Raw genomic sequence first — 144,179 nt, 5'->3', positions numbered from 1 at the left:
CTTCAGTTTCAATCTATGGTTCATAACCAATAGATTGTGGTCAGAGTCCACATCTGCCCCTGGAAATGTCTTACAATTTAAAACCTTGTGCCTAAATCTCTGTCTTACCATTACATAATCTATCTGATACCTTCTAGTATCTCCAGGATTCTTCCATGTATACAACCTTCTTTCATGATTCTTAAACCAAGTGTTAGTTATGATCGAGTTATGCTCTGTGCAATATTCCACCAGGTGGCTTTCTCTTTCCTTCCTTATCCCCATTCCATATTCACCTACTACGTTTCCGTCTCTTCCTGTTCCTAGTATCGAATTCCAGTCCCCCATGACTATTAAAACTTCGTCTCCCTTCACTATCTCAATAATTTCTTTTATCTCATCATATATTTCTTCAATCTCTTCATCATCTGCGGAGCTAGTTGGCATATAAACTTGTACTACTATGGTAGGTGTGGTCTTCATGTCTATCTTGGCTACAATAATGCGTTCACTATGCTGTTTGTAATAGCTGACCCATGCTCTAATTTGTTTTATTAATTATTAAACCTACTCCTTCATTACCCCTATTTGATTTTGTATTTATAACCCTGTATTCACCTGACCAGAAGTCTTTTTCCTCCTGCAAACGAACTTCACCAATTCCCACTATCTCTAATTTTAACCTATCGATTTCCCTTTTTAAATTTTCTAAGCTACCTGCCCAATTAAGGGATCTGACATTCCATACTCTGATCTGTAGAACGCCAGATTTCTTTCTCCTGATAACAACATCCTCCTGAGTAGTCCCTACCTGGAGATCCAAATGGTAGACTATTTTACCTTCTGATTATTTTACCCAAGAGGACGCCATCATCATTTAAACATACAGTAAAGCTACAGGCTCTCGGGAAAAATTGCGGCTGTAGTTTCCCCCTTGCTTTCAGCCATTTGCAGTACCAGCACAGGAAAGTCATTTTGGTTAATTTTACAAGGGCAAGTCAGTCAATCATCCAGACTGTAGCCCCTGTATCTACTGAAATGGCTGCTGCCCCTCTTCAGGAACCACACGTTTGTCTGGCCTCTCAACAGATACCCCTCCATTGTGGTTGCACCTATGGTAAGGCTATCTGTATCGCTGAGGCACGCAATCCTCCCCACCAACGGCAAGGTCCATGGTTCATGAGGCGCGCTGTAGTAGTAATGCGAAATGCAGAGGCAGGGAAAACCGTCAGTAATTGAGAAACATGATGCAAACTAGTCCACTGGCATCAGTGGTTAAACTAGAGCAAATGGCCGCCTAACCTGCTACAATGACGTGGTGTCTGGACTTAAGTACCCCTGTTACAGACACCTCGTCCTCAGTGTCTGGTCATTCTGTCCACATCACCAGTCCTGACGGACTGACAGTCTCGCTAGTTTCCGGCTAACTCTGCTGGCGAACCACGCCGCGCTGCTTGCTGCCTGTTTGAAGACTTCATCTACGAGAAAGCAGCCTGCCGGCTGTGGTTGGACTTGATCGCTCCGTGCTGCCGCTGCCGGCGGGTCGCAGAAGTGACTGACACAAGATGCAGACCTGCTGGGCCTCCCACCCGACTAACTGCAAGCTGCCATCTTCTAACTGCTGGCTGTGCATCTGAGTTATTTATTTGCTGCCATTTACATATGACCTGCCATTTGATACTAAGACAGATCACATTTTCAGGATATGGCTGACTCTGAGCACTATGCGACTTAACTTCTGAGGTCATCAGCCGCCTAGAACTTAGAACTAATTAAACCTAACGAACCTAAGGACATCACACACATCCATGCCCGAGGCAGGATTCGAACGTGCGACCGGAGCGGTAGCTCGGTTCCAGAGTGTAGCACCTAGAACCGCACGGCCACTCCGGCCGGCTTCACGATATGAAATTATACATGTACAGAATGTGAAACCTGTTTAATATTTCTCATCTTTAATAACGTATAACAATATGGCAGCTTTAAATACTTACAGACTTAAAAGTAATTAAGAAACGTAAAATCTTAAAATTAATGATTTATGTATAGAAGACAATAAAAAAGGTTATAACGTATTATAACTTTATGACATACTGTAAATTCGGAAAAAATTCTAAAATGACAGGATTCTTGCATTAAAGAAGGAGAAACAAAAGATAATAGAAAAATACATAAATCTGTGTAAGAGATTCCACCACCAAGCTATCTAGCTATCTCGGCAAGTCGTCGTTCCCGTCACATTCGAGGTAGCGTTCAAAATATATCTTTAATATTCATTTGTTAGATTTTTGTGTACGGAAGTGTATTTGTTTTGTCGTATATTACATTTGTTATAGGTCATATGTGCTTTACATATGGCATGATCGGTACATTATTTGTGTATCTTTCCCTTCCTTTTCTGCGTACACCTTGATCTAAATAACCAACTACACCGTTTGCATTACAAGTATTACTTTACCTAAGCTTTATAAACAATTACAGCATTTAAATTTCACGTATTACAGAAGACGTTTCTACGCATATTAAAATATTTTATGGCATTTGATCCATTTCAGTGTTCCTTAAATTAGTCTTATCTTACATCTGCGTTTGTATACTAACTTTACTCTCTGTATCTGTTTCGGGGGTTTATAGTTCCCCGCAAGTGCAGATGGCTGTTCGGCTGAGACCAAACCGATGGTGCTGGTCTGGGTGTGGACCATGGTCCGTGAAGAAATGGACCATGCCGCATATGGGATCTATATGTTTTAGGCTCATTCGTCGCTTGATGCTTGGCAAAAAGGGGTAGAAGCGACCCCCCTTTTTGCCAAAGCCCACTCTTTCTGCCAGGCAGTGGTTTAATTCGCGCCTTTCTATGATGTCCTGTCCTATAATTTCAATTACCTTATCGCGCCTGCTGCTCGTTGGCGGGTGGCAATGCAAAGGAATACACCCCCATCACCGTGAACAGTGCCTCTGCCGACGTTGTACCGAAGGTATCCGATATCCTGAGCAGAACATTATTTTGGCCACGTCTCCCAAAGATTTTGTGTGTTGCAAGCTACAACTGATGCACCTAAGCGCTCGCTGCAAAGCGTACTAAGGATTCGAATAGTGAGACATGAAACGTACTTATTGTCTTTGTGGCTAGTATATATTTTGTAGCTTCTAGTCTTGCTAATTTAAGCATTATTTTCATTGCTTTGTCGGTCGTAAGTCAGGTATGTTCAGTGAATTTCAGTTTGTCGTCAGAGTGTAAACCTGGTTATTTTGTCAGTTTTTTCCGTTGTAAGATTGTGTTATTTAGTTTGATGCAGAGATTTCTTTTAATTTCGCCTTCCAATAGTAAATACACCGTTTTATTAGCTGCATTTGTTATTTTACTGTTGTTACACTATTCATTAATGTCTAAGAGAAGTTGTGTAGTCTCTTGTTCTAAATTTATTCTTTAATTTGCCGGTATCACTACTATTGTCTTATCTTCGTGAATAGCAGAAGCCGTTGAAGGTTATCAAAAATGGTTCAAATAGCTCTGAGCACTATGGGACTTAACATCTATGGTCATCAGTCCCCTAGAACTTAGAACCACTTAAACCTAACTAACCTAAGGACATCACACAACACCCAGTCATCACGAGGCAGAGAAAATCCCTGACCCCGCCGGGAATCGAACCTGGGAACCCGGGCGCGGGAAACGAGAACGCTACCGCACGACCACGAGACGCGGACCCGAAGGTTATCAAAAAGGCCAGATATATTAAGTATGTTATCTTTGCGAATAGCAGAAGCCGCCGAAGGTTATCAAATGGGCCAGATACATCAAGTAATATTGCCACCACATATTTCTCTTGTCGACTGAGTTACCTGTAAAGCCCTATTTACCACATCGTCGATAGACTTGTGTAGCCTGAACCCGTACTGATGTGGACTAAGGACTGTGTGACAGTAGTCTGTCACACAGTAGCCTCTCCTGCATCTGGCTGCCATATCCCATGATGTGTGCGTACCGTCTTGCTGGCTGTACGCTGTGTGTTGAGAGAGCCCCTGGCTTCCGCTTTCACTACAGCCGTCGATAGCCACCTGTGGATGCAAGTCTAACCACGCGTCCACCTTTGAGAGTGCTGAGGCCGAGTCTGCGGACTGCCTCACTGGCCCCAACTCCCGCCTCGCTATCAGACAGTGTGCATGACCTGCCACAAGCTACGTGAGCTGCTAGAGTTCTGTGTCCAGCATTGCTCGCTGATGCCTGAGTGAACAGCCGGCCCGTTTCCTGCGAGCCAGAGAAGATAATATTCCTTGCAGCATTCATATAACTAAAATGTCATGAAGAACACCGCTGTTTCACTGATGCATTCGGACGTAAGACTGAAACACTCAACAGACCGCAGAGCTCGGTCTCCGGCACTTAACGACACAACCTAACCTGTCTAATATCGACGCCCACTGGCTTCCTGACCCTAGGGTGATCGTCATAGTATTGTGATTCGTACGCTTCGGAAACAGTTGGACGAATTAAAATTACTCTCCTTCATCGGATTCCTCTACTGATATCACCGAATAGCAGAAAATATGAAACAAAGGGTTAAAAGTGGACGTAAAATAGTATCACGAAGAAAAACAACGATGCAAATGACGTCAGTTCACCAAATATTTAATCGTTGTTGATTTTAAGTGTTGGAAACTACCGAAAATGCGTCTGGCTACGATCATTTTAACGCTCATGTGAGATCTGCACATATACGTGAGGTGTTTGCATTTTCTTATCCAACCATGTTCTTCTTTTTGAATCGTATGCCATCATAATCTTTAAAATCGAACAGTAATTATAAACGAAGAAAAGTATATCTCGTTATCGTTCAGAGTAAGCACAAGGTTAGCAAGTGTTGAGGCGTTACTCGGAAAGCCTCGGTGTCGGCCATTTGGCGGAATGTTATGCTACACCTGAGGTATCTTGTCAATACTAAGGGCAAGAAGGACTATCAGAAAACATTAAAAATTAGTTCAAGAAGTTGCAGTGTGTACGATGTATAATTAAGAAGACAAAATATTGAACGATTACCGTTAATTTCTGATCTGCTTCATTGCATTTAGCTACGTATGACTAATAGATTTCCTTGCGTCGAACTCTTAGGGAGATCATTGCAGGCTGTATGCACTTGCTTTCCAATGGGGACATTTACCTTGGCTACCTTCCTTGATTTAATGCTTGGGATTTTATAAAAAGGGGTTGGCCCAAAATAATTATTTACTGTTAAGTGAAATACAATCTGATAATCTCTACACAACGGATAACGCATGAGAGGGCTCAAGCATCCATGGAAGTTAGCAGTCAGGCAAGATCTATCTTTCATTGACTTTTTCAAATTATTTAATGATTGATTATAGTCCATCAATTGGCATAACTAATCAGGTATCCTATAAGGATGGCTTTTGTGGCTGAAATTACTACACTATGAAACCAAAGATTCTCAGCTGAAGATGTAAGTTATAATGACATGTTAGCTATGACAAGGAACACTATGTTAGTACTGTTCTTTACACTGCTCTCGCATGATCATCATACTCGTCATTCATTCTCATTCTACTGGAAACGCTTTTAGTTAGTAGCAACTGAGCTTAGTTACTGTCATTATTTGATTTTGACCGGAACACGCGAAGGCATGGGGCAAAGCAGACAAATAAATTCTTAAATTAGGCTTATATAAAATTTATTAGATTCTACTAAATTCTCCAACTGCACATATTTGTCCTAATATGAATTTCAATAAGAATGATCATCAAAGCGGTAGACTGGAACACATCTTAGTCGATCGTTCGTGGAACATAATCAAAACTTCACACTAGACACATGCAAATCCTAGATGAATTACCTCAAGGACGTTCTTTGTTCATTGATTTGTGTATCCAACTCCACGTGGATAGTAGGAAATCAATGTTTCTTACATTTACTCTCCCACGTGGATAGTTCTCGGTTCTATTGCAAAATTAAACTTTACACCCATTTGCCATCTGTCCCTAATTTAGGATGCAGGTGGTCAAGTATCCTTCCTGAACGGCTCGCGTGGCAGTGAGGAGACAACGACCAGCAGACCAGAAATAAAAAAATAGCAAGGAATTTCACACGCCAGTTTACTTAAGTATCTCACACAATTCACACACAAAATGCCTAACCAGAAATCGTACTATAACCTCTACTGCCTTTTGTTGTACAGTGGCGACCACATGGTTGTACTCAACACACTGGGCGAGGCCCATGCAACAAAGAATATTAGTTTAATATTTGTCAAACTAATTTACGTTAATCATCAAAGGCAAGGATAACTGATGGCAGAATTCAAAGAATACCAAAAGCTCTGAAGGCACCTGAAGATCTTATTACTGGATTCTGTTATGCTCCATGCTCTCGACAAAATACAAAACTTCTAACCATTGAATTTATCTTCAAAATTACTAAAAAGAGCAGTCACCACATAACCCTGCCTATAATACTGCTGAAAAAGGAATGGTTTAGTAATCTTAACAATAATATATCTCATCCCTTTTAACTGCTGCGAACTGCATGACGTAGCCCATCACAGCTTCCGTCCACCTTCTAGCCAGACCAGGAACCTCGTGCCGAAAAATGGCGGAGCGCCCCTAACGGTCACTCTGCTCTTCCCAGAGGGGGAGTGCGAGGGGGATTTTATTAACCCTCGAAGACCCTACTGCTACAGGTGCATATTCGTCAGATCCCGATAGGAGTTGTTGACACCAAAATCCAAGTAAATAATGCACTCTGTCCTACAGTTGTTCTGCAGACGAACCCACAATCAAAATAAACACTCCCTCTTTAATTCATAACAGCATAATATTTATTTATTTATTTAACCTGATCAGATTAGGGCCATCAGGCCCTCTCTTACATCGGACCAGTGTTTCGCACATGCAGCATTTCACACATCAGAGTTACATCATGAACATAGTTTAAATGAGAAAATTAGCTTACTCTAGTGACAATATGAATAAAGAGTAGTGACTAAGACCTAATAAAGTAAATGCGGAAGTATTTTTACAACAGTTGCTATACATACAGATTATGATAAAAGCAATAATAATAACAGTAAAACAAAAAATCAAATAATAATGATAAACATGACTATGACCTAATAAAGCAAATGCAGGCAGTATTTTTACATCAGGTGCTATACATACAGATTATGGTGAAAGCAATAATAATAACAGTAAAAAAAATCAAATAATAATAACAAACATGAGAAAGATTGGCAATAGTAATGAAGGTTTGTGCAGATGTACATTAATATTTTGGTGTGTAAAGTAGATGTTTACTAGTATAGCGAGTTTTGGGTAAGGGAGGTTTAAGGAGGGGGAGAGAGGGAAGTAATGAGGTGAAGTGCACTCATGTACAGAGGAAGGCATTACTGTTGCTTAAGTAGATACGTCATTAACTGTTTTTTGAAGTCGGTCATGTTTTTTTTTAAGTTCTCTAACATAACGAGGGAGGTCATTCCAGAGTCGGGTTCCCGCTACTGTAAAGGACTTGGAGAAGGTGACTGAGCGATGCAGTGGAACGGAGAGGATTTTATTATGATGGGAACGTGTGTTTCTGTCATGTTGTTCCGACATGAGTGTTAGGGACGAAGAGAGATATGAGGGACGAAGACACACGCAACAGCGACACAAAGCAGCGGCTAATATATCACACTTTATTCCATTCCTTGATGTTTTCATTCTTATGTTATGTGAAGTCGGTGCAGATGGGGGCTGATGTGAGCTGTACTCAAGTGGGGGTGGCCGGTGTCCTGAAAACTGATCAAAAAAATAATATGAAAATTGAATAAAAGACTGTTATTGACATTGATTTGAATTTCGTATTGTGAGATCCGTCCACTCTGCCACTGACTGAATCTTTTTCCCACCAATTTCCAGATGGGCGAGGGGAGGGGAGTAGTGGGTGAGGGGAGGATTGGATGATTTCCTAGGAGGGGAAGGGGGTAATTAATTGATCAATTTAATTACTTAGTCAATTAATTTGATACCGAAAGTGTACTCGTATCAGCGATGCAGAGGGGGGGGGGGGAAGATTGGAGATTTCCACAGGGATGTGGGGAGGAGGAGGGGGAGGAGTGGAGATTTCTCAGAAGGATTGATTATCCCCAGGGGTCATACATCAATGCCCAAGGGCTCATAAATAAAATAGCATAACAGTAGGTTAAGAGTTGAGGGATAATTTGCCCGTGATATATCCTTACCCCTGAATGTATGCAACCCACACAAACAAAATGGCTCGGGATCCATTTTACCCCAATACTGATGGTCAAAGACCTGGAGGATACACACCATTGCAGTGGATAGAGTAGATTATAAACCAGACTGGGGTGGGCTTGCAGCAAGCAAGTAGTCATGCCAAAGACACAGTGTTGTGGAGACATGTTGTCAAGGAGCTTACCACGTGAAACGAATACACCCTTTCGTAAAGAGACTGTTTTGAATAAGAGTGTCATTTCTGTTCGTTGCATTGCGTATTTCTTTCAGTTACTTTCTATACAATACTCTAGCATTTCTTTTTAGGTATGGTCAAAGTTCTATCGCTGCATGTTTCTTGTCAGTGATGCGTTATACTAAATTACTTTCGTCCTCGAGTTTTTCACACCAGTGTAAATTAATGGTCTGGTGTCACTGTTTTCAAAGAAAGACGAAACTGCCTGCTTGCTACATTCACAACTTTCTGTCAGCCTCGTCAATACTGTATGCAACTACAATACTTAATAAAAATACACCTAGATAAATCGTTACTACAGTTCTTCTTCTAGTTACAGATTTTATTTTATAAACTCTTGACAGGTCTCCTTCCATTGACAGTTTACATTTCTGCTTAGGCTATTTGTTAAGATTTCGTTTGGGTCCTCATTTCTTTCTAGTGTTATGAGACACTAACCCATAACTGTCGTTAAAATCTGCCTTGTAAGGAAGGTTTTAACCTGTACCACATTTATTTTGCTTCCTTGTGTACTGAGATGGAGCTAGTTGTCCCGCTTCAATGCAGTGTCACATTGTACCCTATGGCAATGATTGTATATGACGCATTAGCCATTCTTGTAAGTGTAGTATGGTATAGTGAGCCTCTGGAAAAGCGATGGACGCTAATGTATTCATTTCTGTAATTACCTTACTATGTATATTATTTCCATCATGGCGGCGAGTGAGTGACGTGCGTTAGCTTGGCTCGCAAGTTTACGTGAAATCTGGAGGTGTTTTAAGCAGTTAGGCTAGTCTACATATACTAAAGCCGTATATCTACTGCCGAGTGTCGTATTTAACATCACATACTGAGCACCAATTACACGGAATCGCACTAAAAATGGAAAATCACTGAACAACGCGCAGTGCAGCCAACGGCCAGGCCGGCGACAGCGCAGGCGTGGAGTCTACACCGGGAGCTGCGGCCGCTCCGCCCGGCATCGCTGACATCGCCGCACTCGTGAAGGCTGAGGTGAGTGCCGCGCTGCAGGCTAAGGAGACGCTCGAGCTCGTTGTTCAAACCATCACTGATGCTGTCACTGCAGCAGTGACGGACAAAATACAGAAAACTCTGGAGGCGAATGCGAGCGAGATCCGTGCACTGGACACATCGTTAAAAGCAAGTGAGGAGAAAGCACGACTGCTCGAACAGAAATTGATCGAGAAGACGGACGAGCTCGAACAATATCAGAGACGCAATAATCTCAGACTGTTCGGCATTCCAGAGAGCAGCAGGGAGAACACAGATGAACTTGTGATAAACCTTGTCCAAGAAAAGCTAGGCGTGCAGGTATTTGCAAATTTCGAAATCGCGCTCTTCAAAATGTTTAGTCTTTCAGAGGTCAGATCCTCGCGTACTGTCAGACCCGACTTCGCGAGATTCTTCTTTGCTCTGAGGATTTCAGATCTCTTCCTATACGACATAAATTTCACTATTATAGGCCTTGGTTTTGTAGAACCTGCCGACTTACGACCCACTCTATGACTTCTGTCAATGTCACTCAGAGTCACCTGCACGCCTAGTTTTTCTTGGACAAGGTTTATCACAAGTTCATCTGTGTTCTCCCTGCTGCTCTCTGGAATGCCGAACAGTCTGAGAGTATTGCGTCTCTGATATTGTTCGAGCTCGTCCGTCTTCTCGATCAATTTCTGTTCGAGCAGTCGTGCTTTCTCCTCACTTGCTTTTAACGATGTGTCCAGTGCAGGGATCTCGCTCGCATTCGCCTCCAGAGTTTTCTGTATTTTGTCCGTCACTGCTGCAGTGACAGCATCAGTGATGGTTTGAACAACGAGCTCGAGCGTATCCTTAGCCTGCAGCGCGGCACTCACCTCACCTCAGCCTTCACGAGTGCGGCGATGTCAGCGATCCCGGGCGGAGCGGCCGCAGCTCCCGGTGTAGACTCCACGCCTGCGCTGTCGCCGGCCTGGCCGTTGGCTGCACTGCGCGTTGTTCAGTGATTTTCCATTTTTAGTGCGATTCCGTGTAATTGGTGCTCAGTATGTGATGTTAAATACGACACTCGGCAGTAGATATACGGCTTTAGTATATGTAGACTAGCCTAACTGCTTAAAACACCTCCAGATTTCACGTAAACTTGCGAGCCAAGCTAACGCACGTCACTCACTCGCCGCCATGATGGAAAGAATATAAATAGTAAGGTAATTACAGAAATGAATACATTAGCGTCCATCGCTTTTCCAGAGGCTCACTATACCATACTACACTTACAAGAATGGCTAATGCGTCATATACAATCATTGCCATAGGGTACAATGTGACACTGCGTTGAAGCGGGACAACTAGCTCCATCTCAGTACACAAGGAAGCAAAATAAATGTGGTACAGATTAAAACCTTCCTTACAAGGCAGATTTTAACGACAGTTATGGGTTAGTGTCTCATAACACTAGAAAGAAATGAGGACCCAAACGAAATCTTAACAAATAGCCTAAGCAGAAATGTAAACTGTCAATGGAAGGAGACCTGTCAAGAGTTTATAAAATAAAATCTGTAACTACAAGAAGAACTGTAGTAACGATTTATCTAGGTGTATTTTTATTAAGTATTGTAGTTGCATACAGTATTGACGAGGCTGACAGAAAGTTGTGAATGTAGCAAGTAGGCAGTTTCGTCTTTCTTTGAAAACAGTGACACCAGACCATTAATTTACACTGGTGTGAAAAACTCGAGGACGAAAGTAATTTAGTATAACGCATCACTGACAAGAAACATGCAGCGATAGAACTTTGACCATACCTAAAAAGAAATGCTAGAGTATTGTATAGAAAGTAACTGAAAGAAATATGCAATGCAACGAACAGAAATGACACTCTTATTCAAAACAGTCTCTTTACGAAAGGGTGTATTCGTTTCACGTGGTAAGCTCCTTGACAACATGTCTCCACAACACTGTGTCTTTGGCATGACTACTTGTTTGCTGCAAGCCCATCCCAGTCTGGTTTATAATCTACTCTATCCACTGCAATGGTGTGTATCCTCCAGGTCTTTGACCATCAGTATTGGGGTAAAATGGATCCCGAGCCATTTTGTTTGTGTGGGTTGCATACATTCAGGGGTAAGGATATATCACGGGCAAATTATCCCTCAACTCTTAACCTACTGTTATGCTATTTTATTTATGAGCCCTTGGGCATTGATGTATGACCCCTGGGGATAATCAATCCTTCTGAGAAATCTCCACTCCTCCCCCTCCTCCTCCCCACATCCCTGTGGAAATCTCCAATCCTCCCCCCCCCCTCTGCATCGCTGATACGAGTACACTTTCGGTATCAAATTAATTGACTAAGTAATTAAATTGATCAATTAATTACCCCCTTCCCCTCCTAGGAAATCATCCAATCCTCCCCTCACCCACTACTCCCCTCCCCTCGCCCATCTGGAAATTGGTGGGAAAAAGATTCAGTCAGTGGCAGAGTGGACGGATCTCACAATACGAAATTCAAATCAATGTCAATAACAGTCTTTTATTCAATTTTCATATTCTTTATTTGATCAGTTTTCAGGACACCGGCCACCCCCACTTGAGTACAGCTCACATCAGCACCCATCTGCACCGACTTCACATAACATAAGAATGAAAACATCAAGGAATGGAATAAAGTGTGATATATTAGCCGCTGCTTTGCGTCGCTGTTGCGTGTGTCTTCGTCCAGGCGCCGCCGCAGAGGTCAAAAACCGCCCAGTGCCCTAATTACAGATCTCGATACTAAATACCACCGACCTTTGATGTTAGATACCCAGCAAACCACCTCCCTCTCTCTAAAGTGGCTACTTCCTGTTGTAACATCTGCGTCTCAAATCCATAGAAGAAGGGGACGTGCCTATCTGCCTGAAGGACCTCAATTTGTTATCGCGGCCCCCAAACAAAGCATCAATAACATACAGTTTGTGTAAACACATGCATGCAGAAGCAACATCTTCAAACTCGCATACGGATGTTTTCATACCTCCTCAGAGTACTGGTAGAGAGAGAGGAGATTAATGTTTAACATCCAATCGACAACGAGAACATTAGGGACAGAGCACAAGCTCGGATTGGGGAAGGAAAGGGAAGGAAATCGGCTATGTCCTTTCAAAGGAAACATCCCGGAATTTGCTGGCTAGTTGGTTGATTTGGAGGAGAGGACCAAACAGTGAGGTCATTGCTCCCATCAGATTAGGGAAGGCAGGAGAAGGAAGTCAGCTGTGCCCTTTCGAAGGAACTATCCCGGCATCTGTCTCAAGTGATTTAGAGAAATCACAGAAAACCTAAATCAGGATGGTCGAACTCAGGTTTGAACTGTCATCCTCCCAAATGCGGGTCCAATGCGCTAACCACTGTTCCACCTCACTCGGCCCGATATTTGCATTAGGCGAGTTAGGAAAATCATGAAAAATCTAAATCACGATGGCTGAACGCAGGTTTGAGTCGTCGTCCTTCCGAATGAGAGTCCAATGTGCTAATCACTGCCTCACATCGCTTGGTCAGAATACTGTGTTCCTACTGGCTAATGCTGGGGACAAAGGGAATGCTCGTGCAACTGCACATCAAAAATGGCGGAAAATAGTCCATTTGCCCTATTCTATCAAATTAATTGTTTAACAGTTTGCAGAAGTAGATAGCTGAAAACACTCACCACCACCTTTCGATGATTCTTCTTTATAATAAAACATATTTTCAACATTTGAGAATCAAATGTAAAAATTTTGCAAATCGTATAATTAAATTTCCACCACAAATATATTGTAGCAATAAATATATCCGAGGTCTTGTATGCTCCTACGTTTGAGATCACAAGAACCTTCCTCCATCACAATGTGTCATCCTTATACTAAATATTTCTGGCGAAACAAATCTTCCAGCCACACTAGTAGTTGAGAGACCATCTCCAGGCATCCATACGCTGACTCTACCACATGCTTAAGGGCCAGGGAGACTGTCACCATGGCCATCCAGCCATCAACCGATCAATTTACGTGAGGGGGAACAACCGTACAGCGCAAACACTCACCATATTGATTCTTCTCGTGCAACACACATGTCTGCTTCTGTTGCCACTCTTCCAGCATACTTGGTAGTTCACTATTCAGCTATCCAAGGGGCGCCACTAGGACCGCCGCCGAGACTTGTCCCCGGGGCTGCGACCAACAGCCAACAGGTCGGAGCATTCTTTGAACGCGCCGCTCGTGTGAGGCTAAGCCACGGCTTCCGGTCGGCCACAGGCTGCGAACAGTACAAGACCAGCACGTGTGGCTTGGACGTGTAGTTCTAACTGAAATTCCACCCCGAAATTGACTGCGCAGTTTAAAAGATCAACTTTACCCAATCTGAAACAGGCATGTTGCTGCCCATGCACCTTGAATTTCTCAGGCGAAATGAAGATTCCTTCCTTTTATGCGAGTTATTTTCGAAGACAGAAGAAATCGGACCATACACGCGTTTTCACGTCGCTAAAGTACCGTTACTTGTGAAAATACAGTACAACAGTATGACATAAGCTGTATTTCCTCTAAGTATTTTCTCATCTGGTAAAAAAAAGTTCTTATCAGCTTAATATTTCTAGTGTCCTGCATCACAGGACTAGAACATTAAACTCATTTTTGGATCACGTTCGTAGTACTCTTGACCTCACTTCCATTCACCCAGCGGCACGTTATTGATATTAACATTGATTGACTAAGTAATTAAATTGATCATGAGGGGCCCCTGGCATGGTGAGCTATTTTTTTCCTGTAGTCGGATTAATCTCGCCAGGTAACTCAAATGGGAAGCCCTGGAGGAAAGAGGATGTTCTTTCCGAGGAACACTATTGGGAGCCGACGTTTGAAACTGACCGTAGAAAGATTCTGCTGCCATCATCATACATTTCGTGTAAGGACCATGAAAATAAGACACGAGAAATTAACGCTCATACAGAGGTGTATAGACACTCTTCATTTCTCTCTCTCTGTTTGCGAGTGAAATGGGAAAGGAAATGACTAGTAGTGGTATGGGATACCCTTCACAGCGCACTGTACGATGTCACTCCAGCCATTTATAAGCACACAAAACTCACAGGAGGGCGTTGTCTCTTAATTATTGACAAAACAAAAAACAGATATTCTGCTACTAATTGTCTTTCGGTAAAAACCTTTGTATTAGCCCCTAATTTTCTCACATCAGTCACATCGAGAGACATATGTGAGAGACTGTAATATGTTTGTCCACAATACATAGAAGAAAAGGTGTAGAGCCCACCTCCCTACTCCCCTTTCGTCAGAGTATCGCTTTCCTGACGTATTCTCACGACTCCTCCAACCTTCGTTATATAGCATTTGAATCCGCCTGATTTCAAAAAGTAAAAGATGTCCCCTCCCCAAGTCACAGACCCCTGATAATTCTGTCGAAAGCTCATCACATCCCTACAGCCCCTGTTCCATTAGTTAGAAGACTGTCTAGTCCATCACCCATCACTGACTGGGCAGAGAACTATCAAAAGAAGAAAAATAGCATACTAACGAACAGGAGGAAATTCACAACCACACAGAGTATGTATGGATTGCACAAAGAAATTCAGAAGCATAACACCTACAATTCATGGCTATCTATAAATGTCCCCCTGTACATGACCTCTTTGTCATATGCCTATGATTACTATGTTACAAATACGACAGCCTAATGGTGTCTGAGTCTTCGTTGACAGCCCAATGTCTCTCTCTCTCTCACCCTCTCTCCCTCCTTGATATTTTTATAACATCCAACAGAATAAAACTACGAACTACAAAAGCTTCGCTAACATCACTTGGTAGAGAATGCAATAAGATTTTACTGCATCTCTCTCTTCTGATAAATTATATCGAAAACAAATACTGTCTGCGTGTTGACATCGACCTTATGTGTGATCCCATTAAATATACATGTATTGGTCTATTCAGGCACGCAGTTCGTGATAGTAGTCGCTTCCACAGGCCTGTGTGAAGTTTTTTCGTCTGTACTGGCGGAAGATGTTACCCCACAGGCTGTCAATCACAATAGAGGGTTCTTGTATTGTTGATTCATAAGCAGTTTGGTAAGTTTGATACACTTTTTTTGCCATAATACAGCGAAGCAGTGTATGACTACAGCTTTGTAAACAGTCATACTTTAGCTTTTCTGCCATGCCTTTGAGGTCTGTGTCAGGTGCTAAACTGACATTAACATGTTTCGATCCGTTGATTACCACAGAAAGATATACATTGCATGGTATAAAGTAAGCTGCTCCCACAACACACAGGATGGTTGAACTAAAAGACAGAGGCGGTGTCTCTTATTGACAAAAATTTGGAAGAGATGGCAACATAAGGAAATTGCAAGAGTTTGTAGCATTATGGAGCGTTTCCAAACAGCTGTCAAAAAGGTGACGATCACTACATTTAATCTCCTCTTCCACAGCGACAGGATAGCAGATGTCTTTGTTCCATATTTGAAGCGATGAAGAGCATTGATTCCTCATGTTGGTGGTGCATATTTCAACTAGGTATATGGTCGCTATTTCTGTGTCCTAGGTGGTAGTCATCCTGACCTCCAAATTTTTGGACACTGCATCTTTTACTTTTATGGTTTACAATGTATAACTGCCTGTGGATCAGCGGGGTATTCGACAGGACTTAAACCAATAGAGCACAGATAGCATCCACAACTAGTTGTGAGTCACACTTGTGGATCAATGGAATGGTTTTCATACAACCAGGCGAGCATGTAACTACCCTTATTCCTCCATATTTTTGTTGTATTTTCATCAGTTTTGTGTATTTTTATCAATAGTCGTAATTTTGCCAGGTTTTCCGTAGTTTCAATACATTTTACCTAGTCACTTGAAGTTCAAATCAACACTCTCGATGACTTGTAACGCCAATAAAGCGTCTCACTGCGTCGATCTCGCGATGCCATCAGCCAATGGCAATTTCTGTATCATTGCTAAACCACCCCCGCCATTACTTCGCGAGTGCTATATACATATGGACATATCACGAACCCTTTTACTCTGCCTACGTCACAGGAAACAAGTATTGTTTCTTAGTGTAGGAAACAGCCTTCAACAGAGAAAAGGTGCAAAAACTATGATCCTTAGGCGAAACACTTTACAAATTCGGTAAAATATTACTGCGATTTGCCATCTCCCCCTATGTGGATGGGAGTCACAATGTATTCTCGCATTCGTAGGATAAAGTCAGAGATTGAAAGATCTCACGAATACCTTTGATTATTACCACCTCAAAAAAAGAATTTTATCCATAGCAGCACTCTGTCCTCTATTTCGAAGCCAGCTGCCCCTTCGTCGAACCTATCAGCTAAGAATTCTGATCAAGACTGTAGATCGTCTCCTTACGCATCTTGTAACTGTTCCTACGTCTTTAACCAACCCGCCCTGCAACCTTTTCTCCGATTTAATTTGGAGCTAAACGTAATCAGTATACTTCGATGTTTTTATTTCGGAAAGGCCATAACACATGTTCTAAACTTGTACAACCGATCGAAGCTAGTGATATAGACCGGTATTCTCATCCGAATACCTAACTACCGTTCTGCAAATACTATACGAATCTTACATAAATCGCCCATCGAATTATACACGGTCTGTCTAGATGCTTAGGAGGCTAGCATTTCTTATTGGTATATGCTAGATATGAGCCTAATACATTTGAGTGTTGTGTTGATATAACAGACAGATAAGAAGAAGAAACGTATCGTTTATGCATGATGAAGCTCCAGACGGAAAGAGTATGAAATATTTTACGTAAATCACTTGTGCTATCAATTACGTAGCATTGTAGTGTTTGGATTCCATACCTAGAAGATACTGGAAAGAGAGAAATGATCGTAGAACATGAACACACACTCCTAAGGCTACATGGTTCTGTACATAAACATGCTATAATGTTAAAGCACTGTGGTTTCCGATATGTTAGTTACATGGAATGCAACGCTGTTAGTACTCCATTGCAGGAAATATATTTTTCTACCACGTGACGTACATTCGCCCTGCACGTTTCCTACCCCACTCGCTATGCTGAGAAACTTTAAGACGACAAAACTACTACATTCTACACCAAAGGAAAGAAAAGATATAGATTCTTTGTGGTGCAGGCACTATACAGCTTTCCAGACGTGTATAGTCCCCACTATTCACGTCCGATTACGGTTCGGGAACTATGTTATGCCCACATCAGTCGTATAAAATGATAATTATCAACGAAAAATGTATGGAACAACGACATCTTATGAGGAAATAAACAAATGCATAGTCGCGGTAGAGTGTGACACGCCATGCTGCACTAAATCTGTGAGAGAACACAGCGTCTCCCACACAACATCTGTCAAGCAATTGTGTACACAGGGATTACAGTACCTCACAAACCCCTAACACTAACTTAGACTGAAGACTATTTATGTCAAAGATATGGCAGAGGGATAGAGTACTTCGCACATCTCTTCGTTCATCTAGAAGAGGGAGCTGAAATAGCTTTTCCATCGGTTTGGTTTACATGATTCATCATAGACGCGATGGAAGTCCTCTGCTGACTGTGGTATGGGTAGGTTTGCCGTTAACGATTGCACTTAGATACCGCTCTAAGCCATACACAGAACACGCAGTTGTATACGAGTCGAGCGCAGATTACACCACACAACTGAAACACCCCGAGAGAACAACGGGAAAAATGGTTAAACGTGTGATAAATGACCTGTCGCAACGTCTACCGCTCTCTATCATTAAATCGTACCTCGTTACAACCTCTCTCAACCGATTTCTCCATCCACTTTCTATGATCCTTTAATGCAGATCCATGTCAATTTAGAGGCAGATGTTCTCTTTTCTAGGAAAGCATCCAAGACGACACACATGTATTCCTATCATCTCAGTAGACATACTGCAGAATGTTGTTAAAAACCATGCAGCAGCTGTTCCGTAAAGTGTTTGTTAGCTGACACTGCATGGTTGTGATTGCTAGAGAGTACAGAGAAGCGCGTTGTAAGTACTGTTTGTTAGAGTTTAAAAACACTTTAACAGTCTTGCACAGAGTGAAACACGCGATGCATTCGGTAGTTGTACATTGCAGTCCCGAAGCTAATAATACAATGCTGTTGAGCTACAGAGGGCGTAAAGTTTATGGTAGTCACATGTCAAGATACTTTATAAAAATCTGTTAGTTTGTCGCCGATAACTTTGGGATCACACCTGGGCTTGTGATCCGACATATATAAATTTATTACCTTATATTTGGCGGTAATCCACGTTAAACAATCTATTCCAACCGTGTTATCGCTGTCCACGACCAGATACTATTTTCCTCGTTACCCGTGCTTCCACGTCGACTTTTTGCCGCATTCCTCATGCTGTCACTCACTCGTTCCCATGCACAAGAATTTTCCTGCACCAAGCAAATATGTAAGTACTCTAAAAAAAATGTTTCAAATGGCTCTAAGCACTATGGGACTTAACTGCTGTGGTCATCAGTCCCCTAGAACTTAGAACTACTTAAACCTAACTAACCCAAGGACATCACACACATCCATGCCCGAGGCAGGATTCGAACCTGCGACCGCAGCGGTCACGCGGTTCCAGACTGTAGTGCCTAGAACCGCAAGGCCACTCCGGCCGGCGTAAGTACTCTCACATTCACTCTCAATTGTCCCGTATTTCGTCGTATTTTCCCTAAGTTTATATGTATTTTTCGTCGATTTTCGTAATTTTGACCACACCTGCTTTTTCAGTGTGGACAACCGGACAAACCAAGTGTTTAACAGACGTTTGTAACACATCGCGGTGCAAACCTTCTCAAGAACGCCACGTGCTGTGACGAGCGCGTGGGCAACAGCTCAAGGCCGGAAACAAAGGAAGAGTTGAGAGTAAGTAATGAATATAAAATCAGGCGACAGATTAGGGAACTTTTGTCGAGGAACAAACCGTTGCTCTATCCATAATCTGCATATCAATTTTATTTTGAAACATGTAAAGACACAACAGAGAATTAAAGTATATAAATAATTTCAGGTACGAAAGAAATTTCGTAATAATAATTCCGTATGTCAGAGGGACCGAAATCTGTAAAAAAAAATCTTCGCTGCAGTTATTTTCAGAGGAATTAATAAACTGTTGAAAATGGCGGTGGCCGTTAAGAAGATTCAAGTTTAAACGGAGTGTCTTCTTCGTCTTGAGGTGCGCACGAACACAGAACATCCCCCCCCCCCCCCCCCCACCGTGCCTACGGCAGACGCTGAGCAAGGTTAGGAGCCATCTGGGGTAAAAACCAAGCGGACAGGTCTATGGCCCAACAGGCGACAGCTCACCGCTTGACCACCCAGCCAGTTGGTAACGGAACTACTTTTTTCAGCCGCAGACACACTAGTGTGAGGTGTCGAACAGCTGACAAAATGCCTGAGCATCGCCGCTCAGGCACTTTCTGGAACGTCTCCTTAAAATGTCCATTAGCGGCCATGTCACCCGCGACCGCCTGTTGTCCACACGTACGCTTCACCGTGTGACGATAATGCTTAAATGTTCGTAACTTCAGGCACAGTCTAATAACGAGGCACGTATTCGATCGCCGTTTCGGTCGCCCGGCGATTTCGCTATACTACAGGAGAGCAGCAGCCAGCCATACAGTAAGGTTCACCGAAATCTGTCATCCTCCCCTTTTTTGGCGAAACCTAGTTCTCATGGTTCAGTATTTTTTCTCTGAAGTGTTTTCAGTTAATGTGTAGCTACAGGTGATTGCTACTTCTAGATGTCATTTTTGAATGTATCTACGTCAGTGGAGGCTGCCTTCGATTAAACGTACGTTGTTCTGTGCGAATTTCAGAATATGTCTCCTTGTGCTAGTTTCTAAATATTTTATTTGTGTTGCGATTTCCACCAACTTCCACCAGTATCCATTCAAATTAGCGGCTGCGTGCAAGTGAAGTCATAGTCCGTGACTTCCCACGGTCTGATACTGAGTAGGATAATAACATGAGACTCCGAGGACCCACACTACAGACTACGCTGCTACAAGAGTTCTCCAGAGATAAAGTGGCTATACTTAGAAGTTGCATTATCTCTGCATCAATGTATACTATCTTGAAATATCAACTGGAAATTTGTTCAAGTGGCTTAAAAAAGCGCGGATTACAATCGTTTCATCGGTCATTAGCACGTGACAACTCGCAGGTTACTGAAACGGCACTATCGCAACTTTTCCTTCCGGCGACATTGACTGCGTGGATGACAATGAGGCGTTAACTGTTTCATCGGTCTTAGCACGTGACAACTCGTAGTTTCCTGAAATAGCATTATCGCAGCTTTTACTTCCGCCGACCTTGAATGCTTTTGGCAAGTGCATACCAGTGATAACAGTGGGAACAAACATCATACGTGTCAATGTGTCGAAATACATGGATCACCCGAACTCCGCAACTTTTACCTGCTCAGCACACGAATTCTGCAACTTGTCCAAAACTGCCCCTGCCACTAGAATCCGATCTCCGGAAATATTTATTGACCATTCGCCGCAACACATCATTAAACCATATTGTAGGATCGTAGCAGTGTAAAACTAATGCATTTGTTACAAAAGTTTTCAAAAATGTAGAATATTATCTTGAATACCCTAGCTGGGGAAGAATGACGAAAAACTGTTTAACAGAAAGAAATTATCTAAAAATAATGAGCTTCAATCGCAAGTACTTTTATTAGCTAGCGCTAACATTTAAGTTTTGCACGACACAATCCTCAAAAGGAACAGAGTTATTGTGAATGAATGCCAGTATTTTTTTAGCTTTCTTATCAGTTTTTGTTTCCGAATCATAGCCGACGTTATTTATCCGACTAGAAGAGTGTGTTCCTACTCTTCTAAAGAACTCACAAAAATTAAGTTTTTTGGTGAGTCGATTCAGGCAAACTGTTAACATGAGGATTAAATTCTAGCACGCATTTTGTTGTTCTCCAAAGCGCACAAGACTCGTCTGCTCAAATACGAGGACAGTAGGATACGTTTTTCTCAACAACATTATTTCCTGCGAGGTAGACAGTGAACTGTGCGAGTAATGAATGTTCTGGCAAGATGCTCATTAACTCATAAAATATATCTAGTATATATTAATGTTTCAAACAAATTACAGAAGAGCACTAATGAAGCTATGTCCTCTCTTTTTCATTGCATTTGTTCCGATTTCTTGCCTATCTTCTATTCTGAAGATAAGTCATGAGTGTGATTTCTCAAGCGTCTAGACAAAATACGATCACTCGCTAGTGTAAAAGGTTTGGCGGTTTTTTTCCTTCGAGCATCTTTAACCCTGTTCATCGGCAGATTTCACTTTCCTAAAATGTGGGAATGTATTTTTTATATATTATTATATATTATATTATTTCCCATCTTGAGTATCACTATCCCACATGCATAACAGCATTTTCGAGAAATTTACTTTTTCTGCACAAGATTCAGCACTACTACGCTTGCCACCAGCTACAAGCTACCATGCCATAACGTGACGTTGCTGGACGCGCCTGTTTGGAGAAAAACGTATTTTTCTAACCTAGAGGGCAAGTTGTGGAATTCTAGCAGAAGTTCGTGAACCAATAAGCGGGCTTCCTTATGTCTGTCCGAAACTTTCATTGGGCATGTATTCTGAGAATGGCGACTTATTTGACATTAATCTGGATTGTATTTGTTCATTTAATTCTCGTAAACAGACGAATCGCTATATATTTTAACGTAGCCAATGCCTCAGAATTCATTTTTTACCTTGTTTCATACACTTAAGTGAGAGAAATCGAAGGATAGCTATTTGCTAGTTCACAGATGGCGGTAGCATCGAGTACGCAGGGTATAAAAGGGCAGTGCATTGGCGGAGCTATCATTTGTACTCAGGTGATTCACGTGAAAGGTTCCTGACGTGATTATGGCCGCACAACGGGAAGAACAGAACTTGCACGTGGAATGGTAGAAGGAGCAAGACGCATGAGACATTCCTTTTGGGAAATCGTTAGGGAGTTCAATACTCCGAGATCCACAGCTTTGCAGATTTCAGGCTCTCGCCATGCACTGCACAGTGGCCGGCGGCCTTGACTTAATCACCGACAGCAGCGGCTTTTGCGTAGAGTTGTCATTAGTAACAGACAGGCAGCACTGCGTGAAGTAACCGCAGAAATCAATGTGGGGCGTACGATGAACTTATCCGGTAGGAGAGTGGGACGAAATTTGATGTTCATGCGCTATGGCAGCAGACGATCTGCGCTAGCGCCTTTGTAACAGCACGACATCGATGCAGCGCCTCTCTCAGGCTCGTGACAATGTCACCTGGACCGTAGACAACTGGGAAACCGTGGTCTGGAGAGACTTGCACGTCGATGGGGATGAAATGATAATGATTAGGACAACACAATGTAAGTAGGCTGTTTAGGTTCTTATATTGGTAACGCCGCTGCCACGTAGCGCTCTCTGTATGAAAATGAAATCACTGGCTGTGCTGTGTGCAGTCTGTGGCTAGTTTGCATTGTTGTCCGCCATTGTAGTGTTAGGCAGCTGGCTGTGAACAGCGCGTAGCGTTGCGCAGTTGGAGGTGAGCCGCCAGCAGTGGTGGATGTGGGGAGAGAGATAGCGGAGGTTTGTAATTTGTCATGAACTGATATATATATTATGACTTGTGATGATATCAAGGTAAATACATTGTTTGTTCTCTATTAATATCTTTCATTTGCTAACTATCCCTATCAGTAGTTAGTGCCTTCCATAGTTTGAATCTTTTATTTAGCTGGCAGTAGTGGCGCTCGCTGTATTGCAGTAGCTTGAACAGCGAAGATTTTTGTGAGGTAAGTGATTTCTGGAAGGTATAGTTTAATGTTAGTCAGGGCCATTCTTTTGTAGGGAATTTTGAAAGTCAGATTGCGTTGCGCTAACAAAATATTGTGTGTCAGTTTAAGCACAGTCATGTATAAATGTTCAAAAAGGGGATGTTTCATATGGCGACCCTGCCAGGATACCTCACTGGAATCTTCTGATTTTTTCTTGTAGTTTGTGTAATTAGTGTAGATTTTGTTTATTGCTAGCGCATAATTATAGAGAGAATTTCCTTTGTAGTTGTAGTTTTTCATTGTTGTACAGTAAAACAGTTGTGGCATGCATGTAGATTTGCACCAAGTATTTCACAGCTGCAATTAACTAGATATTATTTTCAGTGCTATGTTAATGTGTTCTCTTATTTTTTATCTTCAAATTGTGTTTTTCTGTGTTGTCGTGTGAAATATTGTGACAATAATGGCGTGTGAAAAACGTAATACTAGGCTCCAAAGTAAACTGAGAAATGACAGTGAGGACGAAAGCAGTGTGATAGCGCCGCAGAGTAATGAATTAACAGACATTCAAAGTAGTAATTTGGTAACTGTGCATAGGGAAATGGAGCAGGTGGCAAACAATGGCGTGGACAGTGAAACAATTAGTGAAGAGAGACGCATTATCGATCGATCGGTCGGCAACAGCTTGCCTCAGGAATCGGGAATGACAGGACACAATTTTGCAAATACTGTAGACTCAGGTTTTGGGTTCTCACCGTTTTCTCAAATGAGTCAAGACACATTTTCTGCTTGTCAAAATGTGAATGTTGCCGGTGCAACTTCACTGCCGAAAAGCACTGAGGAACATGTTTCAGACACCAGTGCATTGTTATTACAATTAATGCAACAAATGGGACAAAAGCTTGAAAAGTTAGACACAATGGAACAACACCAGAGACAAACACAGCAACAGTTAGACACAGTGGAACAAAATCTCAAAAAGTTAGACACAGTGGAACAAAATCTCAAAAAGTTAGACACTACACTTGAACAAACACGTGAAGATTTAACCACTGAGTTACATAACATCGAATCGAAATGTCAAAAGGTCTGTAATGACGTAAAAACACAAATTTGTGAGCATTTCCAACCTATTTTTTCGCGTCATGAAAATGTATTACAGAATCACGAAGCAGCCATAAAAGAACTGCAAACTATTGTTCATGAAAATCATGAGACCTTGCAAGTTAAAATTGACTCAGTTGCATCTACCGATTCGGTTACGCAACTTGCAAGAACTCAGGAAAACTTAAAGGACACAGTAGATACCCTGAAAATTGGTTCAGGAAGACACATGGAGGAAATAAGTACACTATCGGAGAAAGTAGCTGAACTTTCGGATCAGGTCACTAATTTATCTACAAAGGTAGATGATGATCTGAATGACACAAGACCCGTAGCCTTCACTGACACAGAAGAGTATGAACAAATAAGAAAATTCAAACAAAATCAAAATCAAATCAATACACAGTACAAAAGAGAAATCCGGGAAGTACAAGATCAGTTGACGCAGGTAATACAAGAATTACGTATTTCAGAGGACACTCGCGCTCCAATACGGGAAGAGGGACATAGAAATACGGAACAAACACAAAATAATAACACAGGACACTTCGGAAATTATGAAAGAAATTGGCAAGACGCGTTGGATTTTGAGATGGAACCGCCGAAACGAAGTAACAATGACCGACATGCGACTCGCCGACATGGCGATTTTGACTATAAGCTGTTCATTACTACACGTAAATTCAAAACATTTAAGAATTCTGGCAACGACATTCATCCACAAGCATGGCTCCATCAATTCTCTCATTGTTTTCCTCCCAACTGGTCGTTAGAACACAGATTAGAATTTATGTGTGGCTACTTAGAGAATGAACCAGCTGTAAGAATGCGATCGGTCATTCACGATTGCCACAGTGAAGGAGAATTTTACCATGCCTTCCTCTCAGCATATTGGTCTCAAGCCACACAAGACCGAGTAAAACATGGCATCATAATGATGAAACATTTCGAACAATCTGAATTTTCCAGTCTTGTGAAATATTTTGAAGACATGTTGCATAAGAATCAGTATCTTTCAAACCCATACAGCCCCTCAGAACTCATCCGCATTTGCTTACTCAGATTGCCTGAACATTTACGACATATTATTTTAGCAGGACGTTGCAAAGAAGACATTGAGGCTTTTCAGGGATGCGAAAACAGGAAAACAATCACTACAGGTCACATCCGTCACAATTCCGTGACGACAGAAACAATAACTGGACACGACAGGTCTATTATTACAACGCAAATCGTGACCAAAATAGACACCACCCGTACGACAACCGTTGGCAGAGTACTAATAATTACAGGGAAGGATCACCTCTCCGCGGTAGTGACTATCACAGAGACAATCAGAGAAACAGACAATATGGGAACCAAAATAATTATTATTACGGGAGACAGAATAACTTTAGACGCAACGGTCCAGCGCGCAGTTACGATTCAGGGAGAAATTCTCCACCACTTAACCGACAAGAAAGAAACTACAGGAACTACCGACATGACGACAGACGATGTGATCGTAACGACAGACCTGAATTGCATCAGAACTGGCGGGATTCAAACAGAGCAGGGCCTTCTCGTCACGGTGAATTTGTAGAAGTTAGGTCTCCAAACCCCAATAACGATGCGCGCCAACAAAGAGACCATAGGCAATGACTCACACCGTTGGCTGCCACAAAACGAAACTGACGACGCAGCTGCCGTAGCTAGTAATTACGTAAAAATGGAAGACATTAGGGACATCTTACTCCAAGAACACGACGTAAAACATAACAACATTGCATATCCTGTGATTCACATTACAGTAAATGACGTAAAATTTACGGCAGTACTTGACTCTGGCAGTCCCATTTCAGTAATCAGTGAAACAGCCTTTAGCAAATGCAACAAATCGAACGATTGCCCCACACTTCCGTTACGTAAGATTAAGTTACAAGGTGCAATCTTTGGAAAAAGTGTAGATGTACGCCAACAAACCAACTTAGAATTCTTTTGTCAAAGCCACAGCTTCTCTATGAACTTTCTTATTGTTCCATTATTGTCGACGGAAATTATACTGGGAGTAGACTTTTTGAATGAATACAAAGCAATCTTAAACTTTCACGATGCTGAAATAACTTTAGAAAAAGAAGGTAAGTCAGTAGCTTTGAAATTTGAAGATTGGCTCTCAAACCATGACGAAGAAATTAATCGGCTTTACCTCCTGTTAGACAACAGTTCGGAATTTTCGACGGAACTTGACGCTAACAATCATTCTGCAAGTACTGACAGGGATGATATTGACGGCGCATTTGACACTAATAAGTTAATTCAGAATAAAATTCAAACAATTGAGAATTGTAATGACACTGATAGGCAGGACCTTTTTGAGATTTTACAAGCACATTCCACAGTTTTTACTCACAAAACAGGAACAATCAAGGGATTTCAATACCAATTTCGTGTTCGTGAGCATACTAAATTTTGTGTTAGACCATAAGTAATTCCAGCACATTATAGGGACCGTGTTAGAACAGAAATACAATCTATGCTTGACGAGGGCATTATTGAGCCTGCAGTAAGCTCATACAACAATCCGTTACATGTTGTTGAGAAGAAAAATGGATCGATCAGGCTTGTCTTAGATTCGAGACAAATCAATACTATCATTATTCCTGAAACAGACAGGCCGCAGACGATGGAAGAACTTCTTCAAAATTTTAATGGTGTAAAAGTGTTGTCTTCCATTGATCTCAGATCCAGCTTTTATCAGATCGAACTTCATCCAGAATGTAGAAAATACACAGCTTTCCTTTGTTTCGGCGTTTGTTATCAGTTTCGGAAACTTCCTTTCGGTTTGAACATTTCTTCAGCAGCATTCATTCGCGGGCTAAATTCCATATTACCTGAATTCTTAAAACGTCACATCACCTTATATGTAGACGATATTCTGATAGCAGAAGTCTCATGGGAACAACACAATCGCATCCTCAACAGCGTGTTACATATTTTTGCAGAATCTGGAATTACAGTTAACTTGGAAAAGTCTGAATTCGGTAGGACAAAAGTGAAGTTTTTGGGACATATTATTTCTTCTGAAGGCATTCATCCGGATCCTGAAAAGTTAGAAGCAATCAGAGCCATTCCAGTTCCATCTACAAAAAGACAAGTCCGCAGTTTTCTAGGTCTCGTAAATTTTTACCATCGTTTTCTGAATATGCAAATTCTTGTTACACCAAAACTTTGTTCTCTCACTGGAAAAAATACTATTTGGAACTGGGACGAACAAGCACAGTTGGAATTCAATTCTTTGAAAGAATCGCTACTTAACGCGCCAATACTAGCTCATCCAGATCTGTCACAAGATTTCTGCCTTAGCACGGATTCTTCTAAAGTCGGTCTTGGTGCCCATTTATTTTAAGAAGCCATAGAAAATGACACTACCGTTCAGAAAACCATTGCTTTTGCTAGCCGAGTGCTAACAAAATCTAAAAAAAAATATTCCGTTACTGAATTAGAAGCTTTGGCCATCGTTTGGGCATTTAACAAATTCCGTTTCTTTCTTTCTGGTAAGCACGTAAAAGTATACAGTGATCATCGTGCATTACAATTTCTTATGTCTTCAAAATTAAATCATGACAGGTTAAAACGTTGGGCATTGTTTTTGCAAGAATTCCGCTTCACTATAGTCTACATTCCCGGCAAGGAGAACATTGTTGCGGACGCACTGTCACGCGCACCGGCTGGGCTTGAGAAAAGTAACACAGAAGGCAACCTCGAGAAAAATTTCAGTATTCTTTACATTCAGAAAGTCGCCTTTGAAAACTTCATCACCACATCTTTAAAGGACATTGCTCATGAACAAGATAAAGATCCGATTTGGAAAGACATCAAGAGCAAATGGCATGAAAAGACACACATACAGATTCGGCATTATTACCTGGTTAGAAACAACATACTCTTCAAACGCTGCACTGTTGATGACAAGCTATGGGTACTTTGCGTTCCAGACGATTTTGTTAATAAGCTCATTTGGTACATTCATTTCAGCTACGCACATTTTGGTCCACGAAAATGTTATCATATTCTTCGAACGACTTGTTATTTTAACAATATGGAAAAGAGAATTCGAAGAGTCTTGTCTATTTGTAAACTTTGTCAAAAGGCGAAACCATCTACTGTCTCACATCGTGCTCCGTTATTTCCTATTATTCCTTCCAAATTAAAAGAATTTGCTGCTGTTGATCTCTTGGGACCGCTTGTCAGAACATCTAATGGATTTTCGTACGTTTTAGTCGCTGTTGAACTTACTTCAAAATTTGTTTCTTTCACTCCGTTACGTAAAGCCACTGGACGATCTGTATCCAACGCCTTTGTTAAAAATTTCTTACGTGAAGTTGGACACGTTAGCAAAGTCATTTCAGATAACGGACCTCAATTCAGATCTGCTGTTTGGTCACGCATGCTTCGGAATCATAAAATCAAACCAGTTTTTATTTCATTGTACTCACCACATTGTAACCCGTCTGAACGGATTATGAAAGAAATCAATAAGCTTTGCAGACTTTATTGTCACAAGAGCATCAGCATTGGGACAGATATTTACACTTACTTCAAAATGTGCTGAATGAAATGCCTCATGATTCCACTGCTTTACCACCTACTCTTGTACTAAAGAATGAAGAACCACCGAACAGAATCAGAGAGCTTGTACCTTTCCCAAATACACGTAAACTTCGACACAAAGACATAATTGATTTGGCTCTTAAAAATATAAAATCTGCAGCAGACAAAAGGAGAAAACTACACGGTAAAGCAAATGCAAAGAAATTGTATATTGGTCAGAAAGTTCTCATTAAAGCTCATTCATTGTCACATAAGAAGAAACACTTGAGTCACAAATTCTTTCTAGTTTACAATGGACCTTACAGAATCCGACGTATACAACATGATAATTGCTTTGAAGTTGAAACTCTGTGCACTAGGAAGAGTAAAGGTTTACAGCACATTTCACATTTAAAACCGTTTATTGAAAGATAATCTGCTTTTTAACTTTGTCTTTGCCATAAAACGTTTCACTTCACGTTACTAGTATGCTTTAGAATCTGTTACCACGCAACAATGTTTGAAGTTAAATATCTAGTCAAGAACCAAGATAACTTATTTAAACAGAAATTACGAATCCATTGTTATAGTGAACAGACGACGCAATGTTGTTATTTGTGCATTCTTGCTTGTTAGTTGCACGATTACGTAACGACTATAAGGCTCACATACTTAGAACATTTACCAGTACTGCTAATGAGATTTTAATGCAACATTTTGGTTTACTTGAAATTTGGTGTATCATGAGGTAAGTACATTGGCTTCTGCAGAACTTAGCTTTCGGAGGACGATAACTACGACACTTCCACAGAGATTATCTTACAGCAAGACGCACATTTAGCGCTACAGGACACGTATTTGAGTGATTAATTTCCCACTTAAAACATGCATTTTTTTAGATATTTGAAGTACAATGATACAAGGGTTTTCCGTGATATATTTCATTCCATTGCTGTAATCTGTAACACCTGAGGGTATAATTACATTAATCCTCAGGGGGGTACATGATTACTTTGTGTACCATGTGTTTGGCAAGCACAAGGAACCCTAGCTAATATGGTATTTGCTTATACAACTTTACACATCGGTACCATATTTCTCTAACACACAAATGTGTAACTGAGAGATAAACTTATTTTATTACATCAGTGACATATGTTTACGCAATTACAGAGTTGGATTACTTCACACTTACGAAATTGTATTTTGTCTGTACTGTGTGATCTGTTCATATTTTTTCGGAACCATTGTGATACTATGAGAGCTTTGAATGATATATTTGGTAAGGGAGCATGATTTTAAAGTACGTTTGAGGTAGATGACACTATTGAAATGAGCAGAGAATTTTTTTTAGGTTTTGAAATTATTGCAGAAAGCTACGACGTTTTTGAGATTTGACTGAGGTGTTATGATGTTATTATTACGACGACGATGTGTACTATGCTGTTGAGATATGTTTATGATCAATAAGATGATGCTACCGTATATGAGGAATGAGAAGTATGTTGGAAACCAAGAATCGTACTTTAAGAGTTATGAAAGTGCGTAAATGCGTGACTGTATCACAATGCTGACGAATATTTTATTTGGACACTTATATTTATAGAATTTTATTTCTACAGATTTGCAACGCTAATTCTTGACCTGTGAAATATTTTTATGTGAGACTGTCACTGTAGCGGAAACTGCTGTCGTAAATATTTCCGTAAGAAAGTTAAGTGACCACCTGCACGTAATGCGTCGCGGGCACCCACCTGGGCGACAGCCGCCCGAAAAAAAGCCATTAGCCTTTCAGAGCACAGGAAGAAAAAAAAAAAGGAGGCCATTATCCTGGCCATTGTCATTCCTTTGTAGAAAGCATCACAAATATTACATGCTCATTACCTGAAAACATATGGTTACTCGTACTGTGTGCTAATTACTGAAATGCTTATGAATTGATGGGAAATATTCGTACATCTGCACACCTGATTATGACAAGTGTCTTTCTACGAGAGTTGAGAGCTACTGACTTACGAAATGCCACATGACTATTGAATGATATTTTTATGCTTTGGTTTGCGTAATTGCTTATTTCATTTGACATCTGTTTTCCAGCTGTGTTCCAGCATTGGTTTCATAAAATAAAATTAAATGCATTTGCTAATGTGAACACTTTCTGTCAACAGATCTGTTAAATAATAATTTTGTGATCCACATTCTTCAAAAAAGGAGCACTTGGAAAGGAAAGAACAATAAGAAGGGACTAGTAACAGTAACTGCATACATAATATTCTTTTCAAGTACATGGTAATATTTCTTTTACAATAAGTTGTTGTGGTGCACCACTTTAATTACTTAGACATTAAGATGTGATTATGCATTTCCCTTATCTGCATTGTTATCTTTAGTGTACTATTTTTTCTGCTTGAGCTATGTCATGTTTAGATATAAGCTGCTGTTTGCCAGGCATAGTGCTACTGAACTTTAATTTGTGTTACTCTGCTAAGCCAGATTTATTTTTTTGTTTGCTGCGCATTGCCTCATATTAGTTGTAATGTTGAATTGCTTGGTAATTTAGATTTAGTGTAGCTTGCTTTGCGATTTTCCATTTTTTTCATTGCTGTTTATATTAATTGTTTGATGTGATGCTGCATTGCCTCGTCCCTTAGTTTAGCATCTGAGCTCAGTAGATTTAAGTTAGCTTAAGAGGGGGTAGCCTATAAGAGAATGAGTTGCGATGAATTTGAAGAAATGCACTGAGAGGCTATACGAGAAAAGTACAGAAAGCAGGTATAGATAGGACTTTTGGAAATAATGAAGAACGAAGGGAGATCTCCGAGAAGTCAAGAAAGTTTTGTTTGCAAAATACTGCAGTAAAACAAACCCTGTCCTTTCCTTGTACTATTCCGCTATATGTTTGTGTACCCTTGGGTATTTATGTTTTTCCTGTATTTATATGTTTATCTGATAAGACTTATATTGTAGAATTTTTCTAATACTAAGCTACATTCACTATGATGAGGAATACTGTTATCCTCGAATATAATTGGCATTAATAATATGTTATTTACTTTGTAAAGATGTTAGACATTATTTATTCTGTTTTGTGTTAATGCTCATGTGTGAAGTTGATGTTTCGAAAGTTATTCCGATCTTTTATGTATGTACTCATGTCATAATTCCGGTAACATTGATGTATATGTTTATTTCTATTCTTTTGTAAAGCCCCTGTTATCTACAAATGTTATCTGTATTATTATGTTTCAATGATGTTTTCTGTATCTTTGTAATTGTATTCTCATGTTATAAAATTGTACTTGACACCAGTTCATCAAATTAAATAACTTGTGAGTTACATTTCACTGCACACCTTTCTGTTGGTCATAGTATATGGACAATATGTGAGAAGTTGGGACTGTTAGTGTTTGCACGTGTGTTACTAATTCAGCAAGGGACTGGATAACAGCATTGCTGGTTCTAAGGACAATTCCAAAAACTTTGTGAGTGCACAAGTGGTGGTTTATGGACTTGCTATGTTCTCTGCAAGATTCTTCGATGGTGAATGTGCACCTGCACAATCGCAACAGATGGCTGCTGGATATCTCTACAAGGACTACAGTGGGTCTGCATCTTTGATGACTCACCAATACCATTATTTCTACAAGGACTACAGTGGGTCTACACCTTTGCTGACTCACCAGTACCATTATTTCTGCAAGGACTGCAGTGGGTCTGCGCCTCTGATGGCCTCTGTGATGACCTACCTACCAATGTTCTTCAAAACGTCGAATGACTCTGCTGTGGGTTTGCTATGTTGTGGCCCATTACCTGTCAGCATGTCAAGAGTCAGCACTGTCTTTCTGATGGAAGGACACTACTTCTTCAAGACTGCATGGAAATCCACTACTTCTGTGTGCATTCTCTTTTACTGTTCAGACTTTGAAAAAAAAGGAAAAACACTGTAATTTTACTGTGATGAATCAGGACTGTCTTTATAGACTGTGAGAAAATTTTAGCTTTTGACCAACATTGTATCAATAAGTGTGTGCATTTGATATCTTTGTTACTGTAATTGTGAAAAATTTTTGTCAAATCTGTATTGGCCAGTGCCCAACACCATTTGTAAAAATTTTTTGTGGGGAGCATGGGGGTAATGTAAGTAGGCTGTTTAGGTTCTTATATTGGTAACGCCGCTGCCACGTAGCGCTCTCTGTATGAAAATGAAATCACTGGCTGTGCTGTGTGCAGTCTGTGGCTAGTTTGCATTGTTGTCCGCCATTGTAGTGTTAGGCAGCTGGCTGTGAACAGCGCGTAGCGTTGCGCAGTTGGAGGTGAGCCGCCAGCAGTGGTGGATGTGGGGAGAGAGATAGCGGAGGTTTGTAATTTGTCATGAACTGATATATATATTATGACTTATGATGATATCAAGGTAAATACATTGTTTGTTCTCTATTAATATCTTTCATTTGCTAACTATCCCTATCAGAAGTTAGTGCCTTCCATAGTTTGAATCTTTTATTTAGCTGGCAGTAGTGGCGCTCGCTGTATTGCAGTAGCTTGAGCAGCGAAGATTTTTGTGAGGTAAGTGATTTCTGGAAGGTATAGTTTAATGTTAGTCAGGGCCATTCTTTTGTAGGGAATTTTGAAAGTCAGATTGCGTTGCGCTAACAAAATATTGTGTGTCAGTTTAAACACAGTCATGTATAATTGTTCAAAAAGGGGATGTTTCAACAACACCCAGTCCCTGAGCGGAGAAAATCTCCGAACCAGCCAGGAATCGAACCCGGGCCCTTAGGATTGACAGTCTGTCGCGCTGACCACTCTGCTATTTGGAGTCCATTTGCAGTCACTCATGGACTTCACATTCCCAAACAGCGATGGAATTTTTGTGGATGAGACATTGCGCCATTTCTCTGGCCCACAGTTGTTCACAATTGGTTTGAAGAAAATTCTGGCAAATTCCGGAGAATGAAGTGGCCACCCACATGGCTCGACGCGAATCGCATCGAACGTTTATGGGACTTAACTGAGAGGTCAGTTCGTGCACAATATCATGCACCGGCAACACTTTCTCAATTATGGACGGCTGTAGATGCAGCATGGCTCGACATTTCTGCAGGAGACTTGCAACGACTCGTTGAGTCCATGCCAGGTCGATTTTCTGTACTACGCAGGGCTAAAAGAAGTCCGACACAACAATAGGAGGTATCCCATGACTTTTGTCAGCTCAGTGTACAATATCAGTGCAGACACACGTTCATCTTTTGTTGTAGGGAAACATAATGTTGTGACAGAATTCAAATGATCTTTAGACGTTGAGGTAAGTGTGACCCCGATTCAAGTTTTCCCCTGGTGTGCGAGTTTTCATATCGAAAATGGGAAAGTATCAAACACAGGACATTCTATATCTGTTTGTGAGTATTTGAGAATTTTGTAAATCACACTGGATATTAATGCAAAGCTAAATGTCTACGCAGATTCGTACGCCGTCTAGATTTTCAAAGTACCCTCGGTGGAACTGCAGTTTTATGTTGGACCATATGGAGCTTAATGATAAATTAGTTATAATATTCCTAGTCTTTCTCTCCCTTTCTCTTTCCCCCTCTCTCAGCTTTTATTTTTTTTCTTTTATTTTTGCCTGCTTTATTTAATAGCCTTGAATGTTGGGCAATGGGCAAAAGAAACATGACATCTTCTGTTGACTCAAAATTGAAATATAAGTCTGTGATACTACGAACATTGGACAGAAGTGCTTGTGTTTAAGCTTTACAAAGTAAATGACGCTCTTCTAAGTGATACTAGGAAGTTTTGATATGGACATGTAGTGTAGTACATAACGAATAAACTGTGATTTCTCACTTAACCTTATCAAGGTTTGTAGCATAATGTGTCACATCTTTGATCCAGTTTCGCACATCAGCAGCAGACGATGAAACAATCTCCTCATGTGAGTCTACTGCAAGTGCACACCAGGCTGTTGTGAAGGAACAAATAGACATAAACTGTATGCTTGCTTGCTGTAGCCGCCATACTGTCTGCGCTGTATGGGTTGCGTGACCGGTATTGACGTAAACTCTACAGAACCAAATTCTAGATTCAACCCTACGGAGACATTCCTCCGGTGCATGTAGTGGACATTGAGGTTTGTAATACTTGCCTGTGAAGTATTCTACAGGTCGTAAATAATGGACAGTAAATGAATAAATATACGAAATGTACAGATCAATGGGCAGTGAACAGACCTTCAAATCTAAAAGAGTTTTATTTCAGAACAACGTAACACAGGACTTATATTACATGTTATTGATACAACCCTTGCTGGTTGTATCGTTCACCTCCTAAACGTACAACTGTTTCATGTTATCCGTATCTCACTGTAGTCAACATAATCGTCGTGAGAGAATTCAGCAACTCTATACGATTATATAGTTAAGATAATTCTCATTTATTGTTCCGACTCAGAGTGTAACTGAGATGGAACAATAAATGAGTATTATCTTAAATATCTACTCCTAAATACTCTGTATCTGACGAGCAGCCGGATACCTCCCTGGAATGAAACCAACCCACGCTGAGGCTTTTAATACTTACCACTTCATAGGCCTGGCTGTCCGTATTCCCACCTTCCTACAGTGTTTCCTGCCTTCGAAAACCGACACTTCTTTCCTGCCTTAGGTCCGATTTGACTTATTTCAACACGGAAGACCATAAGCCGACAATAACTAATCAAAATGCTAAATTTTATAGAGGGAAACAAACGGTCTTAACACACTTGCTGACATGCAATTCTCTTCCTACACGTTAACAACAGCGGGTGACTTCGTCGAACTGCTATTATATGACGGACTCCAAAGAATTTAGTTATGTGTTTTCAGCCAAAACATGTTGACCATAACTGTATACTTCATGCTGACTGACAAATTTTAAACGTCATTGAACACTATATTCACTAGAATATCCGTACTTTTTTACTAGTACTGTATGAAGCACATGAATTTTGCCAAAAAATCATACACTTTAACACTGATTTCTAAAAACTTCAAACTCATTATACATTATATAAATTACAAAATTTACGAGGCATACACTCCTGATCCAAGTTATTTGCAATCAACAAAGGTGGTAAAATCTGAAGGTCCTGTCCCAGTTTTACCTCCGGTTTCCAGTGGAATTCGCCTGAATTGCGGGAGAGGGCAAACATGTTAAATCTGATCCTGAGCATCAATAAAGTAATCCTGACTTCAATGACACGCTGTGATCTCTAATTATCTAGAGTAAATTTGATCAGATTTCCAAATAATTTAAAGAGGTGATTAACATGCCACCAACAGAATCTAACAATAATGTCTGTTTAGCAAATTCAAGTTTAAATATGAACCCGCACTGTTTAGTCAAATAATTCCTTAACCACGAACATAATGTAATCAGTTACAATATGCAAGTAACTAATATCTACTGTTTTCTTGCAAAAACTTTCATAACAATTGATGTGAATCACTTCTAGTGTATCACTGAACTCCAGATTGCATTAATGAACACTGCATTCATCATTAGAGGGGACAGTATAACGCATATTTTTGTGAAAAGTAAGAAGATAGGCTCTTGTGCCTTTTAATGAAGTGTTTGTGAATTGAAGCTGTGGTAAATGAACAGCGAATATCTATACTTGTAAAAAAGTTAGAATATCTTTGAAAATTCATCTTATGAAGCGCTGACGTTGTGTTAACTTTGTTCTACGAGCGCAGTTACCTTATCTGTGTAAAAAAAATCCTGGTTTTGGTCTTATCCTTTTTATTGCCTTGGCAGCGGCACGAAACAGATGCGAGTGTCTCATTTGTAGTTTTTTTACCAATAATAACTGGACAATTTATTTCAAACTGTGTTTTAATTTGTAAAATGATCAATCACTCAGTTCTACTTTTTCCATTTGTATGAAGTAAATGATTTTCGGGCATTTAATTTCAGTTAGGAACAGCTTGCTTGTTAACGCAACGATTGCGTGCCATAAGCGTTCTATCGTTATTTGCCATTTGAAAGTCGATCTTGTATCTTTTCACGAAGGCCGATTAACTTTATACAGAATAATTTCCTTTGTGTTTATTCTAACTACATATACGGTTATTCACCACGAAGAAGGCCATCAACCAGCAATAGCCATTTTGGCCTGCATTTAATTTCTATATTTCGGCAGTAAAGGGCAGTAAGTGTGACTAAATCAAAAGAAATTAGAATTACTATAGTGTCAGCAGAAAATGACAAGAGTTATGCTTTCCCTTTACTGTCTTTGAGTGGATTTCCTTTTTTCTTTTAACTTAGATACATTCTAACATAAAGTCTCATCTGCTTATATACTCTTAGGAACGTTGAAAACAGCGCACACAGAGGGAAGAAAGGTACAAACGAGAAACTTCGCAAATAAGTAAATTGAGATCCGAAACACAAATGATTCAAGTTTGTTGCCAATGGGCATGCCCACAGACCTTGCAGTGGCTCTGCAATCGGACAGTGGGTTCTATTTAAACGTCTCACGGTGGATGGGTCACACACCGACGATCACATCGCGACTCGAGGCAGACGTTAGTAGGCGCAGAACGCCAGGTAGACCTGGTAGATGGCATTTCTCATAGCTAAGCCAGTTTGAGAGGGGCATCATCTTCGTCATGAAACCCGCAGGCTGGTCGACATGCCGTGTGGCTCGACAGATCGATCGCTGAAAATATTTCGTCAGACTATATTGGGAGTAATGGACACGAGATGGCACCTAACTACGACGTACCGCGTCTGGAACAACCAGGAAGACGATGAGGCGAAAGTTTTGAAGAGTTGTGTGGCAAGCTATCAGGGGTCCTGCAGTGACTCACTCCACAGTATAGGGATATGTACAGGTGCAGTAAGTTTCACAAACGATTTCCAGACGCCTTGTGAATGCGAATTTGCAGTCCAGCCGGCCTTGTCATGTACTGCCGTGAACAGTGCGGCATCAGCGATTCGTCTAAGGTGGTGCCAAGCCAGAACGACGTGAACTGCCACAGATTGGCAAAACACAGCGTTTAGTGATGAATCCTGATTCGTTTTGGGGACAGCCTGGTGAACGGTGCAATCCTCCCATCCATGTTGCCGCGCACCACACCGCCAGCACAGCCGGCGAAATAGCCTGTAGGCCATTGCCTACGCCCCGCCCCTCCCACCCCCCAATTCTTGTAAAAGGAATCTTAACAGGACAGCACATGTTGATGACATTCTTCAACCCCATGTGGGACCTCTCCTACAAGGTCTAGCAGATACACTTTTCCAGCGATATAATACTCGTCCGCATTCAGCTTGAGCTGGTCAAGACTGCTCGCGTCGACTGTTCTGTGGCCGGTTGCTCTCTTGCTTTCTATACAGCTTGTGGGAGACCAGCTGAAACGCCAGATGCCGCGGTGTCACTCTGTACATTATTAGGAGATGACTTTTCAGGAACTGTGAGACAGTCTGCCTCAGGACATCAGACATCTAATCAGCTCGATACCGGACCGTGTTGTGGCATGTATTCCAGCAAAGCGTGGCCCATCGCGTTATTGATGTTGCACTGTATTTGTCTATTTGTACTCACTGTATTTGTTTACATCTCTTGATTTTTGGGATCAAGTGAATCTCTCATCTGTATCAGTAGTCTAATAAATTTCGTTTCGATCCGATGCTCCTTTCTTGGTGCACTGTTTTCAGTGTTCCTGAATGTTTAAGTAACATAGAGAACCGTTTCATTGCGCGACTAACTTCTGGATGACAGGCTGACGTAATCATAATAACACAAACGCTACACAGATACGCGCTGAACCTAAGTTCAGATCATAAAAGACACGAAATGGATAAAAACCAAAAAGCACAATCGTTTCACCATTAATCTTAAATACATGTTGTTAGTAAATTATTAAAACACTACTGTATCCAAAAATAACAGGTAACGATTGGATGGCAGGTATGGATAATCACGGGAATTCACGGAAATTCACTTAGCGTAAGTTTTAGATCGCAGAAGACACGATAAGAATGAAAGTTAAAATCGTACGATATTTTTATCAACAATATAGAATATAAACTGTCCGGAAATAATGAAAAGCATTGTATGTTTCCTAAACAAACGTAGCATTCCGCACTTCCGGTGCTAACGTAGAAGCTCTTACAGAGTACGATTGACCCAATCATGTTGGTACGACTGTTCTTTCAGTATTCTGTAAAGGAAGTACGTAGACAGTTGATTCATTTGTTTGTTTAATACATCATACCTCTCCTTTCGCTAGCTCAGGACCTGACACATATCGTAATATCTACATAATGTGCTGTAATAACTTATCGGAACGCACCAGATACTGCACTCAGAGTGTGATGATGGATTTCGCTTCCAGTCATTTGAGATAGACGAATCACCTTTCTAACAATCACTTACATGTGTGTACAAAGTGATTTAAAACTTGCTGCTTATACGATTTACTTTAAAATTGATTCAGACTTTATAAGTATATGTAACCACTGAAAAGTCATCAGTAATCATCAGTTTTATGAAGCACCATTTTGATTTATGCAGTCCGATGATCCAGCTTGTAAGCGGTTACTACAAAGACGTGAAGCTATTCCCTCTGTTGCGCAATACTATGAGGGAGGTCGCGGTTTCCGCTCGAGAACCATTCAGTCCCAGGAGGACTTGTTGACATAGCGGCGCTACGCAGCGACAGGAAGCGATAAGCCGGCGCCGCCTCCACCGCTGAGGTCATCGGTACGCGCCTCCTCGACCACTTGCTCGCTTATCTGAGTGGACGCCGCGGCTTCCGGTGATCACACGTTTAACAGGAGGCCCCACCAACGTGACTCCAAGTCTTTCACAGGCGCCCGGCTGGAACACAGGAAAGGCAACCGATTTCGTTTACTTTCTCTAATGATGATCGATGCACTGCGCTGTAAACGTCACTATCATCTGGAGTTCGATGAGGAAGAGGGTCACTGTGAAGGTAATGGCAGTCCAAAGTCCGGTAATATGTAAAAATTATAACCGCTTGCTATATCAGGTAGTTATTTTATTCAATGACCGGTTTCAATACTAATGATCGTCTTCAAGTTCATCTAAAAATGTGCTTATTCATGAAAAGATTATTATGATAAGTTATCACCATCACAAGTAGTATCTTATGAGGAAGTGACAAATTTACCTGTGCTCTTGAAGTTAACAAAAGACGCAAATAAAATATATAGCCATGTTTGGCAACGTCACTGGGTATAAAAACATCATAAAATTATGGTAAACACTCATAGCCCATAATATGGAGCCGCCTATAGGACACTGCCCTTACAGATGCAGCAAAAACAGCTGACGGATCTTGGTCGCTAGGTGTCGCTGAACATAACCACTATTTATAATTGCGTGGTACAAAGTCATGAAATCACTGAAGTGACTCAAGTCATGGGATACCTCCTAATATGGTGTCGGACCTCTTTTTTTCCCGGCATCAATGCAGCGTCGCATGGAATTCCCCTGCACAAATATTGACCGATGCTGGCTCTACAGGGTGGTCCATTGATCGTGACCGGGCCAAATATCTCACGAAATAAGCGTCAAACTAAAAAAACTAAAAAGAACGAAACTTGTCCAGCTTGAAGGGGGGAACCAGATGACGCTATGGTTGACCCGCTAGATGGCGCTGTCATACGTCAAACGGATATCAACTGCGTTTTTTAAAAAATAGGAATCCCCATTTTTATTACTTATTCGTGTAGTACGTAAAGAAATATGATTGTTTTAGTTGGACCACTTTTTTCGCTTTGTGATGGATGGCGCTGTAATAGTCGCAAAAGCATAAGTACGTGGTATAACGCAACATTCCGCCAGTGCGGACGGTATTTGCTTCGTGATACATTACCAGTGCTAAAATGGACCGTTTACCAATTGCGGAAAAGGTCGATATCTTGTTGATGTATGGCTATTGTGATCAAAACGCCAAACGGGCGTGTGCTATGTATGCTGCTCGGTATCCTGGACGACATCATCCAAGTGTCCGGACCGTTCGCTGGATAGTTACGTTATTTAAGGAAACAGGAAGTGTTCAGCCACATGTGAAACATCAACCACGACGTGCAACAAATGATGATGCCCAAGTAGGTGTATTAGCTGCTGTCGCGGCAAATCCGCACAACAGTTACAGACAAATTGCGCGAGAATCGGGAATCTCAAAAACTTCGGTGCTACATCAACATCGATTGCACCCTTACCATATTTCTGTACACCAGGAACTGCATGGCGACGACTTTGAACGTCGCGTACAGTTCTGCCACTGGGCACAAGAGAAATTACGGGACGATGACAGATTTTTTGCACCCGTTCTATTTAGCGACGAAGCGTCATTCACCAACAGCGGTAACGTAAACAGGCGTAATATGCACTATTGGGCAACGGAAAATCCACGATGGCTGCGACAAGTGGAACATCAACGACCTTGGCGGGTTAATGTATGGTGTGGCATTACGTGAGGAAGGATAATTGGCCCTCATTTTATCGATGGCAATCTAAATGGTGCAATGTATGCTGATTTCCTACGTAATGTTCTACCGATGTTACTACAAGATGTTTCACAGCATGACAGAATGGCGATGTACTTCCAACATGATGGATGTCCGGCACATAGCTCGCGTGCGGTTGAAGGGGTACTGAATAGCATATTTCATGACAGGTGGATTGCTCGTCCAAGCACCATACCATGGCGCGCACGTTCACCGGATCTGACGTCCCCGGATTTCATTCTGTGGGGAAAGTTGAAGGATATTTGCTATCGTGATCCTCGACAACGGCTGATAACATGCGTCAGCGCATTGTCAATGCATGTGCGAACATTACGGAAGGCGAACTACTCGCTGTTGAGAGGAATGTCGTTACACGTATTGCCAAACGCATTGAGGTTGACGGACATCATTTTGAGCATTTATTGCATTAATGTGGTATTTACAGGTAATCACGCTGTAACAGCATGCGTTCTCAGAAATGATAAGTTCACAAAGGTACATGCATCACATTGGAACAACCCGAAATAAAATGTTCAAACGTACATACGTTCTGTATTTTAATTTTAAAAACCTATCTGTTACGAACTGTTCGTCTAAAATTGTGAGCCATATGTTTGTGACTATTACAGCGCCATCTATCACAAAGCGAAAAAAGTGGTCCAACTAAAACACTCATATTTCTTTACGTACTACACGAATATGCTATAAAAATGGTGGTTCCTATTAAAAAAAAAAACGCAGTTGATATCCGTTTGACCTATGGCAGCGCCATCTAGCGGGCCAACCATTGCGCCATCTGGTTTCCCCCTTCAAGCTAGACGAGTTTCGTTCTTTGTAGTTTTTTCGTTTGATGCTTATTTTGTGAGATATTTGGCCCAGTCACGATCAATGGACCACCCTGTATATCCGTCCACAACTGCGAAAGTGCTGCGTGTGCAGGATCTTATGCACGAACGATTACGTACCATAAACACTCCACGGGATTCGTTTTGGGCAATCTCAGTGGCCAAATCAATCGTTCGAACTGTCCAGAATGTTCTTGAAACCGATCGCTAATAATTGTGGCCCAATGACATTGAGCATCGCTGTTTGTGAACATGAAGTCACTGAATCGCTGCAAATAGTCTCCCAGTAGCGGAACATAACCGTTTCCAGTCAGAGACCAGTTCAGCTGGACCAGGAGACCCAGTCCATTCCACGTAAAAATAGCGCACATCATTATGGAGCCACCATCAGCCTGCACAGTGCCTTGTTGACAACTTGGGTTCATGGCTTCGTGGGATCTGCGCCACACTCGAACGCTAGTTCAGCTCTTACCAGATGAAATTGGAATTCATCTGACCAGGCCACTGTTTTCCAGTCGTCTAGAGTCCAAACGATACGGTCACGAACCCAGGAGAGGGGCTGCAAACGATGCCGTGCTGTTAGCAGAGGCACTCGCGTCGGTCGTCTGCTGCCATAGCCCATTATCACTAAATTTCGCTGCACTTCTTAATGGGCACGTTAGTCCTACGTCCCACATTGACTTCTGCGGTTATTTCACGCCGAGTTGCTTGTCTGTTACCACTGACAAATCTACGCAAGCACGGCTCCTCTCGTTCGTTAAGTGAAATCCGTCGACCCCTGCGTTGTCCGTGGTGAAAGGTAACACCTGAAATTTTGTATTTTCGGCACACTCTTGACAGTGTGGATCTCGGAATGTCCCATGTGTTTAGCTCTAACTACCATTCTGCGTTCAAAGTCTGTTAATTCACAAAAATCAGCTGAGTAGAAATGACAGTTCTATCCATGCATTGCCCTTTCAAACCTTGTGTACCGCCATCTATATATGTGCATATACTATCCCGTGACTTTTGTCACCTCAGTGTATGATAACATTTTGCCTGAATCAAATTAGGTTTAAGATAAAATACACTATAGCTTAAACATTGGGCCACAATAAACCTTTAGTTTAAAAGTTATAAATATTAGCTCTCAAATAGGTGTCTGCGACGTATACAGCAGACAATAAAGTTAACTGAAATCAGCTTCTCAAAACACGAAAAATGCCACAGAAACAAGGGTAGCGAAAAACAGAGCCTAGAAAACATGAGATGTTGCCCCATCTTGCATGAAAACAGTGGTTTCTACAAAATTGCGCTCTTCGAAAACCGGAATCACATGCTGGACAGGGAAGTTTGGATAACGTGCAGACCTCACGGTAGACCTGACAGGCCCTCTGGGTGTATTCTTTCCAAAGAAGAACGGGCCCTTAATAAAGAAGCTTGTGAATCCACACTACAGAGTCACATACGACGAGTGGAATAGCTCTTCGTTGCACAATATACGATTGAACAGTACCCCAAATTCGGCAATTCTGTCTATGCACTGCACCCTGTAGTGGAAAATGTGCCTCGTTACTACATAGAATATTGGTCAGTCCCAAGTCTTCAACTTCTGTCCGTGTCAGGAAATCGAAGAGAAAATCCAGAACATAGATTATAAGGGTTTGGTTGCGGCACCGCTTGTTTATTGTAGACTACAGGTACCAGTAAGAAAGACTGAAAACGTCCCGTATTATTGACCGTGGGATGGTCAATTCTCGCGACGCTGCTCAAGCACTAGCGCTAGCCGGGGCAAATGGCGGACGGTCAGTTAGAGCAACAGCAAGCTCGTCAATAATTTCCACCGGGATAGGAAACCTTCGTCTTCCAGGTGCCACACCACGTTCACCCGTGTTTCAGAATTTCGTTCTCATCTTCTATAAACCATTTAATAACATCGCGTCTCACGGCAGACCTCTCGGTCGGTGATGCTCTCTCAGTGCAGCACTGTAACTGCTGCCGCTCATACAAAAAAAAGTTTCACTAACAGCGCACGGTCTCTCTTCTCGATAGCTGTTCTCCCCGCTCACGTTATGGCTTATCAAATGACAGCGTGAATGTCATCCTGTTATACAGACAGTGTACAGCACCACATTTGCACCTGGTGGCTACAATTAAAACTAATTATTTACTCACCGTAAATCGGTTTCGCATAAAAGCATTAGCTTATCTATCAAATTTCACTGCCGCATAATAATTACAGCCCACACTGGACATCCTAGAGTAGTTGTACTTTAATTATAACCACCTGGTTGCTGCAGTATGTACAGGGTGATTATAATAAAAGTTAAACTTTCAAACCGCTGTAGAAATAACACCACTGGTAAGAATTACGTCAAATTGCAACGGAATATTATTGGAGAAGAGGGAAAACGTATGGCAGAAGAAAAATAAATAGTTACAAAATGTAGCAATAAAAGGCGCTGTACGCATTATAATTTAATATTGGTCCACTACAAATAACAAATGAATCCTACAACAATGCCTAAGATGTACGTTTGACGTTAAGCAAACTGTATTACTCAGTGTGCATGGGTGTACAGGAGTGATACTGTTACTTACGTAAGCCCATCCACCACGGCAAGGTCATATCCACGGATGGGAGAAATCGGTTTTCAATTGTCCTGAGGACAAAAACAGCATAAAAAGCATTCATTCACCTCAGCTTTTAATTGTCCTGAGGCCAAAACAGCATAAAAAGCCTCAATCACATTGGTTTTTAATTGTCCTGAGGCCAAAAACCGCATAAAAAGCATCAATCCAATCAAATCGGATTACTGATTTCCGTGTGACAGGTGCAAAACATGTTCAGTATGCTGTCCACCGCTATTTGCAACAAGTTGAAATCGAGAAACACAGTGTTGCACAACTGATCGAAGTGTTTCCGAGGTCACGTACAGAATGTGTTGCGCAATGCGTGCCTTCAATGCAGCGAAGTTTGCAATCGGAACACTGAACATAACATCTTTCAGACAGCCTCACAGCCACAAGAGACACTTATTAAGACCAGGTGATCGGTACGGTCAGGCTGTAAGGAAATGGCGGCTCATAATTCTAGCATTTCCGAAATGGCGCTTCAGCAGCGTTTAACTGGATTTGCAGTGTGCGGAGGTGCGCCATTTTCCATAAAAATGATCCCATCCATACATCCACGCTGTTGGAGAGTTGGAATGACGTGGTTGCGCAAAAGACACTCATAGAGCACCTGTCTCTTCGAAAAAATATGGCCCTATGATAAATGATTCTGTAAATCCTCCCCACACAATGACCGTTTCAAGATGAAGTGGTACTGGTTGATTTGCGTGTGGATTTTCCGTTACCCAGATTCGACAATTCTGTGTGTTGACATATCCTGTCAGATGGAAGTTGACTTCGTCTGTCCACAAAATCTTCCACGGCCAATCACTGTCCACTTCCATGCGAGTGAGAAGTTCTAAAGCAAAGGTCTCTCTTGCTGGCAGGTCAACATGAAGCAACTCGTGCACATGGACAATTTTGAGTGAATAGCAAAGAAGGATGTTTCGTAAGATTTTACGCACTGTGCTCACTGGTATGTCCAATGTTCGAGCAATTCTCCGTGCACTACACGTTCGCACACCATCACTCGTCTCCTCCTGCACTGCTGTGGCCACTGCTTCCACTGACGTCGAATCAATTCGCTTCCTCCCTCTACCAGATTGAATACAAAAAGAACCCGTCTTTTAGAATTTCCGAATCATTTTCTCCAGACCCAGGGCAGTCATCGGACCAACGCCTTTTTCAAACCTTTCAGTGTTCGGAACTTCTGCAGAGCGACGTGCGCACAGTCATTATTCTTGTATTACAGCTTTACAAGCAGAGCGCGATCCTTCATTGAGACAGTCATGGCGAACGTCGCAGACGCGAAAGGAGCAAAAGCCGTATACAAATGGCTCTGAGTACTATGGGACTTAATTGCTGTGGTCATCAGTCCCCTAGAACTTAGAACTACTTAAACCTAACTAACCTAAGGACATCACATACATCCATGCCCGAGGCAGGATTCGAAGATGCGACCGTAGCGGTCACGCGGTTCTAGACTGTAGCGCCTAGAACCGCATGGACAAAACCGTGTACCCTGGCTGTTTATACCAACTTCAATGCGTCGTGCGCATTCTGACCCATACAGTGCTATCTATTGATCAATTTTCATACTATTTTTTTTTCTTCTGCCATACGTTTCCCCCCTTCTCCGATAATATTCCGTTGCATTTTGACGTCATTCTGGTCAGCATGTAGATACGTAGTGGGACACGTATATTCACAATTAAACATTTTGCACGGGCCGGCCGCTGTGACCGAGCAGTTCCAGGCGCTTCAGTCCGGAACCGCGCTGCTGCTATGGTCGCAGGTTCGAATCCTGCCTCGGGCATGGATGTGTGTGATGTCCTTAGGTTAGTTAGGTTTAAGCAGTTCTAAGTCTAGGGGACTGATGTTAAGTCCCATAGTACTGAGAGCCCTTTTTTTTTTTTTTTTTTTTTTTTTAACTGACCTCACAGGATGTCATTATGTTTAAAAGGCTGCAGCTGTCCTGCTGTGCTATACTTGCTCAGAGTGGCCAGAGGGTGAGACGGTGACACGGCAGCCTAGCACAGCAAAAGCCCAGCCAGTGACTCCGCCAGTGCTGCACAGATAATGTTTTGGATGTACGCGAGCCACTGCCTGCTCAGCTTCTGCATTCTTCGCAGTCACCAAGATTACTCTGAAAGCGGAAACTATTGAAATGAATTCATACTGAGGTGACAAACGCATGCGACAGAGATGTGCACATACACACATGGTCGTAGTATCGCGTACACAAGATATTAAATGGGCAGGGTATCGGCAGAGCTGTCATTTGTACTCAGTTTTCCATGTGAAACGGTTTCCACGTGATTATGGCAGCACGCCGGGAATTAACAGATTTTGAACGCAGAATGGTAGATAGAGCTAGATGCATGGGACATTCCATTTCGGAAATCGTTAGGGAATTTAATATTTCGAGATCAACAGCGTCAGGAGTCTGCCGAGAATATCAGATTTCAGTCATTACCTCTCACCACGGACAACGTAGTGACCGACTGCCTTCACTTAACAACCGAGAGCAATGGCGTTTGCGTAGAGTTGTCAGTGCTAACAGACAAGCAACACCATGTGACGTAATCACAGAAATCAATGTGGAACGTTCGACGAACGTATCCGTTAGGTCAGTGGGGCGAAATCTGGCGTTAATGAGCTGTGGTAGCAGGTGACCGACGTGAGTGCCTTTCCTAGCAGTACGACAGCACGACATCGCCTGCAGCGCCTCACCTGGCCTCGTGACCATATCGGCTGGACCCTAGACAACTGGACAACTGTGGCCTAGTCAGCCGAGACCCCGTTTCAGTGGGTAGGAGCTGATGGTATGGTTACAGTGTGGCCTAGACCTCACGATACCATGGACCCAAGTTGTCAACAAGGCACTGTGCAAACTGGTAGTGGTTCAAGATCAATTTCGGGTGTGTTTACATGGAATGAACTGTGTCCTCTAGTCTAACTGACCTGATCATTAACTGGAAATGGTTCTGTTCGGCTACCTGGAGACCATTTAATGCTCTTCTTGGACTTCATGTTTCCAAACAACGACGGAATTTTTATGAATTACAATGCGCCATGTCACGAGTCACAGCAGTTCGCGATTTGTTTGAAGAACGTTCTCGACTATTTGAGCGAAGGATTTGGCCACCCAGATCGGCTGACATTAATCCCATGGAACATTTATGGGACATAATCGAGAGGTAAGCTCGTGCACAAAATCCTGCACCGGCAACACTTCTATAACTATGGACGTCCATAGAGACATCACGGCTGAGGGCAAAAGGGATCCCATACGATGTTAGGAGGTATCTCATGACTTTTTTCATCTCAGTGTAGGTTTCCAATTAAATATTTGTCATGCTAGACCAGCTGAAGAAAGAACAGAGACAAATCAGGATCATTCATAAGATGAGTGAATTTATGGGAACATTTCAGTAGAGTAAAGTGGCATTGAATATTTCAAATTCTGGATAGTTTGGAGAGGAAGCATAGAGAGATGACTAATTTACTTTATAAAGGGTGTTAAAAATTGTCGTATATTCTGAGAAGTGGTAGCGCGGGCTGAAATAAGAAGAAAACGTCCAGTAAACTCGGGCTCTGAAACGCGTATCTTAAGAATTATGAGCACTTCATCTTCGATACTGTGAAAAAAAATCTCTTTTTCTGCAAACTCTTTGTTTCCATATTTCAAATGGTGGTAATCTGGACCACAACAAGGAAGAAATGTCCAGTAAACGAGCCCTTAAGAACATACCTTAATAGCTGTGAAACGCAACTCTTTTGCTGAACAAGTACTCATTATTTGTTAAGAGCCTATGTTTACTAGACCTTTTTCCTTATTTTTGTCCAAACTACCACCTCTCAAAAAATGAAAAGCAAAGAGTTCGCAACAGATGTGAGAGTGAAGATATTACTTATAATCCGTCATGATTGCAAAATATTTATTCACATGACCGGTTTAGGTTCCTCTAGAACCACCTTCAGATCTGAAATGACAATGATACTAATTTACTATTTCACAAATGCAAGCCTATTCCGTCTTATCTGATCAACATCAAATGTACCAGAACGTACCTGCATTTTCGGTTACAGGAGTAACGCGTCCACACTCAGGAACCTTCACATGCTGCGTCACATTAAATTGGTTGGCAGAATGCACGTCATTTATATTAACTATAAAACTCTTGCCGACAGGTGGCGTCTGGTACATTTTTTACATTACATATGCACATACTGTATTAAGCAGGTTTTTCTAATTTGTTTTTATCTCTAAAAATACTTAGTTAAGATCTATAGTTGCCAAGTTTAAATTCTGTCAAAATTAAAATACATAATAAAATTATCGTTTTTGTACGATCGTAAACAAAGGGCGATTTCTATATCCATGGCGCTGGTGCAGACTTGTTTTCCTTCATGGTCTGCATCCGTGGTTCCCGGTGTTTCGGTGTTATGCCGCGAGCCGTTCAGTCGTCTGATGTCCATCGCCGTGGGTAAGAGGGCCGCGCAGGAGGGCCCCGTCAAAGACGCCAGGCGTTGTATGCATTTTCCAGCTGTTTCCCCGCGCAACATCTCTCATCCTTCGGCTTGAACTTCTATACGCAACAGTGATCATTTCAGTTAAGTCGTAGTAAATACTAAAATAGGCATTATGATTAAACTCGCTTTGCTCGTTGAGGATTAAATCTGGGCATTTCTTTTTGTGGGTGCATATTTCAAGTTCTTCTAAAATGTTAAGAAACCGTCCCTTATGAGCTCTATGTTGGATTTCTAAGTTTTGTTCAATGTTCGTGACTGAGTGCTTTAAAGCAGCCATATGCGCCCCAAACGCTGTTTTGTTTTGAGAGTAGGTGTGCTCCCTGAATCTAGTTTCAAAGTTCCTACCAGTTCAAATGGCTCTGAGCACTATGGGACTCAACTGCTGAGGTCATTAGTCCCCTAGAACTTAGAACTAGTTAAACCTAAGTAACCTAAGGACATCACAAACATCCATGCCCGAAGCAGGATTCGAACCTGCGACCGTAGCGGTCTTGCGGTTCCAGACTGCAGCGCCTTTAACCGCACGGCCACTTCGGCCGGCTGTTCCTACCAGTCTGCCATATGTATTGTCTACAGCAGTCATCACAGTTGATCTTATATAGACCTCAATCCTGAGTTTTATTCCTACTATCACATATTTTGTGCCGGTGCTTCAGTTTTCAGGATTCAGGTGTATATAAGGTGTATATAAGATCAATTGTGATTACTGCTGTAAGCAACACATAGGGCAGAGTGGTAGGAACTTTGAAACTAGATTGTGGGAGCACACCTACTCTCAAAGAAAAACAGCGTTTGGGGCGCATATGGCTGCTTTAAAGCACTCAGTCACGAACATTGAACAAAACTTAGAAATCCAACATAGAGCTCATAAGGGACGGTTTCTTAACATTTTAGAACAACTTGAAATATACACCCACAAAAAGAAATACCCGGATTTAATCCTCAACGAGCAAAGCGAGTTTAATCATAATGCCTGTTTTAGTATGTACGACGTCTTTCTGAAATGATCACTGTTGCGTATAGTAGTCCAAGCCGAAAGATGAGAGATGGTGCACGGGGAAACAGCTGGAAGGTGCGTGCAGCGCCTGGCGTCTTTGACGGGGCCCTCCTGCGCGGCCCTCTTACCCACGGCGGTGGACATCAGACGGCCGGACGGCTCGCGGCGTAACACCCAAACACCGGGAACCACGGAAGCAGACCATGGAGGAAAACAAGTCTACACCAGCGCCATCGATACAGAAATCGCCCTTTGTTTACGATCGTACAAAAACGATAATTTTATTATGTATTTTAATTTTGACAAGTACAGATTTAAATCTTGGCAACTATAGATCTTAACTACGTATTCTTAGAAATAAAAGCAAATTAGAAAAACCTGCTTAATACAGTATGTGCATATCTAATGTAACAAATGTACCAGACGCCACCTGTCGGCAAGAGTTTTATAGTTAATATAAATGACGTGCATTCTGCCAACCGATTTAATGTGACGCAGCATGTGATGGTTGCTGAGTGTGGACGGGTTACTCCTGTAACCGAAAATGCAGGTACGTTCTGGTACATTTGATGCTGACCAGATAAGTCTTGCATTTGTGAAATAGTAAATTAGTATTATTGTCATTTCAGACCTGAAGGTGGTTCTAGAGGAATAAATATTTTGTAATCAAGACGGATTATAAGTAACATTGCATAAAAAGTGATTGCGTTATCCCTGCAGACATTATGTCTGTTTTTGAAAAGAGTGAAGATAGTTTTTAACATACGCGTTTTAGAGCCAATTTTTGTCGGACATTTTTTCTTGTTTTTGACCATACTGTCAGCTCTCAAAATATTTGATACATGTTTTACCGCCCTCTACACACCACGGAAAGGAAAGTAATACCATTCTAAAGCCCTTAGCTTCAAGCTGCGATTAAAGTACTCTACTGGTTTATCATAGAAGTAATAAAGGTAGCGAAAGGAAATGTTGAAGTAACTGTACTTAGTATTTGCTTTACGTGAACAAGGCAAATCGTGGAAATAAAAAATCAGAATTGGTGGGTTTTGGGACAAGTAACTATAAGATTCGACATGCATGCTGCCCATTGAAAGATCTGCTTTATGCAGCCGTCCACGGTCGTGTTATACCCAGAGGTTTTCCAGATGCGTGGCCTGCAAGACCACCTCGACTGAATCCATGTGACTTTTGGCTCTGCGGATATCTAAAAGAACCAGGGACACGTTCGGTCTCTACCTGATCTTAAGGCCAGTACACAGGAACACGTTCCTCAGATTCTACGGCAACTGCAGTGGGGAAACTGTTGATCACGTCATTTTGCGGATGCGGGGTCTAGTCGACGTCTCCGGTGCTCTTATTGAACAAACTGTGAAATAAAAGCAACATTATGTCTTTCTCACTTGTTTGACCTGTTTCTTACCACGTCCCATTCCCAATGCAGTACTATGAAAATATTTTTATACGTCTTGTTTTCATTCAGAGCACCATATTTACACCTGTTGGCCAAAATTGGAACTAATTTTGTTCCAATGTAAATCGGTTCCGCATCAACGCATTGGAATATCTACCACGTTTCGCTGCCTTACGATAATTGCAGCCCGAAGTGGACCTCTGTTTGTAACAGCACTTTAACTATAACAACCCGGTACAATAATATGCCCACAAATGTTTTGTATCATGTTTACTTTTGAACATTTTTGGGTTTAGGTTTCTGTAAATTATTTCCAAAGTATGAGAGGGGACGGTTCAATATCGCTCAGACCCATAATATGTCCGCCGATGCTGGGTGACCTTTTCATGCGCCGCAGTCACCCATTCCACAGTAACTGATAGATGTTGTGGCCCAGCTCATGGCACCTGCTGGTGTGAAAACGCTCGTTAGGTGGCGCTACGCTCTGCTTCATGGTCGACGTTCCAGTGAGTAGAGTGACAGCGGCCTGGGCCAGCCACCCGCAGATCTTCCTCGGGTGCCACGTGTTCACCGTGTTTCCTGTTTTGTGGCTGTGTGCACGGAACCGGAATGTTAACTGTAGGTATTAACAATACGTTGAAGGCCTATATTCCTGAACTGCACAGGCTACAAATTACCCTCGATATCTATGAGCTGTGTCCGACATCCACCCACGTTACCGGCCCAAAACTCGGTTACCCACCTCCCTAATGAATCTCTGAGGCAGAGTGTCTAAAACTTTCATTTGTACCTGGAACCCTCCTCACTCTCATGCGATGATCATTAGGCATCATACAAACCCGACGTCAGTGATCAAGTTTCCGCACCACAGAGTTGGGAATCTTATTCTGTTATTCGTAATAGTCGCTTACAAGCTAAATTATCCCTGCATACCAAGCTCAGTTTCGCCTTCATCATATAGGTGATAAGTAACGTTTTATTTGGCCAAACGTATATTGGGAAAAAAATTACGATCAAAAAACAGAAACTACGTAAGCCACGAAGGTGATGCAAAAATTCTTTCAGTATAATTTGCTGGAGTAAGGATCTGAACGTACAGTCGGGCGCGTTTTTCCGGCGGTAGAGCTGGTGGTGGTAATTTTTTTATGTTTACGCACATGTTGATAGCCTCATTGGTAGGAAGATTCACCCTGGAGCTCGTGTGTTACTTCAGCGGCATCAGCACGTAAATCAGTGAGGGCCATGCCTACCCCAGCAGGCTTCTCATGTGGAGGAGCATCAACTAGGCGTGGTCTGGCGATGAAGCACGTGACTAGAAGCGGAGTTGTATCGGGATCGAATCCTGGTTGGACAAGAGAAATTTTTAGCCTGTCTTTAATCTACCCTTCACTTCTCACCGATGTGGCAAGTCGCCAGGTAAGACACGATGTTCGAAATACACGTTACGCTGTACGTCTGTTTTGACCTGTTGGATAAACGGGATGGTTATGGGACACGCAAGTCGTCCCAGAGGTGTCCAGCTGAAAGACTGGACATGAAAGTCGCCGAACTGGCATCCAGCTGGAAGACGTGCACCAGCCTACATGCTGTTATTATTGTAAAGACGTTGGGGCTCACCATCTTCACCTCCCCTTCATCGGCAGCGGAAGCGACCAATACGGACTGCGACTCTATATTCGGCTGGCCTTTCATCGCTACGCCAAGCGGAGCCCGAAGTCATCAAATAGTGTCTCGTTTCCCCTAGAACACTTGCAGACCAAGGCCTAGGAAACACGTCTCAGGCCAGTCCCCTTGATATAAATTCACTAGGAAATTTGTTTTTTGATCGGCAGAAGCAACTGATCCGCCATCCCTGTCGCCTGTGTTCTTCATTCTTCTTCCTTCCCTGTAGATGAGAGCGTGTCTAATAAGCTTCTACTTGTTGTGCGGTGGTTCTCACATCATATTTAATATTTATCCTCTTGAATTTATTCTGTTCCCATGACATGGTTTCTTAATGTGACTCTATGTTTTCTGGTGATTAATTACGAACCCGTGCATACGGGTGGATATCTTTAACGCCATGACATTTTCATTTACCTAGTAGAATTTTACGAGCTCCACACTCGAAGGCTTGGAAAGGCTGCAGAAATGCCAATAGGATGATTCTCCTTGTTTAATTCATCTAGAAGCAATTTTCTGAGATCAGTGATTCCTCAGTAAAAAAAAAAAGACTCCGTCCGAGCAGGCCTTGGAAGGCCCAACGGTACCGACCGGCCGCCGTGTCATCCTCAGACCACAGGCCTAACTGGATTCGCACTCCCGGCCGTATGTCAGTTTACGAGACCGGAGCCGCTACTTCTCAATCAAGTAGCTCCTCAGTTTGCCTCACAAGGGCTGAGTGGACCCCGCTTGCTAACAACGCTCGGCAGACTGAATGGTCACCCATCCAAGTGCTAGCCCAGCCCGACAGCGCTTAACTTCGGTGATCTACATCTACATCTACATACATACTCCGCAATCCACCATACGGTGCGTGGCGGAAGGTACCTCGTACCACAACTAGCATCTTCTCTCCCTGTTCCACTCCCATTCAGAACGAGGGAAAAATGACTGCCTATATGCCTCTGTACGAGCCCTAATCTCTCTTATCTTATCTTTGTGGTATTTCCGCGAAATGTAAGTTGGGGGGCAGTAAAATTGTACTGCAGTCAGCCTCAAATACTGGTTCTCTAAATTTCCTCAGTAGCGATTCACGAAAAGAACGCCTCCTTTCCTCTAGAGACTCCCACCCGAGTTCCTGAAGCATTTCCGTAACATTCGCGTGATGATCAAACCTACCAGTAACAAATCTAGCAACCCGCTTCTGAATTGCTTCTATGTCCTCCCTCAATCCGACCTGATAGGGATCCCAAACGCTCGAGCAGTACTCAAGAATAGGTCGTATTAGTGTTTTTTATGCGGTCTCCTTTACAGATGAACCACATCTTCCCAAAATTCTACCAATGAACCGAAGACGAGTGACTATCCGCCTTCCCCACAACTGCCATTACATGCTTGTCCCACTTCATATCGCTCTGCAATGTTACGCCCAAATATTTAATCGACGTGACTGTGTCAAGCGCTACACTGCTAATGGAGTATTCAAACATCACAGGATTCTTTTTCCTATTCATCTGCATTAATTTACATTTATCTATATTTAGAGTTAGCTGCCATTCTTTACACCAATCACAAATCCTGTCCAAGTCATCCTGTATCCTCCTACAGTCACTCAACGATGACACCTTCCCGTACACCACAGCATCATCAACAAACAGCCGCACATTGCTATCCACCCTATCCAAAAGATCATTTATATAGATAGAAAACAACAGCGGACCTACCACACTTTCCTGAGGCACTCCAGATGATACCCTCACCTCCGATGAACACTCACCATCGAGGACAACATACTGGGTTCTATTACTTAAGAAGTCTTCGAGGCACTCACATATTTGGGAACCAATCCCATATGCTCGTATCTTAGTTAGGAGTCTGCAGTGGGGCACTGTGTTACCACTGCGGCAAGGCCGTTGGTCGATTCCTCAGTAAAGACTCCTTTAATAAAATAAAATCAAGCAGCTGCTATTGTGAGAAAAGTGATTAAGGAAACTGTTATAAGATGCTTTCTCATAAATACTGAGGGACGGAAGAAGAGACCTGGGACTACAATTACAGGTCACTTGCTTATATCCACTTTTATGAGGAAGTGATATCACTACATACTTCATTTTTTCAGGAAACGCGTTCAATCGTAGACTGATTCGAAAGATAGCTTTAGTGGGGAAACAGAGAAGCTGCCAAGTCTGTACAGTATTTTTATACTTAGTAGCATTAGAATCAGAACTAGAAGACTTACTGCTTTTTGATGACCTAATAATATTTGCGATCTCTTTAACAATTAATCTGTCATAACTGATGTCTTGTGGTGGAGTGTTCAATGCTTGTCCAAGTAAATCAAATAGATCTAATTTGGTCCTGCGGTTTCTGCTACTGTTATGTCGGGTTTATTGAGCTTTGTGCCCAATGATTTGCTTCTAACATCATCAACATCTGTCATCAGGCAGTTGAATGTCATAGCCTTACTAATTTTATTCGATTCATTCTTAATAATGCTCAAAACTGACTTTGCTTTGTCCTGGGAATTTTATATTTCTTGTAAATAACACATAGATTTTTGCTTTTTTTATGACACCGTGAAGAGTTATACAATATCACTTACAGTAAATATTCATGTCTGACAGGGGCCAGTCTCTGCACCAAATAAAATCCTCTCATCCTAGTAAAATATGAAGGGTGTACAGTAAGTAATGCAACACTTTTTTTTTCTCGGCCAGTTTCGGTTGAAATAATGCGGAATTTGTTGTGGGACATTGTGGAATATTCCTGCTTCATCCCCTAAAGTTCTATGAAAAACCGGTAGGTGGCGGCGCTATAAGTAGCTTTCAAAACGGCGTCTGTACAGGAGGTGCGTTCCAAGCAGACAGCTGTCACTGAGTTCCTTTTGGCGGAAAACCAGAGCACTGCAGATATTCGTAGGCTGTTACAGAATGTCTACGGAGATCTAGTAGCGAACAAAAGCACGGTGAGTCATCATCATCACAACAAGGTGGCACAAACCTGTCCGATCTACAGCGTGCAGGCCAGCAGCACACAGCTGCGACTCCTGCAATGTTGAAACGTGCAGACACTCTCACTCGAGGTGATCGACGAATCACAGTCAAACACCTCGCTGCACAACTGGTCGCCTACGCTGATAGTGCTGACACACATCTTCTACCAGTTGGGGTTCCCAAAGATTTTAAGCGGCTTCCTATTCTCAGTAATTTCCTGCCTTACTTCATCACTGGATTTCACTCCATCCAGAATAGTTTTGTTGTTCTGCTCCAGATACTCATCTACATTGTTTTCAATACATTTCCTTCATTATTTTCGATGAGTCTGTGAATCACACCATTTAGAGTGGTGACATTCTTGACAATTTTTATTAGTATCAAATTGGTTATTTGTCAGTAACTCACATAATTCTGAATGGTTCCTTAACTAATGTAATTTCTGTTTTAATATACATTATATTCTGTCTTTCCTTGGCCACTATTCTATCTACGTAAGAAAATTTATTTACTCATTATTAAAATGTGTTTCTCTCGATGTTTGTTCTGACGATCGTGCCTGGCGTATATATCCACTATTAGGTCTTTTATTTACATTTTGTTTAAATTTGATGAGCGTCTCTGTCTAAATTCATGACATGCAGTTCTTTTCGTTTAGAGATGTAGTTATCATCTCGATATTGTAAACAAATATAATTCAGTATTATTTTTCGAAATTCCTAACATATTTGTTTTTCAATAATTTTAAGAAGTTGGGAAAAGTTGAACAACTGTAGGGAAGCAGCCTACTCACGCTGTAGTAAATTCACATCAGTTTCCATTGTGTGCCAGCCAGTCTGCTGTAACTAGCTCTGACGTCATAAATGTTGCGCAATACCTTAAAAATCAAGCAAATGAACTAAAACTTTTCTAGCATGTCAGAAATAATACTAAATTAATGTGTGTTAAATATCAGTTCGATAACTTCAGCCATTTCCGAGATTTGGACGTTTTTCTGGAAAAATCATTGGCGCAACAGAACAGAGCTAGAGACTTCAAAATTTATATTTAGATTCATCTTTCATAATGATTTAATAAAAACAGTACTTTGGATTTCACAAATTAAGACTTTAGTGGAAATTCATGATTTTCTGGTTTTCGTCTCAAAACTGAAGGAAGCAAGATAGATTAAGTAGGCTAGTAAATAAGGCTAGGATGTTTAGATTTAAATAGGTTGGAGGTCCGCTATGATTATGAAGATGTGTAAAGTTTCTTTTTAATACCTATAAAATTGTAGCGATAGCGGATCTCAAAAGGGACAGTTCAGAGCTCATCTGCTGCGTGCAGGGTAATTAGATTAATTCTCTCGCTCAAAGTATTTAACTTAGCCACGTCAAAATTTTATTATTAATACTTACCTGCGTGCTGAATGCACGTTTAAATTAAGAGCTTCTTCGGCCATCAGCCAAAGAAGCTATAAATTATTATGTATCTTGAAGTGGTGCGTTACTAGCCCAGCGGCTAGTCGGGAGAGCGGATTTGATCAGGCGTTCCCTCAGCCGTCCGCACCGTGGCTTTATATATAAGAACACTGCGCGAGGAAGCAAGGCCCCAGTTCTCTCCAGACGCTGAATAACACGCCATCTGTGTCGGTAGTCGCGTCGCATCAGTGTATCTGCTACAAACAGCCTCGGGTGCCGTATTAAGTTACTAGAGATATGCGGAACCATGAAAACATTTCATGTGAAGTGTTAATTCTGGAATGATTTTCATTATCTAGCTTCAATTGCGTGTTGTCGTATTTTCACGTGCCGTCGCGGGACAGACATTCTACCAAATATTTAGCGTGGCGTTTGATGAAGTATTTTCATCAAATTATGGCGAGCATTCTTTTTTAACATTTAATTCGGACATTTATAGTTGCATCAGCGCATTAGACTCTGAACTGCTCTGTTAGTTAGGTTGTAGGGATACTTGTGGTTTTTATCAGTGAATTTCAGAATATACTCAACTATTTTGGAAAACCGTTTTTGATTAGAAATCCCGGACAATCTCCTAATTCCTCAGAGCTATAAGCTGCAGCTATAAGAACATTCTCAGGTAAAGTGGGCACTAGGATATCTATTTACTGGCTCCAAGTTTTATTAAATCACTTTCTGGGGGCCACGAAGTAAATAGAGAGCCAGTGTTGAGAACGGCAAAAGACAGCATTAACAACATTCTAAAAGCTAGAAACTGATTCAACACGCAAGCATATATCCAACAATTAATTAGATTTTTTACAAACTCATCCGCCGCCCCACATATGGTGCATCGGATGGGAAACGTTTCTACAGTCTACAGTAGATTTACTATTATTACAAACTTATACAACCGCCGCCCCACACAACCTTATTTAACTTATTTTCTTACAGTTCCCTCTCTTAATCGTCGCTGGTCGAAACATAAGTAAACATCAACAAGTTACCATGTCCGTTTCTCTACCATTGTGGTGATGGTTCAAATGGCTCTGAGCACTATGGGACTCAACTGCTGAGGTCATTAGTCCCCTAGAACTTAGAACTAGTTAAACCTAACTAACCTAAGGACATCACAAACATCCATGCCCGAGGCAGGATTCGAACCTGCGACCGTAGCGGTCTTGCGGTTCCAGTCTGCAGCGCCTTTAACCGCACGGCCACTTCGGCCGGCCATTGTGGTGAGTAATCAGTATCAACGAAAAACCGTTTTTAAAATTTCTTTCAAATTGTTTACTCTCAGTACATCTCAGAACGCAGTAGGCAATATGTTTAGAAACAGGCTGCAGTATCAAAAATGGCTCTGAGCACTATGGGACTTAACATCTATGGTCATCAGTCCCCTAGAACTTAGAACTACTTAAACCTAACTAACCTAAGGACAGCACACAACACCCAGTCATCACGAGGCAGAGAAAATCCCTTACCCCGCCGTGAATCGAACGCGGGAACCCGGGCGTGGGAAGCGAGCTGCAGTATCAATCCCGCAATAATGAAATATCCGTTCGAGTGGATGTTGAGTTACTATTTTTCATGGACTTTGGTTATGTGGCACAGTATGTGCAAGCACACAGATAAGTTCTGAGACAACGTTGGCTCCAATTTTTTTTAACGGTGCAATTCGCATAATGCTACATTAAAAACGCCTCGCACTTGTACAGCTGGACATTAAGCACTTAAATCATCAATTCGTAGCCTGAAAGTAGATGAACTTCACGGCTGCATCAGCTGTTTTCATTTTCGAATTATATCTCGTGACAGCGTGTAATTTCTTACGAGCTCTAGCGTGTTAAAAGCTCTCATTGCGATAGCGTTACTGGCTGTTCCCCGGTCGTGGAGCGGTGTTCTGAACCATACCTGTATTACCTGTATGTAACGGTTAGTCGCAACGAGGGGATAGATAGTCATTTCCGAGCTATCATTTGCCAGTATCCCGTGTGATAGTTCGGATATGTACACATAATTCCTATGTTAGCTGGGAACGAAGGCTGGGGAAATTTCCATACACACCACTTACCATTTCATACCATATTAAAAATGATTTGCTCCATACTCGCAAATAAATTGAACACAGCTAACATACATCATAGAAGAAAACTGATGCGACGATCGCAATGAAGGTCTGTGCGCGTCGAATCTTGTTCAGTGAACGCACAGGATGTCAGCCTCGATAACCTGTCGCAATCTGTTTATCGTCTTATTTCGAGAAGTAAAATGAGTTTATATTTTCCCTTGCCGTTGAAGCGTGAGATGATCAATTTTTATTTGTGGTCAAACACTCGTAATAAAAGTGTTTACAAGGGCTCACACGTATCACCGAGTACTTTCTATCAGAAAAGCCACCGTCAGCTAGGTGCTAGCTGTCTTTGTGGATAAAATAACTGATATAACCACAGGAAAGGAGACCGGCACAATCCTGCCATTCATTTATGTGGATTCATAGAGGGGATACGCGTCTCAAGTACTGATTTCTTAACTGAGTATCCCTCCTGCAAACGCCTTGGCTCCTAAGCATGACCTCGGTCTAGTAATTCAGTTGCAACACGAGGCAACCATGAGGTCCCGTTTGTAAGACGATATGATTAGCGCACCTGAATTACATCTATAGTAAGTCTACCCTGTCGTCAACCTGGTGAGCCAGCCATGAATATTAGCGTGTGGGGCTGCAGCAGGCATGTGCCTCTCGCAGCTATTCGGAGCATATGAAGAGAGCATGTCTTTTCCTGGCAAGAAGGCTCTACAACACGTGAAATTGCTTTATGTGAATATTCGTATTTGAAGAAGAAATCACTCGTGGTGTTGACACGATTTCCAATATCGTACAGGTTTTTAGACTTCTTTCGACTGTCTATGTAAGCCGCAATTGTTCTGTTGTTCTACACTAGGTCCACACGTTTCCGTGAGATTGTTTGCCTTACATACTACCGCAGAAGAAAAGCCGGGCCCGTAGGCGAACACAGAGTATTTAATTGCTCTCAGCGCTAACGCCAGTCAACCAGTCACCGCAGAGTTATCACATACATTGCGCAGCAGTGCTGAAATAATATTTTTTTTTCATTTAGAAATTAATGCCATTGCATTGAGATGTTAAAGAATCATAAGACAATAACACGTTTTTAAACTAATTTTGGTAGTGAGATGCAAAAAATAAAAGCTGTAATAACGTGTTCTTAATTTTTCAAGAGGAGCAATTTCCAGCTTCCAATTAATAAAAGCATAGTTCTATGAAGTATGGAGGCCATGGGTAAACTACTAAACAGCGACATTTCTGAATACTACGCTATAATGCAAGATATTCTAGATCACATCGTGCAGTACGAAATAACAGAAACTGACAACGGCGTGCGCGTACTTGTGGCGATGGGAGAGTTCCCCAGCTGCAGCTACTGTGAAGCGCGTGGTTGTCTTCGTACACTCTCTCAAAGTTGTGCGAAGCATTAATAGCGCTCGTCAGCTTGTCAGATTCTCGTGTAGGATCACCGGCTGCGTCCACGCCGCATCCCCGTGTACGTCGTACATGTATCAGCTACTGCAGGCCGCGTCTAACAATGATTATTATTATTATTATATCAATACTGTTTCCTCTTTCTTCCATAAACGGTTATTGTACAGCACACGATTCAACACTACATAGTTCTACATAACTATTATTAAATTTATGGAAAATGAAACTAATATAGAAAAGGAATAAATAGAGAAGGATGGAAGACACCTTGTGCGTTCACTGAACAAGATTCGACACACACAGATTTTCATTGAGATCGTTTTCGACACTTTTTCCTTCAGCAAAAAAGTAAACAATGCTCTTAGCAGTAACCCTCAATTTGTTGGGTTCACACCACAGCTCAATCTTGGATAGAAATTTGTTACACTTTTGCTTCAGTTAACTACTATGAGGATATTGTCCGAAAATATAAGAACGTCATTCTTTGCTACCAAATCATTACACCCCAGAAGACGGGACTGCATGAAGTTCCCAGAGAGGGCATCCTTAGATTATCTATAATTTGAGTGTCATATCAGGAGATGTTCGTGTCACTAATCTGCAGTAAAATCTCTTCTGAAGGACTTAAAAAAGATATGAGTAACATCAAGATGTAGACCTCACGAATAATGAAGGCCACCTAAGATTACCAAACACTCTGCCGACATCTGTCTTGAGACTACAGCGCACCTTTCGTGTAACTCCTATCGATTCTCGCAACCGGATCATTTACGGCGGCGTCGATTGATCTGCTCTTGCTAAAGCCACATTGCCTTTGATTAAGCTTAATTACGTGAATGATGCTCCACTGTAGCTTATTCTACAGCGTCGCCTGCATATGGCTTATAGAAATTGGTGTCTTACTCTTATAGCCAAAATACTCGGCTGATTTCTGGTACAAGAAGTTTTAGTTATGGTTTGGTAGCAGTGTTGTGTATCTTAAGTTATATGATGGTTAGTTATTTTATCTTTCTTATTTGTAAAGATCTGAAGATGGTTCCATGGCTCTGAAACCGTCATAACATTATAGATATATGTTATCTAGATGGATAATGAAGTTTATTGTGTAACCATATATAGCAAATTTTATCCAAAAAAACCCAATATATCAGTTGTTGCTGACATGAACTACTACGTAATCGTAGCTTCTTCTGTCAGTCTTTGCATCGTGAACTTCTGCACCTTCAGAAATGAAGTTTCAAAAAAACGGCTATGAATCATTGAGTCACTCACTACCTCGTCCCAATGTGTCATAGAAAACAGACGGCGATTGTCCGCTGTGGTTATGCTTTGGACATTTAAAAAACTTATCACTCTGAGAATCCGACTTCTGGTCTTCTACCCAGGCGCCTAGAGACTCTCGCACGCAGGTTCTGACAAAATGCAAATTGCGTATAAACTCAGATAAGCTCTGTCGGCAATGTAAAATTGGCAGCCGCAGAGTAGTGCAGTCAGAGTACATAAACACAGCTCGTCGTATTTACTAACTAGATTAGTTGGTGATGCAAACTGCGGTCAAAAATGGAATTCACGTTTTTATGCAAATTGTTAGAACATGTATTGGTATAAGTGCCAGACGAATTCCAATTAGTTTCTTTTATCTACTAAACATTTTTACACAAGCGTTGAATTTGCCTAGCAGACTAATACATGACTCTTAAGAAAATAAATTAAGTTAAAAAATATATGACTGTAAATATGGTATTTATCTTTAATCTAAACTAAGTCCTTTTATATAATAGGAAATTTTCCTTTTTACCGCATCTGAATACCATTTACATTTAAAATGCAACAAAATTTTACTCTGTTTACAAATTTCTTTTGGGGAACATCTAACGCTATAATTTTTCCATTAAAAAACCGAATGAGGTGCGTTATGTTTGTGAATCTTAAGAGATCAGAAAAAATCGAGACGAGGACTGAGCTGCAAGTGTCACATGGCGGCAGATAACAGGATGGAGCAATGTGGAAGCGTGTCTCTAACAGCTGTAATGGATGGAGGATTTCAGAGGAGGGCTTTATCCAGTTATCAGTGACATGTATGTATATATTAAATGCTACGGTCCTTATTATATACGTGTGGAAGTGGCAACGAGAACTTCTAATCATGGAAATTTACTCCACATGGAGATGCAAAAGGATTTGTTGATGTTTGCTTAATGCTCTCTTCATTAATTCTCAAATTACCGTCATGTAACCCTATTGGTTATCATTTATTGGAATCTGTTTCACATTTGTGTCCAGGAGGAGTGGTTTGGATGCTTTTCAGAGCCAAGCTGACGAGACTGGTCAAGAAGAAGGATATACGTAACATTAATTGATAATGAATCTTTCTTCCGTTTATAGCCTGGGGACCACTTCAAGAAAGTGGCTACCAAAACTCGTATCAAATATATCTCTGGTAAAAACAAGTCTTATGGTGTTACTTAAATCTGACTAAATAAGGGATCAGTTGGTACATCATGCGACGTCTAGGAATTTTCGGTCTGGTAATGGAAGGGGTGTAAAAATAGTAGCAGGGGACTATAACATTAACCTAAGTGTTCTAATGCACTGTGACTTATGTTACTATAACACCATGTAACACTCACTGCTATTGAAACTTAAGAATTAAGGTAATCGAACTGTATATATTGTTTTCTGACACAGCAGTGTATTAAAAAGAGATACTAAATCATTAACGAGATACGAACGAAGGTTCTTTCGCGAAGAAATTACAAACGGTCGCCAGCCCAAATCGGACAAATAATTTCATAGCAAATATTAATAACTTCAAAAATTCAAAAATGAACCGAAGTAGGTACTTTCCTTACGTTCAGACTGTATAACGAAAATGGAATCACGCGAGAACACACAAGCATCATCAGTCCTTTGTTACCACCATTAGTTTGCTTACTGGTATTCATGAGTAACGTAATAAACTGTACCTCATCAGCGTGTAGTTGCTGACAAGTTAAGCAACCACTATGTTCATTAATGAGAGTTAATTGCCGGATGACGAAGACAATGCCCAACATATGGGAATTCTGAATCTGTTATGCTATAAAACTTAGGCAATTTTAGCCAAGCCTTTACTATACACAAACATATAAGACGCAAGCAAGACATTCTTTCACGAAACACAAAACAAATGTCTAAATCACGGAAACCCTAACACTACTATAGTTGTCAATGACGCTATTCCACTCTACACATACCACACACACACACACACACACACACTCCTGAAATAAGGTGATTAATTACATCTCCACACATTGTCTAGGACAGGGGCACCCTTAAACTGTTATGTCTTAGAACAGACTCTTAAAATACTTTTCAGAACCAGATTTGTGTAGCACCTAAACTACACTTTATTGTACCTCTTTACACAAAAATAAGAAATGTAACCTAATATTTGATGTAATTGTTTCACTTTCTGAACATGTGGGCTGCATTATCTCTAGGACTTGAAAATTAATTCCACTCGAGATTCTACACATTGTAGCAATTAATGTAGCAATTTAGGTCGATGATGAATGCTTGACGCACAGAGTTTAACTGAGTGCTCCTAGTAAACAAAAGCCACAAAAACAGTGATTCAAACTCTTACATGACTGACCTGTAGATGTCGAAGAGATGAGTTGTTGTTGTGGCGGCGACGCTGGACTGTATTTCGCCACCATGCTTCTTCATACACTCAGTTGTATAAATCTTCTCTTGGGCTACCGAAAAATAATTTAGAACATACCACAATATGCCACGTTGCAGGGTACAAATGTCGTTTCCACCCAGGTTTGTTTAACACAATTTCGAGAAAATGTACCCTCATTAGTCAATCCAAATGTGTCTACTTCAGTTGTTGGCCACAGACCATTAACTGGCCTGTTGGAGCGCTCCCTTCCACCTCTTCTTCTATTGCCGCGTTCATCCCACTGGCGGCGAGGGACTTCCCTAGACCTTCTTCTCCCGACGATAACAGTTTTAAGATTGCCCAGCGTGAACCAGTGAGGTTATGTAGCATGTTTCTCACTTTCATACAGAAAAAAGTGAATCTCGTAATAACATTAAGTGACATAAATAAACCAAATGGAAACATACAAAATTAAGGACACAATAATATTAGAATATTTACAATCATGATATGAAGTGTCAGAAATGTTACATCATAGACGTACAGTACTCGTAAAGGTGTTACAGATGCTCCAAGTTTCAGTGATGTATACTGCTAAGGACAGCGTCAATGAAACGTCCAACAACATGCAACCCTGTGTCATGAGAAAGTGTACGTGTCTTGCAATATACAGATAACAATTACATAAGTTCACAACATCAATGAATTTCATGTTCATTCTGATCACAGAATATCATTATGTTTCATTAATATCCAATATATTTTCACCACACATTCGTGTGGCAAATATTCAAGTTTACAGTTGATATGTTCCTTGTTTTTAGATGATTAGTCTGTTTATCAACATCGTACATAAAATGTAGAAAGGTACAAACAGGCACACAATTTTATTAAACAGAATTTTGCTTACACCACACAAAATTTCCAGCTTCTCATAGCATTCGGAAGTTCATTAAAGAAACGTCACCAAATAAGTTATCTTCCATTCTGCAGAAAAGTGGATACTACTCGTAAACTTTGGCTGTTTGTTGAAGAAATTTCAGTAAATTTATTTATTTTTAACTTTGTAAAAAAAAGGCTGCTAATCGCAAAATTCAGCGATTAGCGGAAGGAACAACACTTTGGTACATTATTAATTATTTGGCTGCCAATAATTACTTTGTGCAGCCTATTAAATAAATTGCTCCCTCCTTTCGTCGTAATTGCGCCTTTAAGGATTACTTTCATTTTGGTAGAAATAATATATTTATTATCTGAACCGTGAAAACAAATTATAATGTACACAAAATGCTGTCCATGTGTAGAATGCGGAAGGGGCCTGATCTATTTGAGTCTGACCGAGGGTAGATTGTGATGGCCCGAAGTCTCGGCACGAGCATTTTGGAAACTGCATGACTTGCCAGGTGTTGGAGGTGTGCTGTGGTGACTGCCTTCAACACGTGGCGAGACCAAGGTGAAACAACGACCAAACGTCGTGGGGTTGGGCGGCCATCCCTCATCACAGACGTCGGACGACGTATGTTGGGCAGACTGGTAAAACAGGACAGGTGGCGAACTGTGACGGATCTCACATCAGACTTCAATGCTGGGCAGAGCACCTGTACTGCAGGTCGGAGACAAGCTGGCGGCGGCTCCATTATGCTCTGGGAAACATTCACGTAGGCGTCCATGGGTCCCGTGGAGCTCGTGAAAGGAACCATGACGACCAAGATGACGACCAAGGATTATCGTATACTGGTTGCAGACCACGTACACCCATTCATGACGATCTAGTTTCCCGGCGGCAGTGGTATTTTTCAGCAAGATAATGCCCCATGTCACAGGGCCAGGAGTCTGATTGAGTGGTTCGAGGGACCCACTGGCGAGTTCTAGTTGATGTGCTGTCCCCTCCTTCCCCTCCCCCCACCCCCGACCCAGCTCGTCAGATCTGGACACGATCGAACACATATGGGATGTGACTGAAAGTGGCAGCAGAGTTCATCGACATTTTCCCTGGAATTTACGGGAACTATGTGTCTTGTGTGTGCATGTGTGGTGCCACCTGCCTCGAACAACCTACCAAGGCCCCATTACTTCCATGCCACGACGTGTCGCCGGCATTATCAGTGCCAAAGACGGACATGCTGGCTGTTAGGTAGGTGGTCATAATGTTCTGGCTGATCAGTGTGCATGTCAATGATTTTCCTCGTGTGCAGTACTTCAACCTAATTTTCTAAAAGATGTTTAGAAGTTACCCACCTCGGTTGTTTTTGACAATTCACTTTATTAATGGCTCTGAGCAGTATGGGACTTAATATCTAAGCTCATCAGTCCCCTAGAACTTAGAACGACTTAAACCTAACTAACCTAAGGACATCACGCACATCCATGCCCGAGGCAGGATTCGAACCTGCGACCGTAGCGGTCGGGCGGCTCCAGACTGTAGCGCCTAGAACCGCTCGGCCACGGCCGGCTCACTTTATTACATCTTGCACGGTTGGTCAATTTCAGCCTTGCAGGCCACTTTCAAGTGCTGTCTAGAAAGAAGCAGAACAAAGATACAGCAAATATAAGTTTGGTTTGATGACATACAAAAAAATTCTATTTTACAACAGACAGCCTAAAATCATACTCACAGATGTCAATGTATTGTACAATCATTCGGTTATAAAGCGGGAGATACAATCAGAAAGCGAGTACATAACCTGCAAGCTTCAGAATTAAAACCAGAAAACTTACTGAGTGCAGTAACAGTCATCTTCATGGCACTTTATAGGACAATATACATGCCCGCTTTCGGTTTTAACACCAACTGTCACTTATGTTCAGTGAGAAACAGTTATATCAAAGATACAGCAATTTGATTCAGTGTATCCATAGATTGACAAATGTGTCAGTGTGAATGATGTATTAAATACGTCAAAATTGTGAAAAAACAAATCTAGAACCAACAGTGTTGGCAACGCATCAAATGCGTCTGCAGAATGCGGTGAAATCTAGCAAAAGGAAAAGGAAGTCTTTATTGCGTTTTGGATATAAAACAATTACAAACGTAACTCTGTCAGACGGTACATCAGCTAAAGTCAACATTATTTGTCACATATATTTAGTTATGTATTCACATGTTGTATCTCTAAGGGGGTGCTCCCTGATAAATTTATATTTCTAATTAATTTATGTCCAGAATATAATAAAGATGTCCTTCCTCCTTTTCCAGTGTTTATCGCAGTCTGGATTTCGTTTCTTCCACTTTTGGACCATTTAATACATAATTATAGGAGCATACAGTGCATTACGTCTCTGACTCATAAATCGTCTATAGACACACTGATTCAAATTACTGTATCTCCGCTGTAAGTGTTTCCCGCTTGGAAAATAGTATTCAACAACGAAAGCGAGCACATATAGTGCCCTATAATGTGGCATTACTAATGAAGATAATTAATGCACGCAGTAGTCTTTCTGATTTTAATTCTGAGGCTTGCATATTATATGCTTGCTTTCTGTTTTGCTCTATTCCACATTTTTAATCGAATAATTTTACAATACACTAACAGGTGTAAGCACAATTTTCGACTGTCTGATGTAAACTATTACTTTTTGTAAAGGTTTTTTAAATTAGCGCTACCGGTAATTTAAAAAAACCTTTACATATTTCTTGAGACAGTCACGGTCGTAAAATAGTCAAAATGGCTTAAAATTCTATTAGTTTTTGTATGTCAGCAAACCAAACTTATATTTGCTGTGTCTTTGTTTTGTTTCTTTCTAGACTGCTCTGGAAAGTGGACTGAAAGCCAGACATTGGCCTGTCGTGCAAGATGCAATAAAGTGAATATTTGCTAAAAACAGCCAAGGTAGAAAACTTCAAAACGTCTATTGACATTATTCATGTACTTAAACTTGGAAATTTCGTGATTTAGTTCGCTCAAATTCTCGTGTGTCTTCATTATGATAAGATCTCCTGTATTGAATATTTCCATCGTCAGATTGTCGTCATACATTCTGATTCTGGCTTGTGCCCATGTACCCATTATTTTTCCTAACAGTTCTTTTTTTCAAGTTCTTTATTGGGAGAAAAATAAAAAATTTCTTCTACCAAACTTTTAATTTAATCCCCAACAAAATTGTTTCTGGAGTAAAAAAAATGGTTCAAATGGCTCTGAGCACTATGGGACTCAACTGCTGAGGTCATTAGTCCCCTAGAACTTAGAACTAGTTAAACCCAACTAACCTAAGGACATCACACACATCCATGCCCGAGGCAGGATTCGAACCTGCGACCGTAGCGGTCTCGCGGTTCCAGACAGCAGCGCCAGAACCGCGCGGCCACTTCGGCCGGCCAGTTTCCGGAGTAAACCTTGTAGTTTTGTGCACAAACGAATTCATGATTGTCTCGAAATCAGGTACTGTCCCACGCCTCCTGATGATTCTGGTGACAACAGATTCTGCATAGTCTGCATAATACAGGTGTATAGGATTCAGCAGGGATTCACTGGATGGTAAACCGAAATGTGAATCATTAACACACCATTCCGTTCGACACTTTCCTTCCATAATTTTGAAATGAATTGTCGCCCACGGTCGGATAAAACAAACTTTGCTTTCTCTATTTCAGAAAAGTAATCAACCAATCTATTAAAAATAGTTGTATGTGTGGTTTTCTTATTGGTATACTTTAATGAATTTAGAAAAAATTGTTGAATTTTCTGGAAAGCTAGGTAAAACATCGGGCACATAGATATTGTACCTTTAATGTAACAGATTTCGTAATTGAATAGTTGTAGGAGCAATGCTCAGGGGATTAACCTCGCATGTAAAAGATTATAATCTTTCAAGAATATCAGGGATTTGTGTTCGAAATATGTGATCAATTTATGTTCCAAAGAATAATTTTTGAACAATCTAAAACCGCAAGTAATAGCTTAGTTCTTCCTTCTCGGATACTGTATCATTTTTGTCATGTTTGATCAGGCTCCAACTCATAAATGTAATACTTTTGTACATCTTTCCTTCTGCGTCATTTATACCCAGGAAAATTATTACGCATATGCCATAAAAACAGCTGTCGAGCCCTCAAATGGAAATGTTGTGATAAATGTGTGTTATGTAACAGTTTATTCCTTATTCACTTAGTTTCCAAATTTGCAAAAGCAGATTGACACATTTCAGTCCATACAGAAGCACAATTTTTTCTTAATATGTTGTTTAAATGCAATTATTGTAAGCGTGCTCCTTGCAAATTTGTAATGAAATCTGTAAAGACTAAGATATTCTTTGAATTTTTTATTATTTTTAGGAGGTAGACAATTGTTAATGGTTGTTCATTATTCTGCTGCCTAGCCAAGCCCAGATGTAGTAATTATGTCTCCTAGAAACTTGATTTCCTTCTTAATCAATTAGCATTTCAGTAGTTCCAAAACCATTCCTCACTGAAGAGCTTTAAAGACTTTAATCAGTAATTTCAATATTCTTGCCAGTCTTGTACTTCAGTTATTGAGTCTTCTACATAGTAAGTCAGTCTGGTATTCAATTCTGTTCCCAAATCCAAATCAAAAGGTACAACCTTATAATGGTAAAATTTATCAGTAAACAGAAAAACTGTGTATTGACACTGTTCGTTATCTAAAAGAATTAGCCAGTACCCTGCCATAAAGTCAAGGCTGGTCATATAGCATACATTGTTGAACCTCTGTACATTTCAATAGCATATTCACTCTGATCCGTTTCTCTCTTTACTATTTTGTTTGAGAACCGTGCACCGATTAGGACTCTTAACTTCTCTGTCTTTCTTATTTTCCGTAATCAGTGGGTTATTACATTCACCGTTTCTTCTTTCAGTGACACTCTTTTCAACATTTTATCAGTTTCCTGTTGGACTGATTCTCACCGTAGCGCGGTTCAGATTTTCGTACACGCATACGACCTGGTATTTCCTTAAAGTCACCCTTGATTTTCTCAGTACTACTCAAGTCTTGCATATGGTGATTATGAAAATGGTTAGCTATGCATCATTTTCAGAGTCGACTTATATTTGCGAGGATGTAAACTGTTGATTATTCTCACATTCCTGTGCTTCAAATTCCACTTCTAAACCTCCTGGTACGTTACCTGTATCAACAGTTTTGTCTTTACCATCAATAAGCACATTCTGATTAATCAACCAATTAGTTTCAAAAACGATTTGTAGTGTACGTTCATGAATCACGAAGAACTCATGCTCAAATTCATCCCCTTTTCTAGTAAAATCTGTAATAACTTCCTTTTTTGTTGGTTTGCTAGCTTTCCCAGTTCCACCCAGACCTTTGACACCTGTTACAGTCATAGTAACCAGCCCTGATTTATTTTTTATAGGTATTAGAAACTGACTGGGAAAATGCGCTAATTTGAAACCCAGTAACCAGTAACACAACAGTTTTATGTTTAATATTTCTGTCGGAATAATAGCAGTGTACTATTATTTGTATTTTCCTAATTCTCCCGGTCATTCCACGATATTTTGTGCATAACAACTCGCTTTTATCTGGCGGCTTTTTCTGTTCCGGTCGCCACATCTTGTTTTGCTTACTTTGTGTTTATAATGTATTGTCTTGTCTGGAGATTTCTGTTTTTTATGGGTTGGTTTCAATTTATGCGTTTTGTATGGACATTAAGGAGAATAATTGAACATTATGATCTGTATTGCATTAGACCCTTAAACAGCGATTTCTTTTGGCATCGGCTCGTGAAACATCAGCTTTCACTGCATATATTGCATTATTGTCATTGGTTTCAATCACACCACATACGCAGTTGTCCAGAAGAGCCTCATCTCGTCTTTGTGCAAGAGTTTGTTACATTTACTTCATTAACCAGGAATATTTCATCTGCAGTCTGATAATGTCACTATCGATTCGCCTGTCACTTGTGACGTTTCTTTGCTCGTTAATAAAAATTCCGTCTTTATCAGTAGTTCTTGAACTTAGCGCAACACTTCCTGTTTTCACACACATCCCATTTTTACCATTAGCAGCATCTGAACTTAGTGTTCCGCTGCCTGTCATTGCACAGCTTTCCTCCTTGTATTAAATGGTGTCTAATTATGAACGCCCTTCCCTTTCTCTTCATATATGAGATTTTTGTTGCTTCTTTCTTCACTCACATTGTTTCAAACCTTTGTACAGACTTTTAATCTGTTATAACCAACGAAGGATTCCTAACAACTCATTTTCACAAAGCTCCCCTGAACTTACTCGTACTTTAAATAAACTGCTGTTATCACTTCTTTTTTTTATTTACTAATGTTTGCTCGTTCTCATCTGGTACAGTCACAATAGGCCTATTCTAGAGAGTGGGTTCAACATTTGTTGCAGTGACGTCATCTCTGCCTTACTGCCTGAGCTAGTCTGTTCACAAAATAGCTTGATGAGGCCACTGCCCGGTTGTGCGTGAGAGCCCGACCAGCCTGCAGCGACTCGTCTCTGTGCACGCTTGTTGCAACAGCTACTGAGTCTCACGGCGCTTCTGTTTCTATTCCATGCGCGGTACTTCATACTTCTATTACATTGGTGTCTTTTCCTTCTGAGTCAAGAAATCCTCTACGCCTTTGTTTAACTCGCTATGTACGTGGCCATTAGTTTCACACATTTCTGTCATTGAAGTGACGTGGTCTGAATCCTCTGCCACATCATGCTGGGTTAAATGTTCCACGTCCATATCCTCCACTCATCATATTGTCCCGGTAATTTTCGCTGTCATTTCCTTCGTTACTTTGATTATTCTGGTTCTTAAACTGGCGGAATTCACGATTCCCTTTCCAGTAGTCCTTAACCTTATTGTGTTCCAGAAATGTAGCAGAATTTTTATGATGCTGCCTACATGTCTTTTAGAATCTTCCTGGTATTTGTTCCAAAGTACTCAGTAAAATTTCAGATTCTGAACACCAACTTCTAAGACGTGTTAATCTCCTATACCAAGTTTCACAAAAATCCCTCACGATGTTTATACCCCTGCTGTCATACATACTGATCGTAACAAATGCTTACCTCAAACAGTTTTGTTTTTGTTCAGACCAGTATTCAATAAGAAACTGCCGGCTATATTCATTAAAAGTTATTTTGTCTGTGCGTAAGTTCAGACGCAAATGCTTCGCCGTCATGACCTTATCGGTCATGTATTTAGGAAAAATACTTTCCAGTTCTTTAGAAAATTTGCAGGTGGTACCCATTTTGGTCCTTATGTGGATCAGACTTCCCCATTTCATCCTAAATTTTAATGTTTAATGTCACTTGGTTCAACTTTGTATTTTCAAGGTCACAAATTTTGCCTTGAACGTCGGAAGTGTTTTTGGCACACATCTGTTCACTAACTAAAACTTATTGTTTAATTCAGTTTCAGTGTCAGAAACAACTTTTCTCAAATTTGACATTTCTGTCTGCTTTCATCGACAGTTTCGGGTTTTAAAATGGCTAATTTTTGGTTCAACACTGTCTCTATCACAGATTCAACATTTTCCTGGATTCTCTGTATTGCGGATTCGAATTTCTTGTCAATGAAATTTATCTCACCCTCAATACACACGACATTGGAGTTCAGCTCTGTCTACTTCTACTTTAATATTTCTAATTTCCGTATTTAAGACTCCTTCTATTTTGTCTACATCATCAATTTCCTTACTTACTTCACTATTCCAAGCTTTGACTGAATATCAGTTTTAGTATTCTGTTGTTCCATTTCACTATCAATTTTGGAAATTGGTTTTCTTGTCAGTACATTTTGATTAGCTATTTCGGTTGTCAAAATTCTTAACACATCATTCAAATTCAACTGTGGTTTAGCTTTTGTTCTGAAACAAACCCATTATTCCATACTCTCTCGATAGTTCCGCCCTCAGCTTGTCGTTTTATTTGCACTGGGTTCGCAATGTCAGTAGCTTTGATTACGTATCCGTTTGCCGCTAGATAAGTCTCTAGCCGTGCAGTGGTGCTATCTACACACACTGCTTGGTAACCGCGTGCAGTATGTATCAGATTCCATTCACCTCTCTGTGCTTCCCCAGTCTGCTCGAAACGCACTTCTAATGTCCTCATATCCATCTCGGTATAGCAGTAACGTCTCAAATTATTATTTACAAGTGCAGATATATACGATAATTTTTAATTCTCTTTTTAATACTGCATCTGAAAATTCGCGCCGATTGACAGTCTCCTGGCGCGCGGCAACACGTAAGAAGAATAACGTAAGTGTGCTAAGGCACTGCGACTCACATTCCTTGTACGTAAGACTCACAGCTGTTGAAACCTAAGAAATGTTATCCTTTTAAAGGGTTAATTGTCTGTGATCGTGAATTTAAGGATTAAAGCAATCAAACTGTGGATATTGTGTCCTGTCATAGCAAAGTATTAAAAGGGAAACTAAATCAATAACGATATACAAACTAAGGCTCCTTAAATAATAATAGTGACACATTGCAAAGAAAACACTAACAGTTTCCAGCCTAGATTTGACTTATAATTTCAGAGCAAATATTAATAATCTTAAAATTTCAAAAATGAAATGTAAGTCAGTAACTTTCCTTACATTCACAAAAAAAACCGAAATGGAATCACCCCAGAACACACTGCCTACTGTTAATCGTGAGTAAGGCAATAAACTTTGTCACGCCAACGTGTACTAGCTGACGAGTTGAGCAACCACTGTGTTCTCTAATGAGAATTTATTGACTCAAGACCAACACAGTGAACAGAATACCGGAAATCTGAGTCTGTTGTGGAACACAACTTAAGTAGTTTTAGCCAAACCTTTACTATACACAAACTATAAGGCGCAAGCAAGGTATTCAATTCACCACCAGCAATGGAGAGTGAAGATTTGACAATGATAGGCATTTGTGCTGGCGACGCCAGAAAAATTGTCAAAAAAATCTTGGCCGAAGAAACCGAGACAAGACAAGCCATTTAGCGAGATATTCTTCATATAAAACACAAAACTCACACAATGTCTTAATCATGGAGATCCTAAAACTGTTGTAGTAGTCAATGATACTTTGAGAAGTAATATTTCTATTCGCCATGATACACAACAAACATACACTCTTGACAGTAATTTGATTAATTATATATATACATAATGTCTAGGACATGACGGCCCTTAAACTGTTAATCCCCCACAAGAAATTCTCTAAAACACTTTTCAGTTCAAAATTTATATAGATGCTAAAATACAATTTATTCTACTTCTTTAGGCAAAAGGAAGTAAATAAAACCTAATGTGTTATGAAATTTTTTTAACTCTCTGAAAACGCGGACAGCATTCTCTCTGAAGTTGGAAAACTAATTTTACTCAGGACTTTGCACACAGCATCAGTTAATCTAGTTAATTGTTCAAATAGAGGCTCTCGCTTACACGATCACTCTGAAATAATCATGGATGAGGAGTAGAGACCTAACAAAAGTGAAGTGATAAAGGTTAATGACGTAAGCCTGACGTACAGAGCTTAATTAATATTTCTATCAAACAAATGCCATGGAAACACCTGAGACTAGTTGTTGTAGCGGCGACGCCGGGCTGCCTCTTCATGCAATGTCCTCAGTAAAACCCCTCGTTGGCGACGGAAAAATAACGTAAAGCGCACCACAATATGCTACGCTCCTGTGTACAAATGTCATTTCCACCCAAGGCTCGTCTAATACAGGGTGTCACAAAAAGGTACGGTCAAACTTTCAGGAAACATTCCTCACACACAAAGAAAGAAAATATGTTACGTGGACATGTGTCCGGAAACGCTTACTTTCCATGTTAGAGCTCATTTTATTACTTCTCTTCAATCACATTAATCATGGAATGGAAACACACAGCAACAGAATGTACCAGCGCGACTTCAAACACTTTGTGACAGGAAATGTTCAAAATGTCCTCCGTTAGCGAGGATACATGCATCCACCCTCCGTCGCATGGAATCCCTGATGCGCTGATGCAGCCCTGGAGAATGGCGTATTGTATCACAGCCGTCCACAATACGAGCAAGAAGAGTCTCTACATATGGTACCGGGGTTGCGTAGACAAGAGCTTTCAAATGCCCCCATAAATGAAAGTCAAGAGGGTTGAGGTCAGGAGAGCGTGGAGGCCATGGAATTGGTCCGCCTCTACCAATCCATCGGTCACCGAATCTGTTGTTGAGAAGCGTACGAACACTTCGACTGAAATGTGCAGGAGCTCCATCGTGCATGAACCACATGTTGTGTCGTACTTGTAAAGGCACATTTTCTAGCAGCACAGGTAGAGTATACCGTATGAAATCACGATAACGTGCTCCATTGAGCGTAGGTGGAAGAACATGGGGCCCAATCAAGACATCATCAACAATGACTGCCCAAACGTCTACAGAAAATCTGTGTTGATGACGTGATTGCACAATTGCGTGCGGATTCTCGTCAGCCCACACATGTTGATTGTGAAAATTTACAATTTGATCACGTTGGAATGAAGCCTCATCCGTAAAGAGAACATTTGCACTGAAATGAGGATTGACACATTGTTAGTTGAACCATTCGCCGAAGTGTACCCTTGGAGGCCAGTCAGCTGCTGATAGTGCCTGTACACGCTGTACATGGTACGGTAACAATTGGTTCTCTCGTAGCACTCTCCATACAGTGACGTCGTCAACGTTACCTTGTACAGCAGCAACTTCTCTGACGCTGACATTAGGGTTATCGCCAACTGCACGAAGAAATGCCTCGTCCATTTCAGGTGTCCTCGTCGTTCTAGGTCTTCCTCAGTCGCGAGTCATAGGCTAGAATGTTCCGTGCTCTCTAAGACGCCGATCAATTGCTTCGAACGTCTTCTTGTCGGGACACCTTCGTTCTGGAAATCTGTGTCGATACAAACGTACCGTGCCACGGCTATTGCCACGTGCTAATCCATACATCAAATGGGCATCTGCCAACTCCGCATTTGTAAACATTGCACTGACTGTAAAACCACGTTCCTGATGAACACTAACCTGTTGGTGCTACGTACTGATGTGCTTGATGCTAGTACTGTAGAGCAATGAGTCGCATGTCAACACAAGCACCGAAGTCAACATTACCTTCCTTCAATTGGGCCAACTGGCGGCGAATCGAGGATGTACAGTACATACCGACGAAAGTAAAATGAGCTCTAACATGGAAATTAAGCGTTTCCGGACACATGTCCACATAACATCTTTTCTTTATTTGTGTGTGAGGAATGTTTCCTGAAAGTTTGGCCGTACCTTTTTGTAACACCCTGTATAATCTGGAGGTATTTCAGTCTCGTTACTCACTCCTGTTGTGTCTACTTCAGTGGCTGGCAACAGACCGGAAACCGTCCTGTTACTAGCGGCGCGCTCATTACGCTCCTTTCCATCTCTTCTATTGCCGTTTTCATCTCTCAGATGGTGAGAGACTTTCCTCGACCTTCTTCTCCCATAGATAACAGTTCTATAATTCCCCTTGCGTGAACCAGCGAGGTTACACAGCATGTTTCTCACGTTTATACAGAAAAAGAAGTAAATCTCGTAAAAACATTTAGTGAAATAAATACACAAATATGAAAGCAGAAGAATATTATTTACATGTATGATATCAGCTGTCAGGAAAGGTACATAGTAGATACACCGTATAGGTGTGAAAAGACCAAGGCTTGAAGACAGGAAGTAGGTTCAGATAGATGTCGGTTGTGATAGTTAATCAGAGATGAAGACTAGCAGGGACAGCTGCATCCGTTCAGGCTTCAGACTGAAGGCAGCAACAACAACAAAGTTATATATATATAATGTCAACGATAAAGAACTAAGTAAAAGATGGAATCAGTCAAATAATAATTTAATCTTCAAGTTAGTTTGATCAGTATGATGTGGTACCATCTATGGAAGAACATAATTTGTAAATTCACATAATGTGATTGAGCCTCAGACGTTGTGAAACACGATATTAAAATAAAGGAAAACAAAGACTATGTTCCCTTTGGATTTAAGCCGGATCTCTGCTGCGAAATACTGACTAGGATTAACTAAAGATTAGTAGATGTTCTAGGTTTCGAGATCACTGTAATGAAGAAATGAAGATAATTAAAAAGAAAAGCAGGAATCAGATGGTTCCAATAAATCCGTTGTGTCAGGGTGTATATATTGCAGTGCGTGACTAAAAATCCTGAATACTCCAGAGGAGACACTGCATGATTTAATGCCGCACAGGACATCGAGGAAATTTTGCCGCTAAATCATATACGAATTTTTATGTCTAAGGGCAACTTGAGGGAAGTCAGACGAGGTATGGCTGTAAGGCACTTCATAATACGGTCATTCACTTCAGTAGCTGTCACTGGGTTACATATTCCGAACCGTGTGCCTGCCTGTTGTTGTAGAATTCGAAAGTTGGAGAAGTGGTAAACCCAATCATCGTACTGGCTCACCTAAGAAATTAGCTGTACAAAGCAATTGTCAAATCCCTGCCACCTGTAATGGCTCATATACGAAGTTCAACCGTCAATATGTAAAATTCCTCTGACGTTTCGGCCACTATTGCAAATAGTCTTTCTCAGGGTGTTTCGCTTAATATTGCAAATGACCTTTTTCAGGGCGTTTTGCTTACGAAACACACAGAGGAAGGCCATTTGCAGCGCTGACCGAAAAGTCGGGGGAATTTTATATATTGACAATGTGGTCACAAACCCTGAAGGGTTAATGACAGTGAAATGACTATGTTTACAAGAGGATGATGAGCAATGTTGTTCAGAGTGGTGCAAACAAAAGATTTTATTGGACTACTGACACACTAAATAAATTTCAAAAGCTGAAAACCGCTATTACTGCGTCAAAATTACTAATTCATCACGACTAGTTTCACGACATTATAGTCACATCTTCAGGTGACAAACTGTTGACCTAAGAAAGGTACAAGAATTATTGTTAGAGCTGTCTTAAGCCAGGACGGAACGAATTGTGCAATATTGATTAGCACACGAGGAACACGGACCATTCAGTTCATAACGTCCTTAAAATATCCACGAGAGTAACTAATATATGTTCTGTAGCCTCCTCCACAGAACTGGCGTCATGAGTTACGCTGCCATCATCAATAAAATGGCCAGAGGAAAAAGGCCAGACGTAAGACGTAGCCCTAGAAACGACAGTTGTTGAATAAGAACCAGCATTATAAACGTGTAAAAGAACGCCCAACCTAAAACAGTTTACGGGACATATGCGGTACGTCTTCTCCGGAACATTATCAGAGCTGTGGCTGTCCCTCATACTAAGCACTCTGTAACACTAAATAAAGTCATTTCAGTAACAAGGGCAAGTATCTATTTGCTTCCACTAGCAGATCAGTTTTTCCTCTGATCTGCCATCGTAGTGCTGACATTCCGTGTGGTGTTTTAAATCCTGAGTCCGTTGTTCGTGTTCATGACGATACACGATTTTCATCGTCAGGCATTCAATGGAGGTCAACACGTCCCTCATACACTTGCACGTACTGTATTTAGCTGAGAACCAGAGATCGAACACAGTTCGTTGCTCGTCGTACGAAAATGTGCTGCGCTGTTTCGCTTGTGGTATGGAAGACGAGCTACTCTTTGAGAAAACTGATTACCTTAAATATCCTGATATGAACGAAAGAGAGGACCGACATTACAGAAGTGCGAGAAACTCACCTGCTATCTGAATGAATACAGATCATTGTGGCAGTGAACATCGGCTGTAAATCCAAATATCCTGTGATCTAGTGACAATGTGACAGTGGCTTTATGAAACACGTAAAAGAAAATAAACTGCTATGTTCATTTAGAGATGTGAAGATCACTACCTCCTAGAGAACTCTGGCGTTCAGTGCTGAATATAGCTGCACTGTTTCTTATACTACTTAATGTTCTCATTGTTTGGCACCCACTGGTGTAGTCGATTATTGGTTGATTACGATATTTGACCATGTGCTTCTCATTACACTCACATCGCCGTGCAAGCACCCCTTCAAATCAGTAATATGCGTCCATAACCGATGTTGTCAATGATTCATCAGAATTTAGTACTGTTTTACCTCTGCCCATTTCTCGCAAGTTCTTAAACAACAAAAATATGACACACTCTAAACACAGTCATCTACACAAATAGGAAAGACACAAACATAGGTACAACAACAGACTACAGAGGCTGCAAATCGATGATCACGTATGTTGTATGTTGGCTAAACCGGTTTCTACACTAAATTCATTCTCAATATTCCATATTACTTCTTATTCGCTGCTGCGGCAATATGTAGTGCGAGCGTGGATCTTACTAGCTCTCCTACAATGATTGTAAGAAGTAATATGGGCTGCTGAGAGTGATTTAAGTGTCGCAACCGGTTATAGCAGTGCCTCCAGTAGAAAAAATACTACAAAAAATTCCATTGACTTAAGAATGGAGAAGCGTTATCTGCGCTATCAGAATTACGAACATTATTATCTGTGTTCTTTTGTAGAGGAATAATGAGTGTTTTTTTGTTTCATTTGTCTTATCGGTTATGCTGTTCTCGCTAATTGACGTTAATTGTTCACGGTCTGTAACTGATACAATTATTTGTAGTAGAAATATAACTGTGCTGAGTATATATTACGAGATTAATAATTACAGTGCGTGTTTCTGACAGTTGCGAGTACCTATCCTGTATATGATTCAGTGCGTAATAATTAAATGTTGCCCTGGCCATTTTTGTGTAGGCTCATTATTGTAGCGACGCCATTAATGACAAAAAATGTAAGTTCTTCCAACAGTCATATAATACTAAAAGTGTAAAAAGAATAATCTTAATAATATGAAAACGGCGTCTTGTAGTATTTTTCAATTCATATTAGGCCAGAGATACAGTCTTTTATTAATAACGATAGAAATGAATGCTTACGCTGCTATTGCACATAGACAGCCCCACAGAAAAAATAAGCATTGTTTAAATGTATTATCGCGTAAAATTAAAAAAAGGATCTATAATCCATCGAGAGTAAGATTGATGTCTTCACGTTGGGATATGTATGCTATTGTTGGTGATAGCGCCCTGAGAAAAATTAGCCGTAGCTTTTAACAAACATAAAAGATAAGAGATTCATTAAGTCTATTTTTCAAAACCATTTCGTACAGTAAGAATAATGCCAATCGGCACAGTTATCGTTGTGTGAAGTATTCAATTAAAATTTAATTATTCATTACGTGATAGCTGGCGCCCAACTTGGGGCTCGATGTTCCGGAAAATTTATGTATGTGGAAAGAATATATTATTAATAAAAGAAAATTAATGCTTGTATATGTAATCTGTTTCATGTGTACGAGGATTATTATTTTCGATGTAAAGAGAAATGGAGGACCTGGAACATACAACAGATGTGAATGAGAATAAAGCTGACAACAAAAACGAAGGTAATGGCTTCTGAAAATATCCCTTGCTTTCGTGTGCCGTGTTGTTTGCCAATATTCATGGTTCGTACCGCGTGGTAGTGTCTTGCAAACAGTAACTCAAGTAGTCAAGAAAATTTATATTTGCTGTAAATTTGTGTATAATTAGAAATTTTATATTGTATTATTATTATTTCTGTGGCGATTGCCGTGTGAAAATAACTGTGATAGACTCGTTCAAAGAGATTACGCACTAAAACTAGGAGAGAAGTCGATATGGAAGCAGAATCACGAGAGGGTAGTGACAACGAATTGGAGAAAATCCCCATGGAATCTACCTCCAATAGAAATATACAGGGAAATATTACTGATCATGAAGTAGAAACTGTGCACATCAGCGAGCAGAAATAGAGCATCACGTTGATTGCATTGTGTTGCTAACTGTTGCGAGTGAAACAGCCGCGCCGGCAACTAAGCAAATATTTGCGTGCGCCGCGCCGGGTTACGACGCCGTGACTGCAATTCTAATGAAGTTAGATCAATTCCAGAAGCAACAGGAGGAGAGAGATAGAGAGAGGGAAAGAATACACTTAGAAAGGGAGAGACAGCAGGAAGAAAGGGAAAAAGAGAGGGAAAACAGAATACATGAATAGCTTAAAAGTTTAGAAGTCATGAAAGCAGACATAGCCAGTTTGAAACAAGCGTGCCAGTAATTGCCAAATTTGGTAGGTAGTTTAACAACAGACGTACAAAATCTGCAAACAGAGCGGAATAGTATGAAGGAAGATATTCAGAACATAACCGAGAGGGTAGAAAACATAGAGATAGGAAACGAGGAAAGAATACAGAATTGCCTCGTGAAACATACTAATAAAGCCGAAGAAAAAGTGGAAAAATGGATAAATAACAAACATAAAAGAGAAAAGATTCATTAATTCTATTTCTCAGAACCATTTCATACAATATGGTTCGGCCAATAAACAGTATATTTGAGTGTCGACTGACTACCTCTGACACCAAACTTAAGTGTGCTCACTGATGTCATAGGTCAACAACTATGACCGAAGAAAAGATAACAATGTCTGTGAAGGAAAGTATTCTTTCTAGTTAGCTAGTTGAACCATTGGTCATCTCGCCACTAACAACGGCCTATACTCTCTTTCATATCAAACTAACACGACCTCGTCTGGCGTTTCTTGTTGGTAGCGGGAAGCGACTTTTCTCGCCTTTCCCAACAGCACTGGCATATCAGTTACGTATGAGCGAAAATAGTCGCTGTTCTGTGTTACCTCTAGCCAATCTCTTGATGCTTCACCGCTCGCGAAAGTTCAGCACTACTTCAACAATCAGTTTTGACTCTGTAGTGGAGTGTGAGACGATTTAAAACTTCCTGGCATGTTAACACTGTGTGCCTGTCCAGGACATGAAATTGGGACCTTTTCGTTTCGCAGACAAGTGCTCTACCAACTGAGCTATCTAGGCACTGCTCATGAACCGCCTTCACAGCTTCACTTCCACCAATATCTCATCTCTTACCTTTCAGACTTCATAGAAATTTTCTTGGAAGAAAGGATATTGCGCAGACATGTTTGGATAGCTCATTCGGTAGGTCACTTGCGTCTGAAAGGCAAAGGCTCCACGTTCGAGTCCCAATCCGGCACACAGATTTAATGTATTAGGGAGGTTCTATCAGCATACACTCCGTCTCATACTATCATACTACAAATTTATTCTGGAACCAATACTATAGGCTGTGACTAAACCATATCTCCTTCATTCCGGGAGTGCTAGTCCCACATGGTGTGCAGCATAACTCTGTGAAGCTTGGATGGCAGGAGGTGACAACTGACTGAAATGAAGCTGCGAGGCTGGGTCGTGAGTGCCTGGATATATTCGTAGTAAAGTACTTGTCAGCGAAAGGCGAAGTTCCCGGATTCGACTCACAGCCCTGCACACGGTTTTAATCTGCCTGGAAGTTCCAACAATAGTGACACAGACACTAGGTATCTGCTGACGCTGTTTTGATGCTGTACACGCGAGATGACATTTACACAGCAACGGAATGACTCATTCAACTGCAGGCACACAGTCGTCATACGACCTTCTGTTCCCTACAGAGTCACGCGGCTACAGACAGTTAACAGAGTGTCGTGACTGTCGAACCACAATCAATATGGCATTCGCAAACTGAAATTCCCTGCTGCAGCACCTGTTCAGAAGAGTGTAGGTGTACTCTTTGCCATTCAATGCGTTATTGCATGCCAGAGTTACTTTAAATTAAGTTACTTTACCTTCTCTTCAATCAATTAGCAAGAATGATTTAGCCCCTAAATATTGTTGAACAATGCTGATTATTAATTTAAGAGCTTTAAACAAAATTAATGGAAGCCTGGTTTAACAGAAAACACATGAAACTGGTCCAAATGACCAGAGGTAGATATAAAGCCGGATTGGACAGTTCCTTAGTATTATTGCATTGCATGTCATCTCGAGCAATAGTTATATCTGGTATGCAGGAACGGTGTTCGCACTGGCGGTGACTGTGGAGATATTCTGCTTGCTGATTAGGCCTTCCATCTACTCGGTCTTCAAGGCCTGTGACAACTCATCCACCTGACATCCACTGCCAGCTTGGTGTCGATTTCATCTTGTTGCAGTGAGTATTTTTAAAATGATAGTAGTAGACTCCACATAGGAGACTAGAAAATAAGAAGACCTTTTTACCCTGAAAGAAACAGGGTAACGAGAGTTTCGAATTACGAGACCTCTGGGTACACTTAACCTTCATACTGACAGAAAACGAGTGATCTTTGTAATGTAATAGTACAAGTGATTACCAACCATTATATGACTTCATGAGGCTGTACATTCATCAACAATAAACATTAACCACTGTCACAAAGGAAATGGAAATGCGTTCACGACATCCATTGGAAGATGGCTGATGCTCGAGTTTAGGTTATATAGTAAAATGTTCCAAAAATCTTACTGATTTGCTAAGTTATGGTGTGGAGTAGGTCACTGAACTACTGGCAACTGATTACTTATTCCTGTTTAACAATTTCTTTGTGGTATATTTATTTATTTTATTTATATATTTATTTAACCTGATCTGATTAGGGCCATCAAGTCCTCTGTTACTTTGGACCAGTGTTTTTTACATCACAGAAATAACAGTTTTCATAACACAAACAGTATCAAAATGATTTTAGTGCCTCTAGACACATTGTGAGTTTATTATACTGACTATGAATTAACAGAGTTAACGTTGGCAGTACTTCTGCTACTGGTGTTGTAAAACTAATTATGTTGATGATGATGATATAATAATAATAATAATAATAATAATTAATAATAATAATAATAATTCTATGCACAATTGGAAAGCCCCTGGGAAAGATAAAATAGCAAATTTCTGGCTAAAGAAGTTCACCTCAACACATTCACATCTAACTAAATGATTTAACAGTTACATTGCAGACCCATACATAGTCCCTGCTATACTTACACAAGGAATAACTTATCTGAAACCTAAAGATCAAGCAGACACAGCAAACCCAGCTAAATATCGCCCCATAACATGCCTACCAACAATATACAAAATATTAACTTCGGTCATTACACAGAAATTAATGACACATACAACACAGAACAAAATTATAAATGAAGAACTAAAAGGCTGCTGAAAAGGAGCACAAGGATGTAAAGAGCAACTGATAATAGATGCAGAGGTAACATATCAAGCTAAAACCAAACAAAGGTCGCTGCACTATGCATACATTGATTACCAAAAAGCTTTTGATAGTGTACCCCACTCATGGTTACTACAGATATTGGAAATATACAAAGTAGATCCTAAATTGATACAGTTCCTAAACATAGTAATGAAAAATTGGAAAACCACACATAATATCCAAACAAATTCAAATAATATAACATCACAGCCAATACAGAGAAAGTGTGGGATATACCAAGGAGACTCATTAAGTCCTTTCTGGTTCTGCCTTGCTCTGAACCCACTATCCAACATGCTAAATAATACAAATAATGGATATAATATTACTGGAACATACCAACACAAAATCACACATTTGCTATGCACGGATGATCTAAAACTACTGGCAGCAACAAATCAACAACTCAACCAGTTACTAAAGATAACAGAAGTATGCAGCAATGATATAAATATGGCACACACTGTAAGAAAGGGGATCGCAAAATTTGTTCAAACTATCGGGGAATTTGTGTTACAAACACATTAATGAGAATTTTTGCGAAAGTAATTAAAAACAAACTGGAAAAAAAATTTTATCACCCAAGAAGAACAATGTGGATTCACGGCTGGGAGATCATGTGTAGACCATATTTTCACATTATGACAGATTTTGGAGAAACATAGGGAAAAATCAAAAAATATAGCATTAATTTTCATAGATCTAGAAAAAGTGTATGATACTGTTCCAAGAAAATTACTTTGGAGAGTACTACATATGGCAAACATAAACCCTTCCTTGATTAAAATAATACAACAGATGTATAAAGATAACATTTGGCAAGTGAAAGTTGGTAATAAACTTTCACAGTAATTTAGAACAAGCAAAGGCCTTCTACTAGGCTGTCCCATGTCACCATCATTATTTAAAATCTATATAGATATTAGCCTTAGAACATGGTCTCATAAATGTAATAGTATGGGATTAGAAATAAGAGATGGAGTTTACCTACATCATTTATTATTTGCTGATGATCAAGTAGTCGTAGCACAAGATGGGGAGGATGCTAAGTACATGTGCAATCAACTAGCAGTAGCATACAAAACTTGGGGTTTGAAGATTAATTACCAAAAAACAGAATACTTGACTAATGATTCAGATGAGCTATACATTTAAGGAAAGAAAATCAAAAAGATAAACACTTTCTGTTATTTGGGATCCATTTTAGAAATCGAGGGAAAATCAGAGTCAAAAATCAATAAAAGAATTAGTAGTGGACAGAGGGTCATTGGATTGTTTAACTCAGTCTTATGGAGCAGGAATGTAATGAGCAGAACTAAAAAATTAATATACAAATCCATATTAGAGAGTGTGGTTCTGTATGGAATGGAGACCTGGACAATTAACATGAAGCACATTAAAAAATTACAAGCTCTAGAGATGGACTTTTGGAGAAGATTGGCAAGAATCTCCAGGAAAGAAAAGATAAGGAACACCGAAGTAATAAGGAGAATGGATATAAAAGAAAGAATATATGATGTAATGGATAGGAAGAAATTACAGTGGTACGGGCATGTACGATGAATGGAGAAAACCAGAATACCAGAATTGATACTGGAGTGGGAACCGGAGGGGAGAAGAAGAAGAGGACGACCTGTGACAACCTGGCTCCAAAATTTACAGCACATAATGAGGAGAATGGGCGCAGAGGAAGAGGACACATAAGATCGAAACACCTGGAGAAATATTTTGAGATTATAGTTTAAGAACGTTTATTGTTTGTATTGTAATTTCCAAGTAAATTATTATGTTGGAGATAAGTCTCTGTAATGAGGAAAAGCTCAAAATAATAAAAAAATATAAATATGGCTTTCGGAACAGACAAATGTAAGAAAAATAGCATAGTCAAGGGAAAACACACTAAACAAGAAGATTACATATTGGATAACCACAGCAACTGCACAGAAGTGATGGAAAAAACAGATGCCTATAAATATCTAGGATACAGGCAAAAAATAGGAATAGATAATATAAATATTAAAGATGAACTAAAAGAAAAATATAGACGAAGACTAACAAAAATACTGGAAACAGAATTGACAGCAAGAAACAAGACAAAAGCTATAAATACTTATGCTATACCAATATTGACCTATTCATTTGGAGTAGTGAAATGGAGTAACACAGAACTAGAAGCACTCAATACACTTACACGATCACAATGCCACAAATATAGAATACATCACATACATTCAGCAACAAAAAGATTCACATTAAGCAGAAAGGAAGGAGGAAGGGGATTTATCGACATAAAAAACCTACATTATGGACAGGTAGACAATTTAAGAAAAATCTTTATAGAATGAGCAGAAACTAACAAAATACACTAAGCAATCACTCATATAAATACATTGGCTACACCATTGCAGTTCCATAAACACTTCTACAACCCTTTAGGTCACATAACATCAACAGACACAAAGAAAGTAAATTGGAAAAAGAAAACACTACATGGCAAGCACCCGTATCATCTAACACAGCCACACATCGGTCAAGATGCATCCAACACATAGCTAAGAAAAGGCAATATATACAGTGAGACGGAAGGATTCATGATTGGAATACAGGATCATACAATAAACACCAGATATTACAGCAAGCATATTATTAAAGATCCCAATACTACAGCAGATAAATGCAGACTCTGCAAACAACAAATAGAAACAGTAGATCATATCACAAGCGGATGTACAATACTAGCAAATACAGAATACACCAGAATACATGACAATGTAGCAAAAATAATACATCAACAGCTTGCCATACAACATAAAGTAATAAAACAACACGTTCCCACATACATGTATGTACCACAAAATGTACTGGAGAATGATGAATACAAATTATACTGGAACAGAACCATTATAACAGATAAAACAACACCATATAACAAACCTGACATCATACTCACCAATAAAAAAAGAAATTAACACAACTAATCGAAGTATCCATACCCAATACAACAAATATACAGAAGAAAACAGGAGAAAAATTTGAAAAATACATCCAACTGGCTGAGGAAGTCAAGGACATGTAGCATCAGGATGAAGTTGACATTATACCAATTATACTATCAACTACAGGAGTCATACCACACAATATCCACCAGCACATCAACGCAATACAGCTACATCCAAACGTATATATACAACTACAGAAATCTGTAATTATTGATACATGTTCAATTACCCGAAAGTTGCTAAATGCAATTTAACATATACCGTACAGTTAAAAGGAAGTCACGCTTGGTGAAGGTCCGCATCACTTTCATTTTTTAACCAGACATAACGTCTGAGAAAGGAAAGAAAGAAATAATAATAATAGATCATTAACTGCCTTTTGAAGCTGGAGATGTTATTCAGTTCTCTAATACTATTTGGGGGGGTTATTCCAGAGTAGGGGTCCTGCTTCGGAGAAGGACTTCAAGAATGTGGCTGAACTATGGAATGGGACAGAAAGGATTTTCATCTTTTGGGAATGGGTGTTTCTACAATGTCATTCAGACAAGAGCATTAAGGTCGAAGAGAGATATGAGAAACAGTGTATTTCAATAAGATAGCAGGGAAGATAGTGGCTATGGAAATCTCTGTACTTGTCTGCACTCACCCACGATAGCTATGCATATGATGGTGAAATATGCTCAAAGCGTCGAACACCACAGACATAATGAACACAGGCATTCATAACCTAAGTATAAGTGTTTGTACAAGTTTCTATTTTAGGTCAAGTGGAAAGAGCTTTTTATATTTTTGTAGATCATGGAGAGGTGCTGATGCTTTCTTGCACATTGCAGTAATGTGCTCAGTCTGGCTTACATTTTCATCTATTATTACGCCTGGACTGTTTGCTGAGAGAGAGAAGTTGATATTTTTAGTATTTATGACTAAGAGAGTGTGCAGATTCCTGATATTTCAAGCCAATGTTCCTAGTATGAGTAAATGTACTGCCTGAGATTTGCATGGATTGAACTTTAACTCTGTATTTTGTGCCCTTTTTAACAGTGCACACAGGTCACTATTGAGATTCTCAATAGTTTGTATCTTCCCCACTGCTTATTTGGAGAAACATGAGATATGCATTCATTCTCATTTATTACACATAGCTTTCAACTTTAAAAACTTTTTTATGTGTTTATGAAAACACATATTCTTTCCTCAATTTACAATTTGCAGTAAGATGCATGTGTGGGTAGATAACTTTCTGTGCTGATTCATACTGGTCACATTGATTAGTGAAAGAGGATGGGGGCAAGATAACTTTTTGTGTTTTCACACTCAATTCAACAGTCTCTCTAGTGTAACCATGGTGGCTTCCTTTCCTGTCCATGATAGTTCTTCTAGTAAGCGTGGGCCAGCAGTCTGAATGCTGTGTAGAGGTCAAACTTGTCCCTTTTGTTATTCTCAAACGTTGTAGTACCATATTTAAAGCTTTGCTTCTCACACATCTACCTGACGAAACTCTGGATGAATTCTGGCTGTCAGATAGAATGGCATCTAGTTGCATGACAAAAACTGTGCCCTCTGACTGGCCAGTTTAGGGATACACCAATTCTTGCCCCAAAGTGACGCACTTTTCCTCTGGAGATAAGGGAACACGGCCATTTGCTGCTAGTAGGTGGAAGGTAGATTTTGCAGACCTTGGACAGGTATACATGCACGTTCTCAGTGAAGGACAAATTGGACTAGCTGTGATGCATTTAGGGTGTTAGGGTATTCATCAGTTAGCAAACATTAGTACTTTCTTTATTCTTTGCAATTTTCCCCTGTAAATTCAGTTATTCTGTATAAAATTCAAGGTTGACCACCAGCTGTATTTTTATTCAGCTGACAACCAAATTTTGACTGGTTTCAGTCACAGATTATTTTCACAAATTCTAGCCAAACATAGAAAATAAATACATGTATGAAGAAAACGTTACAAATTCTTTTCCAAGTAAGTACAAAAATACATGAGTACTTACAGGGTTAAAACAGTTTAAGCCACAACATCACAGCATTACTTAATTTAGGCCACATCTCATATGTACAGCATGTCATGAATTCCATTATACCACACAGGACTTTTAAAGGCAATCATACTAGTAACATGCATAAACAGAGCAGTACTCAGAAGAAGATCAAAAGTGTAAGTTTTATAATTGTATAAAATATTGAGGAGTTGGTCAAAGATCTTTGGAAAACATTTTCGTCGTATGGTACAAAAACATCTCGATGAGAAGTTTCTTGCTATAAACAGGGGACTAAACTATCTTTGGTGAACATCCTAGGTTTCACTGTAAAGTATCTTTGGTATAATTTCACATGTAAACAGAAAAACGAAGTTGCTATTCCAAAATGCAGAAAAACACTGAACTTACAATATAAGGTAAAAATCATTATAAAACTCTAATGATAAACAGTAGCATAATCATTGCATGTACTCAATGATATGTATACAAATAAACATCAATTATATTAAAAATGTAATGAAAATAGTATCCATAAAAGAAAACAAGCTAAAATACACTGTTCAGAAGTACGTTGAAATATCAGCCAACTTTCATATGCATCTAATTTACAGTAGTAAACAATTGCTATAAAATATCGACTACATCTAGAGGAAAACATCCCCCCCTCCACCTCCACCTAAATGGAACCCAACTCCCCTGGCGCAGAACCGCCAAGTACCTTGGCGTAACCTTGGACTCTCGTCTTACGTGGAAACCCCACATAGACGAGGTCCACAGGAAGGTCTGCGCCAGAATGTCCATCCTATACCCTATCCTGAACACAACCAGCTCCCTTCCCTGCCCAGTAGCAGTAAATGTATACCAGGCCCTGATCCGGCCAGTAATGGAGTATGCGTGCCCTGTCTGGAGATACGCGGCAAAGCAGCTCCTGGACAAACTCCAGAGGCTGCAAAACCGCGCCCTCAGAAGGGCACTGCATCTACCTCTCGGATTCCCCACAGACGACCTGCACGCCGCAGCCGAAATCCCACTCCTGAGAGAGTGTTTCCAGGATCTGGCAAGGGCCTTCTATGAAGGTACTTCCAGATCCGGAAATGCACTCATGCACTCCCTAGGTCGGTATGACATGTCCCGCGATAAACACAAGCGCCCTATGACGATCTTCGACGATTAAGTCGAAGAGAAAATCCCAATACCCAATCCCTAATCCAGTTCCTTCCCATACATCACAAATCATATCGCCTACCTCAGGAAAGTCCCAGACACACTCACAACAATTCATCACATATCACAGACACCAAAAATATATATAAAAATCACACACACATGTACACAGGGGAGTAAAAGCCAAACGGCTACAAACTCCCCCCTCACACTTCCCCAAAGAGGGGAAAGTATTAGATGAAAGCAGCAGCAGAGGAAAACATCACATGTAAATAAAATTTAGTTAGGTGCTCAATTAGAAGCCTAGTATATCAGTAACACTAATACTGTAAAAAAAAGGCAGGGGGTAAATAACCACAACATAGCCAACCGTGTGTCTAAATTTGGCCTTAAGGAATGTTGACAACACACGAATATAATAGTGGTAGTGATGAGTAACTTTCTTCACACAAAGTAAAACTTTAGCTAAAAGGCATTACACACTCAGCAACTAAGTGTATATTTTGAGTGGCAAATAGAAAAAGTTTTCCACCTAACTGAGTTAAGTGATTGCTAAACAAAATATTTACTTGCATATGTGAAGACTTAAAAATATTGAATGGAATGTAGACCTTTGGCTGCAGATGACTTATCTAATGCATCAATACATGAAGGTTATGGACATAATAGCATTTGCCAATAACAGTTTTAATTAAGGAAGAAACATATGACCTATTTCTCATAAAATGAGAACTACATCTTGAGAGGAAGAACATACTTCACATGAAAGACAACTTATTGACCCGAAGTATATGTCAGATATAACAAAAGTTGAAAATTGAATTTTTGCATGTTTAATATACTAAATGCAAACAAAGGCGAGAAGTTACAAACAGATAATAAAACATGATATTATCAAATAAAAGCTATTGTAGATTTGTACCTTTAATGGAAATCTTGCTCACAGGACCATGAGTTACAGCATGACTTCTAAAATAGCTGAATGCTATACAACAGATCACAATGAAGTCTAAATTCTCCTGAAATATTTTACAGTGAAAGCAAGGAATTCATGTTATACCACAGATGTGAAAATTATTGAACCATCAGTTTAATAAACCATGGCTGCAGAATACTAATACGAATTCTTTACAGACAAATGGAAAAACTGGTAGAAGCTGATCTCAGGGAAGCTCAGTTTGGTTTCTGCATAAATGTTGGAACACATGAGGCAATACTGACCCTATGACTTATCTTAGAAAAAACATTAAGGAAAGGCAAACCTATGTTTCTAGCATTTGTAGACTTAGAGAAAGCTTTTGACAATGTTGACTGGAACACTCTCTTTCAAATTCTGAAGGTGGCAGGGGTAAATTACAGGGAGTGACAGGCTACTTACAATTTGTACAGAAAGCAGATGGCATAAAAGGGAAGCAGTGCTTGGGAAGGGAGTGAGACAGGGTTGTAGCCTATCCCCATTGTTATTCAATCTGTATATTGAGCAAGCAGTAAAGGAAACAAAAGAAAAATTCGGAGTAGAAATTAAAATCCATGGGGAAGAAATAAAAACTTTGAGGTTCGCCAACGACATTGCAATTCTGTCAGCAAAGGACCTGGAAAAGCAGTGGAACGGAATGGACAGTATCTTGAAAAGAGGATGTAAGATGAACATCTACAAAAGAAAATCGAGGATAATGGAATGTAGTCGAATTAAATCAGGTGATGCTGAGGGTATTAGATTAGGAAATGAGATGCTTAAAGTAGTAAATGAGTTTTGCTATTTGGGGAGCGAAATAACTGATTATGGGCGAAGTAGAGAGGATATAAAATGTAGACTGGCAATGGCAAGGAAAGCGTTTCTGAAGAAGAGAAATTTGTTAACATCGAGTATAGATTTAAGTGTCTGGAAGTCATTTCTGAAAGTATTTGTATGGAGTGTAGCCATGTATGGGAGTGAAATGTGGGCGATAAATAGTTTGGACAAGAAGAGAATAGAAGCTTTCGAAATGTGGTGCTACAGAAGAATGCTGGAGATTAGATGGTTAGATCACATAACTAATGTGGAGGTATTGAATAGAACTAGAGAGAAGAGAAATATGTGACACACCTTGACTAGAATAATGGATCGGTCGGTAGGACATGTTCTACGGCATCAAGGGATCACCAATTTAGTATTGGAGGGCAGCTTGGATGGTTAAAGTCGTAGAGGCAGACCAAGAGATGAATACAGTAAGCAGATTCAGAAGGAATAGGTTGCAGTAGGTACTGGGAGATGAAGAACCTTGGACAGGATACAGTAAGATGGAGAGCTGCATCAAACCAGTCTCTGGACTGAAGACCACAACAAGAACTACTGTTTAACACTAGAGACCTATAACAGTGTACTAATAGGGTATACATATACAATAAACTACAAGGGGAAAGATCAGCTTTAGTATATACATCGTTAAAAAGAACAATGAAGGAGTAAACAGGGTATATTAATAGTAAGTCTGACAGCAAAAAATGTATGTGATGTAACATTATATTACAGACAGTGTATTATGAGGAGGCATGACAAACCCACAGTCTAAGACATACATACATATCTATGACTAGTAAATCTTTAGGATATTGAGCAACAATTTATGACGAACAACAGCAATTATATGGGCTGTGAATAACAAGTCATAACACAATCCATCCGTAGTCCAGCTGCATAACAAAAGACCATAACAGGAGGTATAAGAAAATTGTATGTAATAAAAGTGGCAGTAGCGTCAGGTGTTGATATTAAAATGTTAGATAAAACTTGTCACATGTATGTCAGGCAATCTCCTCATATTACAAAACTACGCCATAAGATTTATCATGAAGACAAGCCAAAGGGAATGGGGAGTGGTAGTGGTAGAAATAAATCACAAAAATTCTCTAAGAAGGCCTTATTTTTGAGATCTTTTGGTTCATTGAGGACATAGTTTGGTTGTTTTTTAAAGTTACAAAAGTTTTAAATTTCCTCTGGATCGTTCATACTTAACCCTTTTATTCTTGATGCAGTATTTTATATTCTTATCAGTGTAGTTAGAAGCTTCAAGATGGATGCCTAGAGCCAAAGCATTTGCTTGTTGTGTGTGTTCAAGAAACTTAATCTTTCGTTTCCTCTGAGTGTGGCCTAAGTAAAACTTTTCAAACTGTTGGCAGTTATTTTTGAAGGCATGTGGTTGCTCATACACTGACTTTTTTATGTGAAATTCCTTTGCAGTATTGATATAATGCTTTTATCAATTTGGAAAGCAGATGTCACATTACTTTTACTTAAATGCATTCCTTATTTTGTCTGAAATAACAGATATGTAAGTTTTTGATACATGGGTAGTACCTCAGACAAAATACTCCATCTATTTAAGAGAATTAGTGAGACTTGGCTTTCCAAACTGATAACATCACTGCATCAATACTGCAAAGTATGTGGGTATAAATAAGTCAGCATATGACCCACCATGTGTCTACAAAATTAACTGTCATCAATATGAAAAGTTTTACATAGGGCACACAAGGAGGAAGCTAAAGACAAAGGTTCTTGAACACACACAACAAGCAAACACTTTGGATCTAGGCATCTGTCTTAAAGCTTCTAACTACACTGATGAGAAATAAAAATACTGCATCAAGAAAAAGAGAGCGAAGTATTAACCTTCTAAAGGAAATTGAAATCTTTCATAACTTTAAAAAAACATCCAAATGATGTCCTCAGTGAACAAAAAAACAGAAGAATAAGGTCTTATTAGAGAATTTTTGTGATTTATTTCACACACCTAATTCTATTCCGTAACCTGTCTCCCTGAATACTACCACTACTCCTTCTCCATCACCCTCCCTTCCCCTAGCCTTTTCTTCATGGTAAACCTTACGGCTTAGTTTTATAATATGAGGAGATTGTCTGACATACATGTGACAAGTTTTATCTAACATTTTAATATCAACACCTGATGCTAATGCCACTTTTATTACACACAATTTTCTTTACCCCCTGTTCTAGTCCTTCATTATGCAGCTGCACTATGGATGGATTGTTTTATGACTTGTTATTCACATCCCATGCAACTCTTCTTCATCATAAATTGTTGCCCAGTATCCTAATGATTTAATAGTCATAGATATGTATGTATGTCTAAGACTGTGGGTTTGTCATACCTCCATATAATACACTGTTTATAATACAATGTTATGTCACATACGTTTTTTGCTGTTAGACTCACTATTAATGTACCCTGTCTGCTCCTTCATTGTACTTTTTAATGACATAAAAACTATAGCTGACCTTCCCACTTGCAGTTTATTGTATATGTATGTGTACCCTATTAATATTCTGATATAGGTCTCTAGTGTTAAACAGTAGTATAACATTGATTTCTTTCTTTCACTGTAATATATTTCAGAAGAAGTTAGATTTCATTGTGAATCTGTCGTATAGCATTCAGCTGGTCCAAGGGTTATGTTATAACTCATGGGTCCTGTGAACAAACATTTAATTAAAGTTCCAAATCTACAGTAGCTTCTATTTGATTAGATCATGTTTCATAATATGTTTGTAGCTTCTCACCCTTCTTTTACATTTAGCATATTATACATCCAAAAATTCCATTTTTAACTTTTGTTATATTTGACATGTTCTTCTGCCAGTAAGTTGTCTTTTGTGTGAAGTATGTTCAGTTCAATTTCAGTTCAATCTCTTTATTCATCTGTTAACGATATACATTGTATGGATGTAGTCAATTACAAAATAGTTTCTTGTATATAATTTATTTCAAAAACTTGGATAATAAATACAAATATTTTGTGTTAGTGTATATAGATATTATTACTTTTTCATATTCAGATATTCTTCTACCTTATAAAAACTATGTGTTAGTAAACATTGTTTAAGATCTACCTTGAATTTATGAAATTCTTTAATTTTCTTTATAGTAGCAGGCAATGCACTAAAAAGTATTTTGGGCTGGTAGTTTACACATTTTTGGTAGGGTACTCCTTTGTTGGTGTCTCTGTGAATATCATCTCTATTCCTTGTTTCATGGTTATAAACCTGATTCTCTAATATTGAAAATTCCTGGTGAGTTTTCAGAAAGCAGACACATTCATAGATGTATAAGCTAGGAAGAGACATTATTTTAAATTTTTTAAATATTTTGCTATGTGACACTCTGCAGGGAATCCATTTCATTATTATAATAGCCCTTTTTTGAAGTTTGGTAGCTTCTTTTCCCATACCTGTATTTCCCCAGTAGATCACACTAACAGAAAAGGATTTTGAATGTTGTATTTATGAACTTACAGAATGTCAAACTGTCGTTGCTTGCCTCTGTAGGTCCCCATCAGGTGACTTTACTCACTTGTTATATTATATAGATGATCTTTAAATGAATTGAGAGGCAGGTCAAAATGCACAATAGTTCTTGGTAACTTTAACATTAATTTTAACAAAAGTAATAAGAACAGCTACAATTATAAGATCTGTTTAACTCATTCAACTTATTGTGCAGGAAATTAACAGATATGGGACTGAACCAACACTTGATCAGAGATTTACCAACAAACAGAGCTGTGAGTACAATGTTGAAGTAACAGATACAGGCTTTTCTGACCATAAAACTTTAAAAATGAAGATAAGGAATGAGAACAATACGAAATGCACAGTCACAGAAAAGTATTCAAAGACGACTTATTAATGTACACAACATAAGGGTTTTTAATGGTATGCTAAAAAGGGTGCAGTGGGGCGTAGAACAAACTGATGATGTAAACAAAAAGTACGACAGTTTCCTCACTGATTATAAATATTGCTATAATGTAATGTTTGTGTTAAAAAGAATTAAAGTCAGTGAGAAGACAAAAACATGGGTAACACAAGGGATTAAAAAATTAGCAACCACCCTTAGAAACTTAAGCAAACATGCTAAAATAAATACAACAATAAAACCATACTATAGGATATATAGAAGGGTCTTAAGTTCTTCCTCTCAAGATGTAGTTCTCATTTTATAATAAATAGGTCATATGTTTCTTAATTAAAACTGTTATTGGTAAATGCTATTATGTCCATAATCTTCATGTATTGATGTATTAGATAAGTCATCTGCAGCCAAAGGTCTACATGCCATTTAATACTTTTAAGTCTTTACATATGCAAGTAAATATTTTGTTTGGCAATCCCTTACCTCAATTAGGTGGAAAACTTTTTTTATTTGCCTATAGATGTAGTCGATATTTTATAGTAATTGCTTACTACTGTAAATTAGATGCATATGAATGCTAGCTGATCTTTCAACCTACTTCTGAACAGTGTATTTTAGCTAGTTTTCTGCTATGGATACTATTTTCATTATATTTATGATATAACTGATGTTAGTTTATATACATTTCGTAGAGTATATGCAAAGATTATGGTACTTTTTGACATTAGGATTTTGTGATGAATTCTACCTTGTATCATAAGATCGATGTTATTCTATATTTGGGAATAGCAACTTCGTTTTTCTGTTTACATGTGAAACTATACCAAAAATACTTTACTGGAATACCTAAGATGTTCACCAAAGATAGCCCACTCTTCTGCATTTCATCCAAATATTTTTGTACCATATGACGAAAATAATTTCTAAAAATCTTTGACCAACTCCTCAATATTTTAGACAATTGTAACACTTACACTTCTGATCTTTTCCTGAGTATTGCTCTGTTTATGCATGTTATTAGTACGTTTACCTTCAATAGTCCTACATGGTATACTGGAATTCTTGACATGCCGTACACAAGAGATGTGGCCATACGTTAAGAAATGACTGATGTGATGTTATGGGTTAAGTAGTTTTAACCCTGAAGGTATTCATGTCCATTTTGTACTTACTTGGAAGTAATTTGTAACATTTCATGTATACTACATATATTTTTTGCATCTTTGGATAGGATCCGTGAAGATGATCTGTGACTGAAACCAGTCAGTATTTGGGTTTTAAATAAAAAAGCAGCTGATGGTCAAAAATGCATTTTATACATTACTTAATGGCTGTTAATAGTCACCTTCAAAAACCGTCAGTGATTCTGGACTTGCTGTTTACCTGTGTGTGTTAAGTAATTCACATTCTTGTTACCAGTTGTTGTTCACATTAGAATAGAAATTTATGTCAAAGCTATTACATCACCTCTTCAGCGACATTTACTTTGCATTTCCATAACATGTTGGTGACCTAATAGTTTAGAAAAGTTAAGTTTTTTGTGAGATAGGCTCTTGTTCCCCCCTCCTATGAACCATGGACCTTGCCACTGGTGGGGAGGCTTGCATGCCTCAGTCATACAGATAACCATACCACAGGTGCAACCATAACAGAGGGATATCTGTTGAGAGGCCAGACAAACGTGTGGTTCCTGAAGAGGGGCAGCAGCCATTTCAGTAGATACAGGGGCTACAGTCTGGATGATTGACTGACTTGCCCTTGTAAAATTAACCAAAATGACTTTACTGTGCTGGTACTGCAAATGGCTGAAAGCAAGGGGAAACTACAGCCCTAATTTTTCCCGAGGGCATGTAACTTTACTGTATGTTTAAATGATGATGGCGTCCTCTTGGGTAAAATAATCAGAAGGTAAAATAGTCTACCATTTGGATCTCCAGGTAGGGACTACTCAGGAGGATGTTGTTATCAGGAGAAAGAAATCTGGCGCTCTACAGATCAGAGTATGGAATGTCAGATCCCTTAATTGGGCAGGTAGCTTAGAAAATTTAAAAAGGGAAATCGATAGGTTAAAATTAGAGATAGTGGGAATTGGTGAAGTTCGTTTGCAGGAGGAACAATACTTCTGGTCAGGTGAAAACAGGGTTATAAATACAAAATCAAATAGGGGTAATGAAGGAGTAGGTTTAATAATTAATAAAACAAATTGGAGCATGAGTCAGCTATTACAAACAGCATAGTGAACGCATTATTGTAGCCAAGATAGACATGAAGACCACACCTACCATAGTAGTACAAGGTTATATGCCAAGTAGCTCCGCAGATGATGGAGAGATTGAAGAAATGTATGATGAGATAAAAGAAATTATTGAGATAGTGAAGGGAGACGAAGTTTTAATAGACATGGGGGACTGGAATTCGATACTAGGAACAGGAAGAGACGGAAACGTAGTAGGTGAATATGGAATGGTGATAAGGAAGGAAAGAGAAAGCCACCTGGTGGAATTTTGCACAGAGCATAACTCGATCATAACTAACACTTGGTTTAAGAATCATGAAAGAAGGTTGTATACATGGAAGAAGCCTGGAGACACTGAAAGGTTTCAGATAGATTATATAATAGCAAGACAGAGATTTGGGAACAAGGTTGTAAGACATTTTCAGGGGTGGATGTGGACTCTGACCACAGTCTATTGGTTATGAACTGTAGAATGAAACTGAAGAAACTGCAAAGAAGTAGGAATTTAAGATGACGGGACCTGGATAAATTGAAAGAACCAGAGGTTGTAGAGAGTTTCAAAGAGAGCATTAGGGAACGATTCACAGGTACATGAGAAAGAAATATGGTAGAATAAGAATGGGTAGCTTTGAGAGATGAAGTAGTGAAGGTAGCAGAGGATCAAGTAGGTAGAAAGGCGAGGGCTAATAGAAATCCTTGGGTAACAGAAGACATATTGAATTTAATTGACGAAAGGAGTAAATATAAAAATGCAGTAAATGAAGCAGGTAAAAAGGAATACAAACGTATCAAAATTGAGATCGGCAGGAAGTGCAAAATGGCTAAGCAGGGATGACTAGAGGACAAATGTAAGGTTGTACAGGCACATATCACTAGGGGTAAGATAGATGCTGCCTACTGGAAAATTAAAGGGACCTTTGGAGACAAGAGAACCACTTGTATGAATATCAAGAGCTCAGATGGAAAACCAGTTCTAAGCAAAGAAGGGAAAGCAGAAAGGTGGAAGGAGTATATAGACGGTGTATACAAGGGCGACGTTCTAGAGGACAATATTATGGAAATGGAAAAGGGTGTAGATGAAGATGAAATGGGAGATATGATATTGCGTGAAGAGTATGACAGAGCACTGAAAGACCTAAGTCGAAACAAGGCCCCGGGAGTAGACAACATTCCATTAGAAGTACTGATAGCCTTGGGAGAGCCAGCACTGACAAAACTCTACCATCTACTGAGCAAGATTTATACGAAAGGCGATATACTCTCAGACTTCAAGAAGAATATAATAATTCCAACCCCAAAGAAGGCACGTGTTGACATCTGTGAAAATTACTGAACTATCAGTTTAATAACTCATGGTTGCAAAATACATACACGAATTTTTACAGATGAATGGAAAACTGGTTGAAGCCGACCTTGGGGTCAGTTCGGATTCCATAGAAATGTGAGGCAATATAGACTTATCTTAGAACATAGATTAAGGAAAGGCAAACCTACGTTTCTGGGATATTTAGACTTAGAGAAAGCTTTTGACAATGTTGATTGGTATACTCTCTTTCAAATTCTGAAGGTGGCATGGGAAAAATACAGAAATCTAAAGGCTATTTACAATTTGTACAGAAGCCAGATGGCAGTTATAAAAGTTGAGGGGCATGAAAGGGTAGCAGTGGTTGGGAAGGGAGTGAGACAAGGTTGTAGCCTATACCCGATGTTATTCAATCTGTATATTGAGCAAGCTGTAAAGGAAACAAAAGAAAAAATTTGGAGTAGGACTTAAAATCCATGGAGAAGAAATAAAAACTTTGAGGTTTGCCGATGAGATTGTAATTCTGTCAGAGACAACAAAGGACCTGGAAGAGCAGTTGAAGGGAATGGACGGTCTCTTGAAAGGAGCATATAAGGTGACCATCAACAAAAGCAACATGAGGATAATGGAATGTAGTAGAATTAATTTGGGTTATGCTGAGGGAACTAGATTAGGAAATGAGACAGTTAGTAGATGACTGTTAGTAGATAACTGATGATGGTCGAAGTAGAGAGGATGTAAATTGTAGACTGGCAATGGCAAGGAAATTTTTTGAAGCAGAGAAATTTGCTAACATCAAGTATAGATTTAAATGTCAGGAATTCGTTCCTGAAAGTATTTGTTTGGAGTGTAGCCATGTATGGTGAAACATGGACGATAAATGGTTTGGACAAGAAGAGAATGGAAGCTTTCGAAATGTGGTGCTACAGAAGAATGCTGAAGACTGGATGGGTAGATCACATAACTAATGAGGAGGTACTGAATATAATCGGGGAGAAGAGGAATTTGTGGCACAACTTGACTAGAAGAATTGATCGGTTAGTAAGACACGTTCTGGGCATCAAGGGATCACCAATTTGGTGATGGAGGGAAGCGTGGAGGGTAAAACTCAGAGAGGGAGACCAAGAGATGAATGCACTAAGCAGATTCAGAAGCATGTACGATGCAATAGTTCCTCAGAGATGAAGAAGGTTGCACAGGGTAGAGTAGCAAGGAGAGCTGCATCAAACCAGTCTCTGAACTGAAGACCACAACAAAAACAACAGGCCCTTGTTCCTTTATGATGGAGGACGTGACCATGTGGTTGGACCTTATGTTAAATTTATCTCATAGCAACTGCTTGCACTCGCGGTGGTGTAATCAATAATTCTCACACGAAAAAACCGCCTAATGGGTTTTATTGAGATTTATTTGTTTAGAGGATTGGAGGCCAGTTTGCCATTTTACTATTCTTGCACCGATCTTTTTCCTTGGTAATTCCTCATTAGTGTATGTTGTGTGATGGCAATTTGTTTCTCTTGTGGGTTAATAATGTAATTATTTAGTCATAACGATCGGGTCCAATGATTCCTTTCCCATTACGTTTCTTTTACCATTATGGAGAAGCTGTCACATTATAATGGATCAGGTCTGAGTACCTAAATAATTCTGTGTTTGTATAAGAGCAACTTTCTTTTGTAGTAGAACCAGTCTGAATACTGAGTTAATTCTGTTTCTATAAGAAAAATTTCCCATTGTAATAAAACAATAAAGCGTGATGATTTGCATTCCTTCTTTTAATGAAATCTATTCTTACATAAAAATAGGCCTGGAAGATCCCTGTGGATTTTTTCCTAGCTAATGACAGGGATCCATCAGTAACTTACATAATCGGTTTCCATATGATCATTCAGATGTCGCGTTTCCTGTTGCCATCGCTCAGTTAATTTTCTCAGATTTGTTTTGACCACTGGATTTACGGAACCGATGTCAGTCTGGTCCAAAACTGAACGAGGTAAATGTTATGGCTTAGCGTTAGGCATGAGGCAATATTCCACTCCATATGGTGAAAGATGGTTGTCTTTTTTTCATAGGCTGCAATGAATGTTAGAACTGTGGAGCTATGAGCTTTTATGGATGCAGTCCCTTTAAGACAGATGCATAAAAGCACTAATTACAATAGAACTGCATTGCCAAAAATAACCATGGCTGGTCCACTCATTCTATTTAAAGTCATTATTGAAAAGGAAATGATTGATTAAAGGTAGCTTTTTTGTTACAGAAATAACTTACTTAATCTCAGATACCTGGACATGTCAAGCTACATACTTTGAATAGATTATAATTACGAGGAACATTTACTGGACCAAATAAGCAACTGTTGACTTTCATCAGATTGGCAACGCCAAAATACGAACCAAGCCAGTACATAATAATATTACTGTAATGGACAAAGTTGTGAAATCTGTGGACTTAATTTATTCTATTCAAGGCAGTGAAGTGGCCAGAACGTCTTTAATTTTAAGTTAGTCTACTTTGCTTTCAGTCAGTTAGCAAGTTTGATAAGCCTCTACATATTGTTGAACAATATTGATAATTTATTAATGCTTCATTATTAATTGCTTTCAATTACCTTTCAGCCATCAACTAAACTGGCAGTAACGGTCTTTTAATACTTTCAGTTACTTAAAGAACTAAACTCTGGTATTCAATTACTGGAAAGGAATCGGACCCTGAGTACGTGTGACGATGGTTGAGGATAATGATGAGTTCAGGTACCTATCGTTTTCATGCACAACACGTATTATCAAAATGAAGTATACTGAGAATATCACTGGGTAATTCGTATCACTGGGTAAGTTTCTATTTTGAACTGAAATAAAACACCCTTACTGCCTGTTGCAGACATTTAGTTGTCGTCTCTGTTGTCTTCCACAATGCTCCTATTTCTCCATGTAAAACTGCGGGCACATCTCGATTCACAATGGCCAATTATGCAGCAGGATCTTGATGTTATTGGAGCCTCTTAGATCTGACCACACTCGTCATGATGTTCTCTCTCTCTAATAACAACTGCACCTCACGTATGCCCAACAGTCGACTTGCTTGTGTTCACTCTTACATCTCACAACCAAGTAAGTTTCCAGCGTAGTATGCTGTAACGTCACACAGGCATCCAGAGGCAGTGCTCCTACAAAGTCTTTTTTTCCAGCCAACGATATTGCTTCTCTAACAGCATTAGTTCACAGTAAATACAGCATCACACACAATAATTTCTATAGGTTATAGGACACCTCACATTTCTGATTAATGCATAGTTTCTAAAGAAATACAGACTAAAACAAGTACATCATATTTGCAGTAAACATAAGGGGCAAAATCTTTAGGTAGAACATTTGTAATATAGCGTCACAAGCTGTCTTCAAGTTTGTTGGTTTTGCACTTAGACATAATTGCAGGTCATCAGCGCACATATGGTATTTCCAGTAGGACGAAACTGATGATACATCACTGACAAACAATGAAAAGAGTATAGCACCCAACATCGAAACTTGGGGACCCCTGATGCTACCTGCCTCCATTGGGACTTTATGACAGACATGATGCATTTCTGGCGAGATGTCAGATATGACCACTGCACTAGCGAGAAATTTAGAATGCTAAATTTGGCAAGTAAAGTGTTGAAGTTGACAGTGTGAAAGGCTTTGCTGAAGTCTAAGAAGCACATGATAGTCGCCACTTGTGCATCCATCAGCTGTTACTTTTATTAAGGCAGATGTTGTGCTGCACTGTTTATAGAAGCCTGATTGGCGTTCATCTAGTAAGTTTTCGGTAATGACTTAACTAGTCCCTGTTTCCAGGTCTCAGAGAAAATACTTGTGATCAAGGAGTGGTTGAAGGTATCTGATATAGTGGACAGTAGTGGGCCAGTCATTATTAGGACTGTGATACCATCGTGTCCAGTAGATGTAGTCTGATATGCATACTGTCTTGTTGATGGTATTGCAAGTAACATGCTTTAGATAGAAGTATTCATGGCTAAGTAGTTCACCCCTTGCAGTAGTCAATGACTCTCTGTTTCGTTTGCAGTTGGGTTGTGGTTGTAGGAAATGAGAAGTACCAGTTTGGTTCTTCAGCTGGAACAATAGGATCAGCTGCAGTTTCTGCTTTGCCCATACCAAGACCACATAGGTTTTTCTTTAGAACAACTGGTCTGTTTTTGTTGTCAGTTAATACACACACGCCAGAGTGTAGTATTTCTCATAGCTTAACTAACTCTGTTCTGTTTCTGATTGTAAGCAATACAATTTTCAGTTGTAGGGCATAGTTTGTATCTCTGATGTACAGCGTCTCTGTGCTTCACGAGCTGTTTTAGCTCCTCATTATGTCAAGGAGCAAATTTCCTTGTTACTTCTCCGGTTTTTAGAGGAGCATATTTGTCATATACTTGAGTAAATTTGTTAGTAAAACCATGAAGTTTTTCGTTTACGTCCGAGAAGAGAATATAAGACGTCCCCTAAACTACTACCTGAGCCTCAGTTGCAAGTCTATATAAATTAATACGTTTGAAGTCTCAGTATGTAGTCAGTACTGAGTTCTTTCTGGAACATTCTGTCGATTATGTCATGAAAATTATGTCACAGAAGGACGTGCCAGGCGCAGATATTTGAGAGGTATGATTTACCCTGAGGATTTCGTTGCAAATATGTCTATGAGACTGTGGCTATTGTTTGTATGATGGGTAGGAGGAAGCTGAAGTAGCGACATGTTTGAGGAGGAAAGCATCCGCTTAAATTTCACACTGAATGTACTATTGTACAGAAAATTTATATGTGAGTCACCTACTTAAGGAAGTTTGCGGAGGACACATGTCAGGCAGATTCTGTTAAGAGATTTAATCTCTATGAACTATGTTCCACTTTATTATCTTTATTATTGTTGGAAATGTGTAGCACACTAGGTAATAAACCACAATGTACGAGCATGTTCACTCCTACTCCACACCCTCATTAGTTACACCTCTCAAGTCTTAGAGCCATGTAGCCATCTAGGTTTACTGAACTTCTTAGAATACTTGGCTTGAGCTAGGTCTCCGACAGAAGTATTACATGGATATCAACGTCTCGAAAAATGTGACGGAACTCGTCAAGACGAGCTGGCATAGATTTGACATTTGCATGTGCAACATGGAGCTTGGTGTGTTCAGGTGCAGAACGTGTAAGGATGCCACTAATGGACAGTTGTGATTCTTCAGTCAGCACTGGCGAAGAAACAAAGGTATAACGAAAGGCGCTAGGGTGTGTGAGTGCATGTTCCAGGAAGTGAAAGCGCATGTTCCTTCAGGGAGGAGGGAGGTTTTGTGGCCACAACCAGCGCTGTGTGCTGCAGTCGTCAAACAGGAAAAGAAACTCGCTATACAAAGCTAGAATAATCTGTGGGCAACAGTACTCAGAGCAAATTAAACAGAATAAAAACAAAGTTATTATTAATGGCGAGTAACAACAATAATACAATAATATCCTGCTCCATATAACTAGAGGTAAGATTGAGTTGGTAGGTACTGTTAAGGAAAAACAAATATGTCTGTATCTGAAAGCACTTCCACTTACTGCAACACATTTTATTTTCGTTCGTATACAGTAAGGGAATATTACATCTCCGGTTTTCACTTCTTCTATCTTCTGTGACATGGATTACCTAAAGGTCAATTCAAACGCTTCCCCATCCAGTACTTTTTTATGAATTTTCTAACCTCTAAAGTAGCCCCATATGACGTTACTGGCAAGGAAGTGAGAGTCTGAGTGCTTGTAGCAGTTATATAGTTCAAGTGGTGTGTTGCAGGTGGTCATGTGCTCTTGAGGCACTAGTTTCGAAATTCTGCTTGATGAATTCACAGAAAATTGTCCAACATTTTTAACTAAATACATATATTATGACACTAATCTTCATTGTTTGCAGATGTGCAACTACTTTTTAACACTGCTGAATCTTAACACTGCTGAACCCTATGACCACCAAACCTTTTGTGTTTCTTCTTATCTGGCCAATGCTAAGATAGGGAAAAGCCATATTTCCTTGTAAGATGATCTGATGTGATAGATGTATTGTGGCAGTGTCAATTCCACGAAGACTAGACAAGGAAATATGTTGTTACCTTATAAGGCAATATCTAATATGGTGTAAGTGCAAGACTGTGAGTCTGACCCACAATACTGCGTCTTAAAGAATCCTACCTCAACAGTCTGGCTGATCTGTTTATTAAGGATAATTAGCTATGAAAGTTACAACCTTTCTGTTATACACGAAGTCAAAAAGCTTCATTGGTGATGAAACTTACTAAAACTGTTCATCAAGATGAAACTCACCATATACTGTGTGTCAATAATTACCACTTCATATCTATAAATTTATCTATTGAGTAGAGTTGTCATTCAGAAATTATGTTAATTTCTTTTTAAATGCTGGTTGGCTACCTGACAGACTTTCAACACTATTTGGTAACAGCTGAAGACATATGTGCCACCATAATTCATCTCTTTCTGGGCCAAAGTCAGATTTAACCTACTGTAGTGAAGATTATCCTTTCCTCTATTGTTGTAGCTATGCACTTTGCAATTATTTTTGAATTGTGATGGGTTGTTAATAACAAGTTTCATAACTGAGTATGTGTGTGTGAAGGTATTTTAAATATCCCTAGTTCCTTAAATAAATGTCTGCAAGATGAGCTCCAGTGTACAGCAGCTATTATTCTGATTACACACTTTTGAACTATAATTCTTTTTGTCTTATTGATGAATTATGGCAAAACATAATGTCATATGAATGTAGCGAATGAAAATAGATATAGTAGGCTAATTTGCTGATATGTTTATCACCAAAATTTGCAATAACCCTAATAGCATACACAACGAAACCAAAAGTTTCAGCAAGTTTCAGCAAGTCATTAGTGTGCTTCTTCCTGTTTAGTTTCTCATCAATACACACTCCAGAAATTTCGAATATTTTGCTTTAGCAACAGACTTATGTTGAAAGTCTATATTTATCAGTGGTGTTACACCATTTACTGCACAGAACTGTGTATACTGTGTTTTCCAAGAGTTCAGTGAAAGTCCATTTGCAGAGGATCACTTATTATTTTTTCTGAAAGTCATCACCTCGGCTACATCTTGTTCGTTGGGTGTGATTACTATACTTGTATCATCACGAAAAAGGAACTAGCTTTGTATCTTCACAAATACAGAATGGTAAGTCATCAATATATATTAAGAACAACAAGGGACCCAAGACTGATCCTTGTGAGACACCGTTTTTGATACATCCATAGTTAGAGGACTTCGCTGATTTTTGCAGACTGTCAGTGCTGTTAATTCCAACCTTCTGCATTCTTTCAGTTACATATGAATTAAATCAGTTGTGCACTGTCCCACTCATACTACAATACTTATCCTTATGCAAAAGAATTCTAGGGTTCCCACAGTCAAAAGCCTTTGACAGATCAAAAAATATCCCAATGGAGAATGTTCGGTTATTCACAGCATTTAATATTTGATCAATGAAAGCGCATACAGAATTTTCCTGTTGAAAAGCCTTTCTAAAAACTAAACTGTCATTTTGTTAGTACATCATTTTTACAAATATCTGGAGCTACTCTTGAATACATTACTTTTTCAAGAATTTTGGAGAAAGCTGTCAACAGAAGTGAGATAGGGCAGTTGTTGTTAGCAGAGACCTATCCCTTGTTTTATGCAATATTTTAGCAATAGTATATTTCAGTCTATCTGGAAAATTTCATGTTTCACTCAACCACTACATATGTGGGCGAGAATCTTACTTATCTGTTGCAAATAAGCTTTTAGTACTCTGTTGGAAATGCCATCAATTCCATGTGAGCTTTTGCTTTTGCCAAATTTATTATTTTGCCAATTTCAGAAACAGAGATGGGTTGAATTTCAGTTTTAGCAAATTATATAGGTTTTGCCTCTTCCATATATGGCCTTGCATTTTCTAATCAGGAGTTGGAGCCTATTTTCTCACAACACTTAACAAGGATTATTAAAAATATTTTCTACTTCTCACTTTTTGTTGGCAAAATTTTCATTGAGTCTGATAGAAATACAGTCTTCCTGTACTCTCGGTTGCCCTGTTTCCCATTCAACAATATTTCAAATTGTTTTAATTTTATTATCAGAGGTTGAATCTCAGACATAATCCACATACTTCTGGATTTTTAAATAACTTTTTGTATACATTATGTATAATTTTTGACTTTTTCTGGGTCATTACTCTTTCTAGCTATAGGATATATTTTCTTTTGCCTGTTTACAAGATATATATTTTATCCCATTAGTAAGCCATGGCTTTTTAGATGGTTTCTGACAATTATGTTTCATTGTTTTCTTAGGGAAACTGTTTTCAGTATGCACACAAAGTATCATGAAAAAGGTTAAATTTTAAATTAGCATCGGTTTCCCTGTACACTTCATCCCAGTCTAACTGTTGCAAACTGCCCCTAAAATCAGTAAATGTTAAATTGTTAATTGAACACACTGTTTTGGAGGACTGTTTTGCATTACCGTATGGAACTATGTCATATACTGTGCATCATGATCAGAAACGCCATTCCTAACAGGAAACATTTTTATTTGATTAAATTTATCTTCATCTCTAAAAACATGATTAATCAGTGTGCTGCTTTTTTGTACTACTTGAGTAGGAAAATCAGTAACTGATGTCAAATTGAATGAACTAAATAATACTTCAGTATCATTCTTTCTGTCAGACTGTTTGAGAAAATCTACTCTGAAATCCTCACAAACAATAACTTTCTTCCCTCTGTCTGGCAGACAGCACAACAAAGAATAGAAGTTTTTCATTAGCTTAAAATTTCCTGAGGCTACCCAAATAGAGTTACAGTTATAAACGTACCATTATTTATTATAAGCTCACAGGCATATGCTTCTATGTGTTACTCTCCATAAATTTTTTAGTATTTAAATTTTTCGCACTACGATAAATTTTTGTGTAGCATCATCCCCTCTCTCCACTCCATAGCATCTCTACTTCCATGTGCTGAAACCTTATCTCCACATACATTTACCTTTTCCATATCTTTTAATATGATGTTCAGACAGGTATAGTACAACTAATCCACCCTCAGTTTCCAAACTTTCTAAACAAATACGAAGTAATTGGCTAACTTGATTTTTCAATGTCTTTTTATGAAATATGTGATAGACTAACATTATCTTTCAACTTTAATGAAAATCTTGTGATATTTTATCCTCTAGTGCCTGCCTGCCTGAGCATCTCATTGAGCTTAATTTCATTCAATTTTGAATCTTTGGACACTGATGTTAGTCTAAAAAAGAGATACTCACATGAGTTTCAGTGTTCTTGCCCCGTAAAGATTTTGCTTTCATTTCAGTCAGTTTGTCCTTCCCTTCCCTTCTGAGATGCAGGTCATCTCTTCTGAAATCCCACCTAACAGTAGTATCAGCAGCAACTAAGCCCATGCCTGACAAAGCAGCTGATCTAACTCCATAAAGTGGTTGAAATGGCTCTAAGCACTATGGGACTTAATATCTGAGGTCGTCAGTTCCCTAGACTTAGAACTACTTAACCCTAACTAACCTAAGGACATCACACACATCCATGCCCGAGGCAGGATCCGAACCTGCTACTGTAGCAGCAGTGCAGATCTGGACTGAAGCTCCTAGAACCGTTTGGCCACAATGGCCGGCCCTCTAGCTCCATATTGAGCCTCCCAACAGAGGTCTTCAGTTTGGACCAATTGTACCACATGAAAGCAGGAACGAAGCCAATATTTGTATGTTTCATTGCAAATGCTATTTTTACTGGGTAACTCTCAATATTGCAGCCCTGATCCCTATCAATACTGTTCCTTCCTTCGACCTCTTTTGCAAGATGATCCTGCTGTGTAAAATCCTTGTCCAATTAGCCTACATCCTCAATCGCTTAGCTAAGACATCCACTGGACTGGGAAAAACTTGTGACTTGGTACATGTAACGTAATTTTTCCTGCATGATCTGGCCCAAACCTCTACCCTGGTTTCTACATAACAACAGACCTTTCCTCCTACTTTCTACTTCTGTTGAAAGAGTTGGTTTTCTGATGAAATTTAGTTGAACATTAACTACACTTACATCTACTTGAGCCTCTTCCTTAGTTAGCTGAGTTCGCAAGGCAAACTATTGTTTGAGCCAATAATGCAATTGTAAGATATTGTTCTTTTTTGGACCCTGTTTGTTGCTGTCACTTCCCAATTGTCTTCACCCTCTCACCCCTTAAACACACCCCTTCCTCCCTAGCACTACCTAGCTCAGCCTTAAGAATTCCAATTTCCCCTTTCTGTTCAGCTGTTTTTCTATACCTTGAAAATACTTGGCAATAACATGGAAGAGACACATTTACGTCCCCAATTCCCATGCCACTACATCACCCCTCCCCATGTAAGCATTTGTCACAACAGCTGCATAGACCCCAGAACTAACTCTCCTGTGGCCGCTCAAAAACTTTCTGCTCATGATTGTTTACAACCTTTTTACAGACTTTAGCCACACATTAACAGCAATATTGTATTAACTAGAGATAACAAGAGTCGCTTAAGTTATGTGGGAGACTAATATATGTGTATACTATTAATATAGTGACGTAATGCTCTTAAAATAACATTAAAACTCAATACTTGTGAACCCGAAAAATTAGACCTAAAATCGTTTATGAACTATATGGACTCGTTTTCAAAATAAATAAGAGACAAAACCTAAATCTTTAATTTCCCACGTAAATAAAATTAGATAGGACGATAGTGGACACCAGAGCAGACGTAATACCTCATCCTCTAGCTCATCAAACCAACCTCGAAATCACCAGCCTCGTTAGTTTCCACTCTACCTACCATTTATTGGCAAGTGAAAAGAGCCCCAAAAAATGTTAATATGTAGATCGACTAATTCACGACTTTGGTGGATATATTTATCATTTAAATCTTTCAACTCGTTGCCTCTTCTAGAGCTCCAAGCTAACAACTTCTCTTCATAAATTATTTCTCTGTATCTTCTTCTTCTCTTTCCTATGTTGCTAATGAATAACGTAAATAAAATACTTTACATAACATATTTGTTTATTTCTCACTTTTGAACCAAAAGCAGTCACATGAATGCTCTGATGACTAAACATGTAACACTTCTGGCACTCACTGTGTATCTGCTTATCAGTATGCATTTCTCTCTCTCTCTTTCTATGTCTCACCTCATACACACACACACACACACACACACACACACACACACACACAATGCAGTTGGAACAGTCCTCATATTCTCATTCATCAATGTTCTCATTACAAGCTCCTCAATGCTATATTGATTCCTACAAAGAATGAGTCTAGATGGCAGTTGACAATGAATTTTTACCCCCATCAATAAACACTTCCGGGCTAAGTTGCCGTGGTTGATCTGTAGAACTTCTCCCTGACGTTTCGTTCTCAACTACGGAGAACATCTTCCGAGGTGAGTCAATGACTCAGGGAGAAGAAGTTCTACAGATCGACCACGGCAACTTACTCTGGAAGTGTTTATTGATGAAGATGCCGGCCGTGAAAGCCTACATGGAATGAATGAATTTTTAACTAATGTTTACAAGACATTTAATTAAGCATGACAACAGCTTATATACCTCATAAAATGAATAAAACCATTTGCAATTAAATGAGCCTGATAGAACTTCCTATTCTCAAAACAATCTGCTACCTCATAAGATGTTTTTGTCATGCTTATGGTCGATGCCAATACGATAAATTCCAGTTAATGTTGGATTTCATCAAGTTCAGCATTTAAAAACAATTTAAACACGAAAGATTGTTTCCTTTAAATGAATGTATAGAATTGTATACAGCTACAGTCAGCTTACTTGAATACATAGTCTAATAGATACAAATCGTTTGTTACCTGAAACGTGAGCGGCCCTCTAATTTTTGTTGGCTAGCACTATCATTTATGTTGGCAACTTGACTACGTTAACTGACATTTATGTAGACTCAAAGATAAAAATACTTACAAATTATGGTGTAAGTTATTATTCCATCGAATTTACTACCAGGGTTTGAGAACTTACATACACTTCCCTATTTCATGAAAGGAATATTTATTCTTTTTAACTTTTGTGCAAATGCATATAATCACTTAAGTAGAACCAAATTTACATAGGACAATGAGTTTGAAAAACCCAAAATTCAAATATAGCTAATGGCCGAATTATGTCTATATGAAAGCTTATTTTGAACTAAAATATTACATGGTAACTTTAACTTTATGTAAAACTCACCTCAAAAAGTCTGTATGTTCAAGCAGCCCAGTCCAGGTGTAGGCTACATCTGTGAAAACTAACCCTCTTACATCTCCTCAGATTGGTGTCATTTGTGTTGATGCTGAGCCAGTTTTGCCATCACTATCCACCAGAAGTACCACCATAAATCAGGTTGCTGTTCCTATACTTCAGGTATCTGGGAATGAAGAACCTACATTTTTCATCACACTTTACATTTACATTTTTATTTACATTTAATCCCAATGGAGTAAGTGCCATCATTCCATGTTAGCACTGTAGTAAACATCTGCAGACCTACGTTTTTGGTGTGTTCAGTTCATATCTTCTCATGTTTTTACACTCCAAAACAAAAGTAAACTACACGTCACATAGGTATTATCTGACTAGGATGGAAGTCAGTAAATGTGAAGTACATGTACAGACAAACATATGATTACAATTTCAGAAAAACTGGACAATTTATTTCATGAGCTTCGCGAATTGTGCTAGTGAGTAACACATTGGTACACATCTGGCCCTAAAGCAAGCAGTTGTTTGGCTTGACATTATCTTGTTGAAGTACAAGCCCATGACAGCTTGCCTTGTACTGTAAAGGTGCCATGGAGGACAACAAAAGAGGTCCTGCTATGAACTGAAATGGCAGCCCAGACAAACACCCCCAGTTGTCAGGCTATATGGCAGGTGACAGTGAGGTTGGTATCCCATCACTGTCTGGGGCACAGATAACTGTAAAGTTTTGGAACTGTAACTGGCTGAGTAATAGCATGCAGCTGCTTAAATATTGTGCTTGGTGTATTAATGTGTAACTGCAGTCTATTTGACAGATGAATCAAATAGATCTGGATTCCAGCAGTCTCTTTGGTCGCATTTGTAACTATTGGTAGATGAATGGACTATTTGAATATCTTGTAGCAGAAGCATAGAATAATTCCTGGCATGTACATCATCTAGGAGGCAAATGACTCTGCACAGTATGCTTAGAGTGTGGCGCACTCCGATGTCTATTGTTGTATGGCATGTCTGGCAGATACTCAGCACAAAGAATTCTGTATAAGTGTAAACGATTTGCTGTATATATCTGAAGCTTCTCATTTCTGCAATGTCTGTGTTACCCCGTGTCACTGTAGAAAATTATGCTGAAGTAACTGTTTTCATTGTTAGAGATATGAAAAAAATCAATCTTTTCATACCAAAAGGAAAAACGTCCTACCCACAGTGCAACAATTTACTCTTTCTCTTTTTAGAAGTTACTTTGTCAGTTCAGTACTAATTGTCTGTGTACATACTTTCATATCAAGATGTGAGGTATTAGTGGTCTCGAAATGCTGGCATCAGGCGTTATAATGGGCCCTACTCACAGCTGACAACTTATCCTGGCGAGATGGTGCACATTGCTTCTGGAGAAATAATTATCACATACTGCAACCCAGGAGAATGTCACTTACTCCAGCGGATGCTGGTGGCACCATCCTGAGAGAATAAGGTGTGAACTGTCAAAAGGTTAACCAGACTACCAACAAGGGGTGACTCAAAGAAGTCCACCCACTGCAGCTATGATTACATCACTTTGTGAGATGTCATGTTGGACTGGGATAGCAGCCATTAATCGATATTATCAAATTCTTCAGTCAAGTGCAACACAATTATAGTGTGTCTTCCACATTACCATATGAAACTGTCTGCTACACCCTGAAGTATGAATCATCCCAAGATTCACTCGAAAGCTCCAATAGTGTGTCAGTGTCTATGCCAAGCACTTAAACAACATATGTGACACTAAATAGGATTTGCTAAACAATGTATGTTTTCGAAAGCTGTTACTTAAAATGTACTACTTTTCCTAAGTGAAGCTAAACTACAATGAATCAGTACGATAGCTCTTAGAAGCCAGGGCTTCCTTTGATGACATCTTTCCTCTGATGTCTGTGTTTGTATGTTGTCGTGTGCCAGTACCAGGGCCTTACCAATATTAATTTTTTTACACATTTTATGTGTTGTCGGTGGTATTATCTCGTAGTCACACCTTGAATTTATTAATTTTAACTCTTGCCCTTCTATGCAACATTGTTGTCTTATCAAGTACACCAGTTGTGGCCTTACTTATCTAATTTTCTATATTTCTCATCTCTGTCATAACATCTTTGGAGCCAAAATCAAGTCATCATTTTCCTAAATGCCAACATAACGAGCTTACTAATCTTAATGTTTGCACCCAGACACTACATGTCTTGTTACTGTAACTTCAGGTGTCTTCTCAGTGGCCTTATCAATTTTTGATCAGTGTATTTTGTGGGAATGAATAATTCTGTGATATTTTCATACAGTGGTCGTCTTCCAGAACTTTGGCCTAATCTGTTGTGGGTTTTATTGACTTTTCATTAGTGTATTTCAAATTTATTTTCCATACAGTGCTTCAGTTCAAAAACTGTGGTCGACTCAGTTGTTAAAGTCATTAACTTATGATTAGTGTATTTTATGTTCATTAAAAGTACTATAACGTAGTCAGGCTGTGCTTGAATACATGAACTATGGCCTGTGCAGTTGTTCTTCGTTCTTCATTTTCCTGGTTTATCCCATTTCTTCAGAGGGTTAGAAAGTCTTGAGTTGGGTGTGTGAGTGGTAGAGGGTACATGGATGCCTTTCCTATCAAAACCCCTGCTCCTGGGACAGAATTTTTGTACTCCTTCTGTCTGCGTCTACTGTTATGCCATGTTTCCACATTGTTATTGTATTTTATGTCTTTGAAAAGTACAATTATGTTCTCAGGAAAAGCCTTTGTGCCATAATTGTGGCCTATAAATCGATAATAGTAAGTTTCATGTTTTTGTGTTAAGAAGACAGTGGGGCTTAATTTTTTAGCAGAATGGTGGCCCACATTTGACTTATATTTATTTGGCTGGTCTTCTGCTATTATTCCTATAGAATATGTTCCAAATCTGCTGTGAGAGTGTTTTCGAAATGTTTATGAATCATGTAAATGAAGTGAGACTTGTGTACCAGTCTAGTATTTACCGAGTTGGGTGTGGGTAGTCACCTGTAAACCACACTCAGGCTGGCCAGCACATTGGCCTTTACTGTCAGTCCGCCAGTCACATTAAATCCGGGGCCAGCACCATTTTCTGAGTCCTGTACATGGCGTGCTAATAGTATGTAGCTATCCAGGCACGTACAGTCGGTTCAATTGTTGATATCATTCATTTTGATTATTGTATATTATATCTTTGAAAAGTACTATTATGTTCTCAGGAAAAGCCTTTGTGCCATAATTGCGGCCTATAAAGTCGATAATACTAAGTTTCATGTTTTTGTGTTAAGAAGACAGAGGGCTTATTTTTTTAACAGATTGACGGTCCTCATTTGATTTATATTTCTTTAGCCAGTCTTCTGCTATTATTCCTATAAATACGTTCCGAATCTGCTCTGAATTATAAAGGGAGAGTGACGAAAGTTGTCTGTCACATTCACAACTGTCAGTACAGAATTTCCTTCATGTATTCTTAAATTACAGATAGTCTGAAAATATACTTTTTATACCGAGCTCTCGATATTTGAAAGCATAATTGTCTTTGACTCTATAGTTGGAGCCTTGTGTAAGCACTTAGGCGAAGTGGCTGCAGCGGACAGTGGGTAGCGAATGCACCACATGTTTCTCGGAAAGATCGTAGTGATCGAGTTGACAAAACAAAGTCTAGTAAGGCGCTGACGCTTGGCATGGGAAGGTGTGACAAGACGCTTTATATTTGTGGAAGATTTGAATATAACTGATGTCAGAGTCTGTTGTACACTTGCATGTATATTGCTGTAAATGTGTGCCTATTTCCTAGTTTGTACTGCAGCATTTGTCATGGTGATATGCACAGTATTGTCAGAACGTTGGCGACTACTTTGTATAGTGATATCATACGTTCAGGGCTTTGCAAGATGAGTGACTTTCAAAGTATGGTAAAGAGTCTGGCTTCCGTTAATCAATCCGAATATTGCAGCATTTGAACTCATCACATTCCTGTTTGAAGAGTCTCTTTCAGTATTTGAAGAAGCATGTAGATTGTCTTGTGGTCAGTTATCTCACGAGTAACGACCCTTTGTACTGTGTGTTACATACAAGAATGGTGTGTGCATCATGATGGCATTACTATATTTTGAACGCAATTACATAATTTTCCACTCGGACATTAAAAAATTACTCGTGACCTCTTGCCATTGTTCTCAAATTATGGCATCTTTCCTGCCAAGCTGCACTTTGCAATCGATATACACCCATTCCACATAGTGTTCATTCTGTCTTCAACAAAAATAGCCATTTTAGTGAATTATAATCGCAATCGATGTATATGTATTTCAATAATTACAGTGAGCAATATGAATAACCAGATACAATTAGTGCAATTTATTCCCATAGCGTAGATGATAGTGTACCAAACTGCTCGGGCTGAGGTTCAGTCCTTAATACTGTCACATGAATAATTTTTGTCACGGTTTTAGGAATCCAAACGAAGAACATATTAGGTGACACCATGTCTGGTGGGCCTCTTGAGTTTGCACACACAATCCTCTAATTGGCTAACTTCAGTGCTAATTATCTCGAAATCAAAGCAGTGTATTGAATTTTTTTCTTGACAATTATTTCTCAACACCACCAATGCTGCAAACGCCCTTCAAGCTTTTCACACTGCTTCTCAACACTCTCTACATAAGAGGGCATTTTCAATTCAGGGCATGTTTTGGGATACATACTTCCATGTAATCCAAAAGTAAGGGGACAGTTTACAACCTGAAGTCATACTCGATAGCTCCCCACACCACGTAGCCAGTGAGTCTCTCCAATACATAGGGTGAATGGGGCCCCTTCCCAGGTACAATCCATGCTCGCTGATGGTGATCATCTGGCACAATGCAGAACCACGATTCATTGCTGAATACAATGTGAAGCTACTCTTCAGCAGTATAGGCTTCCTTGTTGTGGCACCACGCCAAACCAGCTGTTTGGGTTGTGGTGCCACTGACAGTCTATCCATGGGATGATAACTCCTTAGTCTGGCTGCTGCTGTTGCTGATCTCCACTGGTCTCCAACCAATGGCGAGTAGTGGTGTAAAGTTTATATCAAACCACATTGTGGTTTGCACACATTCAGGGGCAAGCATACATTCAGGGGCAAACTTGATTATGATCCCATTCCCCTAACCTTAATCTATTGTTATGCTAATTGGTTTATAACCCATGAGTGGTTGATCCCATGGGGATAAAATATCCTCATGAGAAACATCCCACCCTTCCTCATATTCCACTGCCATCACCTGGGAAACCATGAACCCCTGTCTCCTCCCCTCGCCCATACAAGCATGCTATTTATATCAAATTAATTGACTTAGTAATTAAATTGATCAATTAATTGCCCCCATCCTGGGACATCCCCCAGCCATCCCCTCACCTCCCCATTTGGAAATCGGTGGGAAAAAGACTCAGTCTATGCTGGAGAGGAAGGATCTCATGATACCAAATTGAACTCAATGTCAATAACACAGCAGAGGATATACTGTTTATTTATAAAATTCATTTTTCAAGGGTTTATTTTGCAGCACAATCTCACAGCCAGCAATTACATGTCCCAATTATGTAATTACACTGCTAAAGACTGAAGGTGTTGTCTTATTGGAAAATATTCGTGTGTGTGCTCACCTTCACATGCAGGTATCAACTGACCTAGTGCACAATGCCACCATCAAAGCACATCCTACCCTCCCAGAAAAAAACTGGCGCAATGAAGACTCAATCTGTGCTGGAGAGCGAGGATGTCACAACATGAAATTCTAATCAGTGTCAATAATATATTTATGCATATTCTCTATTTAATCAGTTTGCAGAAATTGGCCTCCCCCACTTAGGTGGAGCTCACATCTCCGCCCCCAGCCCCACTTCTCATGATGTAATAACTGTAAAAACTGAGGAATGGAATGAAGTGCAGTATAGTAGCCGCCGTTTGGGGTCTCCCATGTGTTGCGTGTCTGTCATTTGGGCGCTGCCACAGAAGGAAAAATCGCCCAATGTCCTAATTACAGATCCCGATACTAAATACCCGCTACACGGACTGGGTGTTGGCCTCCTTTGATCTCATAGCCTCAAACAAAGCATCAAGTGGTGGAATTCTGTTGATCAGGAAATTACAGACTTGCTTCCTGCCTCTGTATCTCTCAAGAGGCTACTTCCTGTTTGTGTGAACCAACGTCTCTAAACATGCAGATGGACGTTTTTATCTCTCCTCGTAATACTGTGTTCCTTTTGGATAATGCTGGGAACGAAGGGAGAGCTGATGCGACATCGATATCAAAAATAGAGGGAAATAGTCCATTTGCACCAGCTTACCACATTAATTGTTTACCAATTTACAGAAGTGAAATAGATCGCTTAAAACACTCACCACTACCTTGCAATAACACTTCTTCATAATAAAAACATATTTTCAGCGTTTCAGAATCATACACAAATATTTTTCAAATCAAATAATTAAATTTTTGCCACATATAAATTGTAGTCCTAAATATATATGATGTCTTTCATGCATCGATGTTTGACAAGACAAGCACCCTGCTCCACCACAATGTTTCCACTAAACACACCTGGTGAAAAAATCGTTACATCGACAGTTAAGCACCAACCTCCTAGTATTCGCATGCCTGCCGTACCAGACACTCAGGGGCCAAAGAAGAGTATCATCGTGGCTGCCCAGCCGTTTCAGTTTACATTATGGGGATAATTGTCCAGCGCAAACACTCGCCATATTGAATCTTCCCACGCAACACTCACATCCGTTTCTGTCGCTGCTCTACCAGCATACTGGCTAGTTCACTATTCAGCTATCCAGATGGTGCTGCGAGAGCCACCGCAAGGGCTTGCCTATGTGGCTGCAGACAAGAGCCGACTAGCCAGTAGCCAGAATCTTTTATTTGTACTCCCCAATCGATAGAGGCTAAGTTAATCTGTGATTGCCGGCTGACTGAAGCCTCGTGCCCACTCATGCTACCGGCCAGGGAGCAATGCAGGACAAGCATGCATGTTTTGGATGTATAATTCTAATTGCAATTCCACTCCAACATAGACACGCCCCAGTCTAAAAAAATCAATTTTATCCGGTCTGAGACCGGCATGTTGTTGACCAAACATCTCGAATTCCTCGTGCAAAATGTAGATTCCCCTTTTTATATGACTTGTTTTCAAAGACACAAAAATTGGGGCATACAAACGTTTTCACATCGCTCAAGTATCGTTACGTGTTATGAAAATCCTGGAACAGTATGGCGTAGCATATATTTCCTCTAAATATTCTCTCACCAGGAAAAAATGTTTGCTCTAATAAGCTTTATATCTATTACGTTCTGCATCCTAGGACTAGAATACTAAACTCATTTTTGACTTCTTCTGCCACAGGATGCTTCCTCACTTCCGAGCTCTCATAAAGTAACTAAACACTTCATCACATACGAAGTCACTCGAGGTAACACCACAGAGAAGCTGTAAATATCACGTTTACACAACACATCACTTTCTAAATTCGTTAATATAGCTGATTTTATTGCGATGGTCATGTCTTCCTGTGTAGGCGGAGGATTGAAATTTCGTTAAAACATATCGCCGCAACGAAAAAAAACGTGATTACTACTCCAACTCCTGAATCATATCTGTGGTACTGAAGCATTTGCTTCCACCCACCTGGCAACACGTCACCGATATCAAATTGATAGCCTAATTAATTAAACTGAGCATGAGAGGCACTCTGCATTACAAGTAATTTTTTCCAGGTGTCGGATTACACTCGCCAGGTAGCTGAAATGGGAATCCTTGGAGGAGTAGCAGTACTGAGAACCAACATTTGAAGCTGACCGCAGAAGGATTCTGCTGCTGTCAACAAACATTTTGCATAAGGACGACGAAGATAAGATACGAGAAATCAGCGCTCTTTAGGTTCTGCGCCATAGTCAGATGTGAACAGTGGGTGCTATACACCTCCGGATAGCTATACAGTGCATGGATCGCAATGACTCTATGTTTTTCTTTCGTTTGGTGTAGAAGGTAGTAGTTTTATCATGTTAAAGTTTGTCACCATAGTGAGTGGGATAGAAAACTTGCAGGGTGAATCTATGTCATATATTACATTATATTTCCTGCATTTTCACTCCACATGACTAATATATCGGAAACCACATTGCTTTAAGATTATAGCATGCTTTAAGTGCAGAACCGCTTAGCCTTAGGAGTGTATGTTTATGTTCTACAATCATTTGTCTTTTTCCAATACTTTCTTTGTATCAAATTCAAACACTACAACATTTCTACAGAATTGATAGCACAAGAGATTTGTGTAAAATGTTTCAAACTCCTTCCATCTGGAGCTCCATTGTGCATAAATCATACATTTCGTCTTCTTCTGTTATATCACCACGGTACTCTCAAATGTACGGGAAGTCTTTTTCCCTCGTTCTGTTTGCGAGTGGAACAGGAAAGGGAATGACTAGTAGTGGTACAGGGTACCGTCCACCACACTCTGGATCATGACTTGTGAAGTACACATGTAGATGTAAATGTGTATTTCGCCTACCTATTAAGATGTCACTCCATTCATTTATAGACACACAAAACTCACAGAAGAATGTTGTCTCTTATTTATCGACAAAACAAAAGATGGAATTTCTGCTGCTGATTACCTTGTGGTGAAAATTTTGACATAAGTTCCTAATTTTCTCACTGCAGTCACTTCACGAGACGAATATGAGAGGTTGTAATATGTTTGCCCACAACACTTAGAAGAAGCGATATACAGCTCACGTCTAAACCCTCCTTTTGTCAGAGTATCGCTTAACTGCCGTATTTGCACGAATCCTCCAGCCTTCGATATACAGAATTTGTATCCACGTGATTTCCACGAATAAGAGATGTTCCCTTCTAAGTCATAGACACCTGATAATTCTCTCGAAATCCCATCACGTTCTGAGAGCACTGTTCCATTAGTTAGAAGGATATCTAGGCCTCCACCCGTTTTTGACTAGTTAGAGGGGTACCACAATGAGAAAATCACAACCATGCACAGTATTCAGTGATGGTCTATAAATATCACCCCCTATGTTCCCTGATCTCCTTTATCATAATCCTATGATTAACTCTCTCTCTCTCTCTCTCTCTCTCTCTCTCCCTCGTTATTTTTATATCTTCCAATGGAGTAAAACTAAGAACTATAAAATTTCACTAACATGTCGTAGAGAACTCGATTAGATATTACTGTGTCTCTCTCTTCCGATGTATGGTGAACAAATACCATCTGCATGCTGACATCGAGCACATTAAATATACAGTATACATACTGGTCCATTGGAGCAGGTGGCCAGTGACCAAAGTCACTTGCTCAGACCTGTGTAAAGTTTTGTCGCTTGTACTGTAGGAGGACCATATCCCTCAAGCTATCGATTGCAAGAGAGGGTTCCTGTGTTGTTCTTTCATAAGCAATTGGACACATTGTCTTTCTGCTGCAACGCCTCCAAGCAGTGTATCACCACAAAACATTTTGTTGTTCTGCCATGACTTTAGATCTGTGTCTAATGCGGAACAGCCATTAACACATACACTATGTGATCAAAAGTATCTAGACACCCCCCCAAAACATATGTTTTTCATATTAGGTGCATTCTGCTGCCACCTACTGCCAGATACTCCATATCTGCGACCTCAATAGTCACTAGACATCGCGAGAGAGCAGAATGGGGCGCTCAGCAGAACTCACGGACTTCGAACGTGGTCAGGTGATTGGGCATCACTTGTGTCAAACGTCTGTACGCGAGATTTCCACACTCCTAAACATCCCTAGGTCCACTGTTTCCGATGCGATAATGAAGTGGATACGTGAAGGGACACGTACAGCACAAAAGCGTAGAGGCCGACCTCGTCTCTTTACTGACAGAGACCGCCGACGGTCGGAGAGTGTCGTAATGTGTAATAGGCAGACATCTACCCACACCATCACACAGGAATTCCAAACTGTATCAGAATTCACTGCAAGTACTATAACAGTTAGGCGGGAGGTGAGAAAACTTGGATTTCATGGTCGAGCGGCCGCTCATAAGCCACACATCTCGCCAAGCCAAGCGACACCTTGTGTGGTGTAGGGAGCGTGAACGTTGGATGACTGAACACAGGAAAAACGTTGCGTGGAGTGACAAATCACGGTGCACAGTGTGGCGATCCGATAGCAGGGTGTGGCTATGGCGAATGCCTGGTGAACGTCATCTGCCAGCGTGTCTAGTGCCAACAGTACAATACGGAGGCGGTGGTGTTACGGTGTGGTCGTGTTTTCCATGGAGGGGGCTTGCACCCCTTGTTGGTCTGCGTGGCACTATCACAGCACAAGCCTACATTGATTTATCAATCATCTTCTTGCTTCCCACCGTTGAAGAGCAATTCGAGGATGGCAATTGTATCTTTCAACACGATCGAGTACCTGTTCATAATGCACCTCCTATGGCGGAGTGGTTACACGACAATAATATCCCTGTAATGGACTGGCCTGCACAGAGTCCTGGCCCGAATCCTATAGAGCACGTTTGCGATGTTTTCGAACGCCGAGTTCGTGGCAGGCCTCACGGACCGACATCGATACCTTTCCTCCGTGCAGCCCTCCATAAAGAATGGGCTGCCATTCCTCAGCACCTAATTGAACATATGCCTGCGAGAGTGTACGCTGTCACCAAGCCTAAGGGTGAGCCAACACCATATTGAATTCCAGCATTACCGATGGAGGGCGCCACGAACTTGTAAGTCATTTTCAGCCAGGTTTCCAGATACTTTTGATCACATAGTGTATTGATCCATCGGCTCTCACAGAATTCTGGACATCGCATTGTGTAACGCAACTACTTCCACCACACACAGGATGCTTGAAATAAAAGACAGAGGTAGTGTTTCTTATTGACAAAAATGTAGAAGACATCTATATATATGGAAACTGGGAGAGTTTGTGACATTGTGGAGCGCTTCCAAACAGCTATCTCTATATTTCATCTCACCTTCCACAGTAATGAGGTAGCAGGTGTATTGGTCCTCTGTTTTCGAAAAGACCCAGGGCATTTATTCCTCATGCTGGTGGTGCATATTGCACCCAGGTATGTGACTGCTATTTCAGTGTCCTAGATGGTAGTCTTCCTGACCCCCAAATCATTGGACAATGCGTCTCTCACTTTTATGACTTTCAATGCATTTCTGCATGTGGAACAAAGGGGTATTCTGCAGGTCTTAAAACCTATAGAGCATAGACAGTACGGAACATCAGTTGTCAATCTCACTAGTGGAGGAATGGAATGATTTTCTTACACCAAGGCGAGCACGTAAGTACCCTCATGCCTACCCTTTTTTGTCACCTCTTCGTCAGTTTTGCATATTTTCCATCAGTTTTCGTAATTTTACAGGGTTTCCGTAATTTTAACACATTTTACTCCATTACTTGAGGTCCAATCCACCACTCTCAACGTGCTGTCACATCATCAAAACGTCTCATAGCGTCGATCTCGTGATTCTATCAGCCAATGACATTGCAGCACGGTTCTCAATTTCTTTATCATTTCTAAACCACCCCCTTTGTAGGGGTCATATACATGTGGACATATTGCAAACCCATTTGCACTGTTTACGACACATGACACAAATTCTGTTTCTTAGTGTACGAAATAGCCATCAGCATATATATATATATATATATATTAATTTGGCAAGATTTTATTGTGATTTGCCTATCCTCCTATGGGGATGGGAGTCACAAAGTATTCTCACATTCATAGGATAAAACTGGAGATTCAAAGATTCACTCTGGACTCTATTTTGAGACGAGCTGTTTCTTCATGGAATCTATCAGCTAAGGATCCTGAGCAAAACTCCAGATGGTCTCTCTCTAGGCAACTCATAAGTCTTTCTCTGCCTTTAACCAATCCTCCATGGATCATTGTCTCCAATTTAATTTGGAACTGAGCCGAAGTAGGAGGGTTCTATACTCACTACTCACTGAACAAAAATTGGTGCCCAGTGATTGGAACAAAGATCAGGTCACATTCATACGCATGAAAGATAGTAGAAGCGATTCAAAAATCTACTGCCCAGTCTCATCGATGTAAATAAGTTGTAGGAAAATATAATATATCCTGAACTGAAGGATAATGGGGTGTCTCGAGCAGAATTGCATCTGTGCAACCTGCATGATTTCCAATACATTCTAAGCACAAGAGCCTAAATATGCATTCATAAAGAACATATAACAACAAGCGAAGTAAACTAAGAGACTACTTACAACATTAGTGAAATATAAACTTTACCACCTTGTTCTTAAGGTCATAGAAAAATTGAGAAAAACATCTTTAAAAGAATGAGGTAAGGATTACACTATGGAAAAAGTTGAATGTACACAGTTCCCATGCAGTACTCTAAACTTTCAGTAGTTTGTTCCAAGACGTTACTCCACATAATGCGAGATTCGTACACTGATAACGGCTATCAAAAGTCAGTTAAAGGACTGTGACACACATGTTGGCGAGAGGCACAGAGTGGGGATAGAAACAGTGATAGGCTAGTAAATCGTAATGTCTGCCAAAAACAGACAACACGAGGTGAACACACTTCATGGCGGTAAGCTTTGGACTCCAGCGTATGGGGGAGGGGGAAAGAGGAGCCCTTGGTGGGAACACCTGAGGACATAGTCTGCGGACGTTATTTGATACTCTCTGGGAGCCATACGCCGTCTTCACTTGATGTGTACTGAGGCGCTTTCTGTCTCCAAAGGGCTGGGCGCTTGTGTACTCCAACCAGCACTTAGTAATTCCGAGCTACGAGAACTACACTAAAATAAAATGTATCAAAGAAATGAAGCTCGTAGGCCAGTAGATGTTCGTTTCCACGTTTATTCTCTAAAATACGTATCGCAGGAGAACCAAAATTCATAAGCTGCAGGTTTAAACACTAATTTTGATGCTGAACTTATGACATCAATTTTGTACACAAAATGAAATATCTCAGTCATAAGTGTGAGAGAAAATGTTCTACCTTATTTATTCATTACCGTCGTATACCTACAATGAAGGTAGAAAAACTGAATTACATTTTCGTGACTTACATAGAAAGTGCATTAGAGAAACTGGAAAGCTGTTAGTTACAACACATACAAATATCACAGTGAGAAGTCAACACTCAACCTAGAAAAAAATGTTTGTTACTTAGTACCCAATTCAAACTCCAGAAGAACTTCGTAACAAACGACAGTAACGAAAGTTTCAACGATTGTAATGACATGCGACATAAATTGAGCAATATATTATTGGCAACTTAAGTTTATCTGGGAGGAATCAGTTAATTTCTGTGTGAAACAGCAGCAAATATGAGATTCAGTAACTGTTGACCACTAGCTTTGGAACTCGTCTCTTGCATTTCAGAACACAGCAGAGACAAGTCAAAACAAAAAGGTTTAAAAATTAGGATGTAATTTATTTATTCACTTACTTATTTACTGGCCACAGTCAATCAGACTATACAGTCAGCTTCTTTAATAATTCCGCTGCAGTGTAAATAAATTATAAGTAAGATTGAATGTACACACTTACTATAGTACAAGAAACTGACGGGGGGGGGGGGGGGCATTACTGTACTGGGGAAACTTAGGGAGTATGTATTTGTAGTTACTAACCAAGTTTTTGTGTAAACACATTCCTGTAAACAACGGCGGAGAAAAGTTTAATCTGTAATTGGACTGTCACTGATCTACATCGTGATGGGAAAGCTGGAGGTTTTGGGAACAAGAAAACATGGTGTCGATCATGCATCTTGCAGAATTGAGTACATCAGAGTTGTTTCAGTTAAGAAAACATCTTTCAGAGGGACAGCTATCAACGTCACTTGAAGGTCTATGTTTGTGTTCAGCTGAAGTGAAATTTTATTTTAAAACATTCTGTGTGAAAGCTGTTGACGACGCATTTCTTGATGAACAGAAGACAAAACTGCAGGAACTGCGCTTAAAGGTTTACATTGTTCGATCCTTAATTTAGAACAATACATTACAGTTCAGGGACAGAAGAGGAAGAATGAATGGGAAGGCACAATCCGAAGACGTGTCTGCTCTGGTGGGGATCTACATACTGCAGATGTAAAGTTTCCCGAGGACTGCTATAAAAGTTTCTTTATAGGCTTAGCACCCACATAGAGAAAGCGTAAAAAAGCGGTCTTGCCCTCTCTCCTCCCCACCTTCACGCTCACAACGCTCTCCTCTCACCTAACCTGTCAGAATTTTGGATTTTTTGTGTGTTCTTGGGACCCCCTCCTAGAACAGTTTTGAACTGCTCACCCATTTGAGCTCTTACGATCGCTAAATTTGAGACTCCTGTTGTGATGAGTAAAATAGAGGCGCTTTCTGGCGTGCAACGCGTCATAATAGTATAACGAGTGCGTTATTGCTCTTGTAACTGGTTACTATTTAGTCCGAAACTTCGGAGAAAGAATTCTTTCGTGACCAGCGTGATTTGTTTGCTACGAGGATTCAAGAAAGGACGCGAGAGCACCGAGAACTTGGTCCATTTTAAATCGGCCCCGCAGTTACAGCTAACCGCATCCATACCCTGCGGTCCACTGTAAAGTGCATGACGGGAAGTACTTGGCACAGTATCGTATTTCAGGGAGTCTTCCAGAAGAATCACATGTTTAGTGCAGGAAGAATGGCTGCTTCTGTGCATGCTACGATCAGTTTCAAACTGTCTCCGCTGCCCTTAAGGGACCAATAGGTAGGGACATGAAGAATATCTTCAGATTCTTCACTCAGTATTGGTTCGTGAAATTTTTATGTAGGCTTTCATTGGATAATTAGCATTTATCTTCGAGCGTTTGCCAGTTCCAGTTTAATATCAATTCTGCGCTGGACGAATGTGTGTCAAATAAACCTGAAACTATTCATGCTGCCCTTCTTCGTATACATTCGATATCCATTGCACATAGACAGGGAAGGATGTCACACAGCCACTGTCCCACTCTTGCTGATCGATTATTGTAAGATGCCTGGACTGTTGTGCCTTTTTGTGTTTAACCCCCCACTGTCCTTTGAGTCGATCGATCAATTCAGCATTCATAATAAACCCCAGAGTTTGACGCAGTCAAAATGGTTCAAACGGCTCTGACCACTATGGGACTTAAAATCTAAGGCCTTTCCTTGTAATGGACTGGCCTGCACAGAGTCCTGACCCGAATCCTATAGAGCACGTTTGCGATGTTTTCGAACGCCGAGTTCGTGGCAGGCCTCACGGACCGACATCGATACCTCTCCTCTGTGCAGCCCTCCATAAAGAATGGGCTGCCATTCCTCAGCACCTAATTGAACATATGCCTGCGAGAGTGTATGCTGTTACCAAGGCTAAGGGTGAGCCAACACCATATTGAATTCCAGCATTACCGATGGAGGGCGCCACGAACTTGTAAGTCATTTTCAGCCAGGTTTCCAGATACTTTTGATCACATAGTGTATTGATCCATCGGCTCTCACAGAATTCTGGACATCGCATTGTGTAACGCAACTACTTCCACCACACACAGGATGCTTGAAATAAAAGACAGAGGTAGTGTTTCTTATTGACAAAAATGTAGAAGACATCTATATATATGGAAACTGGGAGAGTTTGTGACATTGTGGAGCGCTTCCAAACAGCTATCTCTATATTTCATCTCACCTTCCACAGTAATGAGGTAGCAGGTGTATTGGTCCTCTGTTTTCGAAAAGACCCAGGGCATTGATTCCTCATGCTGGTGGTGCATATTGCACCCAGGTATGTGACTGCTATTTCAGTGTCCTAGATGGTAGTCTTCCTGGCCCCCAAATCATTGGACAATGCGTCTCTCACTTTTATGACTTTCAATGCATTTCTGCATGTGGAACAAAGGGGTATTCTGCAGGTCTTAAAACCTATAGAGCATAGACAGTACGGAACATCAGTTGTCAATCTCACTAGTGGAGGAATGGAATGATTTTCTTACACCAAGGCGAGCACGTAAGTACCCTCATGCCTACCCTTTTTTGTCACCTCTTCGTCAGTTTTGCATATTTTCCATCAGTTTTCGTAATTTTACAGGGTTTCCGTAATTTTAACACATTTTACTCCATTACTTGAGGTCCAATCCACCACTCTCAACGTGCTGTCACATCATCAAAACGTCTCATAGCGTCGATCTCGTGATTCTATCAGCCAATGACATTGCAGCACGGTTCTCAATTTCTTTATCGTTTCTAAACCACCCCCTTTGTAGGGGTCATATACATGTGGACATATTGCAAACCCATTTGCACTGTTTACGACGCATAACACATATATATTGATTTGGCAAGATTTTATTGTGATTTGCCTATCCTCCTATGGGGATGGGAGTCACAAAGTATTCTCACATTCATAGGATAAAACTGGAGATTCAAAGATTCACTCTGGACTCTATTTTGAGACGAGCTGTTTCTTCATGGAATCTATCAGCTAAGGATCCTGAGCAAAACTCCAGATGGTCTCTCTCTAGGCAACTCATAAGTCTTTATCTGTCTTTAACCAATCCTCCATGGATCATTGTCTCCAATTTAATTTGGAACTGAGCCGAAGTAGGAGGGTTCTATACTCACTACTCACTGAACAAAAATTGGTGCCCAGTGATTGGAACAAAGATCAGGTCACATTCATACGCATGAAAGATAGTAGAAGCGATTCAAAAATCTACTGCCCAGTCTCATCGATGTAAATAAGTTGTAGGAAAATATAATATATCCTGAACTGAAGGATAATGGGGTGTCTCGAGCAGAATTGCATCTGTGCAACCTGCATGATTTCCAATACATTCTAAGCGCAAGAGCCTAAATATGCATTCATAAAGAACATAGAACAACAAGCGAAGTAAACTAAGAGACTACTTACAACATTAGTGAAAGATAAACTTTACAACCTTGTTCTTAAGGTCATAGAAAAATTGAGAAAAACATCTTTAAAAGAATGAGGTAAGGATTACACTATGGAAAAAGTTGAATGTACACAGTTCCCATGCAGTACTCTAAACTTTCAGTAGTTTGTTCCAAGACGTTACTCCACATAATGCGAGATTCGTTCACTGATAAGAACTACTTAAACCTAACTAACCTAAAGACATCACACACATCCATGTCCGAGGCAGGATTCGAACCTGCGACCGTAGCAGCAGCGCGGTTCCGGACTGAAGCGCCAGAACCGCTTGGCCACTACAGCTGGCTTTTGAAGCAGTCCTAAAATGCAGCGAACTTTATATAATACTAGGTACAGAAAGCTGGCTAAAATCCCATAATGACAGTAATGAGATTTTTGGCGTAGATCTAAGGGTATAACGATATAATAGGCTAATTGGAAACGGAGATGGCACATTTGTCCTCGTAGATAAGAAACTCAAATACACCGAGACAAAAATTGAGAGTGCATATGTTATTGTTTGGGCAAACACTGTATGAAGAATGAGCATAATGTTGTAGTTGAATCTTCCTACCATCATCACACTCACATCAGATGTAAGCGAAAACCTTACAAAAACATTCATTTCGCTCGTACACACGTTCCCCAAACATATTTCCAAAGTAGGAGGCGAATTCAATCATCCAACAAGTGAATTATTAGAGTTTTGTAAGTGAGGGACGTCCTGTAATATAGTGTACTAACTTCCCAAGGAAGCTGGTTGCTACAAAGTAGACAGCTCATGACGGAAATATATGAGATTTTACAGTAACAGACAGATCTGACCACTTTGAGGATATCCATATTATTGAACCTTGTATCAGTGACCACGAAGCAGTTGTAATAACTATTATTATTAAAGGGCAGCTATAACACCTAAGGAGATTAGATGTTAGTGAGTTAGATAAACAGGCAATCATGTCATTTCTAGAAATGGAACTGAAAATATTTGCCTCTTGGCAAGTGAAAGTAGAGGAACTACAACTCAAGTTCAAAATAATAGTTGATCATGGACTGGGTGGACACGTATCTAGTAGAACTGTTCAGACTGGAGAGTCCCTGTATGACTTACGGACGTTGTAAAGGCAACAGCGACCATTGTAAGCAGGTGTAAAACAAACGATAAGGCTGCAGACAGACATATGAGGAATAAAACGCGTCTGGCTGTAAAAAGCCCAAACCATGTAGCAATCAGTGACTACTGTAGGAGAATATTATCAAGAGAGCTCTCACAAAACTAAAAGAAAATGTGGTCACATCGAAAGACTGTCAATGGCACAAGGTTAGTGTGCAGACACTTTCAGATGACTTAGGAAATGAAATTGAGGACACAAAAAGGTGAAATGCTAAACTTGATTTTCACATCTTCCTTCACTAAGGAAGATTCAGGTGCGCAACCCCATTTAATTCATGCACCACTGCAAAGGTTAGTAATAGAGATAGAAGGGGTTACATGACTCAGATAATATACCGTAATCTCTTGAATAAAAAACGGTGCCCAGCGACTGGATCAAAAATCAGGTCACATTCATCTACAAGAAAGGTAGCAGAAGTCGTCCAAAAAACTACTGTCCAGTCTCATCGATGTAAATAAGTTGTAGGAAAACATAACATATCCTGAACTCAGGGATAATGGGATGTCTCGAACAGAATTGTATTTGTGCAACCAGCATATTTTCTAGTACATTCTAAGCGCAAGAGTCTAAATGCACATTAATGAAGAACATATAACACAAGTGAACTAAACTAAGAGACTGCTTACAACATCATGGGAAGATAAACTTTACAAACCATTTCCTATACTTAAAAACATAGAAAAAATGAAAAAACTTTTATAAAAGAACAAGGTAAAGATTATTGTGTGTAAGAAGTTGAATGTACCCAGTTCATATGCATTACTCAGAATTTTCAGTACCTTCCTCCAAGACATTACTCCGCATGATGCGGGTTTCGTACGCTGATAAGGGCTATCTGACATAATTGAAAGGACTGTGACACACGTGTTGGCAAGAGGCACAGAGTGGGGACAGAAACTGTGATAGGTCAGTAAATCGTAATGGCTGCCAAAGACAGACAACATGAGGTGAATACTCTTTATGGCGGTAAGCTTTGGACTCCTGGTTGGGAGAGGGGGCAGGGGAGGACAAGGAGCGTATGGTGGGAACAGCAGGGGTCACAGACTGCGAGCGTCGCTTCACACACTCCGGACGCCATACGGCGTCTTCACTTGATCTGTATTGAGGCGGTTTCTGTCTCCAAAGAGCTGGGCTCTTGTTTGTACTCCAACTAGTTAGTTGTTTGTACTCCAACCAGTTAGTCATTTCGAGATACAAGAAGTGCTCTAAAATAAAACTTACCAAAGAAACGAAGTTCACAGGCCTCTAGATGTTCGTTCCCACATTTAATCTCTATAATGCATATCGCAGGAGAACCAAGATTCATGGACTGCAGGTTTAAACACAATTTTGATGATGAATTTACGACACCAATTCAGTAGACAAAATGAAATGTCTCAGTCTTTAGTGTGAGAGAAAACATTCTTTCTTCTTTATCCACTACCATCGTTTTCCTACCATTAAGTAACAATAACAGAAGTAAGACTGAATTAAATTCACATGAATTATAAAGCCATTAATCGCAACACATAAAAGACCACAGTGAAATGTCAACATTCAAATAAGACAAGAATTTGTTACTTAGCATCTCCAGAAGAACTTCATGACAAAACGACGATCACAAAAGATTCAACGATCACGACGACATGCGACAGAAATAGGGCATCAGATGCAAGATATACGTTTTTTCGGGGGAATTAGTCAATCTCTGTGCGAAATAGCAGCGAACATGAAATCCAAGAAACGTTCACCAGCAGCTTTGGAACTCGTCTTTTGCATTTCAAAACACAGCAGATACATGACGAAACAAAAAGTTTAAAAATGTAGAATTACTGGAATTTATTTATTCTTTTTCTTATTTACTGGCCTTGGTCAATCAGACATTACAGTCACCCTCTTTATCAGTTACCACTGCAATAAACATAAATTATAACAATGACTGAATAAATAAAACTGCTATAGCACAAGAAAGAGACAGGGGTGTAACTGTACAGGGGAAACTAGGTCAATGGTCAAAGGAAAGAAAGGGAGAAAAATTAAGGGAAATTTTAAACAGAAAGTAAAGTGTAAATATTAGTAAAACCCATAAGTGATGGGCTGTATTTCGTTGTGGTAATATAACCATACTGGTAGATGATTCTGTAAATCCTTCAGAAGTAACAGCATTTGAATTGCTTACCTCATTTTCTCATGTGAAAGGTCAGACTGTATTATGGCACAAACATCAGCTGATTGATCTATAGAACGAACGGGAGTAAATGTGAGCAAATATTGCTGCCAACGACGTACCGGACCGTCCGTCACGAAAGCCATGTAAAATATTACGTAAAAGAAGAATGGTCACAATTTAAATTTAGTTCACAAAGGGGCTGTGTAGCTCATCTGGGAAATTCTCCTGCATGACTAAACATTTTAGAACAACTACGAATTTTTTCGCCATAGTATGCTACAGTAGTACAGTTCAAAAATTCGTTCTGTGATGTCGTCCAATGTAATGCCAAAGACACCAAACCTATGGCATTCGTCTGGCATATACGTCCCCAAATACTCGTTTAAAGAGAGGTTCATTAGTGTTATCAATTCTTTTACAAATGTAGTTATTGGGCTATAAACACAATTGAACCAAACAGCTTTGCTAGTCAATGTGAAATAAAAGCCTTTAAATCAAATAGTATGAACGTCACAGCTCTTCAGGGGGTTGAGAAATACAAACCACTTAAAAGATGTGCCAAATCCACAATTTTGAAAAAAAATGTTCAAATGTGTGTGAAATCTTACGGGACTTAACTGCTAAGGTCATCAGTCCCGAAGCTTACACACAACTTTACCTAAATTATCCTAAGGACATACACACACACCCATGTCCGAGGGAGGACTCGAACCTCCACAATTTTGAAAATATGGCAATGAAATTTTGTACTATTCTGTACAGGATATTAACACATTTACTGTTAGGCTCCTTTGGACATACAAACATAACATTTTTTATGAAATTGTAAAATATTATTTTCAAAAACTGTATATGTATAATTTATTATACTTTGGAAAAAAGTTGAATTACACAGTTCCCATCCAGTACTCAAAACTTTCAATAGCATCTTCCAAGACGTTACTTCACATAATGTGAGATTTGTACCCTGATAACGGCTATCAAACATCAATTAAACGACTGTGATACACGTGTAAGCAGTAGGCACAGAGTGGGGACAAAAACTGTGATAGGCCAGTAAATCGTAATGGCTGCCAAAGATAACAACACGAGATGAATACACTTCCTATCGGCAAGCTTTGGTCTCGCGGCTGTGAGGGAGGGGGTGTGGGAGGGGGAGGGGCAAGGAATCTGCAGTGGGGACAACAGAAGGCGTAGTCTGCGGGCGTCGTTTGACACACTCCGGAGGCCACACGCCGTCTTCACTTGATGTGTAGTGAGGCGGTTTCTGTCTCCAGAGGACTGGAGACTTGCGTGCTCCAACCAGTGCTTAGTAATTCCGAGCTACGAGAAATGTGCTAAAACCAAACGTACCGAAGAAATGGCCTCCAGGTGTTCGTCCTCTCATTTAATTTATAAAATATATATCACAGGAGCACCAAGATTCATAGACTGCACCAATTCTGATGATGAATTTATGACATCAATTTTGTACTCAAAATGAAATATCTTAGTCATGAGCGTGAGAGAAAACATTCTTTCTACTTTATCCACTACCATCGCTTTCCTACAATGAAGTTATAAACACAGAAGTAAAACTGAATTAATTTCACTTGATTTACACACAAGGTACATTAGAGAACCTATAAAGCCATGAATCACAACAGATAAAAAGAACACAGTAAAATGTCAACATTCAAATAAGACAAGAGCTTTTACTTAGCACCTAATTCAGACTCCAGAAGATCATCATAACAAACGACGATCAGAAAAGTTTGAACGATCACAACTACATGCGACAGAAATAGGACAACATCATGTGTACAACATAAGTTTATCTGGGGGGGATCAGTTAATCTCTGTGCGAAATAGCAACAAGCATGAGATCCAGAAAACATTCACCACCAGCTTTGGAACTCGTCTTTTGCATTTCAAAACACAGCAGAGACATGACGAAACAAAAAGTTTAAGAATGCAGGAGTACTAGAATTTATTTATTCACTTACTTATTTACTGGTCTCGGTTAATCAGACTATACAGCCACCCTTTTTATCATTTACCGCTGCAATAAACATAAGTTAAACAAGGACGGAATAACTAGAACTGTTTTAGTACAAGAAAAAGACACAGGTGCTACCATACAAGGGAAACTAGGCCAATGGTCGAAGGAAAGAAAGGGAGACATACCTGTATTAAGGGAAAATTTAAGTTGCAAGCAAAGTGGAAATATTAGTAACACCCATAAGTGGTGGGCTGTATTTCGCTGTGGTAGTGTAATCATACAGGAAGATGGTTCTGTAAGTCTTTCAGATGTAGCAGTATTTGAATTGCTTACCTCCTTTCCTCATGTCAACGATCAGTCTGTATTATGGTACAAACATCAGCTGACTGATCTATACAACGGTAGGGGGTAAATATGAGCAAATATTGCTGCCAACGACCGTCCGTCCGTCACGAACGTTTTTTAAGATATAGAGCAAAAGAAGAATTGTCACAATTTAAATTTAGTCCTCAAAGGCGCTGTGAAGCCGATCCGGAAAGACCTCTGCATACGGAAATATTTTAGAACATCTACGAATTTTTTTACCACTGCTTGCTACAGCAGCAGGGTTCAAAAATTTGTTCTGTGACGTCGTCCAACATAACGCTAAGGACACCAGACCTACAGTACATAGCTTTCGTCTGACACAGACGTCACCAACTAGACATTTAAAGAGAGGTTTATTAGCGTTCTTAATTCTTTTACAAGCATAGTTCTTACGTGTAACAAAAATGAGGAACAACATGTAACAATTGGTCTTAAAAACACAAACGAATCAGATTTGTTATTCAATGTAAAGTGCTAGAAATAACCAATAAAAAAATGAAGATCTTGAAATATAGGAGTATAGAAGTCACAGTTCTTAAGTACGTGAATATCGGAAACAGATAGCATCAAGACATCAGGCGATAAACTTCTTGGTGAAAGCTTCAACATACGAGGGCAGTTCAATAAGTAATGCAACACATTTTTTTTCTCAGCCAATTTTGGTTGAAAAAACCGGAAATTTCTTGTGGAATATTTTCAAACATTCCCGCTTCGTCTCGTATAGTTTCATTGACTTCCGACTGGTGGCAGCGCTGTACGGAGCTGTTAAAATGGCGTCTGCAACGGATGTGCGTTGCAAACAACGGGCAGTGATCGAGTTTCTTTTGGCGGAAAACCAGGGCATCTCAGATATTCATAGGCGCTTGCAGAATGTCTACGGTGATCTGGCAGTGGACAAAAGCACGGTGAGTCGTTGGGCAAAGCGTGTGTCATCATCGCCGTAAGGTCAAGCAAGACTGTCTGATCTCCCGCGTGCGGGCCGGCCGTGCACAGCTGTGACTCCTGCAATGGCGGAGCGTGCGAACACACTCGTTCGAGATGATCGACGGATCACCATCAAACAACTCAGTGCTCAACTTGACATCTCTTTTGGTAGTGCTGTCACAATTGTTCACCAGTTGGCATATTCAAAGGTTTGTTCCCGCTGGGTCACTCGTTGTCTAACCGAACACCATAAAGAGCAAAGGAGAACCATCTGTGCGGAATTGCTTGCTCGTCATGTGGCTGAGGGTGACAATTTCTTGTCAAAGATTGTTACAGGCGATGAAACATGGGTTCATCACTTCGAACCTGAAACAAAACGGCAATCAATGGAGTGGCGCCACACCCACCCCCCTACCAAGAAAAAGTTTAAAGTCATACCCTCAGCCGGTAAAGTCATGGTTACAGTCTTCTGGGACGCTGAAGGGGTTATTCTGTTCGATGTCCTTCCACATGGTCAAACGATCAACTCTGAAGTGTATTGTGCTACTCTTCAGAAATTGAAGAAACGTCTTCAGCGTGTTCGTAGGCACAAAAATCTGAACGAACTTCTCCTTCTTCATGACAACGCAAGACCTCACACAAGTCTTCCCACCCGAGAGGAGCTCACAAAACTTCAGTGGACTGTTCTTCCTCATGCACCCTACAGCCCCGATCTCGCACCGTCGGATTTCCATATGTTTGGCCCAATGAAGGACGCAATCCGTGGGAGGCACTACGCGGATGATGAAGAAGTTATTGATGCAGTACGACGTTGGCTCCGACATCGACCAGTGGAATGTTACCGTGCAGGCATACAGGCCCTCATTTCAAGGTGGCGTAAGGCCGTAGCATTGATTGGAGATTACGTTGAAAAATAGTGTTGTGTAGCTAAAAGATTGGGGGATAACCTGGTGTATTTCAATGCTGAATAAAACAACCCCTGTTTCAGAAAAAAATGTGTTGCATTACTTATTGAACTGCTCTCGTATTTGAAAGATTAGGCATGGAGTGCAAATTCCCTATCAGACGAATAAACACAGTAACGAAGCACTTCGACGAGCTTTACCACGACGAGAGGCATGCATAATTTGACTTATAAAGACATCTTATTTTCCCAATAATTGGCACTGTTATTCACAACGAAATATCTAATTTTAAGAGTGAAGTATATACACTGAGGTGGCAGAAGTCATTGGACAGCGATATGCACATAGACAGAAGGCGTTAGTATCGCATACGCAATGCATAAAAGGGCAGAGCATTGTCGGTACTGTAATTTGTACTCAGGTCACCTGTGTGGAAAGGTTTCAGGCGTGATTATGGCCGCACGACGGGAATTAACAGACCTTGAACGCGAAATGGTAGCTGAAGATTCACTCATGGGACATTCCATTTCGGAAATCGTTAAGGAATTCAATATTCCGAAATAAATCGTGTCAGGAGTTTGCCGAGAATACCAAATTTCAAGCGTTACCTATCAACACGGAAAATGCAGTGGCCAACGGCCTTCACTTAACAACTGAGAGCACTGGCGTTGGTGAAATGGAAATGAGCGTGTGGCGTCAGTGGCCGGGAGTTCCTAGGCGGAAAGTTCGGCCGCCAAGTGCAGGGCTTACTGAGTGCGACGCCACATTGGGCGACTTGCACATCGACAATGCGGATGAAATGATGATGAGGACAGTACAACACACAGTCCCTGACTAGAGAAAAATCTCCCTCCCTAGAAGGTAATCGAACCCGGGCCCCCGTGCGTGGCATTCCAACGCGCTGACCATTCAGCTATTGGAGTGGACACTGTCTTTGGTGTGGAGTTGTCAATGCTAACAGACGAGTTATACTGCGTGAAATAATAGCAAGAATCAATGTAGGATACACGACGAGGGTATCCGTTACGACAGCGAGGTGAAATTTGGTAACATGCTATGGCAGCAGACGACCGACGCGAGTGTCTTTGTTAACTCCACACCACCTCCTGCAGCCCTGTCCTGGGCTCATGACCATATTGTTGGACCATAGACGACTGAAAACCATGACCTGGTCACATGTGTCCCGATTTTAGGTCGTTAGAGCTTATGACAGGATTCGAATGTGCTGCAGACTCCATGAAGCCATTGGTACAAGTTGTCAACAAGGCACTGTGTAAGCTGAAAGTGTCTCCATTATGGTGTGGTCTGTGTGTACACGGAATACACTGGACCTTCTGGTTCAACTGAGCCGATCATTGACGGGCAGTGGCTATGTTCGCCTTCTTCAAGGGCTTTGACAGCCACTCAAGGACTTCATATTAGCAAACAACAATGGAATTTTTATCGATGACAGTGCGTCATGTCACTGAGCTACAGTTCTTCGCGATTGGTTTGAAGAACAGTCTGGACAGTTCGAGCGAATGATTTTGCCACGCAGATAGCCCGACATGAACCCCATCGTCATTTATGAGACACAATCGAGAAGAAGATGCTGTGATGTGCAAATGATTAGCTTTTCAGAGCATTCATACAAGGTTGGCGCCGGTGGCGACACCTATAACGTGCTGACTTGAGGACAGTTTACAACCGATTTCTCATACACAAACTGGGGTTGACCGGCGTTGCCTGGTGAAACGTTGTTGTGATGCCTCGTGTAAGGAGAAGAAATGCGTACCATCACGTTTCCGACTTTGATAAAGGTCGGATTGTAGCCTATCACGATTACGGTTTATCGTATCGCGACATTGCTGCTCGCGTTGGTCGAGATCCAATGACTGTTAGCAGAATATGGAATCGGTGGGTTCAGGAGGGTAATACGGAACGCCGTGCTGGATCCCAACGGCCTCGTATCACTACCAGTCGAGATGACAGGCATCTTATCCGCATGCCAGTAACGGATCGTGCAGCCGCGTCCCGATCCCTGAGTCAACAGATGGGGACGTTTTCAAGACAACAACCATCTACATGAACAGTTCGACGACGTTTGCAGCAGCGTGGACTATCAGCTCGGAGACCGTGGCTGCGGTTACCCTTGACGCTGCATCAGACAGGACCGCCTGCGATCGTGTACTCAACGACGAACCTGGGTGCACGAATGGCAAAACGTCAGTTTTCGGATGAATCCAGGTTCTGTTTACAGAATCATGATGGTCGCATCCGTGTTTGGCGACATCGTGGTGATCGCACATTGGAAGCGTGTATTCGTCATCGCCATACTGGCCTATCACCCGGCGTGACGGTATGGGGTGCCATTGGTTACACCTATCGGTCTCCTCTTGTTCGCATTGACGCCACTTTGAACAGTGGACGTTGCATTTCAGATGTGTTACGACCCGTGGCTCTACGCTTCATTCGATCATTGCGAAACCCTACATTTCAGCAGGATAATGCACGACAGCATGTTGCAGGTCCTGTACGGGCCTTTCTGGATACAAAAAATGTTCGACTGCTGCCCTGGCCAGCATGTTCTCGAGATCTCTCACCAATTGAAAATGTCTGGTCAATGGTGGCCGAGCAACTGGCTCGTCACAATACGCCAGTCACTACTCTTGATGAACTGTGGTATCGTGTTGAAGTTGCATGTGCGGCTGTACCTGTACATGCCATCCAACTCTGTTTGACTCAATGCGCAGGCGTATCAAGGCCGTTATTACGGCCAGAGGTGGTTGTTCTGTGTACTGATTTCTCAGGATCTATGCACCCAAATTTTGTAGAAATGTAATCACATGTCAGTTCTAGTATAATATATTTGTCCAATGAATACCCGTTTATTATCTGCATTTCTGCTTGGTGTAGCAGTTTTAATAGCCAGTAGTGTAATTTTAGAGCAAGTGTGTGAATAACCAGAACTTCTGTTACAAACGTATTTATAGGCACATCGAGATTGCAGAGCTACTGTGTAACCATTTTTCGTAAATCACAAGACTAATATATAAAAAGGCATTGAGGTTTGAGGATACATTTGCGAAAATACAGACTGCAGAGATGTACACAATGCGTTTAGTCTTAACGAAAAATATCTATCCTGTCATACAGAGGTAGGTTACTTACTTTAAAACTGTTGTAGTAATAAAGTAACCCCTGTAAATAAATTAAATGCGCTTATACCCCAAATTATAAAAGAACTGATCGAAGAGAACACCAAAATTGTATTAAACTTTCACTTTCTTTAGTACCGTAGCAGATAATTTTGGTTCGAATACTTCCTAAGGGCTTAAATAATAGGTTTCAGGAAACTGTTGCAAAACATGTTTAATATATTTGAAGTCCTGTTTCTTTACGAGTATAAGTCAACATATACAGATCAACTGGCACTGCTGTGCTTGCTAAATCACAGCGTAGAGGGATCGAAAGAGCGACCGAATGCAGGCGATACCGCTGCAGAGATTGATGGCGATTGTGGCTCCCGTATGGGGCCCTCAATGAACTCGTCGCTGACGGAACTACTTGATTTCCCGCATCAGGAGATACACACTGTAGTTAGAAGCCATGAGCAATTGATACTCACTGCCATAAATTATAAATACGGAATAGAAAACAGCATTTAGGAATGACGATTACCGCGTCAGGCCTGTTGCGTGAAGTATCGTTCCACCACCAGTGTTAGCAGCGGCAAAAATCAAAATACTAACAGCCCCAATATCAGCGTCCTCTAACGATTCGTGGAGGCAAGAAGCCTACAATGCATGAGCGCGTTGTACCGGAACTGAGTTTACAAAATCCAGTATCACAATGGCGATAAATTTAATTATACATCAGCAGGAACAACAAGTAAAAATCTCATTTCAATTCTTTAATGTACGTGCGTTTAGAAACGCCAATAATGTAAAAGGCAAATTAATTTTCTGTCAAGAATGCAGGTCAACACTTTAAATCGGAAATATGACAGAAAAGTCTTCCAAAAACTTATTATTTCTGATGACATATGAATGGAGCATGTGTACTTTAAGACACCATAAAGACACACGAGCCTTGCCGGAATTATCTACACAAGTGAATACGAAGATGCACTTTGCACAATACCTCGAGAGCGATGTATTATTTGTAGTATTCCGCTTTTCCTGTATTTACAAGATTTATGAAATTCGGCCTTCCCCACACAGACTACTTCAGATAATCCGTAATGAACAGTCTGAATGGCTGGTTTGAAAAACCAAATTACCCTGAATATAACTGCCTTGTCGAAGATCCCCATATTCAATATATACTCATGGCTGCATAATTTGCGTTATGCGTCCTCCAGAAGCTATAATCGGTTTATTGCCCTAGTTTTGGGAGGGCACATATTAATAGAAGGAAGACGTTGATGGCTTACCTTCTCATTGCTGTCATTGCTCCATGTCCTTGCTGTATTTCATAGTTTTTTTTTTTTTAACATTCTACTGATTGGAACAAACACATTCATGTTGCCAGCCAGTTGTCTTCGTCTCAAACTGTTGCTGAGCAACGGCTCATGCCGACGCGTCGCGATCTCTTGTTTACTCTAGAAGGACGTACGATAACCGATCACTGCATAATTAAGAAAACTATTAAGTGGCAGTAGGAGGGCGTAATTAGGCTGGAGCAACGAGGCCATTGTCACTTCCCTCCCCCCCCTCCCCCCTCCCCCCCATGACACGAAGGCACACTAAGGAAAGAAGAAAGGGAAATGTATAAGAGAAAACTGAAACGAAAAGGAAAAATTAGAAACAAAAAATATCAGCCCGTGTCAAGATATTCAAAATGATTCTGCTTCTGAGGTAAAGTTCGGAAATCATTTACGTCCTTTACCCTGGCGAACGATCAGCCTAAATTTGGAGTCTTAACATCAACTATAGAATGTAAGGAATTAGATGTATGCAAATGTTGCGACCAAGGCTGTGGTGGAGCATAAGTTATGAGTTCTGAGTACAATAGCGTTCAGAAGCAAATCAAGACACAGTAAAAGTTGTTTAGCCCGTGAAGGTGCTGTGGAGCTAATCGAGGAACACCCCTGTGTTTCAAAGGAAACGATCACATCTACAAATATTTTTGGAAATGGCATGCTATATAGGCAGGATTTAAAATGGCTTCTGTCGGTACTTCCAAGGTAACACTAAACACACAAAACCTAAGCCGTTAAGCTGACATATACACGACGCCTACTATGCATTTACAGAGTGCTTGATTAACATTTTTAAGGCTGTGACAAACATACATTGTTTCGTTGAAAGTCATAGGATAGAGATGCGCACATATACAGAAGGCAGTGGTATCGCATACACAAGCTATAACAGGGCAATGCACTGGAAGAGTTGTCATTTGTACTCAAGTGATTCACGTGAAGAGGTTTCCGACGTCATTATGTGCCGAACGAAAGGAATTGACGGACTTTGAATGCGGGATTGTAGTTGTAGCTAAACGCATGGGACATTCCAATCTGGAAATCGTTAGGGAATTCAATATTCCGAGATCCACCCGTGTCAAGAGTGTGCGAGAATACCGAATTTCAGGCATTGCCTCTCACCACAGACAATGTATTTGCGGGAGGTCTTCACTTAACGACAGAGACTAGCAGTCTTTACATAGAGTTATCAATGCTAACAGACAAACAATTCCACGTGAAATAACCGCAGAAATTAATGTGGGGCGCATGACGAACGTATGTTAGGAAAGTGAGGTGAATTTTGGCGTTGAAGGTTGTAGCAGCAGACGGCCGACGCGACTGCCTTTCCCAACAGCATGGCATCGCCTGCAGCACCTCTCCTGGGCTCGTGCACCATAGCGGTTGAAACTTAGACGACTGGAAAACTGTTGGTAAGAGCTGATGGGGCCGGCCGGGGTGGCCGAGCGGCTCTAGGCGCTACAGTCTGGAACCGCGCGACCGCTACAGTCGCAGGTTCGAATCCTGCCTCGGGCATGGATGTGTGTGATGTCCTTAGGTTAGTTAGGTTTAAGTAGTTCTAAGTTGTAGGGGACTGATGACCTCAGAACTTAAGTCCCATAGTGCTCAGATCCATTTGAACCAAGAGCTGATGGTAAGGTTTGTGTGTGGTGCAGAGCTCACGAAGCTATGGACCCAAGCTGTCAACAAGCACTGTGTAAGCTGGTAGTGGCTCCGCTGCGGTGTGGGCTGTGTTTACATGGAATGCACTGGGTTCTCTGGTCCAACTGAACAGCTCATTGACAGGAAATGGTTATGTTCGACTATTTGGAGACCATTTGTAGCCACTCATGGGCTTCATGTTGTCAAACAACGATAAAGTTTTTATGGATGACAATGCGTCATTTCACCAGACCACAATTGTTTGCAGTTGATTTGAAAACCGTTCTGGACAGACCATTTTGTAACAAGACAAATATAAGATTTCCAAGCAATTTTCTCTAAGGCAGAGCTAAAGCAGAAGAAATCGAGAGTTACAAGTATATCTCTGCTTGTAGATAGGGAAGGCTGTCATATAGACACTATCCAACTCTTCCTGATCGGTTGTTGTAAAATGGTTGAACCATTATGCGTCTTTGTATTAACTCCCTATTGCCGTCTCACATTGGTCCACCAACTCAGCTTTCATAACAAACCCGAGAGTCTGAAGCAGTTCTAACAAGCAGAGAAGCTCATACAGCACTAGGTACAGAAAGCTGACTAAAATCTGATAATGACAGTAGTGACATTTTGGCGTAGGTCTGAGTGTATTTGAGGAGATCTTAATCATACACAAAGTTAATAGTTAAACGTTTACTAAGAAAACTGTTTAGTACAAAAGTAGACAAGTCATGACGGAAATATATTAGATTTTATGGAAACTAATAGA

The sequence above is a fragment of the Schistocerca piceifrons genome, chromosome 1 (assembly GCF_021461385.2).
Source record: "Schistocerca piceifrons isolate TAMUIC-IGC-003096 chromosome 1, iqSchPice1.1, whole genome shotgun sequence".
Taxonomy (NCBI): Eukaryota; Metazoa; Arthropoda; class Insecta; order Orthoptera; family Acrididae; genus Schistocerca; species Schistocerca piceifrons.
This window is presented reverse-complemented; position numbering follows the sequence as displayed.